A 114,783-nucleotide genomic window follows, 5' to 3' on the forward strand; every position below is an offset into this window, starting at 1 on the left:
TAAAAATGAGAAGAAATTTAGGGAAAACTATACTTTCACCTCAAACGAGTTAAAGACAATCATATTTTAAACCAATCTTCTAACTAGAGGAGTAATATTCCATTCTAAAAGAATGGTCTGAGAGAAAGTAGGTAACTATTTTAAGCTCCATATAAATTGAATTTTATACTCATTTATCTCTTAAGTATAGAAACATTTTAAGTTATCATTTCCTCTTTAAACCTCTAAAATCCCATGCAAAAAGATGCAGTCTCACCCATACCACAAATGTGGAAACAAAATCAGAAAAAAAGATTAAATATTGATAAGATAGGTTATAACATTACAAAATGGGAACAAAGTCTGACCTGCTCCTTTATTAATGAGTTGTAGACACATTCATAAATATCAATGAAGTGATTAAATACTAAAGTGGTCTTATCTTCCACATAAATTAAGATGGAAGGGGAGACACTTGATCAAAAGTATTTAAAATAAAACTTCATAATCCTTTTTTAGGGATTCCTTAAATCCCACTTTTCAGCTTGGGATAGGTACACTAATTTACACAGGACACATTACCATTTACTATGTAATATTAAAGTTCTCAAGAAACTGGTCACCAGTGAAATAAGCAGCACGGGGCGGGTGGGGGGGTGGGGGGGGGGCAGGGGGGCAGGGAAGAAGCCAACCTGCTGAGGAGAATAATAGAGGGGAAAGACAGAAGGAGGCTGGGTCCTTTATAATGTGATTTAGCCAGTACTTACTCTGGAACCATCTACCTCCAGAATTTTTGTTGTGAGAGATAATTAGATGTCATTATTTTTCTAAAGCAAAAAAGAAAAGAGACTGCTCATAAACTTTTATATAGAATTCGTCAAAACAATTTTTTTTCTTGGAACAAAAACGGTAAAAAAAAAACCTGGGTTTTCTAGAGAATTGTATGAATATTGAGCTACGAAGATACACAAAGCTGAAGTATCTGGAATCATTTGGCTGCCAGTAGTCTTCAGCAAAATCACAAAGTGCTCAAAAATTCTTTGACCTGAGGGGAGGAAATAAGTATTAATGTAATTCCTTGACTAATTTGAAATGTCTAATATTCATCTCTATTTAATAGTATATAACAGCTGAAGACCCCAACTATTTAAGTAACTCCATCACAAAGCCACAGCATTTATTTTCAAAAGATATATTAATACTTCAGTAGTAAAAGATAAATGACCTAAAATGTCATTGCAGGAGTTATTAAGTTTACATCTAAGATTGACACAGTTCTGTAACAGCCATAACACATATTTCATTATTGCTTTATAACATAGACCACTGACATGCAGCTTTAGCACCCAAAATATTAGTAATTGCGATGGTTTAAACAACTCTGAAAGATCCAGACATGTAAAATTTATAATTTTCCTAAAGCACAAATTTGAATCATGTCTACAAATCTGTAATGTTAAAATACAAGGAAAGGTCATGTAAGTCATGAATGAATCTAACCACTGACCAACACCACAATGCAAAAAGATTCCGTTCTCTATAAATTCTAAATGACACAGTAATTCTTCTGAAGAAATGAAGATTATTGCCTTGTAAAAATACCTAAAAAATACCTAAAAAAGAAATACCTAAAAAATACCTATTGTAATAATGTTATATGGTGACAGATGGTGACTACACTTACGGTGGTAAGCACTGCATAATATATAGAATTGTTGAATCAGTATGTTGTATGCCTGAAACTATATATAACATTGTATGTCAGTTATGTATTTCAATAAGAAAAAGAAAGCCAACTACTAGCATTATTAATGAAAATAAAAATAAACAATAACATTTAACAACACTTCTTAGTCAAAATACAGAAGTGTTAGATAAAATTAAAAAGTAGTTTTACAAATTCACTCAGTTAAAATGTTGGTTGGCTCTTAGTATAAGAATGGCTGATTTAATTTTATTTCATTTATTTTCATAGTATCATGAATGAATTATGTCCTATACTTTTAACACCATTATGATATGAAGAGGTCGTCTGAATTTTCCGGATATGCTTTACTTTATTTATATCATGAGAAAAACAACTATATGCTACAGAGTAGTTAATAATAAACATTGAGATTTTCAAAATTCTTGAGATACATCCTTTATGAATGTCAGGTTCCTATTATAGTAAATAGCAGGCATTTTACGAAGGAGGAAAAAAAAATTAAATTTCTCTTAAAACTAAACAAACCAAAAAAATGTGGCTTAGTCTTTAGATCTTGGATCATCACTAAGTTAATTAACATGGAAAGTGGGATATTTATCATACAATTCCCATAACTATTCTCTCTCAAGTGTACATCAATAGGTTTTCTCCCAGTCCCTTTATCAATACAGGCACCACTCATTAATAGAATATAATCAGCTCCCAAATATGTAGAGGATAGATGAACTGTGATTAAGACAATGACTCAATGATCAGGCAATGCGGGTTCATCACTGACAAGGTCCCACATAAAAGTCAAAACTAAAAATCCTTTAATCTCAACACTTTAGCTAGTATAAAAACGGATGAAATCTTTATCCTACAACTTCAAATATCTTCCATACTGAATTTAGTTGAAAAAGATAAATTTCACAAAAAGTTTATTATTCAAGTACCTAAAGATTAGTGATAGAGGGAAGAGGGGAAGAAGAGGGAACAAAGCAGAGAAGAAAGGGGTGGCCAAGAACTTCTGTTAATGCGGTTATCCCTATACTACAGATAAAGGGATTGAAGGATAAAAGAACCTCCTCATTCTAGGTAAGGCCACAAAGCTAGAATTTAAAGTTAGGATTAGAATCCAAGGTCTAAATCCCTCTAAAGCTCTTAACTATTTCTTACTGTAATTTTATGTATTCTTTTCTGTTAGAAAATTGTTTTCTCACAAGTTACACTTTTCTAGATAAGACAAAACAAATGTTAGTGTATAGCCTTTGTATAAATCTACCTTTTCAATCAGACCGTCGTGTTTATCTTTAAAATCTTCATTAATATCCAGTGTTAAGATAGGGATTTCTTGTAGAAAATCAAAGTTGGTTCTGTTTTAAAAAAAAAGAGAGAGAGATGAACAAAATAACTAGAAAAAGCAATAAATAAAAGACAAGCACTAAAAACTCACTCTTATACTATCTCTGGAAAATCAAAATGCTGTCAATCATTTTATATTAAATTTATCCAGCACGTACTTTATCTGGAAGCCCTTTCTTTCTCCCCTAGACTTACTACTATATAATACTAATAATATCTAAAAATCTCAAGTATAAAATACATAAAGCTAGGCATTGTGACATGTAATTCTTCTCAAAAACCAAAAACTTCCCATAAAGTAAGGAATGCTTGCATTTTGAAGATGAGAAAACTAAAGCTCAGGGAAGTCACTCTGAGGCCGAGGGTACCTAAGTTTACACACTAAGAAATCTGGATTTGACCCAAGATCTGACTAATGACAACAAAGTCCATGCTCTTAACAACTATGCTATACTACCTCCAAGCCTTGATCTAAAAAATAAATTTGAAGTATCTCATCTTAAATTCTCTCTGAAAGGGAGTACATAAGTAATGCACACAGAAATATTTCCTACCTCGTCACTTAAATTCCATATATTATGCTATCCGTACCACTGGAGGAGATTAGCTATAAAAATCTTTAGAAAATAGGATCTCATTACATTAAAAAGAACGAAAATTCACAACTAATTCTGGGAGATCCTATGTTAGTTTAAAATAAAAATGGCTGAAAATGAAAATCTGTACATGTTTTAGATTAAAATTTGATAAAGGTCTTTAAAGTAAATAGTAAATAAGAATAAGGAAGTCTTACTTCAGTGTTCTATGCAGTAGCCAGCTCTCATGCTTATAGTGAAGCTTCTCTAAATATTCAAGAGGAATGCCTTGTTCTTCATTTCTTCCCCGTAAATATATCCTATTCAAGCATTTCTAAAAGCAAACAATAAGAAAGGGGTTGGGGGCAAGGAACAATTATTCTTGTCTGCGGTCATTAAATTTTTCTTCTCTAGTGTCTTTTTAGTTATGCTAGCCAAAATCTCCATTTATTCCTTCTAGAAAGTTGAAATAGTTCATTTTTCCCTCCTTGTACTTTCCAACCATTTGGTGGCTCTACACCAAGTAGTACTTTCAGAATAAGACTATAAACTTACGAGATCCATACTTAAAAAATACTGTAAAAATAAGTTTGGTAAAAAGTTCAATATAAAAACTGTGCTTCAAAATTTATTATAATCCTCTTTTCAAATACTTAAATGATCCTACAATCAAAAGATATTATAAATAATATTGATGAAATGAAAGTTTTGTGTTTAGACTTTAAGATACTGACTGTATTTTCTAGCAAAATGAAATTATTAGTATTACATTCCGCATTTGCATTTACTATTTTCATAATTAAAAACAAAAAATTCTTTTCAAAAATAAAAGTGAATTTCAAAATTGTTGTTAAATTCTGGCTTCCTTGATATTAAAAAGAAGAACAAAATCATCACTTGGAATCAGAAACCTAGTTTCTTTGAAAATTCAGCTTCAATAGCAATACAACATTCGTTCAGGCTAGAAGTCATGACATTTATATTCAACAGAGCTTATCTACTTTGTAGCTTAGGGAAGACACAAGAATAACAGAAAAACTGTATTGTAAGCACGAAAAACAGAAATTTGTTAATACAGTAAGCTCTTATTTAGGTTAGCTTTATGAAAAGAATCCACTTCCTGGATTCATTACATAATTTCATATATAAACAAGAATGGGGGCATCTGGGTGGCTCAGTCAGTTAAGATCTGCCTTCTGCTCAGGTCATGATCCCAGGGTCCTGACATGGAGCCCGGCATCAGGCTCCCTGCTTAGCAGGGCAACCGCTTCTCACTCTCCCCACCACTCGTGCTCCCTCTCGCTATTTCTCTCTCTAATATCTTTAAAAAAAAAAAGAATGGCTTTGTTATCACCTATCATGAAAGGCTCATTTTCAAGTAAGCTCCTTTAATTGAAAATGGAAAGGGTCCTCTATGTCTCCTCTCACCTGAAGCTGCTATCCAGTCCAAGCCATGAACAAACATAAAAGATTTCTTGAAATGGACTCCCATCAACTTTGCAATTCATTCACAAATATTTGCTGAGCTCCTGCTATGTACCTAGGCCCTGTTCTAGGCAATGGAAATTCAACAGTAATTAAAATACCCAGTCTCACACCAAGAAGCCTATATTCTAGGAGTTGCTTGAGCAAATTTTTAAATCTAGCTGTGATAGATAAGAGTCCTTGCAAAAGTTAGGAAGAAATAATGAAGAACAAAACTGAGGAAGCACAGAGGAGGGCCTAAGAGAGCAACTAGCCAAATTTGGGTTTCTTCTTTGCTGAGAAAAAGAGAATGCTTCTATCTACACAGTTACGAGTTTCTAATTTGGATGTGGGGAGTAGAGAGTAGGGAGTGGAGTTAAACTAAATTGCCTTCACTGCATACCACTAAAAAGACTTCTAAATATTACTTTAAATTGTCAATGGAGCAAGCAAATTTTTTTAAAACACTTTTTTTTGAACAGTTTATTTATTTGAGAGAGAGAGAGAGCATGAGCAGGGGGAGGGGCAGAGAGAGAGAGAAGCAGACTCCCCACTAAGCAGGGAGCCCAACTCATGGCTCTGACTCAGGATTGATCCTGGGATTCTGGAATCATGACCTGAGCTGGAGACAGATGTTTAACCAACTGAGCCACCCAGGGATTCTGGAATTACGACCTGAGCTGAAGACAGATGTTTAACCAACTGAGCCACCCAGGTGCCCCAGGAAGCAAATTTCTATTGAGTCTCACCTCTGGAGTGGCTCGAAGATAAATGATTCCATCCAGTTCAAGGCTTTGGCCAAACTGTTGATTCATCCAATCATGCCAGTCTTGATAAATTGTCCACTCTGTTTCATTCATGCATTCAGATTCATACAAATTAGATGCAAAGACATACCTGAAAGAGAGTCTACATCAAAATATAATTCCTTTCCCAAAAACACAAAGAAATAGAAAAGAGAAAATAAATCTACTAAATGGACATGGAACATTCTCCCAAAATCCAAGGTTGATAATGCCTTAGCAGAAAAAAAATCAATAGAATATCTCCAACTACAAGAAATATATTCTCGGCCAGCAGTTCTCAAAAATGTAGTGTAAGGACCACTGAATGTCCCCAAGATCTTTCCAAGGGTTCCATGAGAGGCCAGATTACTGTATATACAATACTTGAACCAAAAGAACATGGTACACACATTGAATATAGAAGCATAAATGAGAATCCAGCTGTCTCCCATTAAGTTAGACATTAAAGAGATTTGCAAAAATATAAAACAATCCTCTTCTCGCTAATTTTTTTGTTTTGAAAAATATAATTTTTGTAAGTATGTTATTTATGCTAATATGTAATAGGTTTATTATAACTAATTTTAAATAAATTAGTAGATGTTCTTTATATTTCTCAATCTTAATTTTTCTTAAAGATTTTATTTATTTATTTGAAAGAGAGTGAGTGAGAAAGAGAGCATAAGCAAGTAGAGGGGGGAGAAGCAGACTCCCCTGCTGAGCAGGGAGCCCGATGTGGGACGGGGCTCCATCCCAGGACCCTGAGATCATGACCTGAGCCGAAGGCAGTCACTTAACCAACTGAGCCACTCAGTCACCCCTCTCAATCTTAATTTTTAATAACATAAATATCAGTAAGACACAAAGCTCTTTGGGCTCTTCAATTTATTAAGAATGGAAAGGGATCCTGAGACCAAAGTTTGAGAACACTTGTTCTGAACCAACTCTCTAGCTTAAAAGAATCCTTGCATAAGCAGGGTAACTCTAAGGCCCCTTGGAGATTTTTGATCTTGCTCAAGATGCAAGTCTTGAATACAGATCCAGATTTAACCACAGTAGACGAAAATTTTAAGAAGGTTGGAAGAAAAAAAACTTCTCTGCAAATCTGAATGAGATGGCTATCATATTCCCCAAAGTCTCCATGGAAGCTAGCGATTATTAATGCTGGAACTTCTCTAATGCCATTATTACCAAACTGCTAATAATGTTGCATCTCAAATCCTCAACACAGCCTCTCTTATTCCTTTGATTACCAGGAAACAGAAAAAAAATTCCAGTCACAAGCCACGATTCCAGAATGACAAGGGCAAGTCATTTATATATACCTGTCGCTATATATAGATCGTTCAAAAAATAATACAGGTTTCTCTGCATCTTTGATCTTGCCATCAAGACAGGCAAGCTGGGCTCGTATTCGACTGAGGCAGGCATATGACTGGAACGTAAAAGACCATCGTTCAGGTTTTTCATACATCATTTGAAGAACATTTCCACCACTTTCCTGAGACGTCGTCAGTTCCTATTTTGAATTTGAAAAAAGGAACAAAAAGCAAAATTAATAATCAATAGAGCTATTTAAATTTTTAAAAAACTCAAAAAGAGAAGTTAGATAAATAAATGCATCACAGGTCCTCTTCCTCCTGCTCTTTCCCACTGCAGTTTTCAGGTTACCTGAGGTCTAGAAGAACCTGAAAGGCTAGCTTAACCATCAGTTCCTTAGAGCTTTTATACAAATTTATACACAAACTAAAAGCTTATGGCAGAAAATACTCGTTTAGCCCTTTTAAAAATCTGAATTAGTTGTCAATATTTATATAACTCTTTTTATTTTTAAGATTTTATTTATTTATTTGCCAGAGAGAGAGAGACCACAGCAGGGAGAGTGGCAGGCAGAGGGAGAGGGAAAGGGAGAAGCAGGCTCCCAGAGGAGCAGGGAGGCCGATGCGGGGCTGGATCCCAGGACCCCAGGATCACGCCCTGGGCCGAAGGCAGACACTTAATGACTGAGCCGCCCAGGCACCCCTCTAGGTAAGTCTCCTAAGGCAAGGGAACAAAAGCAAAAATAAATTATTGGGACTACACCAAAATAAAAAGCTTTTGCAAAGCAAAGGAAACCATTAACAAAACAAAAAGGCAATCTATTGAATGGAAGAAGATATTGGCAAATGATATATCCATCTGATAAGGGGTTAATACCCAAAATATATTTAAAAACTCATACAACTCGACACCAAAAAACCTAATCTGATTAAAAAATGGACAGAGGACCTAAATGGACATTTTTCCAAAGAAGACATACGGATGGCCAAAAGACACATGAAAAGATCCTCAACATCACTCATCATCAGGGAAATGCAAATCAAAATCACGAGATATTACTTTATACCTGTCAGAATGGCTAAAATCAAAAAAGATAATAAGTGTTGGCAAGGATGTAGAGCAAAAGGAATCCTCATACACTACTGGTGGGAATGTAAATTGGTACAGCCACTGTGGAAAACAGTAGGGAGGTTCCTCAAAAAATTAAAAATAGAATGACCGTATGATTCCGTAATTCCACTACTGGGTATTTACCCAAAGAAAACAAAAACACTAATTCAAAAAAATATATGCACCTCTTCGTTTATTGCAGCATTATTTACAATAGCCAAGATATAGAAACAACCTAAGTGTCCACCAACAGATGAATGGATAAGGAAAATGTGATATATATAAAATATAATAAGATATAAAAATATAAATAAAAATACATATAGCAGAAATCACACAGCCAGAAAAAGGACGAGGTTATGCCGTTTGTGACAATATGGATGGACCTAGAGGATATCGCGTTAAGTGAAATAAGTCAGAGAAAGGCAAATATATGATTTCACTCATATATGTGGAATCTGAAAAAAAAACAAATGAATAAAAAAATAAACAAAATGCAGAATCAAATCTATAAATACAGAGAACAAACATGGCTGCCAGAGGGGAGGAGGATGGGAGATGGGCAAAATGGGTGTAGGGGAGTGGGAGATACAAGCTTCTGGTTCTGGAATAAGTAAGTCACAGGAATAAAGGGCACAGCATAGGGAATATAGTCAATGATAGTGTAATAGTGTTGTATGGTGCCAGGTGGTAAATACACTTGTGGTAAGCACAGTATAAGACATAGATTTGCTGAATCACTATGCTATACAACTGAAATTAATGTAACATTGTGTGTCAACTATACTCAAATGAAAAAAAAATTTTTTTTTATATGTGAAAAGCAAGCAATACTGTGCCTGTAGTTCCTCTCAGTAAAAAGTACCTAAACCAAGTCACCCATGCTTCCATTAGGTGGGACATATGCTCTCCAGTTTATCAGCCCCTGTCATTCCCTGTTGATTCTCACAACAGACCTGATTTATTTGTTCAGCTACCTGGCCCCTCTAGGCATTTTAGGTCCCAATCTTCTAATAACGCAGAACAAGTCCTCCCTAAAATTTTGTGATTTCATAATCATATTGTTAGAACCAATATTTTTAGTTTAAGAACAAAATGTAGAATAAAAAAATAAAGTAAAATCTCTGTAACCTATTTCTTTTTTGAGAGAGAGATGGAGACCATGAGCAGGAGGGACAGAGGGAGGGAGAGAGAGAGAGAGAGAGAGAGACTCCTCAAGCAGACTCCATGCTGAGTGTGGAGTCTAACATGGGGCTCAGTCGCATGACCCTGAGATCATGACCTGAGCTGATACCAAGAGTAGGATACCCAACCAACTGTGTCACCCAGGTGCCCCAATCTCTGTAATCTTATAAATGAATTTGAAATAGCATCTAGAACTCATGAATTATTTTCCTTTCTATAAAATACAGTTTACCTAGCTCTGTCCACCAAAAGGCCTATAAACAATGACAACCTTTTAGGAATAAACATAAATGTCACCCAGATTATGATCTCTAAATACCATTTCTCACTGAAAGGATTTAGGGTCACATACCTGATTCCACATCTGAAGAAAGAAATGTACAAATGATTTTAACATATCTTGTTCCAGGAAACAAGTAATTGATCAAATTCTGCTGAGGTTCTACCAAGGGCAAGGGAGCCAACATGTCAAAAAGATAGGACCCTTTGAACATCCCTGAATGGTGAATGGAAGGCAAAAATTTATAAATTCATAATACTAAAGAAAACCAGAAAACAAAAAATCCAAACTCTTCAATCATCTTTGGAGGTTGCTAGGTCACCAATTAATTACTCTGGAAATTTCTAGGTAGAAAGAAAAAATTACCCAAAATTTTATTCTGGCCCTCTCTACACAAGTTATTTCAGGTTAATGGAATAGATGAGGAAAAGGTCTTTTTTGACTGAAGAATCTCAGCTAACAGGCTTGATTATTAGAATATCACCTTTTCCAACACCAACTAATATATTAGAGTAGAGCAACAATCAGCAATAGATCCTAAAATCATTAGAGAAAAGCTAATAGGGAATTTTATAACTCGTGAATTAGGCTGACAAAACCTGAACAAACCAGGGAAATGCAAATCAGAACGGACTGATTGATTTTAACCTCACAAAACACATCCTCCTGATGGAATGTGAAAGAAGATACATATCAGCACCTAAGACTAGACGTCTAGCCAAAAAAGAACTAAAACCAAATCTAATCAAAGCTTTAGAGATCTAACTACAAATTTACAGGAAATACAGAGATTGAGAAACATGTTAAACTATACCACAGAGATGCACTCAGCCAAGACCAGAATGATGGAAACTGTACAAGAACAAATGACCCAGGTTCTTCAACTAATAAACTACAAAGAAAAGAGGAAGAGGAACCAATAGATTAAAATTTGAAAGGCAGGGGCGCCTGGGTGGCACAGCGGTTAAGCGTCTGCCTTCGGCTCAGGGCGTGATCCCTGCGATGTGGGATCGAGCCCCACATCAGGCTCTTCTGCTATGAGCCTGCTTCTTCCTCTCCCACTCCCCCTGCTTGTGTTCACTCTCTCGCTGGCTGTCTCTATCTCTGTCGAATAAATAACTAAAATCTTTAAAAAATAAATAAATAAATAAATAAAATAAAAAAATAAAAAAAATAAAAAAATAAAAATTTGAAAGGCATATCAACTAAATATAACATGTGAACCTTGTTTGACTCTTGATATCAACAAACTATAAGAAAATTATGAGACAATAGAGAAATAGGAACATAAACTAGATGTGATGACACAGTGGGAATTACTAATCTTTTAGATGCAGGAGTTTGGTTTTTTTTAAAGAATCTTATTTTCTAGAGTTTCTATTGAGTCTTTAATTTCTACAGATAAATATATTATCCAGAACAGAGGTCGTCAAAGTGTGGCAGGGGAAAGCCTGAGGAGTTTCTGAGATTCTTGCAGGGGTCTACAAGGAAAAAAACAAAACAAAACAAAACTACTTTAATAATAAATGTACCTTTTTCCATTCTCATTCTCTCATGAATATATAATTTTCTTTTTTTTTTTTAAGATTTTATCTATTTATTTGACAAAGAGAGACAGAGTAGAAGCAGGGGGAGTGGGAGAGGGAGAAGCAGGCTCCCGGATGAGCAGGGAGGCAGCCTCATGTGGGGCTTGATCCCAGGACCCTGGGATCATGAACTGAGCAGAAGGCAGACGCTTAACTGACTGAGCCATGCACGTGCCCTTAAGTATAATTTTCTAGAAGCTATAACAGTTTGAATGTAGAAGCAGATATGAGAACTCAGGTTTGCTAATAAGTCAGACATTAAGAGATGTGCAGAATGTAAAACAATGTCACTTTTCTCACTAAATTTTTTTTGAAAATATTTATGTTAACGTAATGAGCTTACTACTGTGATTTTTAAATGAATTAGCTGATAAATTTTTAAAGTGTTTCAAGTTAAATTTCTAATATACTAAATATTGATAGACCTACTTAAAAGTCTGTGGTTCCTCAATACTCATAGAAGAGATATGTGCAGAGCATATGTCCCACCTAATGGAAGCATGGGTGACTTGGTTTAGGTACTTTTTACTGAGAGGAACTACAGGCACAGTATTGCTTGCTTTTCACATATAAAAAAATTTTTTTTTCATTTGAGTATAGTTGACACACAATGTTACATTAATTTCAGTTGTATAGCATAGTGATTCAGCAAATCTATGTCTTATACTGTGCTTACCACAAGTGTATTTACCACCTGGCACCATACAACACTATTACACTATCATTGACTATATTCCCTATGCTGTGCCCTTTATTCCTGTGACTTACTTATTCCAGAACCAGAGCTTGTATCTCCCACTCCCCTACACCCATTTTGCCCATCTCCCATCCTCCTCCCCTCTGGCAGCCATGTTTGTTCTCTGTATTTATAGATTCAACTCGGCTTTTTATTTTTTATTCATTTGCTTTTTTCAGATCCCACATGAGTGAAATCATATATCTGCCTTTCTCTGACTTATTTCACTTAACAATACCCTCTACCCAGAAATTTTTATTATTAGATTTTTATATAGTCTGATTAAAGTAGTTTATATTAGGGGATATCTAATTAATATGTGGTTTTTTTTTAAAGAGACTTGTTATTCTAAATGAATCTTTAATTTGTAAAATATATAGGAGATAATTTTGAGCATTTGAGGACTGTCTATTGCCACTTCACTACTATACGTCAAAGTCAATAAATCCTACCATTCCACACTTACCATATCAAAATAAGAGGATGAACAAAAAAGAAGCCACTGAAATTTCTTCCTTTTTGTGGCAATATTCATTCTTTCTTTCACAGTAATAATACTTTAATATTGAAGTTGTCAGATTATGAAAGAAAAAACAAAACCCAGGACCTCCAGTTAAATTTGAATTTCAGATAAACAACAAAAAAATTTTTAGTATAAGAATCTCCCAAATATCCATGTACTTTAACTTAATTTACAGCACCTTACCTTTCCAACCCAGTGGAGTTCCATTTTTGTTCTTATTTAATTCTTGCACAAGCTTTGATTTTTTCCCATTATCATTTCCATTTTACTGATAAAGAAAAGTTTAGAAAAACTAAAGTGCTAAGGTTATATGGCTAAACAGTAGCTGAATTAGAACTTATAAATATTCAGATTATATGTAAAATTTTATTGCAACAGCATATAATGTAACTGAATTTCACCTACAATCTTATCATTAAGCATATGCTTCCCTTTTTAAACTTTTAAGCCCCATTTTAGGAAGGAAAATCAAACCAATTCCAATTTTATCTATAAGAAAAAGGACAACCTCACATACCTTAGCATATGTCAGCCACTCTCACTTCCTAATATTCCCTCTCTCTACATTCCAGTGACCCAACAGTAATCCCTAAAAGGATCAACACATGCCAAATCAAACATATGAATCTAATGCTTCCATTTACAGGAACCATATCCCACTATTATTAGTTCAACTGCAATTGCTTTAGCAAAGAAGAGCTTTTATTCATAGTCTAGACAACCAGAAGGCAAAACATCTTAGGAGAGACGTCCTCTCTTTGTGAACTAAGGAATGATCATTTCCCTGCCAGTCAGAAAACCAGGAATGGGCTCTGCCCTAACAGCTGATTATCTTGAATACTATTGTTTTTAGAAGAAAAACAGTTTATCCACCACGAGCATTGTAGGGTGAAATATTTATCTATAGTCCCAGACAAAAGGAAGGAATAAGGAGCTATCTTCATAGGTCCCTATGGAGGGCAAAGGATGCTTCCTCAGCTTTTCCTTAATGTCAAGCTATATAAAGGTTCCCCAAAAAAGGCGTATAAAGTCTTTAATCTTGTATAGTAACTTTCAAGGAATAAAATATGATGGATTAATTCCTATTCTCAATCCTAGTCCAAATAAACACCCCTGAACACTGCCTAGAAGTTCATACTCAAAGTAGGTGGTTTTCCTCTGGGGGAAGAAATCCAGAAGTGTAAATATTGACCTCAAAGTTTCAGTTAAGAACTAAAAACCACACAAACACATGGCACTCTGAGGCAGAATTTAAATTACATACCACAAACCACATAATTAACTGAATCTTCTTCCCAAAATTGAAAAAAAAAAGCATAAAAGAGCAAGAAGCTAACCGTCAACAATAGGTCTGTTTAGAAAAAACTCTCAGCAGACGATGAACTGAAATAAGCACCCAAACTGCTTAAAGAATAAATTTATTAAATTTCATTAAAAAGGCTTTGTTAATTTAATTATAAACTGACTTTCCACTTATTCAGCAACCTCCAGGGGGAAAATGTTTCATACAAGTGAATATTTTCAGCTAAATGAAATTTATCAACTTAACCACTCTTTTATGTAGTTATTTTTATAGGGAGAAGACACTAGTATTTTATTTTCCTACCCTCGTAAGGATAGCATTTTGACAATTACTCAGTAATAGACACTCTTAGACAACTTTATAAATATCGACTGCCGGATTTATAAAAGAAGTTAGCAACAGAACACAAGACTCCAATGTACACATAAAATATCAGGCACAAACTGTTCAAATTGCTATTCAATCTTATACTAAATCTATACCCAAATTGGTATTCGTTTTTAGTTCTTGTCTATTTTTCAGTCTATTTCTTCCTTAGATGTCAGGTCATCGACATGGCCATCTCTTTACAGTCCTTCCCTTGATAACCCCTTCTCATCAGAAAATAAGTTTATTAGATTGTGTCAAAGTAGATACCCTATGAAGCAACCACATTAAATTTAATGCATAATTTTGTGACCTCCATTTGGGCCATTCAAATGATTTGTTTCCTTCCTTCTTCTCAGCTTATTTGTACGTGACATATCCAGTACTTTCAACTATTACAAACATTCCCTCTTAAAAGAAAAGGTAATTAAATATATGTTTTTAAAGCACATTTCTATCATGTATTGTCATTCAAGCAGAGTTTGGCAAACATAAAATAATGTGGTAAACTTTTTATCAATCCAAAAACATTTTCTCTTAACAAAACTTCTTCCTTTCTTGTATGTCAGCTACTCCCCCTCAAAGAGGGTCTATGAGTAGACCAAAAAAAAAAAAGCATAAACCTATAATGTGAAAAAAAAAACAAGACAAAAAACAAAAAAACTCCAATAAAACAGAACTACCAGGTCACATTAAATTTCTTTCAGTATTGACACCAGCTTTTAGGCACTTCCCTAGTTCTTCAGAAAGGTAGTAGATGATTGTGGTTATTTATTTTAAAGTAAATCAAATTCAAAAATACCTTCAGGGGAAAAAAACAGTGATATAAAGTAATGAAAAAATTGAAAAATAATAAAGTAAAATAGATCCTCTAGGCTTTCTCCCTTTGTACATTAAATTAATCAGAATATTAATGAGTCACAGTTGATTTCATGAGTTACAGCTGATTTCATGATAGGTGTTAGCATTTATCTGATAGCAAAGTAGACTCTAAGCTTAAGCCTAACATCATTTAAAGAAGTTTTTTCACTTCACTAAAGGAATTACATAACTTTGATGCTAAAGTAGAGGGGCAGGGTGGTAGTGGTATCCATGTATATACAGAATTCTCTGCAGCAAAATGTTAATTCAAAACACAAAAATTTAAGTCTTGGATTAGTTTGCTGTATTCCTGGTCACATTATCCCTGGCATGTTTTTATAAAATGAATGTGCTTAGGACTGTGAGCCAAAGGGCATATTTAAGTTTTTCTAATAGCTTATTTTTTTATCTCTTAGAAGTAGAAAATAGAGAATATTTGTTGAAGATCTCTTCCACATAAATTAATTAAACTTGGTACTTCTGAGTTTAAGTTACATTAAAAAATAAACTTAACGTGCTCCTGTTTAGAAATATGTGTGTGGCAGACACTGCTATGTGCTGCCTAAAGCCACGTTGTTTTTCTTCCTGGACACAAACTAAGTTTTATTTCCCAGCCTCCCTTGTAGTTGAGTGTAGCCATGTGACTCAGTTTCTAGTCAATGGAAGTAGGGCAGAAACAATGAATACCATTTCCAGGCTTCACTCTAAAGACCTCTTTCTCCATCAGCTAGAAGCAAAGGACACCAAGACCCTAGAGGGGAGGCTCTCAACTTCAGCTCCAGGGCAGGGGTAATGAAGTATGGTCTCCCTAACAGAAACATCAACATCACTTGAGAACTTGTGAGAAATGCACATTTTTAGCACCCACTCCACACCAGACCTATTAAATAAAAAACTGGGGGTAGGGCCCAAATATGTGATTTAACATGTCTTCCAGGTCATTCTAATAAACATTTAAGTTTGAATGGTTAGATGAGCCACAATTTAGAAAGAGTCTGGGTCCCTGAGTCACACAGCATACCATGCCATCCACCAAATACCATACTGCACTGTTCTCTGAGAAATAAAATTTTATTATTTTGAACTACAGAGATTTTAGAGCTCATTATAGCAGCAAGTATTACCTTAAATCTACCTGATACATAAACTTAATAATATCTATTAGAGGTGAACTTCGTTCATCTGAAAAACACAGGATAAATTTGCTAGGCACAGGGATAACAAAGTAGGTTACATATATAAAATGGGCTTGTTACATAGTGAGAAGTTTTAAACTTTTTTGAAGAATTTGGAGGACAATATGCTAGGTGAAAGAAACCAGTCACAAAAGGACAAATACTGTGTGATTTCAATTATATCAGGGTATCTACAATAGTCAAATTCAGGGGCACCTGGCTGGCTCAGTGGAGCATGCAACTCTTGATCTCGAGGTTTTGGGTTCAAGGATATAGAGATTGCTTAAAAATAAAATCTTTAAAATTAAAAAATAAATAAATAAAACCTTAAAAATTAATTAATTAAAGTAGTCACATTCACAGATATAAGAGAGAAGAATGGCAGTTCCCAAGTGTTAAGGGAAAAGGGCAAAGGAGACTTGTTTAATGAACATAGTTTTAGTTCTGCAAGATGAAAAGATTCTAAGATCTATTTTACAACATTGTAAATACACCTAATACTACTGCACTGTATATTTAAAAATGGTTAAGATGGTAAAATTTATGATACGTGTTTTTACCACAATGAAAATATTAATCACACACAAAAAGAGTACACATCTCCTTTTATTTGGCTTTTCCAATACTCTTTTACTCTTGCCCAAAGTAATTTCAAAGTCTACTACATGAAAATAATTTAGAGAACCAATACTGACTTATCACCCAATTATAAAAATAATAATCAGCTAGTTGCTCTAAAAATATAAATGCTTAAATTAAAACTAAATCAAAAATCTGCAGTACAATTTCACAGCTCTCAACATGTTAGCTGTTGTCTGAGTTTAACTACACCAAATTAGAAAATTAACAGTAAGCCAGGATATCATTTTCCAGTTTTTCAGGGTAATCTAAAAGCCCATACAAAATGTTTTCTTTTGATTCTATGCATGAAGTTTTGGAGACTACAAATTGCAGGGTTGTTTGTATGCAACTATGAATGTTAAGAATAAAATACATATTAAAAATTTATCCAAAAAAACACTGTGTATCATTTTTACCAACTTGAGTATAATTTTATCAGTTTTTTCCCCTCTGAAAAGGATCCAGATAAAAATGTGAATGCCTCAGGGTCAAATTATATTATGTAAGCGTTGATAGAATATCTCCAGAAAGCAGCTTAGTTATATTTATTTTTAAAAATCTATATTCTTCGGCCTACTTAACTTCACTTTTGGAAATTTGTCTTAAATAACCCAGAATACAGATTTAACCACAAACATGTTTATCACATTACTAAGCAAATAGGCTATCGTTCCACTATTAGTGGGCATTTATATTATATAAATACTAGTACATGCACACAATAAGTTCGGTTGCCTTTAGAAATCATTTACAGAATGTCATTTTAATTACCTTTGATATAAACACTGGGGGGGAAGCAAAGCACAAAACTGTATACTGCTGTGCCAAGTAAGATCTGTAGTCTTCTCTAGGTAATAAAATTGCAGGGACGTTTTATTTCCTTCCTTTGGTAATCTATGATATTTTCTTAACTTCAAACTTAACTTCAAACAATGAACACATATTATTGTATAATATTTTTAAAAATTATGTCTCCCCCCCCACTGCCAAAATTAGATATAGTAAATTACTATCTCCACTATACATAAGATACATACAGTGTGGTGGGATAACAGATAAGTTTTACTCTGTCATTCATATCTGTAATTCTGTAACTCACTTCATGATAGAATACTTCATTATTTTGCAGAAAGCACAAGTTATTGTCAAGAGAAGTGAAAACCAGTAATATTGAGTAAAGATACAAAATCATTTATCTTTTAATTCTAAGCTAACCTTTGTAAACAATGCAAAAGAGCTGAGTTAAGTTCAATCAAAAAAGATCAGAATCTACCAAACAAGATAATCATAAAATAGTCAACAAAAGTTATCAAGTGATTTCAGAAGGTATGAGTAGAAGTACTTTATCAAGCTTTCCTAATTAATTTTCAAGAATGACATCAAAAAATGCTGTTATTTGAAAAACAAGTGTATTTTATCCCTTCTTTATCATAGTTCTAATTTCCAGTAGCTTCTTAGTGGTAAAAAGTGTTGGATAAAAGTAAAACAATACTTCACAATTAGTAACAAAGATCCCCTAAGACTTCAGCTCCATAAGAAAAACAGGACAAAGCAGAGATATGTTCCTAAGAACTTGTCCATCTCAAAAATAAGCTAAAAGGAAGCAATTAAATCAAAGCTTTGGGCCTAAATAATATAAACCACCAAATAAGCGACTATTTGAAATAAACCTTCAATTCAAAGATTGAAGATCATCTGGGTGGCACCTCTAAAGATAATCTCGCCATGGGAGGGGAAAGGTGGGAAGGCTCCATAATCTTTTTAGGTACTCTGCCTCATTATTTTGCTAAAATTGGTTCAGCTTATCAATAGTATAGCAGCATTTCAGCCACTAGGTGGCAGGTAAAAAAAAAAAAAAAAGCTAAAAAACAAAATGCAAGCAAAGCATGCAGGTGCAAATTAAGTTACTGCCTAGGGTAAGAAATCAAAGGTACGGACAATCCAACTCTTCCAATTCTACAGCAACTGCCAAGAAGTGTGATTAAATGAAGAACATCCAAAGTAGGACTGACCCTGCCAGGGTTGGGTCTGAAGACCGTCACTATCGACAGCCTTCTAAGAAAATTGAGATTTGGACCGTGGGTGATTCACACTATAACGCCAAGAATCAATCAGAAATGAGTCTGGGGAAGAAGGGCTCGAGGATGAAGGAAGAAAATCCCATTCCTCAGTTTAGTGGAGATGTGGAATAAAGGAAGAAAATATCCAAAGATACAGAGAACCCACCCATCACCATCCTCACACTCCACAAACTTATCCCAAAATACTATCCATACTGTCTGAAATGCCACCTAGAAGTACAGAGGAGTCACAACATAAACAGACCCCAATATATACACAAAAATAAAACTATTTGCTAAGAACGTGCACCAATTAAGGTTATCAAATTTTAATATCATGGAGACATGACTAGATCACAGTAAACTGCATGATGAACATATAGGTTCATCCACATGGTAGTTATAAAGGTCAATTTGGAATTCTAACTCCAGTACATGGGAAGAAAATGCCCTACCTATAAACATGAGTATCAGACCCATGAAACCAAGAGTCTTAAAACAGAGACAGATGCATCCATGTATCGTGATAGAGTCTGATGATACCAGTCATTAAGATAATGTAACTAATTCCCCCAGACTCTGATTCTAAGCTTAAGAGACAACCTGTTTATTATAAATCTGTCTTCCCTTATATATTAATGCAATGTTTTCAACCTCTCCTCTCCAACATAACTAAAGGGGTCAATATAATCCCAACACTAACAGGGATTCACTAGGCAGTCATTTTTAACCAGGAGGTATTCCACATATTAAAATTCCCAAGGGATTGTTTGTCATTTTATAGAACACCCTAAAACTCTGAGATTCTTACGAGTTGAGAATTATGGGCCTCCACAGAGAATACACTGACCTAATTTGGTGAATCTGATAATTACATTTCTCTCTACAAATTAAAATTTTTGGCATTTTGGTTTTTATATGTCAGTTTCTGTACCCCAGATTAATTACAGGTATACTGAAAGGCAGAGACGTGCCTCTAAGGTGCCAAAGAACCAGTTATACATATTTAATGAGTTAGAAGCTTACAACACTAAAACTAGAATGGGCCTTAAATGGAGGTCAACTAATCCAATCTAGTCTCTCAAAGAAAGAATCCCTTTGGTATTTCTGACATTGGTTTAATTTGTCTACTTCCAACCTAACATCTGAGAATAACTGCACTGATAGTTTACCCCAAAAATGAGGGGGAAAGAGGTGTTTTTAGAACATAGGTCTCTCATTTCTAATGGTAAGCAAACCTGAGCAGGGCACTTCAGTGAAAGAGGCCACAAGACATACTTCGGAAGATAAAAATGCAGAATGGAAGGAAGACAGAAGACTCAAAGAAAAATGACAAAAGGACCTGAACAGGGACATCACAAAAGAAATCCAAATGGCAAATAAATTAATTAAATAAAGGAGCACAATCGCATTAGCAATCAAAGAATACAAATCAAAAACATAAAAGATATTAAACACCCAACAGAACGAAAAAAATTAGGAAGCTGGATAATAACCACTTTGGAAAGCAGGCATCATACAAACAGCCCACCGACCAGGGATTTTACTTATTCCTAGAGAAACTCTTGCATGCGTGTACCAGGATTCATGTTTGTGATAGGGCTGTTTTTACAGAAACTAAACTAGAAATCACTCAAAAATTGGTCAAAAGATAGAATAGACAAATAGTGATGTATGAATACAACTGAATACTATATGGCAATGAAAATGCACAAACTGCAACTGAATGCAACAAGACAGACAAATTTCATAGACTTAATAAGCAAAAAAGGCAAGAGGAAAAAGATTGCGAACGGTTGTTTTCATTTATATAACATTCAAAAACAGAAAAACGAAATTATATTTCTTAGAGATATACTCACGTATGGTCAAATTATTTTTAGAAAGCAAAAGAAGTATTACTGCAAGAGTTATTTTATGTGATTGATTACCCATAGGAGAGTTGTTACCCCAGGAAAGGAGATACTGTAACCTAAGGACAACAGGGCCTTCTAGAATATCAGTAATATTCTTTTTTATTTTTTAAAGATTTTATTTATTTATTTGACAGAGATAGAGACAGCCAGCGAGAGAGGGAACACAAGCAGGAGGAGTGGGAGAGGAAGAAGCAGGCTCCCACCAGAAGAGCCTGATGTGGGGCTCGATCCCGTAACGCCAGGATCACACCCTGAGCCGAAGGCAGACGCTTAAGCGCTGTGCTACCCAGGCGCCCCTAGAATATCAGTAATATTCTATTTCTTGACCTGGTTGATGATTAGCTTTCCAATTGTTCTTCAAACTATACATAAGTTTCCTATACTTTCCAATAGTTATATCATGTGTCAATGAAAAATGTTGAAAGAAAGAATTTACCCACTTTAAAATTCTACTTAAGGCTAATCTTGCCTTTCCCCACAGATCAGACTGAAATATCAATTTCTTAAGAAAATGGAGTCCATATGGAAAGGAAGTCCCTTCAAGATTTAATCCTGGATTATTCTAAGGATCAGAGTATACTAAGCTGCACCCCTAAATTTAACAATGCTTGACAAATTGTTGTGTGAGAAAATAGTTTTGGTTATTCAAAACCATATATCCTAGGGACACCGGGGTGGTTCAGCTGGTTAAGTGTCTCCCTTCAGCTCAAGTCATGATCCCAGGGTCCTGGGATCGAGTTCCGCATTGGGCTCCCTGCTCGGTGGGGAGCCTGCTTCTCCTTCTGCCTGCTGCTCTCCCTGCTTGTGCTCTCTCTCTCTCTAATGAATAAATAAAATCTTTAAAAATATATACATCCTCAAAGTCTACAGAATATCTTGCTAATGATTTACATTTTAAATACTCAATTATTATTCCCAGATTTCCTTATACCAACAGCTAAACTTGAAAAAATAGACATTTTTGTTCAATCCTCTATCTTCTGCAATTCTAACAAAGTAAGTTTCTAGAACACATTGCCATTTTGAAGATTTCTGCTATGCTGCTTTCAATTTCAAGTCTCATTTCTCCAAAAATGAAAGTTTAGCAATCAGATCTCTTTCCTTCATACACATCCAATAAAAAATGTTGCCATAAAAAATGAAATTTAACGGTTATTCCTTCTTTCTTATTTGCAATGTAGAATGGAAAGTGCTGGGAAATTGACAGTTGTGTCCAGGGTGAAAGTCTGGCAAGAATGAAAAGTACAAAGAAATAAGAAGATAAATGCTTCTCTCTAATACAAAAGGCTCAAAAGGTAAACTAATAGAGGCACCTGGCTGGCTCAGTCGGTTAAGCATCTGCCTTCGGCTCAGGTCATGATCTCAGGATCCTGCGATGGAGCCCCGCATTGGGATTGGGGTGGGGGTGGGGTCCCTGCTCAGCCGGAGCCCACTTCTCCCTCTTCTCCCTGCTCTTGCTCTCAGTCTCTCTCTTTCAAATAAATAAATAAAATCTTTAAAAAAAAAAAAAAAAAGGTAAACTAATAAAATTCAGTTACTGGGTAGTTATTTTGGTCTTTGTTTTCCTTGTTCGCTTGGTTTTTTTTTTTTTTTAAAGATTTTATTTTTTTATTTATTTATTCGACAGAGATAGAGACAGCCAGCGAGAGAGGGAACACAAGCAGGGGGAGTGGGAGAGGAAGAAGCAGGCTCATAGCGGAGGAGCCTGATGTGGGGCTCGATCCCACAACGCCGGGATCACGCCCTGAGCCGAAGGCAGACGCTTAACCGCTGTACCACCCAGGCGCCCCTACCACCCAGGCGCCCCATTGTTCGCTTGGTTTTAAACAGAACGTAAAAAGCTACTCAAGAAATTTAATTTGCAATTAGATTTTTTTAACTTTTTAATTAATTTTTAAAAACCCTTAAAATTCTTAGATGCAATGAGTACATAAATCTTAGGTGCATAGGTCAATGAATGTTTACACACACACACACATATATACACACATCCCTGTATGAAGATGAAGATAGACTTAAAGCTAGATTTGAAAATTTTATTAGAAAAAAAAAACAAGCCCAGAAGGTTAAATATCACTGGTCCTCTAAAGCAAAAGATATTTATTTTATTTAGTTAATTTTGTTTTCATACCTCACAGTCACCTTGAGCATTCTGAACATTGCACCACCTGGCAACAGGTTCAGGAACCACTTCCCAATCTTCGCAGACCTGTTTAAGGATATTCACAAATGTTGTCTTCCCTGAAGCTGTTGTGAGAGGAAAAGGAAAATTGAAGAAGGAGACTTAGGGAAAAAAAAAGTCAAAATAGTCATCAGCTTTTTCAAAATTTATACTAGCAAACAATACAAAAAACAAAAATATTCAATTTCTTAAATTTTCTCTTTAGATTTGTTTTAATGAAAACTAAAAGAGTCCCTACCCTCTGGTATTAAGCATGTTTGTTATTGTTTTTAGCTTACCAAAGCCACAGAACAGAAGAATTTAAAACCTGGTGAAGTTGTAGGCAAGGTGTTACGGGAGGAAAAAAAAAAAAAAATCCTAGTCCTAGCCTTTCCTTAACCAAGTAATTAGAGATAACTTTTAAAGCTATTCTTCCACTTAATTAGATATGTGATTTTGGGTAAGTCACTGAACCTCTCTGAGCCTGTTTCTTCATAATACAATGGAAATAATAATAATAATAATAATATCCTCTTTATGGAAACTGTTGTGATAAACAAGCTATGACTATAGTGAACAATCATTATAAGCTCTGGCATTTTCAAAATTTTTCTGTCTACTGGCTCTATTCTCTCAGTTTACAAACTTAAATCCTTCCTATCTAAAACCAACTTAGAAACAGCCAAATGAACTATAAAATCAATATAAAGATGTACCCAATACCTAGAGTTTTACAATGAAAATTAGTATGATTATATGACACTAATTATATAACTATACAACATTTAGCCATAGTACCTAACAGAAATTATAAAAACATTTTTGCAAAGACCCTTATAAGGAATAGCCATGTTTTCTCTGCTTCACTTATCCAACCCTTAAAAAAAAAGTTGTATGCACTTTGCTTCTCCCTGATCATTCACTAGTTTCTGAGACACCTACAGGGAAAATAAAGGAAATAGTTCAGGTATAATCAGGACATTTTATATTCACTATTTTAATATTACTTGGGAATACATTCCATTTAACAGTAGGGAAAGTCTTGACCTTGAATTTAACAGGGTGTAGCCACACTCCTAATGACCACCACACCCTTCATATCTGAAGTCACCAAATGTGGTTATATTAGACCTCTTTGGTCAACATAATGTGTTCTCTCTCTTTCTTTTTTCTCCATATGTATATAAAAATACACACACAGAGATTAAAATTTAAAAAGGCAGCTTCTGCAAGCTTACAAGGAAAGCTTCCTCATCCTTATAAACGGGATCCAGAGAGGGCAAAAAAACTTACTTTTCACTTGAAGAACTATATTCAAAACTAGGACATTACATAGGCAATAGAAAAGAAGAAAAAACCAAAAGAACGTTAAAAGATCACACATAGAGGGACGCCTGGGTAGGTCAGTGGGTTGAGTGTCTGACTCTTGGATTTGGCTCAGGTTATGATCTCATCGGTCATGGGATCAAGCCCCATATCAGGATTCAAGCTCAGTGGGGAGTCTGCCACCATCTCTCTCAAATAAATAAATAAACAAATATATTTTTTCAAAAAGATCACACATAGAGCAAAAAACAGGGATGGGGAGGAAGGGGGTCAATAAGAAGGTAACATAGAACAGAGAATTGCTGAGAAGCAAAACACAAAGTCATATTATCACCACAGGATAGGAGAAAAAGTTTGAAGAATAAACTAGATGATCATTAGACTTAATCACAGGAAAAAGGCCGATGACCACAGATTTTGTATGGAGCATTTAGAATGGTAAGTGGAAGCATACAAAATGATCACTGGACATTCACTGAGGTAGATGGAGGAAGGAAAGGAAAACATGTTCAGAAAAAGGATCCAATTGGGATGCCTGGGTGGCTCTGTCGGTTAAGCGCCTGTCTTTGGCTCAGGTTACCAACCCAAGATCCTGGAATGGAGTCCCACATTGGGCTCCTTGCTCAACAGGGAGCCTGCTTCTCCCTCTGCCTGCTGCTTCCCCTACTTGTGCTCTCCCTCTCTGACAAATAAATAAATAAAATCTTAAAAAAATAAAGAAAGAAGAAAGAAAAGAAAAGAAAAGAGAAAAGAAAAGAAGAGAAAAGAAAAGACAGCAAGAAAGCAAGCAAGCAAGAAAGAGGATCCAAGGAACATATTAAAAAATCAGGCATCAGCCAGAGTCTGAAAGCATTTAAAGTTAGAAAATCCAGCTTTCTTCTGACATGCCTGACATATTAGGAAATTATTTCAGGTGCTGGGAAGATTAAAGATGCTTGGGAAGTAGTAACTTTCTAATATGATATGTTGCTTAATTGGATTTAAGAAAGGGAAGGGGATTGATTCATTGTGGTATTGATCTGAAGGGTTGTTCATTTAAATTTATTTTTGAAATGGCTTTGTTCAACTACTTCCTCCTTTATATATGTTCTTCTTTATCCAATATGTAGCTATGAGGAATCCTACTAGTAAACATTCAACTTCAAAGAACTTATCCTAGGAGGAAATGAGAGTCTATTATAGGGATCTTTTCTACTGGTGCCTGAATACTGGAGCAATGCAACAAGATCTCCTCTTTAAGAGTGTGTTCAGCTATTTTCTACTCCTTGGAGTGCTGCTGAAGCATCTGCTTTGTCCCATCTTTTTAAAGAAGTACAAGAGCTCTGAATGTGGTAAGAATTAAAAAAAATTTGCTGTATGCATGAATGGCCTGTACCCAACTTGGAGCCAAAAAAATTCTATCAGAACAGGAAGTGTCAGGCATAGGTTTCCTGTGGTAGGAAATACAGAAGAATGTAAGTTCAGATGTACCTTGCAAAATGACATGCATGGTATAGTCTGCCCTCATCTGGGTTAGGAACAGAAACAGTACTGGTCTTTGAATCATAAGCCAATGTTTACTTGGATGTGGGGGATGGGGTGAGGAGCTCCATGATATTGAGATCACTAAAAAAAACTCTTTCTTTGTACTCAAATGTTTAGAGCCATTTTATCCATAATCGTCAAAACTGGAAACCATCCAAATGTTCACAACTGGGAAGAGAGAAACTGTGGTATATCCATGCAATGGAATACTACTCAGCAATAAAAGAGAACTACAGATACAAGCAATATGAAAAATCTAAAAGCATTATGCTAAATAAAAGAGGCGAGACACAAAAGGCTACATACTCTGTGATTCCATTTATAGGACGTTCTGGAAAAAGGCAAAACTAACAGAGACAAACCAGATCAGTGGTTGCCAAGGGGTAGGAATGCAGAGGGAGCTGACTAAAAAAGAGCACCACGGAATTTTTTGAGGTGCTAAAAATGTACTGAATCTTGATCATGACCGCAGTAAAACAGCATTATATGTTTGTCACACCTCATTGAAGAGGACACCTAAAAAAAGGATAATTTAACGTATGTAAATTACACCTCAAGAACTAACACACACACACGCCCTCAACAGAAAAACAAAACCAAAAACAACCCTTTCCTTTGCGCAATCACTACAAGAGGAGGAAACTAGCCCAAAGCGCGCCTTAACAAGGCCTGAATGCCCAGGTATGTACGACCCGCCGCCCCGGGGGCCATCGCCACCCTCGGGGAACATGACAGAAGCTGGGCAGGACAGGGCAAAATGATTTCAGAGCGAAGGGAATTCGAGGCCGTGCCCGCATCCACACAGCCAGGCTGGAAGAAAGCCCTCACTGAGGAGCAGTAGAGAGACAGCGAAGGGGCCCTACAGCTGCCGCCGCCGCCACGGCTCCCCCTGCTTTGGGAACATTTCCCAAGGCTCCTTACCAATGTTCCCTTCGATGGCAATTTTCTTAATGCGGGTCCCCTCAGAGCCGGTCGCGGGAGATGGGCAGCTCCTCTTCGGTGGGGTGGCCATTCTGGTCTTGTGGCGGCCCCGAGCACATCCAGCAGGGAGGGCTGGGAAGTGGCTACAGGTGCGCGCTGGGGCTCGCGCCACTGCCGAACGTGACCTGACACGCAAGCTGAGCTCCCGCCTGCAGCAGGTTTTCCAGCCGGCGGGTCCTGGGGTTTGATTTTGGCGCGCGGAGGCAGCGGCCGATGGGGGCGGGACTGCGGCACGGCCGCCCGCCCAGCAGGGAAGCCACGCCCCCTCCCTCCCTGAGCGGGCAAAGCCTCCAGCGACCCCTCGGCCTTGGACGCCGCGGGAGGGGCCCCTGCGTGCGCGCCCGGCACGTCGGGTCACGCGGGAGCGCTGGGCGGGACGGCGCGCGCAAGGGCGCGCCTCTTCCCGGGACTCGGGGCGGGGCTTCCGGAGGCCCGTGGAACCAAGGGCGACGGCCGAAGCTGGAGGGCGAGGGAGGGGTGGGGGTGCCACCCGCCTTCGTCACCAGCCGTGGGCCGGCCTCGACTTTGGAGAAGGCCTTTCCAGTAGGGCCTGTGGAGATAAACAGAGCGTCTGGAACAGAACTGGCTGGGAACTAGTGTGTGGTAGAAAAATCAAACGGATAACCCTGTGTAATCAGCCTGGAGGATAACCATCAGGCCTAAGTGCCGCTGGGCACACCAGCCCTCGGGAGATGTATGGCACTCTTGCTGTGGCACTGTTTCGGGATCTGTTCTTGAATTAACTCGCGGTCCAGGGCGGGAAATCCCACCATTAGCCCGACTTAGCAGTGAGGAACCGCACTGAGGGGCTGCTTGTTCAAAGTCTCCAAGGGCAGTGGGTGAATCTGACACAGGAATTTACGCAGTCAGACGCCACTCCACAGCAAACTTTTCCTGATCTCTCTCAAACCCCTCTCCATTTGATTTGAGTCCCATTTATGTTGAAAGAATATGTCACCCCAGAATATGCCACTATGGCACACACATTACTGCGAAACAAAGGTACTTTAGAAATAGTGCAAGGACACTCTGCCCCTCTTTTGTCCCCACTAAAAGCAGGAGATGAATCTATGTGAAAGCTATCCTCCCTGTACCAGGAGGGTAGAGTGCCTCCTTATCACCAGGTGGAGAATTTAGAACCGAGAAGGCCTAATAACAAAACTTGCTACCTCACGAATTACCCCAAACCCATTTGTCTTGTCAATTTTAATTTATTGTTTGTCTAAAAGATACAATGACCTACTTTGGTCATTCCTTTGAATTTCATATGTTTATGGAGCTCCCGTATATATAATTAAATTTGGTTTCCTCCTGTTGATCTATGTTGTGTCAATGTAATTATTAGACCAGGCAGAACTTAAAATAAGGGAAAAATTTTTCTGTCCCTACAATGCTATGCAAAAGTTACCACACTGTGTAGGTTTCTGTTCATCATGACTATAGATAGCTTAATTTTACATGCCCTACACCTGGCACATAGTTAACAAACGCTGAATTTTTGCACACCTCTGTGCCATGAAATTTGCTAGAAGACTCATCTAGCTAGGGATAGGTGCAGTGTAGAAACACCCAAAATTCATTTTTAATCTTGGTAAAGATATGGTAAACACACTACCCACTCTAGAAGTTCCTGAGTTCAAATGGTCTATCTATAGAAACCAAAGACCCTGTTACTCTTTTTTTAACCTTGCAATTACCATCAGACCTGAAATGCATCTTAATGGTTAAGAGTCAGAAGAGGAGTAAACGGTGAATCCATTCTAAGAAATAGAAGGCAGAAATGAAAATGTGAATTCATGGGGAACTTTAGAATAAAAACAGCAAAGCATTTAAAACATTCTTTAATAAAAACATTCTTTGTTAACATCCCTGTAAGTATTTTGTTATTATGTTTATTACTTTTATCCCCCTAGTGATTAGCAGTAGGGTCCTTGAAATGAAAAAGCCTAACGCTTGTCATCAGGGATGGCAAAGAAGCCAGGGAATCCACAGGGTGTTACATTCCAACCCAAGCTTAGAAAACCCATGAAATGGTAAAGATATTAGCAGTACTGAGAGAGGAGTAAGGCAGGGTGAATGAGACCTTCAACAGGAGCAATGTAGAAGAAAAGGAAGAAATTCCATATGGATCAGATAAAGATGTTTAGAGTTGAGGAGTAGGATTCCCCAAGTGTGGTTTCCACAAAAGAAAAGTAGCGTAACTCCAAGACTGAGAGGTTTAAGCAGTGGAAAATTAAAAAACTGGTTTCAAATCCCAGCTCTGCCAGATTCTGGCTGTGAGAACTTGAGTTCCTCAAAGCTTAAAAGTGTTCCTTAAAAACACGAAGTAAATGGGGGAAAGAGGGAAACCTAGCTTTCCTGGCATCAGGTTCAGCATAATTTACCATTTTCCTAAATAACCTTTGGATAATACAAGGAAGAAATAAGAGAAAAGCACTTTTAAAATCTCCTTGATTTTGGGGGCACCCGGGTGGCTCAGTTAAGTGTCTGACTCTTGGTTTCAGCTCAGGTCATGACTGATCTCAGGGTCATGAGGTCGAGCTGTGCATTGGACTCCAGGCTCGGTGCAGAGTCTGCTTGAGATGCTTCCCTCCTCTGCTCCTTCTGCTCCCACTCAATCTCTAAAATAAATTAATAAATTCTTAAAAAAAAATTCCTTGATTTTTATCCATAACCCCTTATCTGAAACCCTTGCAGCCAGATATTTCAGAATGCAAAAATTTTTGGATTTTAGAAAAGAAATACAGTCGTGTAGTACATATATATGTAACCTCCCTGCAGAGGTATTAAATCAAATACACAGATAATTTGTAGTGAAACATAGGTTTCACATTAAGTGGGATAAAAACTATTAACTTCAGATCAGGTTAAGTTTGCGTGAAATTCAAGAAAATACTTTGTTTTCCAAGCTTTTCAGATTTTTTTAAAATTAATTATTTATTTGCCAGAGAGAGCGAGAGCACACAAGCAGGGGGCGAGGCAGGCAGAGGGAGAAGCAGGCTCGAAATTGTGTTCATTGGATACTCATGGGATCATGACCTGAGCTGAAGGCAGCCCCTTAACCAACTGAGCCACCGAGGTGCCCCATACTATAAGTACAATAGCAAAATAACATGCTAGAAGGGCATAGCAGGGAGCCATCAGTCCTATACAGTTCCTTATCAAAGAAAGCTATATTATGCTGTATGCTTGTAAAGGTAAACTCAGGTCATCAAGAAAATGTGACACTGTACTAATTAGGCTGTTTAAAACAGGAGTATAACATTTATTAAACATAAACATGGTTGCTTTAAAGAATATTTAGAACTTGATACCAAAATGCATCATTCCAAATAATATTATATAATGAAGAATTAACTATTTAAATATAGTACAGTAGAGGCAAGTGAACCTAATTATCGAAGTACAGTTAATTTTTACAGGGGTGTTTATTTCTTTATACACAGTGGATGCTTTATAAATACTGTATGTGCAAAATAACAAGGTGTTTTTATTAAAGTATGAAGGCACAAATCTTATCAGCATGGACTAGTATTTCTACTCCTAATCTTTTCTACAAATACCAGTTAGTGGTATTTGTAGTGGGTGACTGCCTCTAACACAAATGCCTCTAAACTTAAGTATCTCTAAATAATGACACTCTGAGAATACTCTAAAATACACAATTCCTTTTGGATTTTAGGTATCAGGGCAAAATAAAGATCTTCCAATACTATGTATTAATATTCTTTAATGGCCTATTGTGAAAACAAAATATTAGGTAAAAGCTTGATAGAAAGACCAACAAATAATTATTTTGCTAACTGTTCTCATGGCAGTAGGATATTTAAAGAAAACAAACAAAAGCATTGGCTTCAAGGTCAAGCCTATTTGGGTTTTTAAATCCTAGTCCTGGGGCGCCTGGGTGGCACAGCGGTTAAGCGGCACAGCGGTTAAGCGTCTGCCTTCGGCTCAGGGCGTGATCCCAGCATTCTGGGATCGAGCCCCACATCAGGCTCCTCCGCTATGAGCCTGCTTCTTCCTCTCCCACTCCCCCTGCTTGTGTTCCCTCTCTCGCTGGCTGTCTCTATCTCTGTCAAATAAATAAATAAAAAATCTTTAAAAAATAAAAATAAATAAAAATAAATAAATAAATCCTAGTCCTAATCCGTGACTATACAATTCCTGAGCTTACAATTTTCCAGTATGTAAGAGAGTGAGATACTAACCTCTGGTTGTTGTGAACTTATTAAAAATATTGCCTAACAGGGGCACCTGGGTGGCTTAGTTGTTAAGTGTCCAGCTCTTGGTTTCGGCTCAGGTCATGATCTCATGGGTTGTGGGACGGAGCCTCACGTCAGGCTCCATGTTCAGCAAGGAGTCTGCTTCAAGATTCTCTCTCTCTGCCTGTCTTCCAACTCGCGTGCATGCATCCGTGTGCTCTCTCTCTCTAAAATAATGCTTAACAAATTTTAAATGTCCAACTTTTCCATACTTTTAATATTTCCCTAGGAATGTGTTTAATGTGGGAACATCTATAACAAAAATAATCAGTAATGCAAAGTCAGGATTCATGGCCAAACATAACTATTTAATTTTTTAAATAAACATTGTTTCTTCCTTTAAAAAAAAAAAACCTAGAATTTAAATATTTCCCATCCCATCACATACAAGTCTCTATACATTATTTACATCTCTCAATTAAACATATTACAGATTTTCTGACATTCAGTATCCTCTTTTAAAATAAAATGATGAAGCAGTTAAACTTTGATCAGTAATAACTAGAATTTGAATAATCTTGGCACAGTTTTCAATATAGTGTTCATGTTGCATTTCATATTTTAGACCATTTCCCCATCCAGCTACTTAAAACAGAGAAAAATTGTGTATCTCCATGAGAACAGGATCCCTGTCTTTTGCATTCTCTGCAATATTTACACAGTGCGAATGCTGCCACTATGCTTCCATCATATGGCAGTGGCAGTATTCAGCTTTTGTCTTCAGAAATGATCTCTATTCAACTTTTAAGTCTTGTCATGTTTATTGTATTCTCTCTCAACTAGATTTCATGACAGTTTCTTGATAATTTAAGTAATAATGTATAGGAAAATTTCAAATAGAACAAAAGCTAAGTGTTCCCCACAGGATTAGGGCCCTTACCACCTTAGTTATGCATGTACAAAAATAACAAATACAATCTAGTGGTTGTAAAAAACTATTTCCCCTAAAAATAGTTATCTCTGCAGAACAACTTAAGGAGAAACATGTTCTTAACATGAAAATGCACTAATCTATTTTACAACCTGCACAAGTATTTCAGAACAAAATAAAAATGAAAACATGTGCAAAATACCAACATATAAGAATTTAATAATACACAGAAGAAAAATTAAATATTAACAAAAAATTTAAATCACTAATAATCTCAGGTTCCGTGACATAATTTAAATGAAGCTGTCAACCATAACAAACCAAAAATGCTTATATAAGTTGCACCTTCCAACCCTTCTGCCAATGTATTGACAGAAAGTACTTCAGAATAACTAACAAGAAGGACCCACACAATCAACCTACCTATTTTGTTTTCTTAGTGCTATGGGGATCGGGAGGTGGGAAGTCAATAGTGTAAGAAGTAATTTAAGGAAAAGGAGATGACAGAATGAAAAAAGGCGAGTGATTTCAGTATCTTTGAGAACTGTAATCTAAAATATTCTATTGCATAGCATTACATGCAGAAAAAAACTTGTTTCATACTTGCAAAACTTAGATTATTCAATATTTTAATCTGTATTTTCTCTCTTGTCAAAATGTAAGTACCAGTTCAGATATAAATGGAAGACATGGAACACAATATTATACCTTTAAAATAAATTATTCTCTATGATTAACTCATTAGGAACATCTTAAAAACTCAAATTGTTTACAGTCAGAATTGCTATATCTTAAACTTTTCCATTAAATCTTGACATATCTTTATCTCTAAATATTAATCTCATACACCATTAAACTGATCCTGAAAAACAGTAATTCCTATGGGTAAATCTTAACATTATGACAAAACTCTAATATTTAGGTTATTTCAGGAGTGGTTCTTAAAGTACAGATCCAGAATAGCGTTTCTAAAAATTGGGTCTATTCTTTAGTATTTCAGATTAAGTTTCAAAATAAGTTTTCCCCTTGGTATGCAGTCACATTTTCAAATTACAAATATACTTCTGGTCCCACATCTTTTAAAAAGACATTCAAAATTTTAAAAGTTATAAATGATATATGAAATGATTATACAATTTAAAATATTTTATCTGTGATACGCAGGCTTAACTCAGCATAATTATTATATAAAATTTATTCCAATTTCTTTGTACAATGATCTGTAGTCTTTAAAGTCACATTGTTCATTTGAGTGAAAATATGTTTAAAAAGTAAAGGCTGTTGTTACTTTAAGCTACTTCTATCTTAAATATTGGCTCCATTTTTTCTTACTATCCCTTCAAACAAGACTATCTTGTTTTTTGAGATAAAATTCAAAAGTTATCAGGGAAAGAAACAAAAGTAGAAAACAAGAAATAGACTTTGATTTTTTAAATTATTATATTTAACTGTAAGGTAATTAAACTAAATTTTTAAAAATTAAATAAAACCTATACATCCAAATGATACTGTCTGCTTCAAAGTAGTGACATCAGGAAACTATTCCTTTATTAAATGATGCTACCAATGCTCAAAACATTCTCTTCTGCAAATTCAGAACCTACCTACGGCAGTCTTTTGAACTTCTCTAACGGTTCAGTTCTAAGAGAACAGTAGAGTAGAGTTCGTTTGGTGACGGAGATAGGTCATACTAAGCTGTCAAAAGTTTTCAGTGCAACTAAAATGATGAAATAGATTTTTTGCATAGTCATAAGCCAATTCTCAAGGCATCTCTAAAAATGTTCCAAAAACAATATACCTTCAAAACATAGCTGGAAAGAGGAGTGCTCCTCCAGGAACCACTAAGAAGATCAACTCTCATTTGGATGTTTAAGGTATGACATACTTATTTTAAAAGAAAGTCCTACAACTTAGTAATTGTATCTCACATATTTTACCATTTCAGTGGTTATCAAAACCTCTCTCAGAGAGGGTGTCCATAAAGGTATAAAAGAAATGTCATTTTGCTATTTTCCCATAAGCAAGGGAAATGCTAATACATAAAATGGAGTTTGGTGATTACATGTAAAATATAAATATCCACATCATCTGTATTTCCTGAAGATAAGAGATTGTAGTGTTTTATCTTTCCTGATAAGCCAGGCAGCAACTCAGTCTGAGATATATTACACACTACACCTGTCTTCTCCCACCTAATATATTTTATGCTGACCCTTTAGAATTTACAAATGACAAAAGTAGAAAGAGCAATCTAAAATCTTTCAATGTAAAGTAAACTGACCACCAACACCTCTACCAGCTAAACTAACACGTGCTACTGTTTTAATGCAGTCTAATGCCATGGTTTTTATGGGAAACAAAATAATCAAGTCAGCAAATGAAATCCAGTAGCACCATCTACTGCTTAGTAAAAGATTTTCACTCTTTGTTACTAATTTCTCTCCACCACCATTATTTCATCATTTAAAATCATTCCTAAAACTTGCTTCAACATTTAACCAAAGCATTGTGACAATACTATGTTAACTTACTATTTTATATTTTATGCTTTTATTAGTGGATGAAAAAACCAACTTTTGCTCTTTATCTCTGTATACAGAGCAAGGGGGAAAATCATTATCTTCCTTATTTATAAATTAAGAGATCTGGAAAGAATCTAATTCACATTTATAAGCAAAATCTGCTGTAAAACCAAGATTTGATCCTTATTCTATAAAGGACACCTTACTAATGTTCATGGGAACTAATCAAAGCAATATTTTGTTAAATCCGTTATTTCTCACATGCTCTCGTGAGTGTTTCCTTACCTATAGCCATGTAACACCATGTACAATTCCAGGCCTCTCCCTGGGAGAACTTCTCTACTTTGTTACCATATATACACTTACACATCTCCTTACTTCCTAATAAAACCTGTTGAAAGGAATACTCAGAAGAAGGCACCTGAGATTCTGAAACAGTGACAACAAACTCCTATCTACATACAGTAGGAAAGTAGGACCTACTACTAAACATTAATTTATAGAAACATTTTTCCATTTTTACAGTGTTACTACTGTATAAGGCTTAAAAAGAGCAAGAACAATTTTTCACTATTCTCTACACTTGGCTACTGCAACCCCTTTGTTAGTGGGTTGATACAAAATCAAATGCAGTATGGAAGACTACTTGAAAAATCACGTGCTTCATTTTCATAAAGAAATAGGACCCAAAATTATTTGACACCAAATTTTATTTTTTAATCAACCACAGTGGCTGATGTCACATCTTTGGATAATAAAAGATTTATTTTAAGAAAATCAGCTTGTTCTCACTGCAATTTGTCAATAAACATTACCAGTAAGTGTCCAATATTTGCCTCCGCCAGGCTCTCCTGTTACACTTCTATTGGTACTTGAAGAATGATTGTTAGAAATGAAATGGAGAAAAAGGCAGTTCCTAGTGATAATCACAATGATATTAAATTGTATCACTGCTCTCCTTGTTAATGGCAAAAACAAACTGATTTCATTTTAGATTCTTTCCTGCTGACCATTTTTGTCTATGTAATTTCAGAACAAGATTTCTATTCTACTAGGAAAAAGGTGTGTATTTCAAACTGAAGGAAGAGTATATATAGGTAACTGAAGGAAAGAGATTTACTAGAAATGACTAAAATTGGAAGTCTGAAAAAGATATTTCTTGAGAATAAAACTGAAGTAAAAAATGCTAATATTATTTTAAAAACTAAGTTTCTGAACTTTTTACTCATGGGAATAATTCACTAGAAAGTCATGACAAATAAAATGTAAAAGTTAATACTACTGAATTAACACCTTCATTGTTTGATATCACTGCAAAGAAAAAGATTTCCTTTCACAGTGTAAAAATTAGAAGTCAGAATGCTTCAAATTGGGCCTATCATAAGCAAAGAAGGTACTGTATCATTTTAAAATGACAGGCAAACACCAGCTCCATTCACTGAATGGAAATGCTGGAGCGTTATCAATTTCCCCAAACAGTCCTTAAATTCCATGTTTAATGTCTACACCTAAAATTAATAATTTATTTTTAACTTCTCATGGAAGTTGATTCCTAAAAGGAAGTCTCTAAGACTTTGTTTACAAGAAATTGATTAAAATCTTCATGCCACTCTATTCAAGGATTTTAAGACAAGACTTTTTGAACTTGACTCACCATATTTATCCCATCTATAGCTCCCATACAAATTAACCCTCCCAACCAAATACACACTCCTATCCATCCCCTCCTCTTCAAAGTAGAAGGGAATTCTGTAGACTTATGGCTCATTTGGCAATTGCTAAGAAACCTCACAGTTCAGCATCACCTCTGAAGATGGCAAACCTATATACAACCTGAATTTTTACACCTACAGTGCAGTTAACATGTAGAAAGAAGCTAAAATGCAATAGGTATTACACTTCAACATCCTTAAGTATCAATATCACAGATATCAAGAGATGGAAAAAGACCTGCTTGTAGAACTTTAAGCATCTGTTGAACAGAATTACCACCAATATCAAAAATAATACTAATTTTCTATGTTCTACATGCACACCTTTACAAATTGTGTTTCTTCAATGTAGTAAAAGCTGGAGATAACCAATTTAGGTAACTATGGCTTTTATCATAGATATTTTAAAACATGCATTAGTAAGTGCCCTGGGTAGTAGTCCTAATATTTCAAGCCCTGTTCAGTTCTATGTCTGTGCTTCGCACCTCAGAAGTGAGCCTGCCAAGGCACTTAAAAACATAAGTCTTTTGGGGACTTCAAAAATTGGCCACAATTTACACAACACAGAACCCCCATCCGTCAGCAGTCCAATCAAGTATGCATTTTCTTTCAACACACAGAATTATCAAAAAGTTTGCAAGTAATCAAACCAAGTAATAAAACAAAAACTGTATGCCACTAGGACAAAATTTACCCCTATCAAATATAGAGAGAATGGTTCTTGGCTTCCTCTAGCAACAGAATATGGTTTCATTTATTCAGAACAAAGAAAAACTAACCCAAATAAGCCCCCCAAATCTAGGACAAAAATGACTGAGATAAAAATAAAACACAACAAAATCCATATACACTCCACACACTTCATTTGAGGGACAACTTGCACAGCTCTTCATCCTTTTATCTGTCCTTTGAGGTGAGTTTTTCAATCAGTTCTTGAAGTGGTGCAAGTTCTCTTCTATCAATAAGGTTGAATTCCTATGCATGATAAAGACAGGAAAAAACAGTCATTCCAAAGCAGATTTCTTTTAACATTTGTTGGAAATTAGCTTTCAAAGTAAATAAAAGTCTAATCTTTTTTTCAAAAAAATGTTTTTCTCTTCCCTAGCTGTGTCTTCCTTAGACAAATCACTTAAGCACTTTGGATATTGTGTTGTACATGTCTATAACATTAGGGTAAATCCCCCTACCTCATAAAATTACTGTGGGGATGAAATGTGATACTGTGTATTAACCACTTCATGTAACCCCTGGCATAAAGTGATTACTCAGTAAGTGGGAGCGCTGCTTCTTGTTAAAAGGGAATAATCTGAGTATCATTTAGATACAGTCAACCAAGTGGGGACCAAAAAATCTAGCATCTCAGGCAAATTGCAGCATTATAAGAAGAGTGAAAGAGTTAACACCTGCAAGCTATCATGAAATGGGGTATGAGAATAACGTGAGTAATATGGAATCCACAATGATAAATAAAATCCTATAAGAAACAAATTAGAAAGCCTGGATTCAATTTTTGCTTCTTTAGAAATTCCACCCATCATGCTAAAGTTCAATTCTGAATAGATTCCCTTGTCCTATAAAATTATAAGGCTAATAAATATTGACTATCTATATACTTTGATCTTCTGCCATGGTGGGGCATTCTGAGCTCCCATTTTCATTCATTTATTAACATGATCATATGCCAACCACTACAGTAAATAGTGGGGGGAAGCATTAAGGGCATTAAGAGCAAGCCTACCCCTAAGCTTTGTGGGATCTGGACTAAGAACACAAATGGATATATATCATATGACTATTTAATTTTACATTAAGCTAATACATTGTTAAGTAAAACATGTTCTATTTTCCCGCCTTGACAAATGTGCCTTCATAGTGACCAGGAAAACAGATTCAAATTTAGAATTCTCAAAATTCCTCAGGATTCTCACTGGAAAGAAGTAACATGAGGAGAGCCTGTCCCTGACCCTCAGCAAACCTCCCTGATCTTCCAACCCCCAGCTCCACCCTGCACTCCAAGGGACCTAACTTGTAGGAGTGTGACACCTGGCTGGTTTATATAGGCCATTGCCACACACCCTCACAAATTGCTGCCATCTGACTACCCCCTAAATCTAGAGGTACACATGTCAGAGATATGACCTTCCCTTGAAAGAATGGACCCAAGGATAAGATCCATGTTGATGCTGGAAATACAAATGGGACCATGTGGAAAGGAAATTCTGACGTGTCAGGTACCTAAGCACAAACCAGTGGAATCTGGGAGGTATGTTCTTTGCCCTATGGGTCCCTTACACTGCAGGGAGTACAGCTAAAGAAGGGTCAGAATAGGGTTCTCTAAATAGTGAGGCCCAGGGCAGAGGCCCCTCTTGCTCAGTCAAGGGGTGACTGTATAACTAATGGACCTACCTACCTTTAAGAAGGTCACAGTGTCTTGAGATATAAAAAGGCTCAGATGTGGTAAATGCTGTATTTATCAATCCCCTACTATTTGCTAGGAGTTGAGAGATAACACTGTACTTTAAGATAAGGTCATACAGGGGTGCATGGGTGGCTCAGTTGGTTGGGCATCTGATTTCATCTCAGGTCATGATCTCAGTCGGGGTCCTGAGATCAAACGCCATCATGTGATGGGATCTGCACTCAGTAGGGAGTCCGCCTCCCCTCTCCCTCTGCCTCTCCCCCTGCTCATGTTCTTTCTGTCTCTCTCTCAAATAAATAAATAAAATCTTAAAAAAAAAAAAAAAGATGAGATCATACAGTAAGATAAAACTAACCCTTCTGGTGGAAGAATATCCTCTCCTAAATCACTAAAACCTGAACATTGGCAATCATATTCTGCCTAAACCAAAGCACAGAATCAAACTTTGAAATAACACTCTTTGTTTCTGTGGGTAGGACACCCATTCTGTAGATGGGATACCATGGTGAAGTAACTGCTCCGAGCAGTACTTTTGGCAAGTTAAGATCTCCTAAAATGTGTTTGTATAGGTGAAATGAAGACACAAAATGTGTGTGTTCAGTATGAGAGGCAGGTAACGAGGGAAAATAGATACATTTTTCTTTAGTGGAGACGGGGTAAGGGGATGGCATTTATATGTCCACAGATATAAAAAAATTACACAGATTCAAGACTTGGACTTCTGCCTATCATCTACCCTCTCAACCTCCACCAAAAAAAAGATGGTCAGCTTAAACATTTCCACCTCTTTTTTCACGCCTGCCTATTAGTGGCCTAATTATTATAGCAGGATGAAAATATCCAACTTCTCCTAGTCTACACCTCTGAGCACTAAAGAGAGAAGGAAGAAGAGTCAGAAAAAAGACTAATGGACCTCTGGAATAGCAATACTCTTTGGGACTTTTTTTCATCTTTGTATATAATGAGTAGTACCTAACTTAAAAATTATTCAGAACATGGTTTTAAAAAGGAGGAAAAAAAGGTATTATATACAAAGTCCATTTCCAGGCCAGAATATGCTAAAAAAAAAAAAAAAATCTAGGGCAAACAGGAAGTGAGGGTTAAGACGATTAGGAGGAATGCTAATATGCTAAAGGTACCAAGTTCATCTATAGGCCTGCCAAACTAGCCAGATTCCTAATTCAGTCCCTCCATATAGCCTGTTAAATGAAGCAAATTCAAGGCAAGACCTCTCAGATCCATTTTAGACTTGCATGCCACCAACTTGGAGATGAATGGAATTCAGAAACAAAAGGCCTTGTCATCATGGCAAGTATAAAAGAGGATAAAGACTAGACAGAGAAGGCAGATTTTATCCTAACAGTACGGATGCAGGATTTACCTTGGAACTCTGCTGATAACTGGTTTTATCAAGCAAAAAAGGCCTCCTAATTCAACTTACCTGGACAAAAAAAATAAAGTGCTTGAATGATGTATTGAGATGCGCTTCCTCCTGAAGCTGGATCACAGGGTCAAAATGCTGATGATAAATGTGAGCATAAACCCTAAAGAGGCGTTTGAGTATTGTTTTTGCTACAGACATGAAATTCTTCGGGAACGGGACACCTAATAAAGAGATAAACAACGCCCTCTATTAACAAGAGACAAGAACAAGGCAGTATGAGTTTGTCAACAAATGGCAACATAAATTTACAAGACAAAGCTGAAAAGAAGTATTTGTGAATTACTAATAATACCCACTGTACTTTTCAGAAGTTCTCAACATATCATGGATGAAAATAAACTTCAAAATTTCCATGGAATAAGAACTAGACATTAGCAAGACCCTTAAGCCTCTTATTTACCTACTACTTTACTAAAATGAAATAAATTTATGCCTAAGATGGTAATGAAGCTAAAACTCACACTCATATCCTCAGATTTCTTAACATCAAGTCTCAATACAAATTTTTGCTGAATCCAAACAATGTATTAACCATGTTCAGTTTTGCTTACAATGTTTGCAATATATGTTTATATTTTCTCTATGGAAATTATTTCATTACCCTTCCAGGTCTACATTTATTCTGAAATTAGATGCAGTCCCTCTCAATGAGGTTCATTGTTTTTATGAATAAGAGCACTTTTACAGCATTAAACAAATATAAGACTAGAAAAAAATACAAAATTCCAAGTCCTTTGTTAAAATGGCTAAATGACTCAGACTGGTAAACACAAGCCAAATACTAATACTTCTGGATTCAGTGTTATCGCATTGCTTGCCACTCATTTAAAAATATTATAGGTCACCGGGCGCCTGGCTGGCTCAGTCGGTAGAGCATGCAACTCCTAATCTTGATCGGGGTTGTAGGTTCAAGCCCCATGTTGGGTGTAGAGATAACTTTTTAAAAAAAGTTTTAGATATACCGATAGAAGGTATATAAGATAAACAGATTTTATATATATATATATATATATATATATATATATAGATATAGATATAGATCTAGATCTAGATATATATATCACAAAGAAACATAAGACAAACCAAAAGGAAGGGACACTATATAAATTAGTATGCTTATACTCTTCAAAAAGATCAATGTCATGAAGAACCAAAAAAGACTGAAGCACACATATTCCATACTAAAGAAAGCTACAGAAACATGACAAGTGAATGAAAACAAATGTCAACATTTGTTGGGAACATTTGAAAAATCTGAAGAAGATCTGTAAATTAGACGATAGTATTGTATCATTGTTAAATTCCTGATTTTGATAGTTATACTGTGATTTTCTAAGAAAATGAATAATGAAGCACATTTGGATAAAGGGGCATCATACATACAACTTATTCTCAAACAGTGCAGGAAAAAGAAAACATGAAATTGCGGGGAGGAGAGAGAAGACAAATGTGGTACAACGTTAGCCACTAAAAAATTTGGAAGAAGAAAAAAAATCTGGAAGAAGGATATGCAGGGATTCTTTGCACAATTCTTGCAAATTTTCTAAGCCTAAAATTCAGTCAAAATAAAAAGTAATAAAATATATTATAGGAGATAAAAGATAAGGGGATAGCACTTAACCAAAATGATTCTGATGTATGTAAGTAATGCAGTCCTGAAAAACAGATCTTTTATTACAAAGGCTCCAAAGTATTGTTAAAACATTCAATAAATGTGTCTAAAGCAATCCATAATTACAGCAACTATTTACATTGCTGTCTCCTCCACCATACCCTTCTTTCAAACTCTAAAAGCATAAAATATACTCAAAAAGTTGTTGAAAGAAGAAAAAATTGTTTTTTTCAGAAAACACAAGTTGTAAGAAGTTTGAGAGGGTAAAATCACATGAATTATCTAGATGCAAACAATTTCCACTTGAAAGAAAATATAATTTCCTTAAAAGCAAATATAAAAAAGCAAAAGTCACTCAGTAGATAACAGGCCAACCAGTCAAATCTTGTTTTCTTCTCACCTAGCTTGATTTCACACTGTTAAGATTCACACTGTCGTCATAAATTCAAACTCCCTCTCTGCCACAAATATACTGTAAAACTGGATATAAGTCATATAAACTCCTTCCCTAAACAAGAAATGGATATAACTCAGGCAGATGATACTCCCTGCCTACCCAGTATTCAGTCTCTTTTTTCTGTAACAAAGGCCAAATTCTGTTACTATCCAAGATACTCTAATCTTCTCGTTGTTTAAAATTAGAGGGGGTTTGCACTTAATGTTCATGATAAACTCGGTGTGAAAAAGATAAGACACTTTTAAAATTATAAGGTTAGAAATATTTTGATAGGTATGGTAGTCTAGTATGGTTCCTGGAACAGAGAGCCAATAAGCTCCAGAAACATAAAATTAGATAAATCATAATGGATTCTAATTATACAAAACAATTATACCAATTTTTGATGGAAATAATGTCTCATCATCCAACTGGTCCTGAACCCAAGTCATCAGGTAATCAATATACTTTGGCGCAGAGCACTTAATAGGCTTCTTTATGTTTGTTCCATCTGCCCAATGATACTCGTATCTGTATTGGAAAGATAATAGACACACAGAATATCAGTATATACCTATACAAAATGGGCATATTTTTATATTATATATGTATGTATATTATGAACGTACACAGGACATGTTTTAAACAATCTGCTCCTCTAAAGATATTTTGCACCTGGCATTTAAATTTAGAGCCTTTAAACTGTTACTGGACTATTTTGCATTTATCATGATCCAAACTAAGCAGGTCCCATCAAACTCACTTGTTGTAAGCTTTTCTTTATATACAGCATTTATATTTTAGAATCATACACTGCCATAGTAGAAAACCTAGCTAACTTGCCACTTCTCCACTTCTCTGATAACCATCTTTAATTTTTATGGTTGTTTTTCTTCTTTGAAAAACATTTCTCCTTATGCAATACAATTCTTTAACTTGGGGCTTTAAATTTGGGGTTAAGGATAGAGAATGACATGGAAACTCCAAAGTAACATGCACGAAGAGAATAAGTCAATATCTGAGTACTTCTGGTTGAGGAGCTAAATATGCCTTTAAAGAAAAATGGCAACCCAAATAAAGATGCCTATAGGACCTGGGTATTAACAGAACACTATCCTTTGGTATAATCAACATTTAATGTGTACCCACTACCTGAGAAATACTGTTCTTGACCAAGGGACACGAAAATGAAAGACACTTCCCATACTGTCAAGGAAAATAGACTAGTAGGGGAGATGGGCTTGTAAATGAGTAGGTAAAAATAGTTTGACAAGAATGATAATAGAGTTATACATACACCCACACCCACACAAAACCATAACCTGATTTTTAAGATAAGGAATAAGCACACAGCTGAAACTCCAAATCATAAAAATCTCTAAACTGAACAATCATTTTGTATTTTAGTTTCGAGAAGATTACTTCTACTACCTAGCTTCTCTCTTTGAATCAATTTTGTTATTCTAACCTTGTTCCAGTTTGAACTGACAAAATGATAGGTCAGTGAGTCTAATGAAGAAGGTGAAAGAAAAATATAATGGAAAAATACTACAGAGTATTTTAAATGATGAAAATGATCTTGACAGGTTAAATAAGGAAGCTTTCCATTTAATCATAACTACTTACACCTGAACAATAAACCTTAACACGATACACCTGAAAAAACATTCTAACAGCATACCTCATTGCCAACCCTGGGCAACAGGGATGACTGTCAAGTCTACTTTGAATGTCTTCAAGAGGAGATTCCCCAACATTTGGCATTCTATTCCACTGCTTAATCACTTTCACAGTCAAGGGATCCTTTCTAATCTGAAACTAAAATTCTGAGGGTGACACAAGCTTTTTCTTATTTGATCCTCTCAGGAGACAGAGACAATGAATGGTAGAACTTCCAGCATCATTACTCTTCACTTAAAGACAGGGACTCATCCATGTTTTCTCCCACATGTTAAGAACCCTTAACATTTTTGCCTTTCCTCCCAATCATATTTTTCATTTTGTTAGTGATCAGGTGTTACATACTCATTTTTAAATGCAAAAATCAAAAGCAGACCCAGTTGACCTAAAAATCATTTTCAATATTCTGAATTTTTTTAAGCATACTAACTTTCAATATCCAAAAACTTTTTGAAAAATAAAATTATACACTGCTTATACTTCTACAGTATATAGCTATGATTTCCTGATCCATTCTTCTTCTTTTGTCAAGTTTATACTTAAGATGACTTCATCTTGTAACTCTATTTTGCCCACATTTTTTTTTTGTTCCACTTTTGACAGACCATTCTCTTTGAAATGTATTTCTGTCATCATGGTATGAATTTATCAAATACAAACTGCAAAATATTCATCATTTCTTGGTTAATAATAATAATAAATAATAACTGACAAAATTCTCTGAGCCATTACTCAATAACACCTCGCAAGGGGCCAGTACTAAGCTACTAACAAATGCCTCTCCTCGGTACAATCCCAAGCATCTTCTGCTAAAGATGGCAAAGCATGAGGACAACTGTGTCTTCTCAGCATTAACAATGGACAAAACTTAAGACTCTCAAAATAAAAAGGAAGGGAGGAAGGGTAAGTGGAAAGGAAGGTGGAAGAAGGGAAGGAAGGAGAAGGAAGGGAAGAATAAAAGGAAGAAAGGTAGTTAGAAGGAAGGATGGATGAACAGAAGGAAGAAGAAAAGGAAGATCATTTTTTGTTTTTATAGTATCTTTAAAGCGATCCTATGCCTGTTACTTTTGAAGAATTACATACATTCTTCCTAACCAGCTATTTAGATAAGGTTTCTGTGGAGAAAGTGATCACAGCAGTATTCTAAGTGACAGTAATTCTCCCTAGTTCACAGGATATTGGTATAACATGAGAAAACCTCACAGTAAAATACTAGTCAATTTCAAGGGGGGGAAATGACAAATTTGAGGTAAAGAAACCTTGCAGACACTAAGATGATAAAGTAATCAGGGTTAACATCACCAGCAATGGGATGGTTGACATTGTGTGCCCCCTGATATGATCCTCTGAGAAAAAAATGATCATTTCTATGGTGTCCTGCCAAGAATGCATAGCCTGAATATGGTCATAAGGAAACATCAGACAGACTGTGTCAGGGGTCCCCAAGACCACCCCCAGGTTTATTGATCCAAGCAAACATTTACCAAGTGCTAACTAGGTGGCAGGCACTGTTCTTGCACCAAAAGGGATTTAAATGAAGAGGGAATCTAATAGGTTAAATAAGACATGTATAAATAGTATAACAAAGATATGTAATCACAAAGACAAAAAAGTTAAATAGATCAGATCTAGTCTGAAAAAATCAAATCGTTCATAAGAAAGAAGGATTTGATGTGGGGCTTGCAGATGGGTAAAATTTTTTGGAATATAACCAGATAATGATTGGAGGGAGATGGAAGAGAAGAAAAATATCCAAGAAAATAATGGAATGAGCAAGCTTTCAGAGTGTAAGCAATGGAGGGAATAGTAAGGTGTTTGCGGTAATCCAGTTTGGATAGACCAGAGGAGATTCATAAGCAAACAGAGGAAAGGAAGAAGGAGAATTACACAAGGAGGGCCATAATGCTCTGGCTAAGAAACCTGAACTTAATATATCAGTCATTAGTGAACCACTGAAGGAGATGCTAAGTAGAGAAATTATATGGTCAGAAACTTTCTTCTTATCTAAGAACTTTTAAGTAAAAGTGAGAATTGATCATAAACCATGTCTTACTTTGGGCCAGCTGACATCACTGGACAACTTTCCTCTGTACAGAAATCTGTTATTGTTCCATAAAGCATATTAATCTGATTGAAGAAATCCACAGCTGCAAAGAAGGTATCGGTTATAAGTAAAAAATTAAACTTCAATTTTACTCAAGCAGAATCCTAGATTTATCATGTTCTTTCCTCTACAAAGAAGAGGCGAAAAGCATACACAGAAATCACAATACTTGGCTACTCAGAAATTAGGGGTTTCTGTTTATTAAGTGACTCCCTTAGGAGGGTAAAAAAAACAAGCACAGAGTGGGAGAAATTCTTTGCAACACATATAGCCAACAAAAATTTGGGGGCACCTGGGTGGCTCAGTCAGTTAAGCATCCAACTCTTGATTTCAGCCCAGGTTATAACCTCAAGGTCCTGGGACTGAGCCCCACATCGGGCTCATTGAGCTCTGGCTTAAGATTCTCTCTTTCCCTCTCCCTCAGCCTCTCCCACCATCCCCACCACCTCCCCATCCCCACTCGTACTCTCTCTTAAAAAAGAAAAAGATTTTGTATTCAAAATATATAAAGAATTCCTATGGATTAAAAAGAAAAAGACAACATAGTAGAAAAATGTGAGACAGTTTTGAACCAGCACTTAACAAAAGAAGTTTCCAAACGGTCAAAAAGCACAAGAGATTGGTAATTATGGAACTGCAAATTTAAATGATAGTGGGATGCCATTCCACGGCCATCAAAAAAAGCTAAAACGTATCTGAAAATGCAAAGAGCTAAGAATATCCAACATATTCTTAAAGAACAAGATGAACATCAAAATTTATGAAGCACAATGAATAAGACAGTGTGGTCTTAGCAGACTAATGGAACAGAATGGAGACCAGACACAGGTAGTATAGAAGAAACAGCAAGCATAGAAGTGAACTGGTTTCAGGTGTACAATATAGTGATTCAGCAATTCTATACATTGTTCAGTGCTCATCACATTAAGTGTGCTCTTAATCCTCTTCACTTATTTCACTCATCCCCTGACTTACCTCCACAAATAAATTTCTTAATAAGAGCACAAAAAGTATTAATCATAAAGTATAGTTTTCTGTTTCACTGGATTTATTCCTAGGTTTTTTATATTTTTGATGCTATTTCTGATTTTTATATTGACTCCTGTAACAATCTTATTAAATTTACCTATTGGTAATAATAATCTTGGTGTAGTAATAACAATCCTAATATTTCGGTTTTTCAACATTCATTCATATTGACTATAAACGAATATGCTTTCTTCCAAGAGAAATTAAGAAAACAATCCCACTGGAGTGCCTGGGTGGCTCAGTCATTTAAGTGTCTGACTCCTGTCCTGGGCTCAGGTCATGATCTCAAGAGTTGTGGGATCAAGCCCCACACTGGGCTCTCTTCAGGGTGTGGAACCTGTTTAAGATTCTCTCTTGTCCTCTCTCTCTGCCTCGCCCCCCCCCCATGCAACTTTTCTCTTAAAAAAAGGAAGGAAGGAAGGAAGGAAGGAAGGAAGGAAGGAAGGAAGGAAGGAAGGAAGGAAGAAAGAACGAAAACAACCCCATGTATAATTGCACCAATAATAAGAAGATACCTAGGAATAAATTTAATCAAAGGGGTGAAAGACCTGTACTCTGAAAACTATAAAACACTGATGAAAGAAATTAAAGATGACTCAAAGAAATAGGAATGTCTTGAAAGGACATGGATTGGAAGAGCAAATATTGTTAAAATGTCTATATTACCCAAATCAATTTACAGATTTAATGTAATCTCTATCAAAATACCAACAGCATTTTCCACAGAACTAGAACAAACAATCCTAAAATTTGTATGGAACCACAAAAGATCCTGAATAGCCAAAGCAATCTTGAAAAAGAAAAGCAAAGCTGGAGGTATCACAATTCCAGACTTTAAGGTGTATTACAAAGCTATAGTAGTCAAAACAGTATAGTACTGGCACCAAAATAGACACACAGATCAATGGAACAGCGTAGAAAACCCAAAACTAAATCCACAATTATATGGTCAATTAATCTTTGACAAAGCAGGAAAAGAGTAATGCAATGGGAAAAAGTCTCTTCAACAAATGTTGCTGGGAAAATTGTTCAGTTACATGAAAAAGAATGAAACTGGACCACTTTCTTACACCAAACACAAAATAAACTCAGAATGGATTAAAGACCTAAATGCGAGACATGAAACCATAAAAATCCTAGAAAAGGGCACAGGCAGTAATGTCTCTGACACAGAAGAGAGCCACATTTTTCTAAATATGTCTCCTGAGGCAAGGGAAATAAAATAAAAAATAAACTATTGGAACTACATCAAAATAAACAGCTTCTACACAGCAAAGAAAACAACCAACAAAACTAATAGGCAACCTACTGAATGGGAGAACATATTTGCAAATGGCATATCTGATAAAGGGTTAATATCCAAAATACATAAAGAACTAAAAAACTCAACACCCAAAAAAACAAATAATCCTATTAAAAATTCAGAAGACATGAACAGACATTTCTCCAAAGAAGACATACAGATGGCCAACAGACACATGAAAAGATGTTCATCATCACTTACCATCAGGGAAAGGCAAATCAAAACTATAATAAGGTACCACCTCACACCTGTCAGAATGGCTAAAAATCAATAACACAAGAAACAGGTGTTGGCGAGGATGTGGCTAAAAGGAACCCCCATGCAGTGTTCGTGGGAATGCAAACTGATGTAGCCACTGAAGACAGTACAGAGGTTCCTCAAAAAACTAAAAACAGAATTACCATATAATCCAGTAATTCCACTACTGGTTATTTACCTAAAGAAAACAAAAACACTACTTTGAAAAGATATATGCACCCCTATGTTTATTGCAGCATTATTTATAACAGCCAAAATATGGAAGCAAGCCAAGTGTCCATTCATAGATGAATAGATAAAGAAGGTAACACACACACACACACACAATGGGCTATTAGTGACAAAAAGGAATGAGATATTGCTACCTGCAACAACATGGATGGATCTAGAGAGTATTATGCTAAGTGAAATAAGCCAGTCGGAGAAAGACAAATACCATATGGTTTCACTCCTATATGGAGTGTAAGAAACAAAACAAAGAAAAGAGACAAACCAAAAAACAGACTCTTAACTATAGAGAACAAACTAGTGGTTGCCAGAGGGGAAGTGGGGGGGAATGGGTGAAACAGGTGAAGGGCATTAAGAGTACACGTATCTCGATGAGCACGGAGTAGTGTATAGAATTGGTCAAACACTATTGTACATCTGAAACTAATGTAACACTGTATATTAACTACACTGGATTTAAAATTTTTTAGAAAGTCTACGCAAAAATAAGAGTATTTCATAAACATATTTTACTAACTTCATAAGATCATTATTGAATTGCCTTTAAAAAAAAAAGCATAATGTAGACAAATAACTGAGTATGCTACTGAAAGAGTCAATTTAGCATAGTGGCTAAAGGATAGTCTCTGCTTGTCATGATGAGCACTGGGCGATGAATGGAAGTGCTGAATCACTATATTGTACACCTGAAACTAATACAACGCTGTATGTTAACTGGAATTAAAATAAAAACTTAAAAAAAAGTGTAGTCTCTAAAATTCTAAAGCTCTATATTTGAGCCCAGGTTCTAACATTTGATAGCTGTATGACCTAAGCAAATTACTGATCTGTCTCACCTTCCTTATCTATATTAACCTGAAATAACAATAGTACCTACATTGTGAGGCTATAAGATGAAATAAAAATAATCTACGTAGAAAGGATAACAGAGGGTCAGACACAGAATTAGTGTTCCATAAATATTGCTGTTATTATTTTTCTACTGAAGATGGTAAATCTATGCCTTGTATTACATTATAACAGGAGACAAAATTTCATAAAACTCCATACTCACAAATAAAATAACATAAAGGCTAAAGTGTATTGAGGTACCACTATAACTGTGGCATTAGGTTGATAACTAGATCCTTGAACAGACAACATCCCAAAACTCACCTACAATGAGGCTACTAACTTAATTTAAAGCCTAACTAGAAACAGGCTACTTACTGTTCACTGCAACCCATTCATTTAGATCTTCCCCCTCAGGAAGCACGACAGCCATCCGGAGATTGCCACTACCAAGTGTGGCTTCTGCATGCTTTAAGAGTTCATACTGGTGAGAACCCTCTGGAATGTTCTTCTTTGGTTTAAACGTTTTAGAGGAGCGGCTACCACTATGAATAGAAAAGAAAAAAAGAACCTCAGTATTTACGGCACGACTTTCAACAGAGTTTGAGTATACTACATTGCACTACTGAATAAAATAACATTGAGGTAATCCTAAAGTCCACAAATAAATAGCCCTAAATTGTACTGGCTACATTAAATCCCAGCAAAAGAACTGTTGCAGCTACTGTGTTTGATACCCAAAACTCCTACAAACCTTCTCTACATTCCCTATTGCAACTCCCAAGGAGAAAGAGAATTTTTAGCTATAATTAATCCAGTCTTTTGCAATAAATTAATGATTCAGGATTATAGGTTGTAGTCTATAAAAACAAAAAAGTGCTTCGTGATTGTTTTCAGTCATTTTATTTGTTTTCACCCTTATTAAGTCTCTCGTTCTAATACAAATAATTTATTTCCTTCATTAAAGATACAGTTTTATGTCAATAAAACACAAAAATCCTACAGTGAGAAAGAGAAGCTACTTGTTCTGCCCAATTAGAGGAAGCACCAGCAATCTTATTCCAGAATTCCATATGTGCAGGTAGGTAAGTAGCTACACATTAATATGGTTGACTTGCTCAAATTTCTGAATTCGTGTAGATACACACATGCATTTTTAAATGGGTCAAATGAACCTAGTCTTAGAAATGGTCTTAACAGTTTTTAAGAGATGGATTTTTCTGTTAATGCTATCAAATTCTTATCAAACTATATTATATCCCAGTCATCCCTTCTCAGTATCTCCCCCTTTTCTTCTCTTCATATAAAAAAGGAAGAGTTAAGGAAGAATTAGAGGAGACTAGGTAAGTGGGAACTCTGCAAAGTTTAATGTTACTAAATCCATACCACCAAAACATTCATACATGTGAGCTTATAAATATGAAAGGGGAATTCCAAAAAGAATGATGAACAATAGTTACATTTTCCAAGCTCCCTATAGCTTTTCACCACTACCCCCTTCTCCCAAGCTTAATCCCATGACCTCTCCTATCTTCCCCAAGATAAAGGGTAGTTCTCAATGCTGCTTACATATTATAGTCACCTGATGTGCTTTCAAAAAGTACTGATGAGCCTGAGATAAACTAAGAATTTACCAGTCAACCCAAATATCCAATTCAAAAGACAATTATTTTTCATTTCTAAGGCAATGGCATTCTCCTTTAAACCGGTCTCTTCTCAGGTGTTCAATTGGAGTAAATTGAGGTTCCTCAACTCTAACACTGCCCCCTCTCCCTGTCAGGTTATCTCTACTTAACAGTCAAGGTGTCTCTAAAAGCCCTGATCAGACATTACTCCTCTGCTTAAAACCACTCAGTGGTTTTCCAGTGCTCTCAGACTAAATCCAAATGTCAAAATTTAGACACCGTCAGGCCCTGGACCAACACCAGAGTGCACAAACTCTTCCTCAGTTTAATCAGATAATGCATTAAACACCAAATTCTCTCCCAGCATCTCTAAAATATAAAAACACAGAAAAGATCATTATGGCTACACTAAGCTTGAGACTTACTTCATTTTCCTGCTCTTCTCACCCTTTATCAAAACTTAGCGTGAGAAACAACAAAGACATTTCACTAATTTATGTGTGATTAATTACAAAAATAACTCTCCTATGACTAATCTGGCGCATGTCTTCAGGCAGGGTGTAAGTTAAGTACACTCCCTTTAATTAGCCACTCTTCAGACTAACACAGCAACTGAGGGTGGGACACGCTGTTCTGGAAAAGGGTTGAGAGCACACATGAGAGCTACAAGGACATCAGTTATGCCTACACTCAAAGGAGGGTCAAAGCCTCACCGGCCCTCCAAAAACATCTATTTATTGAATCACTATGCCACAAAATGTTACGCTTCCAAATGTTTTTTGAATGATGCTCCATCCAGAATTGGTCTTCCACAAAGCTAAGTAAATCTACTTCATAAGACTTTATTCTTGAGTAGAAAGAAAAAAAAAATCTGAGTTCAATTGTGAGGGCCAGCTACGTTATCTTGGCAAATACCCCAACTTTCTTGAGTCTATTCTTTCTTAAACAGTGAAAGCCTAATAAAAGTAACAAAACATCACCACTACCTGTATGACAGATCTGCTGCAAAATGAGAAAATACATGTGAAAAAGTTTTTAAAACTGTAAAATGCTGTCCAAATAAAAGTGCTAGTTTTTCTCACTGTCCTTCCTGTTTCTGAACCAGAATGACAGAGTTAACAAAGGAAATGGTAGAGCAATATCCAAAGCTGGATTCAACCACCATTCCTACCCTTTTCTCCTAAGACTGGAGGGGGGAAAATATAACCTTAGTTTGAAAACTAATGTTTTTACACATCAAGTTTACAAAAGAAGTTTTAAAAATTTTGTTTTGTTTTTTGATGCTATTCCCATAACAAGGTTCAGGTCATCTAATGCTAATTGTGGGGCTAGACTGGAAATCAAGAAAACAGGGTTCTATTCCTCATTTTGCTATTTTCTTCTTATGTTCCTTAGGAAACCACAAATTATCATCTGGGCTTAAATTTATTTTGTTTTTTGAAAGTCTGGAAAATAACTTTTTACAAAGGGGTATAATTTAAGAGATGAGATAATGTTTATAAAATGATTTTAGTTCCTTGCAAACTATCGACTCCTCTCTCTGTTCCTCTTTTCCATGTACATTCAAGTTCCAAAATGTCCTCAAGTCCTTTAATTTTCTTTCTCTCTAACCCTTCTGCTTTATTCAGGCAGAATAACCTAACCATTTCAATACTCTATATTTTTAAAATATTCTTTTTAAAAACCATATTCAGCTTGCTCAACCTGAAACTTCTACCAGTATCCACCCTACCCTGGAAGGGGTGGTCAGTACTGCTCCCCATTCGTAGGTCAAAAAACCAACAGAGTCCTCAAGTTCAAAAGCACAAATATGAAAGCATACACACAAAAGTCCTCATCAATGAGTACAAGCTCTTATAATAACAATGTATGGCCAAATGCATATATCTCACATGGGATTTTAAGACATTTGATGCAAATATTCAAAAACATTTTCAGTAACAGAAAGTATGTTACCCTCCCACCCTGCCCTCCTCAGAAGAAATCTGTGTATCAGAAGAATCTCAGAAGAAGTACCTTATATACCCTCTCAGAGAGTCTATGTCTAAACAAGGCCAAGAACATTTGGGCCTGTTTTTGTTTTTACACAATTGTTGCATGCTATACTATACTAAATAATGTTTTTTACTTAATATATCCAGGAGATGGTTGTATATTAAAATAAAAGTAGATCTAACTTATTCTTTTTAAGATTGAATAGAACTTCCTTATATAAATATATATTTTAATCAGTCATTTAATGATAAACATTTAGGTTGTTTCCAGTCTTTTGTTATTACAAACAACACTGCAGTACGCATCCTCCTGCACACGCATATATGAAGGATAAATCACTAAAAATAAAATTGCTGTATTTAAAGACATTCACATTTTTAAATTTTATACAGACCTATTTTTTGCCCAAATAAGCTGTACCCTTTTACAACCCCATTAACAATGTATGAAAATAGCTATGCACATTTTCAGTCTTAGAGGACAAGGATTCTACTGCTAATTATTCTTGTACAGCTCCTAACACAGTATCATAACTTTATGAGAATTTGGAGCTGATTAAAATGTGAATGATACATTACATATAAGGGAGTTGTATTGATAATTCATGGCATTACCCTGAGGTCTTTTCATTCCAAATAAATGACCAGGATTCAGGACTGTTTATCCTGGTCAGTCCTCTTATTCAAATCGGAAGGCCAATCAATTTCTAGAGCAAGACAGGTTGGTTTGACAAACAACTGAGTCCTAAGGGAAAACCCTGAACCAACCTCCCTTATAATTAATTAGTTATCCATTTTAATCTACCTTTTTTAAGTTTCAACAGCATTAGTTATTTCCTCTTTGAGAACCTAAAGAACATACTAACCCCCATAGTAACAACTAGGTTAATTCCCATAAACCATTTCATGCCATCTCAACACTGTCACATCCATTATTACCCTTAATTTTAAACCTTTATTGTCCAATCCAACTATTAATGAAGTTGATACTTTCAAATTTGGACAGGAGACTCTTAAGGCTAAAGGAAATGGGGCAGGGGGGAGATACACAGAGATCTCAAAACAGGGGCACTAGAAAGGATTAGAAGAATAGATATCTGTATATTTTGACACTGAAGAACATGTCAATTATCTTGAACAAGTTACTTAATATTACCAAGCCTCAGCTTCCTCATCTATAAAATGGGAATAATAATGTTTACCTTACTACTGAACCCTATGGTAAGAACTCCAGTAATATTTGTTCTCTTTGCTCCACCTCTAGATACCAACCTGATATTCACATCAGTAGCTAGTTCCTTCCAAAGGTCTAAGTCCAATACTAAAGATCAGGTACTTGATAAATACTTGTTAATTGACAGTTCCAGTGAACTTCAGACTAAGAACTCCTACATCTGGATAGTAATGATGATGATTAGTATTAGCTAATATTTACTTCAGGCTTTGTGCTCAGAAGTATTTTACAAGCAATATCTCATTTAATCCTTTTAACTCTATGATGTACAGGCTATTATTTTCCTTATTTTATGGATAACAAAACTGATGCTTAAAGAACTTAAATAATTTTCTCAAGATTATAAGAGTGTTAAATGAAGGAGCCAGGACTTAAATCTATGATTTAAATCTTTAAAGCCCATTCTTTTACCCACTACCGAAGACGACATGATGCTTACCTTTATCTTCTATCCAATTATTTCTAATAATTTTCTTCCTAAATCACCATAGTTTAATCAAGCCACTTATGAAAAAGCACAAGACTAATTCATACTGACAGAGTTTTAAAACCATCTTCAAACTACTTAATTCCATTTCCTCTCCTGATATCTCTTCTAACTTATATGAATATTTAGTACTACCATTAAGGAAAAATAAAATCCCACCAGAGAGCAAGTTCTCTCAGAAGGATGCCAAACATACTGATGTTTTCAGAAAGGCAGATATGTACCAGCAAAAAATGTTAGAAATTACCAAAATCAGGTAGAACACGTTCTAAAAATAACAAAGCTACAGGCTATAGGCTAAAAGCTGTATCAAAAAGACCACCTTCATTCAAGAAAATTAGCAATCTGAACAAACACACCTACTTACATTTCTGCCAACCTAACATTCTTTTCTCTTTTTAAAAGATTTATTTATTTATTTTAGAGAGAGAGAGAGCACACACACACACAAGCAGGGGAAGGGGCAGAGGGAAAAAGAGAATCTCAAGCAGATTCCCTGCCAAGCACGGTGCCCAACACAGGGCTTATCCCAGAACCCCCAAGATCATGACCTGAGCCAAAAACCAAGAGTGGAACGCTCAACCGTCTGAGCCACCCAGGTGCCCATGTCTAACATTCTTTTTAAGTCACTATTATTAGTGGTACTATTGCTGTTATCATTAATGTTAGGAAAGTAAAAAGTACTTAACATTGCTAGAAAGCAAGAAAGAAGGCTATCAGCAGATCAGAAATTGAGGAATTCTGGTAAGATTAAAAAGCTGATGAGAATACACCTGAAACTAGGAGGATACCATATGTCAATTATACTTCAATTTAAAAAAATAGATTAAAAAAAATGTTGGGGCACGTGGGTGGCTCAGTCAGTTAAACATCTGCCTTTGGCTCGGGTCATGCTCCCAAGGTCCTGAGATCGAGCCCCGTGTGGGGCTCCCTGCTCGGTGGGGAGTCTGCTTCTCTCTCTCCCTCTGTGTGTGCTTACGCTCTTTCTCTAGCTCTCACTCTCCCTCAAATAAATAAAAAAGAAAAACTCTTAAGAAAATGTTGATGAGATACAGTGACAGAGAAAGTCTAAAAAACCTAGCTTAGAACATGCCCACTGATATATGCTACATGAGTGAATCTTGATACTATGCTAGTGAAAAGAACATGGACACAAAATCTGTAGTATCACATATTGTATGACTCCATATATATTTCTGGAAATGTCCAGAAAAGGTAAATCCATAGAGAAAGAAAATAGGGGCTGGAGAGAAAGAAATGGAAGAGTGACTACTAATGACACAAGGTTGCTTCTGGGAAACCTTCTTGGGTGTGATAAAAATGTTCTGTAATTAGATAGCCAGGATGACTGTGCAACTTTGTTAATATACTAAAATCTACTAAACTGTACACTTTAAAGGATGAGTTTTATGGTGTGTGAATTATAGTTCCATTTTTTAGATTTTTCAAAGAATAATCTTTGTTATTAAAAAATAATGCTCCTCACCACCTCGGTAAGTCAGTTTCTTTCATCCAGTTATCCACTCTTGCCCTCTGTCTTCCAAATAACATACTCTAACCTTTGTTCTAAGTAGCACTCTTCTAAGCCCTGAGACACGACATTGAACAAGAAAGACAAGATCCCAACTCTCATGGTGGGGATGGAAAGGAGAGATTCCAATATTTGTACATAGGACCAGCAAGACTCACTACTGGATTTCATGATTTGTGGAGAGTGGTGAAGAATCAAGGATTCTTAGGTTTATGTCTCAAGTAGAAGATGGGCCATTTATTGAGATAGCTTTCGGGAGATGGGTTTTGGACATATTAACTTGAGATAGCTATCAGACATTCAAATGGGTATGTTAGATAGGCAGCTGTATTTACAAGACTCAGGTTCAGAGGAAAGATCAGATTAAAGGTAACTAATAATTTTGCTACCTTCGCTGGTTAGCACAAGGCCAAAAGATGCACTAGTGTATTAGTAAATGAGTATTTTACAAGTTATAAGAAGTCCTATAGTAGTAAAGAAAATTGTTTATGATTTAGCCCAGGGCTTCCCAAACATCTTTAGTCATGGAAAGTTTTCTTCCGTATTTTAACATCTTGCTCTTTAACACATTATTAGGGAATATTTCACCAATATATTAAACTGATAACTGGGTTGCCTCTCAGTGTAAAGCAGGTTCACAACGCTTACAACTTCATAAAGTATAACTCAGTGACTTCACATAAGAACAGACAGAGGGTTGGTCAGTTCACTATTTAATGCCCCATAACATTTCACAATCTAATCCTTAGAAAATAATAAAGCACTTCACACACAAAGGTCAATTAGTTTGTACGCCTGTGAAGTGATCTGATGCATTATCTCAACTATAGGCGAAGACACTGAAGTTTAATCACTCATCTCCAAACACCCTCTGAACTTTTGAATCGTATACAGGCTGCCGTTTTCTTTGCCTGGCACTGAGTTCATTATTCCAGTCAGTAAACAGGTACTGAAATCACAAGAGATTTTAGGAAGTGCCCAGAGTCAAACATCTGGATGATTTCCATGCAACAGCAGTGACTCCATTTTCAGAATGTGATACAATTTGATGCGCTGTTCAAAGGAAGAAACTCAAATTTGCTTGTGCAGAGCTCAGAATGAACATCAATTTAGCAATTGATTTGGCAGTAATTCCAAAAATACTGGTATTTCAACCAAGAAACATCTAGGGAGCTTAAACATCACTTCTTTCATAATTTTTTTTTTTCCTAACCTCCCAGGAAAAACTGTCCATTCTCTCTTGTGCTTCACTGTAGCTTAAAGTAGCTAAAATACCTTATGTATGTATTCTTGTGTTCGTTCTCTTTTAGATAGTATACTAGAGATCAGTAATCACCAATTATGCCGGACTATTATGACAATACATTTAAAGCAACTTAGTTTTAAGGTAGCGGCATATTTGCAGCATAGGAACTGACAGGTTTAAAATGTTCAGGTAATGAATGACTATATGTACACGCACATTTACATGTCTGTATACGCATATGTATATGAATATGTATAAATAAAACACCAACCCTCACTTTATCCCTGTCTTAGTCTATTCAGGCTACTGTACCAAAATACCCCAGACTGAGTAGCTAATAATGCAAGTTTAGTTCTCATAGTTTCAGGGACTGAGAGTTGAAGAACAGGGTGCCAGCACTGTCAGGTACTGGTGAAGGCCCTCTTCCGCGGTTGCTGCCTGCTTCTCACTGAATCTTCATATGGTGGAAGGGGCTAGGGAACTCTGTGGGTTGTTGTTTTTGGTTTTGTTTTTTTTATAAGGGCACTAACCCCAGTCATAAGCTGTGAAGCCCTCATGACCTAATCACCTCCAAAACGCCTCACCTCCTAATACCATCACATCGGGCATTAGGAGTTCAACATATAAATTTGGGACCACAGCAATTCTACTTCCACACTTATACTAATCCATAAAGGGTTAAAACATTCCTTCTCTTGCTTATTTGTTTGCATTTTACACTAGAATGTTAGTCAAGAATATAGATCATGTCTTAGTCACCCTTGAATCCCGAGTACCTAACACAGGACCTGGGATGTAAAAGATACCTAATAAATGTTTACTTATAAATGATGTTAAAAGGGGAGAAAAAATTGTTCTCATCGCAAGGAACAGCTGTTCCCAATATTAAAGAAAAAAACTGATCTATTGTCTTTATTTGGCACAACAGTTCTAAAAGATTTTAACTGCAACAAAGGAAGTAGCAGATGGATTGGGGTTACTTCCTAATCCTGATATCAAAATTTCATACTCTGGTTTCTCTTCAGATCGTATAAATCTTTCACCTTTTATTGGTATCAAAATTTCATTTTCAATCTTGGGCCCTTTGCAGTCTTGCCCGTAAACCTTGGTTTAAAAACTGGTCAATCAGGGGCGCCTGGGTGGCACAGCGGTTAAGCGTCTGCCTTTGGCTCAGGGCGTGATCCCAGCGTTCTGGGATCGAGCCCCACATCAGGCTCCTCCGCTAGGAGCCTGCTTCTTCCTCTCCCACTCCCCCTGCTTGTGTTCCCTCTCTCGCTGGCTGTCTCTATCTCTGTCGAATAAATAAATAAAATCTTTAAAAAATAAATAAATAAAATAAAATAAAAACTGGTCAATCAAAGCAAGGCATTTCAGCAATTTTAAGCAACCTTACTCCTCCCACTGAGGGGGAGGGAAGGGAGGAAGTAGTTTTTATACTTTTATTATTGAAATATAATTGACATACATTGTTATATTAGTTTCAGGTGTACAACATATGGATTCAACAATTCTATATGTTACTCAATGTTCACCACAATAAGTGTAGTCACCATCTTTCACCATATATTATTACAAAAATTGTTGACAATATTCTCTACACTGTACTTTTCATTTCTGTGACATATTCATATATATTTTTTCACCACAATAAGTGTAGTCACCATCTTTCAACGTATGTTATTACAAAATTATTGACTATATTCTCAACACTGTACATTTCATCTCTGTGACACAGTCATATATATTTTTAAATAACTGAATAGGTTGCCATAACTTCCCATAGTTTAAAGTAACTTAATCATACTTTAAAAGCTAATAAACACTTCCTTGTAATAATAAGATTCTTTTTCTTTTTTTCCAAAGCAAAACAGCAGAATTACCCTTGTATTTAATCCAATACTATGACCTATTTTATTTTTTTTTTATTTTTTTATTTTTTTTAAAGATTTTATTTATTTATTCGACAGAGATAGAGACAGCCAGCGAGAGAGGGAACACAAGCAGGGGGAGTGGGAGAGGAAGAAGCAGGCTCATAGCGGAGGAGCCTGATGTGGGGCCCGATCCCAGATCGCCGGGATCACGCCCTGAGCCGAAGGCAGACGCTTAACCGCTGTGCCACCCAGGCGCCCCACTATGACCTATTTTAAAGGATGCAATAAAGGATCAAGTCTGCAACCTTGGCAGTAATGGAACTATATATATTTTTTTTTTCTTTTTTTTTTTTTTTTGGTAGGCTCCATGCCCAACATGGGGCTCAAACTCATGACCCGAAGATCAAGAGTCATATGCTCTGCCCACGGAGCCACCATGCGTCCCTTAAAACAATTTTTATATCAGACACAGATCTCGAGTTAACAATAGAGCAAAGATTCACCTACAATTCCTGTAGTCTATCATTTGCCTACAAATACAAAGCAGTAAAGCAACAGGTATACAATGCAAAATATTGCAGTTTTGTGGTCTAAATCTAGGGAATTAAATTCTTATAATAAAGCCAGCCTGACTAGGAAAAAAAAATACGAAGTTAAAATCAGAGCCTACTCTCCTTATCTCATATACTTTTTTTTTTTTTTTTTAAGATTTTTACCTATTCATTTGACAGAGGTAGTGAGAGAGCACAAGCACAGGGAGCAGCAGAAGGAGAGGGAGTAGCAGGTTCCCCATGGAGCAGGGAGCCCAATGTGGGGCTGGATCCCAGGACCCTGGGATCACGTCCTGAGCTGAAGGCAGACACCCAACCATCTGAGCCACCCTGGCGCCCCATCTCATATAGTTTTAACTGGACTTTCTCTTTTCACTGGATGTCTAGTCATCAATAGAGAATTAATTCAGGTATCATTTTCCTCAGGAGCCTTTCCTGATAACTTAAACTGAGTTAAGGAAGCCTCCTCTGTGTTCACACAGGACACCATCACCCATCTCTATTTTACAATGTACCATGAGTTTCTCAAAGGCAAGAACTATTTCTAAGTCAACGCTGTATCTCGAGAACCTAGCAGAAGGCATAGGTTAGAACAGATCTTCGATAAATGTCTGTTGAGCTAAACCAATAAAGGACTCCAGGCCAAAAGTGGTAAGGTAAAGCGAATATTTTGGCAACTTTGCTAAATTCATATTCTGGGCTTATTAAGTAGGTTCAGTCTTAACAGATACAAGTAACATAGCACATACTACTACGTATGTATAGTGGTATACATATTTTGCTTTAAGTTAACATTTTGATATTCAATTAACAAATGGAATCATCTAAGCACAAAATTACAGCTTGAGACTGTAGGACTGGATTTACTCTGACACTAACAATTTAAATTTCAAGGATCCTCAATGGCAGGTTCCCTTCCAAAGTGCGAGAAGAAGTCCTAACAATGTTTTCACAAAAGTCGCAAAAGTAAGCTAACTGCAAATGGAAGACTGCTTTCTCTAACTCCTGCTCCATTCTTGGCTAATGTAGTATTCTGGGTATTTCGCTAAAGGGAAGTTGAGGTGGAGATGTATTTAGGTTTCATAGGATATGTGTAGTTCCCAATCATTTCCATACATGATTAAATTACTACCAGTCTAGGTATAGGAATGACTTCCAGGAATATTCCTACCACCCAAGCACTGCCTCATCTGGTGCCATTTACACTAGGGTGCAGGACCAGAGTCATCTAGCTATGAGCTCCACAGGGTATTGGCAGAAACAGAAGAACACTGTACTATACATCACTTATGGGAGAGACTTATTAAAGATACACTCAAATTTGACAACAATCTTAAAATAGTACATGACATTCCCAATAAAATGAATTATAAATCTGAAACTCTTGAAAATAGCTATCAATAATAATAAATAATGTGTTTATTATTTATTATTATTGATAGCTTTCAAGAGTTTCATACTCTTTCATCAGAGAGAGTATGAAATAATCCTTCTATTCTCTCAGTAGAAAACAGTAACCCTATTTTACAAATTGTTGATAAGAGGTCAGAAAGTATGCAAACAAAAAATGTTAAGTATATTTTTATAAAATATATTAAGATATTTTTTATTCATTTTCTCAAGAAGGGCCCCCAAATCTCTACTAAGTAATCTCTAGTCTCTATCCATTTTAAGGATCACTAAAGGTACTGATGGATGGAAAATTAGAAGTTGCCTGATACAACTGATTCTCGCAATTATCCGCACATAAGCCTACTTCGGTACCTTCTCAGTGAAACTGCCCTTGACCATCCCCTAAAGAATTAACCATGCCTTCCTCCAGGTACTACTGTACTCTGTGCAGTTGGCTATTACTGAACTTACCAAACTGAAAATTATATGCTACAGTCTGTCTCCCTTATTACCATGTGCTTAAGAGCTGGTCCTACACCTCTTATTCATGTGGGTATTTTTTCAGAAGCTACTTTTAATGTAATAAATGATCAATAATTGTTAGTCTTTCTAAAAGTTGCTCTCCTTGGACTACTATCTTTAGGAAAATTTATTAAAGCTCTTTCACTTGTTATATCAGATGTTGATTAACCACTGTGGGTTAAGTTAGTAACAGGACTAACTATAACAATTCACATGAGCTTATTTCTTTAAGGACCTAGGAAGTACTTGTCATCTCAGTGCTTTGCTCACCTGAAAGATCATCATAGTTTAAAAGGCTGTGTTGTCCAGGGGTGACTTAGTTGAGCATCTGACTCTTGACTTCAACTGGGGTCATGATCTCGGGGTCTGGGATTGAGCCCAACATCAGGCCCCCCATTCAGCAGAAAATCTGCTTGAGATTCAATCCCTCTGCCCCTCCCCTCACTCGCACTTGCTGTCTTTCTCTCTCTCTCTTTCAAATAAATAAATAAACCTTAAAAAGAAAAAGGCTGTGTTGCTCAAAGGGTAAAATCAGCAGCAAGTGTGAACAGCAGGCAGTGGAAGACTATTTGTTTTTCCCCTATAAAAGCTGAGCAACTCAAGGGATGCCAGCCTGGCTTGGTTGGTAGAGGGTATGACTCTTGATCTCAGGGTCATGAGTTTGAGACCTGTTGGGCATAGAGCCTACTTAAAAAGAAATAAAAATAATAAAATAAAATGAAATGTATTTCATTATTTCAGACAGGCTCAGTCAGTAGAATGTGAGACTTGATCTTGGAGTTGTGAGTTTAAGCCCCTCATGGGGCAATGAGCTTACTTGGGAAAACAAAAAAAGTGCTGAGCAACTCATTTATTCAACAGATTCTCCAGAACTACATGAAGTGAAGGGGAAGTGTGTCCTTATATCAAAGAGCTACAAAGAATAGCCTTCGGTTTTACTTTAAAAAACTAAGGTACTTTCTGGGGTGATGAAAATGTTCTGGGTCTTGAAAAGGTTATGGGTTACACAAGAATATACATTTGTCGAAATTAATCAAACTATATACCTCAGATCTGAGGATTTCACTGTTTATAAATTATACTTCAATAAACAAAAACGAAAATAAACTTAAAGCAGTGAATGTGAGCCTAAGACATATCTTTGAACTGTATCATATAGAAATATACCTCCCACGACGATCTTAAACACTATTTTTTTTTTACTGACTTTTTTGCCTCTAGTTAGTTCTTAAATCTGCTTTGCGCCTCTGATAATCTGAAAGACATTTACGGACTTCCTCTAGAGACATAAGAGACCACATGTTTTACATACAGGAATTCAGGGAGGCACTAGAACCTGTTCATAAACCCAGATAAAGAACTCCTGCCCTAATCAGTCTCCTTTCTCTTGGGCTATTACAAGAACATTCATTTTCGTGAAATCTTTGAGCTCCACATTTATTTTCTAATCCTATAGATGTATTCTTTTGGATAAAACCACATAGACATTCATGATGAATAAGTACAGGCCTCTTATTCAATGAAAAAATCTATAGTTTATATTCTATGGCTTATTCTTTCATAAACATTGACTCTGACAGAAAGCTTTGATCATATCTGTAGAATATTTTAAAGTTCAAAACCATGGCATTTATAAGAAATTCAATGCATTAAATTGTCTTAAATTAGGAAGCTCATGATCGCTTATAAAAAATGATAAAGTATCCAGGAAATGGGAAAAGCCTTTATTTTTTTTATTTACTAGAGCTGGAGAAAGATACTGGAAATATGAATACAAAAGTTATAAATCATTTTCTCCTATAAACATAATTTCACAGGCACCTGGGTGGCTCAGTCAGTTAGCATCTGACTCTCAGTTTCTTTCTTTTTTTTTTTTTAAAGATTTTATTTATTTATTCGACAGAGATAGAGACAGCCAGCGAGAGAGGGAACACAAGCAGGGGGAGTGGGAGAGGAAGAAGCAGGCTCCTAGCGGAGGAGCCTGATGTGGGGCTCAATCCCATAACACCGGGATCACGCCCTGAGCCGAAGGCAGACGCTTAACCGCTGTGCCACCCAGGCGCCCCATGACTCTCAGTTTCTATTCAGGTCATGATCTCAGGGTCGTGGGATCAAACCCCACATCAGGTTCTGTGCTCAGCTTGAAGTCTGCTTGAGATTCTCTCCCTCTCCCTTCGCCCCTCCCCCTGCTCTCACTCTCTCAAATAAAATAAATCCTTAAAAACATACATATATAATTTCAAATGCAATTGATTGGTTTTTGTTTGTTTTTAAATAAAACAGATCATTCCTGATTTAGAGATAAATTTTAACCAATGAACAATTAAAGTCAAAGACATTAAAGATTTAAATGAGATTTGCTAAAACATACTTCAGAAGCATAATGTGAATAATGTGGAATATCAGTGAAGACTGATAATAAATAATAAAAAAAAGATAGTTCTTTACAGCTCAAATTTTGGGTTAATCTGTTCCCTTGTAAAAATAAGTTATTAAACCCTATTAGTTGGAAAAAGGACCTTTAGACTCACTACCTACTAATACATCACTGAAACAAAAACAACTCAAAAAACGGAGTAGTTTAACACAGAGGTATAACTTCCTTTAACTTAGAGACACCATACAACTGTTGATACTTAACAGAATGTGGCAATAAAATGAATTAGAACTTATAATAGGACTATTTTGAAGAGTGGTAGTTGAAGATGATGGGCTACTAGTTTTCACTCCCCGCTCAAAATGATAATAAAGTGAATTTTTTATTCTTTTTCAAGATTTTATTTATTTATTTGAGAGAGGGATAACAAAACAGGCAGGGAGGGACAGTGGGAGGGAGAGAGAAGCAGACTCCCACAAGAGCAGGAAGCCCAACATGGGCTCCATCCCAGGACCCAGAGATCATGACCTGAGCAGAAAGCAGGCGCTTAACTGACTGAGCCACCCAGGCACTCCTGAAGTGAATTTTTTAAAAATCATAATCCCATAAAGACAGAGAGAATGAAAGAGAAGACAACAACCAAATTTTGAAAATTAAAGAGATGAATAAATCACTGAATTAACAAACCTAAGAAAACCTAATCCTAAACTTAGAAGCAACCCAATTTATACCATAGATCCCGTGAAAGCTTCAAAAATAAAGGAGAAAACTCTAGAAGTGGGAGTGAAGATGGAACAAGACTTTAACAGTCTTAAGAAATTACACACTCAAATTCCCTCTGCAATCAGCACAGTGGGCTTCAATACAATCCCCATCCTAAGAAAAGACTAAGAGCTGAAGTTATTCTATGAAAAGGGCAAAACAGAGAGGGTGTCCGGCTTAGGAGATCAGGCACACTTGCAGGCAAATGTACCATACTTAACACTGGGAGATTGGATGAGTGTGAAAAATCAATGTCAAGGCTCCCCTGCACCTGACGCCCCACAGGACCCCAAAAATCTAGCAGCCAGGATAATAATCTCCAAGCAAACACCACAAAAGCTCTTCCTGACAAATCTGACCACCCATGTACAAAGATCTAAAAAGATTCATACTAGAGTTCTTCAGGGAAACAGCCTAGCCGTATCACCCTTCAGCAAAGACCACAGTTGACACACCCTTCACACACATGCACACAGATTCCAATTAGCTTTTCAGTTGTCCTACTTGTAAATAAAAGCAGAAAGCAAAAGGCTTACCAGGCACTTGAAGGAAGCCTCTAACACGAAAGAAGACACTAAAATAGGAAAAAGCAACTTGAAGAATAAACAAAGAAGAATAAAAATGACCCTATTCCAAAAAAACTATTAAAACACAGGAAAAAAAAACATTGCTTTGTGAAATAAGAATAGGACACTAGAGAAAAAAGAGAAACTAAATGGGACACTTGAAACTTAAAAAATGGTAGCAGAAATGAAAAACGTAATAGAAAGAATAGACAATAAACTTGAAGTAATCTCTTGGGACACAAAGCATACAAAACAAAGAGACAGAAAGCAGAAAATCAAGAACGAGTCTAAGAGGTCCAATATCAAAGAAAAAGAAATTCAAAAAAGATATAACAGAAAAACAAGGAAATATTTCATCATACAAATACTTTATCAAGGAAATAAATTAGAAAATTTCCCAGAATTGAAAAAGCCTTTTTAGACTGAGAGACTACCATCTCAGTGGATGAAAACAGACGCACACCAAAAGATGCCATCATGAAACTCCAGAACTGTATGTACAAAGAGAAGACCCTGCAGTGGTCCAGAGGACAAAAAAAACAAAACAAAACAGAACAAAACAAAAAACAAAAAACAAAACCAAGCTTCATACAAAGTTAGGAATCAGAAAAGCAGCTGGACTTTTTAACACCTGGACACCATATAAGTTAAAATTAAAATACTATGGAAAAATTATTTACAACCTAGAACTCTATACTCTGACATAACAAAAATAATATCAAGTAGGAAGGTACGATATATTTCTATATACATAAGGTCTCAAAATATTTACATTCCACTTACTGTTTCTAGGGAGTTTTTAGAGATCTGCCCCACCAGAAAAAGGGAGGAAACCAAGAAAAAGGACATGAGATCCAAGAAATAAGAAATCCAACCCAAAAGTCATGCAAGGGGGAATCCTCAGGATGAAGGTGAAAGGAAATTACAAAAGTAACAGCTACTTAGCAAGCCTAGGTAATATCAGCCAATACAGACAGACTACAGCAGGTCAGAAAACTCCAACAGGCAATTACTCAAGAAGAGAGAGTGAAAGAATCTGAATGTTTTTAAAGGTTAACTGGGGGAGTATTGGGGGATTAAAAGAACAATGAGTACATAGAAAATAAAACATTTCCAGAGACAGCATAAAGTTGTTCAGGAAATGAAAAATAAAATTATAGTATGGGGTGCCTCAGTGGCTCAGTTGGTTAAGCAGCTGCCTTTGGCTCAGGTCATGATCCCAGCGTCCTAGGATCAAGCCCCTCATTGGGCTCCCTGCTCAGCAGTAAGCCTGCTTCTCCCTCTCCCTCTGCTGCTCCCCTTGCTTGTGCTCTCTCTCTCTCTCTGTGTCAAATAAATAAATAAAATATTTTTTAAAAATTACAGGGGTCCTAGGTGGCTCAGAAGGTTAAGTGTCTGCCTTCAGCTCAGGTCATAATTTCTAGGTCCTGGGATTGAGCCCCAAGTCGGGCTCCCAGTTCAGCAGGGAGTCTGCTTCTCCCTCTCCCTCTCCCCTTACTTGTGTTCTCTCTCTCAAATGAATAAATAAAATCTTTAAAATAAACAAACATTACAGGACATACGTGGCTCAATTGTCAACAGTGTTTATATAGTAATCACATCGAGAAGCTGGCAGAATGGGAAGTATGCATATATGTGGTATAGGAGGGGGTGTGATATTTTCTTCTTCCATTTTAAGAATTCAACCCTGAATAGCCAAAACAATCTTAAAAAAGAACAAAGCCAGATGTATCACACTCCCTAATTTCAAACTATACTACAAAGCTACAGTAATCAAAACAGTATGGTATTGGCATAAATAGACACATAGATCAATACAACAGAATAGAGAACCTAGAAATAAACTCACGCATATATAGTCAATTATTACAACAAAGGAGGCAAGAATATACAATGGGGAAAGGACAATCTTTTTTTTTTTAAAAAAAAGACTTATTTATTGAGAGGAGTCCAAGATGGTGGAGGAGTAGGAGACCTCAGTTTCGTCTGGTCCCAGGAATTCAGTTACACAGCTACCAAATCATTCTCAACACCTGCGAACTCAACCAGAGATAGAAGAAATGAACAGCTGCAACTCTACCAACAGAAAACCAAACACTTTCAGCAAGGTAGGAGATGTGGAGAAGTGACTCCTAAGTGATATACGGGAAGACAGAAAGCAGGGGGAGGAAGCCTCTGTAAGCCAGCTACCATAGAGCAGCGGAGCACAAAATCGGAACTTTTAGAAGTCTGCTCCAGTGAGGGATATCACCCAGGTGGCTAGCTGGACAGAACCCTACCTGGGACAGTGTGGTCTCAGGAAGACTGGGGGTGCCTGGGAGCTCTGCTGGAGTGGGGAAGCTGGCTGCAAAGAGTGAGCCCAGGAGCGGCCTCTCAGCAGGGGGTTGCCATAAACTGCAAACCGGGCACAGTCAGGCATGCTCTCCGAGCAAGGGCCCAACAAGCGGCAGAGCTGGGGAGACCCTCCCTTTCCCCCCCCCCCCCCCCCCCCCCCCCGGGTAGGAGCAGAGTCGAAGTGCACCGCAGCAATCTGCAGGGTTTGGAGACTTCAAACAGGGTTGGGAACCTGAGATAGAAACACTCAGTCACAGGCTGGGTGAGCACAGAGTGCTGCCAGAAACCAGGGAGACAGGAGTGATTGACTGCTTTTCTCTGAGGGCTCACTGAGGAGTGGGCACTGAACTTTCAGCTCTGTGGCAGGAAACTGGGAGGCCACCATTTTCATTCTCATCCTCTAAAGCTGCCCAGAAAGCCTTCAGGGAACAAAAGCCACAGAGAGCATTGCAGAGCCTCTTACTTAGCTGGGTCCCTTGGCAAGGGCTGTGCAATTCTGCCTGGGGCAAAGACAATTGAGAACCTACGCAACAGGCCCCTCCCCCAGAAGATCAGCAAGAACATCTGGCCAAGACCAAGTTTACTATCAATGAGAACTGCAAAACTCCAGTGCTAGGGGAATATAGCCCAGAGACGTCATGGCTTTTTTCCATGATTCTTTAGTCCTTCAACGTTAATATTTTTTAATTTTTCTTCATCTTTTCAACCAATTTCTTATTTTATCGACTCCTTTTTAAAATTTAATTTTCATTTTTATAGTTACATTCTATCCATTCATTGTATTTAAACTTATTTGTGTGTGTGTGTGTATATATATATATATATGCGTGTGTGTGTTTCTTTCTTTACAATTTTGAAATGCAGTTTCTTCTAACAGACCAAAATACACCCGAAATCTAGTGTATGGCTCTGTTCTATTCACCTGCCTGATCATATTCTCTTTCTTTTCTTTTTTCTTACTCACCCTTTTTTTTGTTGTTGTTGTTAAAGGCTTTTTAAATTTTCATCTTACAGTTACATTCTACCCTTTCAACGTATTTAATTTTATTTCTGTATGTATACATTTTTCTTTCTTCACAATTTTGATATGTAGTTTCTTCGAACAAATGGACCAAAATATACTCAGGAGACAGTGTATTGCTCTGTTCTGTTCACTTGTCTGTTTATATCCCTTCCTTTGTTGTTGTTATTTTTCTCTTTTGTTTTTTCTTGTCTTTTAATTTCATTTTTACAGTTACATTCTATCCTTTCATTGTATTTAATTTTATTTTTGTACATATATAAGTATTTCCTTCTTTACAATTATAGGATCCAGTTTTCTAAAAAACAGGCCAAAATATACACAGAATCCAGTGTATTGCTCTATTCTGCTCACCTGTCTGATTATATCCTCTCTTTTATTTTTTATCCCAGTTTTGAGTCTCTTCTGATTTGATTAATGTATATTTCTCTGGGGTCATTGTTGCCATTTTAGTATTTTCTTCTTTCGTTCATCTATTTTTCTCTGGACAGAATGATGAGAAGGAAAAACTCAGCTCAAAAAAGAAAATAAGAGGAAGTACTGACTGCCTGGGACCTAATCAGTATGTCTAAGTAAGATGTTGGACCTAGAGTTCAGAATAACGATTATAAAGATACCAGCTGAGCTTGAAAAAAGCATAAAAGACACCAGAGAATCCCTTTGTGTAGAAATAAAAGAACTAAAATCTAACCAAGTCAAAATCAAAAAGGCTATTAATGAGATGCAATAAAAAATGGGAGGCTCTAACTGCTAGGATAAATGAGGCAGAAGAGAGAAATAGTGATACAGAGGACCAAATGATGGAGAATAAAGAAGCTGAGGAAAAGAGAGATAAACACCTATTGGATCACCAGGGGAGAACTCGAGAGATAAGCGATACCATAAACAAAACAATATTAGAATAATTGGGATCCCTGAAGAAAAGGAGAGAGAGGGGCAGAAGGTATACTGGAGCAAATTATAGTGGAGAACTTCCCTAATCTAGGGAAGGAAACAGGCATCAAAATCCAGGAGGCAGAGAGAACCCCCCTCAAAATCAATAAAAAATTGGCCAACACCCTAACATAAAATACTGAAACTTAACAAATCTCAGAGACAAAGAGAAAATCCTGAAAGCAGCTCAGGACAAGTGGTCTGTAACCTAAAAGGGTAGAAACATTAGATTGGCAGCAGACCTACCGACAGAGACCTGGCAGGCCAGAAAGGATTGGCATAATATATGCAGGGTGCTACATGAGAAAAATATGCAACCAAGAGTACTTTATCCAACTAGACTGTCACTCAAAATAGAAGGAGTGATAAAAACCTTCCGGGACAAACAAAACTGAAAGAATCTGTGATCACCAAACCAGCCCTACAAGAAATATTAAAAGGGATTCTTTAACATATTAGGCAAAGAAAGTGCCCAATAGGAACACAGACCAGAAAGGAACAGAGACAATATACAGTAATAGTCACTTTACAGGTAATACAATTGCACTAAATCCTTATCTTTCAATAGTTACTCTGAATGTAAATGGGCTAAATGCCCCAACCAAAAAAAAACCCCCAAGACCCATTGATATGCTGTCTGCAAAAGACTCATTTTAGATCCAAAGACACCTCCAGACTTAAAAGTGAAGGGGGGGAACCACTTATCATCCTAATGGACATCAAAAGAAAGCTGGGGTGGCAATCCTTCTATCAGACAATTTAGATTTTAAAACCAAATACTGTAATGGGGAAGGACACTATATCATACTTAAAGGGCCTACCCAACAAGAAGATCCAACAACTGTGAATATTTATGCCCTGAACATGGGAGCAGCCAATTATATAGACTAACTAATAACAAAATTAAAGAAACACATTGATAATAATACAATAATAGTAAGGGACTTCAACACTCCCCTCACTGCAATGGACAGATCATCTAAGCAGAAGATCAACAAGGAAACAAGGGCTCTGAATGACACACTGGACCAGATGGACTTCACAGATATATTCAGAACATTCCATTCTAAAGCAAGAGAATACACATTATTCTTGAGTGCACATGGAACATTCTCCAGAACAGATCACACACTGGGTCACAAATCAGGTCTCAACCAGTAACAAAAGATTGAGAGCATTCCCTGAATATTTTTGGACGACAATGCTTTATGAAACTGGAACTCAATCACAAAATGAAAGTTGGGAAAGAACTCAAATACATGGAGGCTAAAGAGCATCCTATTAAAAAATGAATGGGTCAACCAGGAAATTAAAGAAGACTTTGGTGAGAATTCAAAATTCATGGAAACAAATGAAAATGAAAACACAACTGTTCAAAATCTTCAGGAGGCAGCAAAGGCGGTCCTAAGAGGAAAGTATATAGCGATACAAGCCTTTCTCAAGAAACAAGAGAGGTCTCAAATACACAACCTAACCTTACACCTAAAGAAGCTGGAGAAAGAATAGCAAATAAAGCCTAAACTCAGCAGGAGACAAGAATTAATAAAGATTAGAGCAGAAATCAATGAAATAGAAACCCTCAAAAGAACAGGAGAACAGATCAACGAAACTAGGAGCTGGTTCTTTGAAAGAATCAACAGGATCAATAAATCCCTAGCCAGACTTAACAAAAAGAAAAGAGAATGGGTCCAAATAAATAAAATCATGAATGAAAGAGGAGAGATCACAACCAACACCAAAGAAATACAAACAATTATAAGAACATATTATGAGCAACTATATGCCAACAAATTAAGCAATCTGGAAGAAATGGATTCTTAGAGCCGTATAAACTACCAAAACTGAAACAGGAAGAAATAGAAAACCAGAACAGACCCATAACCTGCAAGGAAATTGAAGCAGTAATCAAAAATCTCCCAACAAACAAGAGTATAGGGCCAAAGGCTTCCCAGGGGAAATCTACCAAACATTTAAAGAAGAATTGATACCTATTCTTCTGAAGCTGTTTCAAAAAATAGAAATGGAAGGAAAACTTCCAAACTCTTTCTATGAGGCCAGCATTACCTTGACTCCAAAACCAAACAAAGACACCACTAAAAAGGATGATTACAGACCAATATGCCTGATGAACATGATGCAAAAATTCTCACCAAGGGGCACCTGGGTGCCTCAGTTGTTAAGCGTCTGCCTTCAGCTCAGGGCATGATCCCAGGGTCCTGGGATCGAGCCCCACATCAGGCTCCCTCCTCTGCTGGGAGCCTGCTTCTTCCTCTCCCACTCCCCCTGCTTGTGTACCCTCTCGCTGGCTGTCTCTCTCTAAGTAAATAAAAATAAAATAAAATAAAATAAAATAAAATAAAATAAAATAAAATAAAATAAAATAAAATAAAACTAACTAAATAAATAAATAAATAAATATTCTCACCAAAATACTAGCCAATAGGATCCAACAGTACATTAAAAAGATTATTCAAGTAGGACTTATTCCTGGGCTGCAAGGGTGGTTCAACACCCGCAAATCAATCAGTGTGATACACTACATAAATAAAAGAAAGGACAAGAACTGTATGATTCTCTTAATAGCTACAGAAAAAGCATTTGACAAAGTACAGCATCTTTTCTTGATTAAAACTCTTCACAGTGTAGGGACAGAGGGAACATACCTCAATACCATAAAAGCCATGTATGAAAAGCCCACAGCGAATATCATTCTCAATGGGGAAAAACTGAGAGCTTCTCCCCTAAGGTCAGGAACACAACAGGGATGTCCACTCTCACCACTGTTGTTCAACATAGTACTAGAAGTCCTAGCCTCAGCGATCAGACAACAAAAAGAAATAAAAGGCATCTGAATCGGCGAAGAAGAAGTAGTCAAACTCTCACTCTCTGCAGATGACATGATACTCTATGTGGAAAACCCAAAAGACTCCACCCCAAAATTACTAGACCTCATACAGGAATTCAGCAAAGTGGCAGGATATAAAATCAATGTGCAGAAATCAGTTGCATTTCTACACACTAACAATGCGATGGAAGAAAGAGAAATTAAGGAGTTGATCCCATTTACAATTGCACCAAAAACCATAAGATATCTAGGAATAAACTTAACCAAAGAGGCAAAGGATGTGTACTCAAAAACTATAGAACACTCAGAAAAGAAACTGAGGAAGACACAAAGAAATGGAAAAATGTTCCATGCTCATGGACTGGAAGAACAAATATTGTTAAAATGTCTATGCTACCTAGAGCAATCTACACATTCAATGCAATCCCTACCAAAACACCATTAACTTTTTTCACATAACTGGAACAAATAATCCTAAAAATTTGTATGGAACTCAAACAGCCAAATAAATGTTGAAAAAGAAAACCAGAGCTGGTGGCATCACAATTCCGGACTTCAAGTGCTATTACAAAGCTGTAATCATCAAAGCAGTATGGTACTGGCACAAAAACAAACACATAGATCAATGGAACAGAACAGAAAACCCAGAAATGGACCCTCAACTCTATGGTCAACTAATCTTCGACAAAGCAGGAAAGAATATCCAATAGAAAAGAAGACCGTCTCTTCAAATGCTGTTGGGAAAATTGGACAGCCACATGCAGAAGAATGAAACTGGACCATTTCCTTACATCATACACAAAAATAAACTCAAAATGGATGAAAGCCCTAAATGTGAGACAGGAATCCATCTAAATCCTAGAGGGGAACACAGGCAGCAACCTCTTCGACCTCGGCTGCAGCAACTTCTTGCTAGACAAGTCTCCAAAGGCGAGGGAAACAAAGGCAAAAATGAACCATTAGGACTTCATCAAGATAAAAGAGCTTTTGCACAGCAAAGGAAACAGTCGACAAAACCAAAAAATAACCGACAGAATGGGAGAAGATATTTGTAAATGACATATCAGATAAAGGGATAGTATCCAAAATCTATAAAGAACTTAGCAAACTTAACACCCAAAGAACAAATAATCCAGGGGTGCCTGGGTGGCTCAGTCATTAAGCGTCTGCCTTCAGCTCAGGTCATGATCCCAGCATTCTGGGACTGAGCCCTGCATCAGGTTCCCTGCTCAGCGGGAAGCCTGCTTCTCCCTCTCCCACTCCCCCTGCTTGTGTTCCCTCTCTCGCTGCCTCTCTCTCTCTGTCAAATAAATAAATAAAATCTTAAAAAAAAAAAATCCAAACAAGAAATGGGAAGAAGAAATGAACAGACATTTCTCCAAAGACATACAAATGGCCAGAAAACACATGAAAAAGCGCTCAATATCACTTGGCATCAGGGAACTACAAATCAAAACCACAATGACATACCACCTCACACCAGTCAGAATGTCTAAAATTAACAATTCAGGAAATGACAGATGTTGGTGAGGATGTGGAGAAAGGGAAAACCTCTTACACTGTTGGTGGGAATGCAAGCTGGTGCAGCCACTCTGGAAAACAATACGGAGGTTCCTCAAAAAGGTGACAATAGAGCTACCCTATGACCCAGCAATTGCACTACTGGGTATTTACCCTGAAGATACAAATGTAGTGATCCGAAGGGGCACCTGCACGCCAATGTTAATAGCAGCAATGTCCTCAACAGCCAAACTATGGAAAGAGCCCAGATGTCCATCAACAGATGAATGGATAAAGAAGATGTGGTGTATGTATATATAGAGAGTATATGGTCCATACATATATTATGTATGTATATGTGTATACATATATATACATACAATGGAATATTATGCAGCCATCAAAAAAAGAAAGCTTGCCATTTGCAATGATGTGAATGGTACTAGAGGGTATTATGCTAAGCGAAATAAGTCAATCAGAGAAAGACAATTATCATATGATTTCACTCATAGGGAATTTAAGAAACAAAACCAAGGATCATAGGGGACGAGAAGAAAAAATAAAAGACAAAACCGGAGAGGGAGACAAACCATAAGAGACTCTTAATCATTGAAAGTGAACTGAGGGTTGCTGGAGGGGAGGGGGGTGGAGGGATGGGGTAACTGGGTGATGGACACTAAGGAAGGCATGTGATGTAATGTGTACTCGGTATTATATAAGACTGATGAATCACAGACATATACCTCTGAAACCAATAATACATTAATGTTAACTAACTGAGTTAAAAAAAATAAAAAAAGGCACAGAAAAACATTTACTTATTTGAGAGAGAGAGAGAGAGGGAGAGAGTGTGTGCCCCCATGCATGCATATAAGCAGGGAAAGGACACAGGGGAAGGGAGAGGGAGAGAGAGAATACCAATATCAGATTCCACACCAAGTTCAGAGCCCACACAGAGCTTGATTCCACAACCCTGAGATCATGACCTGAGCCGAAACCAAAAGTCAGACGCTTACCTGACTGAGCCACCCAGGTGCCCAAGGACAACCTAATAAATGGTGCTGGTAGAACTGCACAGCTACATGCAAAATAATGAAATGGACCACTACCTTACATCATACACAAAAATTAACTCGACATGGATTAAAGAGTTAAATGTGGGGCCAGTTGATTAAAGCGCCTGCCCTCAGCTCAGGTCATGATTCTGGACTCCCAGGATCGACTCCTGAGTTGGGCTCCCCGCTCAGCAGGGAGTCTGCTCCTCCCTCTGACCCTCCCCCTTCTCGTGCTCTCTTTCTCATTCTCTCTCAAATAAATAAAAATCTTTCAAAAAAATAAAAAATAAAATAAAATAAAGACTTGAATGTAAGACCGAAACTGTAAAATTTCTAGAAGAAAACAGCTGGTTAGCTCCTTGACATGGGTCTTAAAGATACCTTTTTCGGATCTGACTTCAAAGGAAAGGGAAACAAAAGCAAAAATAAAGGGATTACATCAAACTAAAAAGCTTCTGCACTACAAAGGAAACCATCAATAACACTTAAAGGCAACCTACTGAATGGAAGGAGATATTGGCAAGTGATACATCCAATAAGGTGTTAATATTCAAAATATATAAAGAACTCATACAACTCAATAAAAAAAAAAACAGCCAATCAGATTAAAAAATGGGTAGAGCACCTGGATAGACATTTTTCCAAAAAAAACATATAGATGGCCAACAAGCACATGAACAGGTGAATTGCAAATCAAAAGCACAGTGAGAGATCACCTTACATCTGTCTGAATGGCTATTATCAAAAAGATAAGAAATCACAAGTATTGTTGAAGATGTGGAAGAAGGGGAACCCTCACCCACTGTTGGTAAGAATGTAAACTGCTACAGCCACTAGGGAAAAGTATGAAGGTTCCTCAAAAAATTTAAAAAAGAAGTATTACATGAGCCGGCAATTCCACTACTTACTGGGTATCTATCCAAGGTGGGGAAAGCACTACTAAATCAACAAGATATATGCACCCTTATTTTTACTGCAGCATTATATACAATATCCAAGATATGGAAACAGCATAAGCATCCATCAATAGATGAATGGATAAAGAATATGTCTCACACACACACGCATGCACACACAAATACTACTCAGCCATAAAAAAGAACGAAATCTTACCATCTGCCACAATATGGATGGACCTACAGGGTTTTATGCTAAGTGAAATAAGTCTGAGAAAGACAAATACCACATGATTTCACTTAAGTGTGGAATCTAAAAAACAAAACAAAACAAAACCCAGACACATAGTTACATAGAACAGATTGACTGGTGGTTGCCAGAGAGGAGGGGCGTCGGGAGGGAATACAAATGGATCAAGAAATATAAAGTTCCAGTTATAAAATAAACAAGTCATAGGGATGTAATATACAGCATAAGAAATATAGTCAATAATACTGCATCACACTTTGATGACACGTTAACTAGACTTACAGTGGTGATCATCTTGCAATGTATACAAATGTTCAGTCTGTTGTATACCTGAAACTAATACTATACATGTCAACTATACTTCAATGAAAAAAGAAAAAGAATCTAATATTTAATGCCTAGAAATGGAAAAAAAAAGTAATAATATAAATTAGAGATATGAAATTAAAACAATCATATAAAAAAGTTCAAATGGGGGGCGCCTGGGTGGCACAGCGGTTAAGCGTCTGCCTTCGGCTCAGGGCGTGATCCCGGAGTTCTGGGATCGAGCCCCACATCAGGCTCCTCCGCTATGAGCCTGCTTCTTCCTCTCCCACTCCCCTTGCTTGTGTTCCCTCTCTCGCTGGCTGTCTCTATCTCTGTCAAATAAATAAATAAAATCTTTAAAAAAAAAAAAAAAGTTCAAATGGGTGCATCATGAAGCAGAGAAAAAAGGGGTTGTTTTTATGACAAGTCTTATAGAACTATTTAACTCTAAATAAATCATGGACATGTATAATAAAAATAAATTTTTTAAAGTATGAAAGCTTAATTTGAAAAACAGTGTGAAAGCTTATGAAAACATGGCAATAAAATGATTATTTACAGAACTGTTAATGAACTGCTTCATCTTTAAAATCAAAGCATACTATGCAATATATTTATGACTCTTCATATTTACAGTACACCATAGATGAGTAAGCCAAAATCACCTATATACATAGAGAGAGAGAGAGACTTCTCATCCTAATGGTTTATTAGCTGGTGGCTACTATTGCTTAGCTCTACTACCAAACTGTTTCAAAAACATTCATTCACCTTAGAAACTGCCAGATTCAATCAATCTGATAAACCAATGGCCTTTGAGAAAACCAGAAGCAATTAATTAAATACATATCAAGTTGAGATTTGTAAAAGCAGCACGGTAGCACAGAGTAGTGGGAGAACACTGACTGTTAACTGGAATCCTATGGCCCTGGAATAACACTGTGCCTCCACTACTTAGTGAGACACTTAGACTTACTCAGCCTCTCCAGAGCCTTATTTACCTCATCTACCTCATCTACAAAATGGAGAAAGCATTATGCTTAAGTTGTTTCAAGGATTAGAAACCAGATAGCAAAACACTAATGAAATACCTGGCACAAAGATTTCTTACTGTTATTATTGAACTCAGGGCATTATCTATTTCATGTGGAATAGTAGAAAACTTGATTTTTGGAGTTGGGTATCCTGGAACCCCTTATTTGGCTTCTACTAGGTATGTGACTTTAGGTAAGCTACTTAATCATTCTAATTACAAAAAAGAAAAGTCATATTGCCTACCATGTAGGATGGTTCTGAAAACTAAATGATATGTACAGAAACGTAAAGAACCACCCTGTGCATAGTCAGCACTCAATAACTGATACCAGTTAAATATATTAATACCATCTCTTTATCCTTTACAGCAAAGACCCATTCATAGACATAAGCTTGAGTTATGTCTACATATTGTACATTTTTTTAAAATATTTTATTTATTTATTTGACAGAGAGAGAGATAGTGAGCACAAGCAGGGGGAGCGGCAGGCAGAGGGAGAGGGAGAAGCAGGCTCCCTGCGAAGCAAGGAGCTGGATGCAGGGCTCGATCTAAGGACCCCGGGATCATGACCTGAACCGAAGGCAGACACTTAACTGACTGAGCTACCCAGGCGCCCAACATACTGTACATTTTTAATAAGCAACTGTAAGAAGAGGAAAAAATCATATAATGCCAAAAAATACAACTAAAACAACAAGACACTTGGAATTCTTACTGTAATCAAGATTTGTCTCATTAGAATTTGTTTATAAAATAGACGAAATGTGGCCATGGAAAATCACAAGATCCCAGTCTCAACTGGCTCATCTAAAAATAAAAGGTTGAATTAGAATCTTTTCCAACTCTAAAACTGTAAATTATCTACAGATTTGATCTCATTCTTACCAATTCCACAAGTCACCATAAATCTCAAATACCACGAAGACTACATATTATTAAATATAAAACTATTCTTTTCATAAATAAGAAAAAGAGGCACAAAAGTACAACTGATTTTACCCAACTTAAATTCTATATTACCACCACCAAAATTTTAAGTCCTACTTCTGTGAGCCTGACTTACAGGGGCCTACACAGGCTTTATTTAGCATACTGTTTTGTTTTGAAGATGTTATGTATTTATTTGACAGAGGGAGAGCGCACAGGTAGGCAGAGCAGCAGCAAGAGGGAGAAGGAGAAGCAGACTCCCTGCTGAGCAGAGAGCCAGATGCAGGGGCTAGATCCCGGGACTCTGGGAGCATGACCTGAGCAGAAGGCAGATGCTTGACCAACTGAACCACAAAGGCGCCCCTCTAGCATACTGTTTTAGAGGACAAATGCAGGTCATAAGCATAACTGAATTCTTCTATAGAGGAATTCAGATAAAATATTTCTTTTTTTCAAGATTGTTTCATTCTCCCTTTCCACTGGGAAACAAGGGTTTGCATCTTTCCGTCACTAATGATTTAAGCATGAGCTTACGGCACCCAAGCACAGGACAATCACTCCTCTAAATGAAAGCTAACAAGAACAGCTTTTGTTACCAATGTGATGTTAGGAAAGCCCCTATGAAAATAATCAGATGCAGTCAAACTTGAGAACACAAGGCAGAGAAAGGGCTATATAAACCTCCAGGAATGGTACAATTTAAAAACAAACAAAAAAGCCCCTTTAATCCTAATACTGTAAAAATGACATTTTTGATTATGTGGGATTCAGCAATGCTCCCAGGACCTGCAATGGGCTTCAACTACAGCCATTTAAAACCGTGAAAGGATAACACAAATCAGTGAAAACCACCAAAGAGGAGAAAAAGAAAAAAAATACATAAAACTAATTGCAAAAATCTTCTCTCATCATCCCCAGTTTCTTCTTTGAACTAAGTGAAATGTAAGTATCAGAACTGCCATAAGAGAAAGGAACAAATTCATTAAGGTTAGCAGGGTTTCTCATATATACAAATATGCAAAGTATTTATTGATAAAATGATAGTGTTCTGAGTTGTGATACCAAATAACTTCCTCATGCTTAAAACAGTCAACCTATAAATGCTCAAAACTATAAGCACTTCATAAAAGCATATGCTTCAGATTCAACAGCAATTGGACACTACTATTTACTCATATTTGGGGGGAAAAAACTCTACCTTGAAATAATATGGACAGAAAAACCCTGTAAGAGCTCTCTATCAGACTCCATGAGAAAAGCAATAAACATGTTAAAAGTAATAGGTGAAAAGCAGCTTTAAATCTAATCTTCAGAATCTATAAGGCATTTTTACAGCTCCAAGTATGCCATCTGCCTCCCAAACATACTCATTATTTGCATTATCAGTTTATTATCTGCATTAAAATATCAGAAAGATAACAAAGAAATCCAATTAAAGTTAAATATTTCATTTTGTAAAATTCCCCTTTACAGACTATTATTTGCACAGATCTTGGAGAAAATTAATATTTTCCTAATAAGTTATTAATATTTTAAAATTAATGTTGTGACCGTTAAACACATTTATCAACAAAAAATGTTTAATTATATTCTATTATTTTTATATGACTGTTAATTTTTACATTTCAATTATTTCAAAGAGCTCCATTATAAATTATTACATAAAATATATTATTTTACCCTTTCAAAATAAAAAAGTAAAAAGATTGATGGTAATGGAAGCAAGTACCCTAACTATTTTGTTACAAATAAAGGGGATGGGGCACCTGGGTGGCTCAGTCAGTTAAGTGTCTGACTTCAGCTTGGGTCATGATCCCAGGGTACTGGGATCGAGCCCCACGTTGGGCTCTCTGCTCAGTGGGAAGCCTGCTTCTCCCTCTACCACTCCCCCTGCTTGTGTTCCCTCTCTTGCTGTGTCTCTCTTTGTCAAATAAATAAAATAAGAAAGAAAGAAAGAAAGAAAGAAAGAAAGAAAGAAAGAAAGAAAGAAAGAAAGAAAGAAAGAAAGAAAGTGGAAGACAAATTCTTTGGTAGAATCTTTACCATTAACTTGTATACTTTGGGGGCGCCTGGGTGGCTCAGACGGTTAAGCATCTGACTCTTGATCTCAGCCCAGGTCTTGATCTCAGGGTCATGAGTTCAAGACCCACACTGAGCTCCACACTGGGTATGGAGCCTACTTAAAAAAAATTTTTTTTAATTAAAAATTAAAAAAAAACTTATTTACTCAGTATTAATATGAAAAGCCCAAGAAGCCAAGAAGTTTTCTTGATTATTATTCTTAAGTGCAATGGTGGTAGGGATGCAACGAAATGGGTACTCTCACTCATTGCTACTAGAACACAATTTACAGTGGCTGGTAGGAAATGTGCCTGGCATATATCAATCCTGAAACACAGATAAAACAAGAAGGTCTCTACAAAATTGTGAGATGATTTTCTTTTCTGAGTAGACACTGATGAAGGAGGGTACATGAGGCACCATCGGCCAAATGGGCCGGGTGGTAGCATCTGTCTCTGGGTTCTCTGAGGTGCAACAAAGCCTATGAGATGAAGATGACTGAAGGTCGTCCTGATGTTTTCCAGAAACCCCCAAAGGATGACTGTGATAAAACCACTAGGAGCACAACTACATGTAATGAGCATACAGGTAGCTGCAAATGAATATTCAAATCCATAACTACCATGGTTAAAATTCTTCATTGCCTCAAAGGCATGCAATTGGATGGAAAAATGAAGAATTGGTCAAGAAGACATGAATTGAAACAGATGATGAAAATTAGTATTTTATTTAACACTGATCACCTCACAATAAGTTATGTAGAAAAATACATGTTTGAATACTTGTAACTGCTGGGCAATAAAGTCTATTATCTTTAAAATATTTTTAAAAATTGTGAGATAAAGATCCAATAAACAGATGTTCCAAACCTTTCTGTGCATGGTAGCCACCTGTTTATATTTCCCAAGAAGTCTCCTGAAGGTCAAAATTAGAGCGGAATAAAAGCAATCACTCAAAGCTCCACCTACCACCATGAAAATACTTGAAAATGTCACTGATTTAAAAAAATTTTGTGTTACTGAGTATGCAATATATACTAGGCACTGTGCTAGGTGGTAGAGATTTAAAAACGGCTTTTGAAATTGCAAGATCACACATTCTGATGAAGCAGAAAGGCCTGAAAACTGACTGTACAGTATCTTTTTGATGAGGGCTATAATAAGGAATATGAAGGAATCTGAAATGGTATCCAACAAATTGAAAAGGGGGCACAGGGCAGGGGAAAAAGACTTGGCTCTTTAACTGAAGAAATGAGGGTGGGAAGAAGAAGGGCAGTCCAGCCAGAAAAACAGGAACAGCATTTACAAAGGCAGGGGGACTGGGGAGAAATACACGTTGAGAGAAATGCAAATCGAGCCACCTGGGTGGCCCAGTCCATTAAGCATGTGACTCTTGATTTCCGCTCAGGTCATGATCTCAGGGTTATGAAGTCCTGTGCTGTGCAGGGCTCCAGGAGCTGGGCAGGAAGCCTGCTTAGGATTCTCTCATCCCTTCTCCCTCTGCCCCTCCCCCTCCAAAAATAAAAAAGAAAATGAACAAAGAAATGCAAATAAAGTGGATGGGCTTTGTGGGGGAGGACATGGAAGGACCGCACAAATGAGGCTGCAGTGGTAAGCAAACACCTTATCACGGAGGCTCTCTATGCCTTGGGATTTTTGCCAACCACTGCCAGCATACTCTAGTCTCTTCCTGAAAAACCCAAGCGAACTGCAGGAAGAAAATGGTCCAAACATCCTGGGATATAAAACAGTGAAGAAACCCTACGAAACTTACAGTCCAGGAGGTGAGAAAAACCTTAATTAATAATTTAAATAATCACAGATGTGCAAAGACAACCAAGAGACCCAACCTCCTTGAGAGCAGTGAAAGAAAAAAAAAAAAACTCACTGACAAGTGTCCAAGATAGTAAGGCAGACTTTATTCAGGAACAATGAGACAGATATAGGAAACAGTGCAATGGGATTTTACACTGGGGGGTGGGGCATAGGTGGAGATTGGGTTCAAATCTAAATACAGCACGTGCAAGCAGGAATTACAGCAAGTGGGATCGGGGTATGGGGATGAGTAGACAGAAAATTACTAGGAGAAAACATCAGGGTTAGGAGGGTTCTGGCTAAACTGATCTAACGGGATTCTTGCTGAAGACAGGCAAGGGTGATGGGAGCAGGGTATGGGGATGAGTGGGCAGAAAATTACTAGGAGAAAACATCAGGGTTAGGAAGGTTCTGGCTAAACTGACCTAACGGGATTCTTGCTGAAGATAGGCGAGGGTGATGGGAGCAGGGTATGGGGATGAGTGCACAGAAAATTACTAGGAGAAAACATCAGGGTTAGGACAGTTCTGGCTAAACTGATCTAACCGGATTCTTGCTGAAGATAGGCCAGGGTGATCAAACATCACCTAAGGGACAGTGGAGGATGACCAAACTAAATCAGATACTGAAATTGGGGGAGGGGGCTTCTGGTTAAAGTGAACAAGCAGGGTTCCTGCTAAAAGTAAATTTTATAAGGAAGTGCACAGTTGAGCCTAGGAGAAGGTTCAAGAGCCTGACTAAAGTTTGGTCAAGCACTGAATCTGTCAGGGCCTCACAGAATGTTTCAAGAACAGAAGTAGTGTTATACTGAATCTCAAGGATTTTTCTTCTTTACCTTATTTTGAATCATTTAACTCAATATACAGGCATCATCCATTTGCTATTATCTAAAGCTTCTCAAACTTGAATGTGCTTTTCACCTAGGAATCTTATAATTCATTCTAATTTAAGGTTTCAGGACTGAAATCTTGCATTTCTAACATGCTCCTAGGTGATGCCAAAGCTTCACACTTGAAGGATCTAAAGTAGACTTATCAAGAGCTATAATTATGTAGGGATATTGATCTCCTCAGTCCTGGGGGTGACCTTCTGTCTCCAGAGAGCCAACAGCAGCCTTTCTTCCCAATGGTGTTATAAAATGACAGTAATACTTTTTTCTAAATGTTGAATGGCATTAAAAAATAATAATAATAAAGTTATCTCTAGAACCTATAGTTATCACTAAACAATACAGTCCCAAGACCCAAATTATGTTCCCACTTAAGCAAAAGCTAAGATCAATACATAATTGAGGGACATTTTGTTTCCCAAATATCTATGAACTTAGAATTATACTTTTTGTAATAGTTTGGCTATACCTGTAGTTTGGAAAACAACAACAACAACAACAACACAAAACTTTAATTTTGGTTCTTGATAACTTGTCATTTCCCAAATTGAAAACTGCTAGGTTGGGATACCTGGCTGGCTCAGTCAGTAGAGCTAGAACCCCATGTTGGAGGTAGAATTTAATTTAAAACAAACAAAAAACCTGACAAGTTTAACAAAGGATTGATTAAAGAGTTAAACAGGCTGACTGATAAGATCCCTATGGGAGTCCTTAACAATAGACTAGTGACAAAAGCATCAGTCCTCAAAACAATGATGTGCTCCAGTTGAGTAAATTCAGCTTTGTCAAACTGGTTTGTTGTTCACAATTCAAAAGTGAAATTTGTAAGAGCTGAAAATAAGAGGGTCAGCTGAATATTTGGCAGGATGTGGGGAAGAGTCAGGGAGAATGGAACCAGGCATATGTGAGTAAAAACTATAACCATGGGGAATTTTTAAACAAAGAATTATTTCAGTAGTTAAATCTAATGCTACAGAGCACTAACAAGCAAACAGATGCTCTACAGAGCAAAAAGGCCATGCTGCTGCTCCTCCATCTGGAACATGATCTAGGCACCAAGATACCAGAAAAGTTGCCCTAAAAGACTTTCACCACTACTGCTTCTACTTACTTATTCTATATTTACACTGAATATTAAGGAAGTATTTGGGTTTTTTTTTAAGATTTTATTTATTTGTTTGAGAGAGAGAGAATGCGCGCACAAGAAGGGGGAAGGGCAGGCAAAGGGAGAAGTAGGCTCCCTGCTGAGCAAGAACCAGGATGCGGGACTCCATTCTTCCTGGGGATTCTTCCTGGGATCATGACCTGAGCCAAAGGCAGCCACTTAACCGACTGAGCCACCTGGGCATCCCAAGAAAGTATTTGTTATACCATTATTTACTTCTACAAAGAAACACACAAAAAATATTTCTCTAATACCCAATACTACAACTACTGAACTATTCCCATCAAATTTCAATTTGAGAATAAAAGGATTTAGGCTGAAAGATAAAAAAAAAAAATAGTAGCAATGAAAGAGGATTCAAACTTTCCTTTATAAATAGTAAGGCCACTTGGCTAAGAAGTAAACTACTACCCAAATATTTGCTTACCTTCAAATTCCTGCTTTTAAGTTCTAATTGCAGAAAATCAAAGCAGCACTGATACATATGATTATAAACCTACAGAAATTGGCTATGATTTAAGTAATCAGAAACGATGAATATGTCAATAAAAAATAATAACAGCTACTAGCAATCATGACACTGCTGAGTTATCGATAATGAACTATGCTGTGCTTAACTAGAATTTATTGAGCTAGACCCTTTACATTCAGTATCTCTAATTCTCCCAACATTTCTGAGGTATTGATCCTAAACACAGGATTCACAGGGAAAAAATTAGACCAATGGCACACTCATACCATACACACTGGAGTGTCAGACTGCTTTCAACCGTAATAAGGCTGAAGCAGGGGCCCATACATGCTCAAGAGATATGGATGACACGCGGAGGCCCAAGCCACAACAAGAAGGGTGGCCAGGAAGGGTTAGGACAATGGCTATATACAGTGGTCTGAGTAAATACATATGTTGAGGACTATGGGAGCCTGGTTTCTCACTAACAAAGTGAAAAATATATAAAGGGAGAAGGCTAGGATGAACCCTGTCCTACTTGGCTCAGAACTGCAGGTATTAGCGTGAACTCATTCAATATATACATATAGAAAAAAAAGTCTATGTATGTAAATGTGTGTGGATATGTTGTTTTCCAGCACTGGGAGCAGAAATCTATCCGTAGTAATGAGCATACCTATCACCTACATTCTGTTTTCTAAATACTATTTTTCAATGAACAGAACCAACACCCTTAGAGAAATGACCATTTCCAGGGATAGGGCAGAGAAAGTGTAGGATAAACCTGGAACATCTGGTTGTGCCTTTCACAAAGCTAGGAGGTGCCCAGAAAAAGACAGAGTCCAGCAAAGAGACATAGAAGCCAGCTTGAATAGGACTCCCACTAGCCAAAACTGAGACATTATGAGCACCAAAATAATTAAGTATAGTTAATAGATTATAACTCATTAAATAAAATAGGTATCTAAGTACCCACACTGATAAATAAATAAATAAATAAATAAATAAATAAATAAATAGGAAGAGTAAGTTCTCAGTAAAAATGTCAAATAATAAATGTAGGGGCGCCTGGGTAGCACAGTAGTTGGGCGTCTGCCTTCGGCTCAGGGCGTGATCCCAGCGTTATGGGATCGAGCCCCACATCAGGCTCCTCCGCTATGAGCCTGCTTCTTCCTCTCCCACTCCCCCTGCTTGTGTTCCCTCTCTCGCTGGCTGTCTCTGTCAAATAAATAAATAAAAATCTTTTAAAAAAATAATAATAAATGTAAAAGCAATGACAAAATCAGAACATGGACAACCATCAAAATAATAATTTGGATGAGAAACATCAATGAACACTAAAACTAGTGGGTGAAAACAAAATGAGGAATGAGACAGTCTCACAGTCTCAAAAACTACTAATTACTAAGAGGAATAAAAATACAGTTACTTCACACTGGAAAATCTTTGTAGACACTTTAATCAAAGGATCACTTCCAATAATGGACAAACATACATTATATGCACCTGGTAAGAAGCTGTAAGATAAACACATAACACTTCTGTGATATTTTTGCCCAAAATGCATAACCAGGTCTAACCACAAGAAAACATGACAAACTCAAACTGAGGGATATTCTACAAAATGACTGGGCTATAATCCTCAAAAATATCAAGGTCCTGAAAGGCAAGGAAAAACTAAGGAAACATTTCAATTTGAAGAAGGTTGCAGAACAAAACTGAGTGTGATTCATGACTAGATCCTTCTGCTGAGGATAACATTATGGGAGCAACAGATGACACTAAATGGGGTCTCTGGATAAAAACTACGTAGGAATTCTTCATGCCATTCTTTGCAACTTTCCTAAAAATTTGAAAATCTTTCAAAATAAAATTTAAAAACTACTTTCCGCAAATGAACAGGTTTCACAGCTACATTTTTAACTAAACACTCTATAAAAGATGGCTTTAAGTTAGATAATTGATACAAAACAAAATGCAGTTTTGTACAGTTGAAACTAATACAATGCTATACATCAACTGTATTTCAATTTTTAAAAATGGCAATGTGGAAAGAAAAGGAGAGTTTAAAAAAAAGTTCTCTGTAGGACTTAATTCAACATTCCTAAAAGGTACCATTTTTTCATATTTTTCAAGTAACCCTATTCTAGCTATTCTACCCTAATATCTCCTAATCGAATATACAGCTGAAAAGATGTACTACACGTGCTTTTGTATATTAGAAAATCCAAAGGTACAAAAACTCTGCCACTATATAGAGGGGAAAAAAGTCAATAACGGTAAAAGTAATCACATAGTAATTATTTTGCATCTAGTAGTGTAAAGCAAAAGCAATCCTATATTAGAGACGAAAAGTAAATTAAAGCCATCCAAGTATCTACAATTCCCAAACTGTAGTTCTAAAAAGAAGACCATACTTACTCTACTCCCTCTACCCCCCGCCAAAAAGCATAACATATTAAATCAGGTTGTCAGACAACAAAACTGTTAACACTTGGTCAAAAGCCATTCAAAACGATGCTGCAGAATGATGTCTACTAACGTAAAAAATTCCCAAATGGAAAACCTGGTCTATATATGGTAGAAACATGGCAGAAAAGAATAGGAAACTGTATCACAAAATACAAATAACAGTTATTTCAGAAGGTGTAATGATTATGAGTGACTATTATTTTCTTCCTTTTCTTAGCACTATATTGTGATTTCTCCAACATGTGTATTATTTTTACATTAAAAATGGAAGTCAAAGATAATTCTAAACTATTATTTAAATTTAAAAGTTTATATTTTTTTCTTCCACCATTATATTCTTGGTGACTGTTAGCAAACAGTCCAGGAGTATGAAATATTAATACCTGGGAACAGGAGACTTCTCTTAAAACCAAGGCCTATTTGAATACTATCTTTTATTACAATTTTATCAATTATAGATACAACAGTATGACGCAGGATCCCTGGATCTAGACTGCTAGGATTCAGACCCCAGCTATATCACTGGCTACATAATTTTGAGCAAATTACTTAAACTCTCTTTGCCAGTTTCTTCACCTGTAAAATAGGGCTCCTGATAGTCACTGAACTGAGTTAATCATTTAAAACACTTAGTGCCTAGCACATGGTAAGTACTTAGCAAGATTTATTATTAATAACAATATTATTAACTTCCTTTGTAGGTGAAGATGCTGAAGCACTCAAGTCAGTCAACTCATTTGCCTTAAAACAAAGATGCCGGGATTATTTGGGGGGGGGGGTGGAAAGAGAGGTAGGAGAGGGAAACAGAGACAGACACGTATAAACACAGCTACATCTCCTTTCCTAAATTGCTATTTTTTAGAAAAGATAAATTTAAGTTACCTAGCATAATGCTCAATAAATATTTCCTTTTTTTCCCAACCTCTTTGTTTCCTCCTATACAGAAACAGATGTGGTTTATAGTCATTCACATCCCTAAACCACCTCTGCTCCAGACTTCCATTTTAAAGTTAACTACAAGTATTTGTTTTAACTCTGTTCCAACCAAGTAGCCCTACCTTAGGAAATAATACCTTGGTCTTTTCCAAGTCAAATATTTCTGAGAAATTCTATTGGTCAGAAGAGACTAGCAATTTCAAAATACTAGAAACATAGAGAACACTCAATATACTTTGAGTGAATGTTGAGGACTCACTCTGATCCTAAATTTCCCCGAATGTTATATGAACAGAATGCCAAGAGAGGAAAAACCCTAAGAGGTCTGTGTTCCGATTCAACCCAAACCAATAATTAGACCAGTAACCTGATGTCAGTGATTCTGCCATTTTACTAAGAGGCTGAGCAAGCTATGTTATGGATAGATTCCATCTAGCTCCACAATTCCACAGCCTCTTGGACAAACCTGAAAATGGACAATTCACAAGCAAGTTCGTATCTCTAGGATGTTTCCTCTGATTGAAATCTTCCAGTTCCCCACACCCTTTTGGAGAATCCCTGTCGTACATTCCATTAACTATCCATCACTTCTTTCATGAAGTCCTCCTCCAGCCTAAATAAAACAAATTGCTCCATGTTCTTTAGAGCCCCCATGATTGCACTGCATCTATTACAGACGACTATTTATAAACTGTCTACCACTCTGGAGTCCCACATCTTGCACAATGCTTAGCCCACAGCAGGTGCTGAGGATGTTTAAAGATTCGAGTCTACGAAGCTAAATTAGGTTCCTGTGAAGTTTCCCTATGTACATTTGGGAGTTTAGCTTATTAATTTGAAGATACACAAAGGCCAATTTGCAGCACAACCAAAGCTTTGTCCCAGTCATATCTACGTATGTCCTAGAAATTTATTCTGAGCATTTGTACAAAAGCTACAAAAGGTATCACTGCTGCTGATTATCTGGGCACCCTCTGGAGATTACCTAATCTACCTCATCTCCCTACCCAAAAAAACCTCTTTACCCTGCTCTACTTTGTTCCATGACGCCTACATCCTCCTACCATGCCATATAATTTACTGGTATTCAGTGTTTGTGGTCACTTACCAAAACATAAACTGAACTAATACAGGAATTTTTGTTGGTTTTGTTCATAAATGATACCCAATGCCTACATCAATGCCTGGCACATTAAATGATTTTTTTTTTTTAAGATTTTATTTATTTATTCGACAGAGATAGAGACAGCCAGCGAGAGAGGGAACACAAGCAGGGGGAGTGGGAGAGGAAGAAGCAGGCTCATAGCGGAAGAGCCTGATGTGGGGCTCGATCCCAGATCGCCGGGATCACGCCCTGAGCCGAAGGCAGACGCTTAACCGCTGTGCCACCCAGGCGCCCCTAAATGATTTTTTTTAATCAATAATTCTTTCCTTCTGTCTTAACGCCCTCAGGAGTTATGAGTCAGCACCTTCATAAACCTATCTCACACTGCCCTTGTTTCCTCAGCTCCATCCACTCACAGAAGCCTTACAAGTAGGCTTCCAAGAACTACAGGAAAATATTTATATTTATTCCCTAACCTGCAACTCTTAATCTCTCTGCTTACCTACCGGTAGAGAAATAATATTCAGGAAGCTATACCAAATAACATATAGATAAAATAACCAAAACTTTTTTCTTTCACGTCTGATAATAATTATTTCTATCTATGAGGTCTTCACTTTAGATATGAAAACTACTGGTGGACAAAAACCAAAACCAATAAGGTTGGATTTACTTTTTTGGATTGTCAAGCACAAGGTCTAAATATGTTGGGAATATATTAACTGCAACACAAGACCTGACTGAAAAATTGTGCTCTAAATAGTACAAACCCTCTAATGTGCTATATATATATACATTCGTTATGGCAAGATTTTTCTTATATAACTAGTATGCTTCAGGAGAAATGAACTTATCCACTGCATTTCTGTAACTCCTAAATACTGAGCCATGTAAAAATAGGATACTATTCTATTTGTATTCAGAAAATACCACCAAAACCTTCTCCATCCCCTAGTTTCAGCCAAATATGGTTCTTCCCTGCTTCATCCAATTTAGCTACGAGTTCCAAGAGACACAAGCCCATCAGCAGCAGTCATGGACATCATCTACATTGTTACTTTGAAGACAGTTTTTAAATTCTTGAAGAAATCAAACATCAGCAATGTAAAATACAGTCAAGATGAGAAACTTCAAGCTGAGATACCTGGATATCTTGATTCAATCTAAAATAGGAAACAAAGACTTTCACGAAGTCACCCAGTCCTCTCATCTAGCACTACCTATGTGACAAACCCAGAATCAACTTCTAGGATGAGCCTAAAAGATTTCACAAACTCACATGTGTTAGGAAGGGTAACACAAGCCAGGCCTCCAGTGCATATGAGAAACGTTAGCAATTCAGCCTGCCAGTTAGCCTGTGATCACTGTTTTGCCTGAATGCTCGAGAAAGGATTAATATTCTACATCTGAGCACGTGAAATTAAGGGTTAATTACATTCTCAGGATCCAAGTGCCAATGTGATGACTAAAAATTACAGGTGGGGAAAGAAAAGAATAGGAACAGAACTGCTATTGTTATTGTTGTTAAGAAAAATGCTATTCTGTCCACAACAGTAAAGGAATTGTATATGGTGTCCACAACAGTAAAGGAGTATATGGTGTGAGTTTCAATCTCTGAGTTTTTATGAGCTTTCTAACCACAGATTAAACACAGGTGAATCACAACGAAGCTTTCAAAAGAGGAATTCCATGGGTGTAATGTCCTGTTTACTGACGACCTGAGGCTGTCTGCTGCCTCCATACCCCCATTTGGCCATCCCATCTTTCTGCCCATCCCCCCAAACTCGTCTACAATAAAGGTAAGTAAATGAAATAATGACCAGTCCTAAATGTGAAGTTAAGTTGGCATTTACAAATGATTTGCAAAACAACTCCCCAGCGGACCTAATCCACCCCGGGGCACACTACTCAGACTACCCGGTGGTTGTCTAAAAAGATAAAGCCCGTACTTCTCAGGGGAGCCCACTGGGAGAAAGGGCACCTCTGGGAAGCAAGGAGCTGCTCCAGACCCCAAGACCCTGGGCTGTCACCATGGGATCCCGACTCGAAAGCAGCCTCATTACATCCTGTGGATATAACACCCCAACTTTCCACTCCTAAAACCTAAGAGGGAAGTTAAAAGGGTGCTGGGGTGACTGGGGAAAATACAACGCCCGATCTTCTATGCTTGGGACCCAGAAAAATGCAATAGACAAGCGAAACTGAGACAGGGCTACCGAGCACGCGACGCGTATGGGCCATAAGGGGGAGTGGGTGGTATCTATGCTGGGCGTCCAAACCCACAAACCCAAGAGAAAAGGAAGAGAAAGATCGGGGTGATGGAGAAATGCCGATCCAGGCACCGGGGTGTGTCGGGACTTGGGGTCCGGAAAGAAAGAGCCTCCCTGGGGGCTGGAGGGCTCCAACCGAGCTCGAAGCGAGTTGGGGAGGCGACAGCCGTTAGGCAGCGCCAGCGCACTGGGCAGGTTCCCAGAGACCTGCTCGATGGAAATGCCCGGCCGGGGCAGCGAGGGGCAAAGCGAGCTGGGGCCCGCGGCCCTGGTCTCCCGAACAAAGCCGGCACGCGCGGGGCCTGGCTACTCACAACAAGAAGCTCATGTCGGCCACAGCGTGGGCTGGGGGGTTCGGCGGTCTCTAGGCCTTGGGGCGGCGGCGGCGACTCCGGCGGCGGCCAAGGAAAAAGAGGGAAAGAGAAAAGGAGAGGAGGAGAGGAGGAGGAAGGGGAGCGCCGGCTGCTCGACGGCCACAACTTGTTTGGCTCTGCTAGTTCCAATGGCAGGCAGAGGGGGCGGAAGTGTGAAGCGCACGCCTTGAATCACTCACTGGGAGGGGAAGGAAAAGAAGGCGGGGAAAGGGCCACACGCCTGCTCCCCCGAGAACAGCCGCCAAGGCTGCGGAGCTGCTCGCCGCGCCTCCCTCTTCTCCTCCTCTTCTCATTCCTCCTCCTCCGTCCTCCTAGCCCCCCGTGGCCTGCTCCCCGCGAACTCTCGCGAGAGCGGCGCGCGCCCACCCTCCTCCTCCCGCTGTGGCCGCGGGTCCGCCAAGCTCTGGACATCTTTGCAGCCCCGGACAACGCCCCGCGAGTGCACTGGGGCCACCAGGCCAGTGAAAGCCAGTCCACCCAGTTGGGGGTCGTGGCAGAGCGCTCCGTACTGCTTAGCCGGGTTTCAGCAGTCAGGAAGGAAGTGGGCTTCAACCTCTGAAATGTCAGGGTTCTGCAGTGAGGGATGGAATTGCCACCAGAGTTCTGCCTGCTGTAAGTGTTCAGCAAAGGATGATGAAAGGTTATGGAGTCTCTTTGCTAGTATATAAAAACAGGAGGAAGTTTAACGTGTTTGGAATGGTTTGGTGTGGTTCGGCCAGAAGAGAGAAAGGAATCTAAATGGGTTTTCAAGCTCCCTGTCATTTATGGTTGTATCTTAAAACCCTGAACTAGGAGAGGTCAGGGTGCGTCATTCTTTCAGCAGGCAAGTTGGGCTGTCATCAGTAGCTGGCAAAACTGCTGTAGTGACATATTCAAGGTATGTGGAGCATTCTTAAATAGATTATAAAGCCTGGCCCTGAACCCCTTAACTCTGAAATGCAAGGCTCTCTATAAGGGGGATTGAATCAGTTTTGTGCCTCTAGAATGTTTTGTGCAGCAAAAAGCCCAATGGTTATAATGGTCTTGGGCCCCATAGATGCTTAATCAGCATTGCCACTGATGAGCAGCCTACCACATATCAATTTGAGTACCCATTTATTTTACACAAGAGATGTCCATCTTCTTTATTCACAACACAAATCAAATCCACAAGTAAGTTTTCAAAGTATCTGAACAAAACTTAAATAATATACAGCTATAAACTCACCTTGGGTTGAGTTACTTGGAAGAAGTACCAATATGAAATATATTCTGTTGAGTTTGTGCACTATTAGTTTGGTATGTCAGTAAATCAAACCTTTTTTTTTTTTTTAAACAGAAGGAAATACTGGAATCTTGACACCGTCTCAGAAATAGAGGTCACCTGGAATAATTTGAGAAGATTGAAAGACTCAAAAGATGGAGGAAAGATAGAGGGGAAAGGATTTATCTTAATATAGTGAAAATAATGGATTTATGACAAAAGCCCAGATCTTGATTTGGTACTACTAATTAACTATATAATTCCTTAAGTGTCTTCTGAAAGTAAAACGTGAACTACCAGATCAGGAAATTACGTTTGGGAAAAGTAAATCAGTTAACCTGTTAGAACAACAGTCTCACCCCTGTTAAAATGAGGGCCTTGGATTATTACATGATCTATAAGATATCCTCCAGTTCTAAAATTCTGTCATGTCAGGGGTATCCTTCAAATCACTGGCAGACAGTTCCCATCTGCTCCCTGATTTGGTAGCTGGCTTATGTAGCTTTGCTTTTGTTCAAACACAATTTAGATGAATTCTATGACATCGAATCAGAATAACGATGGGCAGAGGAGAGAATCTACTAAATTACCTGCCGACTTCTTTTCATATCTCAAGGAGAGTTGCCTAAAATTAACAGCTGATAAAACTTAAATATATTGGCCTTAGAAATGATAGAGGTGTCATGTTAATAATACAGAATATAATTCCAGAGGTTATTTAAATCAAACCATAGCTATCACTTAAAATTATCAGCTTCAAAGCATTGGGAAATTTAGAATCAAATAGAGGGTATATTCAAATAGACGTTTCTAATTCCAATTTCACCTTCACCAATCCATATTTCATATCACTCTCCTCTTAAAATTTCAAGAAGTTAGTCCCCTGATCAAAATCTTATTTCGTTTATAAATCTTTGCTTATGAAAGATGATTAAAATTTGTATTTACCAATTTTTCAAAAAATTGACACTATAACATGAATGGAATAGAACATGTGTGAGTATGCCTTCAAATATCTTTTAAAAAGATTCATTCACGGGGTGCGTGGGTGGCTCAGTCATTAACCATCTGCCTTCGGCTCAGGGAGTGATCCTGGTGTTCTGGGACTGAGCCCCGCATCAGGCTCCTCTACTGGGAGCCTGCTTCTTCCTCTCCCGCTCCCCCTGCTTGTGGTCCCTCTCTCGCTGGCTGTCTCTCTCTCTCTGTCAAATAAATTTTAAAAAACTTTAAAAATAAATAAATAAATAAATAAATAAAAAGATTCATTCAGATTTATAAGTGAGTATATTTATATATATAAATGTAAACAAACAAGATAGCTATAAATTGTGGTAATATAGGAAGTAGAATAATGTGATAGTAATGATGAATGGAGAGGATCTAACTTAGATGGAGTGGTTAAGAAAAGCCTCTCGAAGGAGGTGACGTTTTTGCTGAGACCTGAAACGAGAAGGAGCCAGCCTTGCAAAGAGCAAGGGGATGAGCATTTTCTAGTAGAGGGAATAACAAGCACAAATGCTCTAAGATGAGAAAGAGCTTAAAGAGTTCTTAGAGCTGAAAGGTTATGGCCTGGGCAGAGTGAGCAAGAAAAATGGCATCAGATAAAGCTGGACATGTAGACAGAGGGCAGGCTGGGGTTCACAGGCCTAGGGAGGACATTTGGCTTTTATTCTAAGAACACTGTGAAGGCATCAGAGAAGTAAAATAAGATAATCCGAATAACATTTCATTTTTTTAAATTTGGAAAATTTCAAACATATACAAGGGGGAAGAAATTAATATAATGAATCCATCACATAGCGTTAGCAATTATCAGGTCATGATTCGTGATTTACATTTTGGAAAGATCACTCTCCCTTCTTGTGGAGAATGGACCAGAGGGGGCCAACATGTCAGAAGGGAAACCAGAAGGCTATTTGAATAGTCCAATTGTTTCTCAGTTGTGATATGGTTTAGGGTAGTGTCAACAATAATAGAAGAAATTAATGATCTCAAGGTAAAAGCAACAGCACTTGGTGATTGATTGATTGATTGTGGAGGTTGGGGAAAGGAAGGAGTCAAAGATTACTCCAATTATTTTTGGCTTTAGCAACTAATGGAAATAACCGTTTATTGAAATGGGGAAGATATGAGTCACAATTTGGGGGTAAAACTTAAAGTTCTATTTTAGATATGTTAGCTTTGAGATGTCTATTAGACATCAAAGTAGTGATGTCAGGTAGAGTTTTGACTACTGTGCGAAGTGCGGGGGGGGGGTGGAGATCTGAACTAGAGGCATGAATGCAGACCTCAAATAGTATTTGAAGCCCTGCACATTGTTAGAGCTTGGAGTTGAGGCTGGCTGGCCGATGAACTGGCAAGTGTAGGTAGTGTGCCACATGAGGGGCAAGTCTTTCGCTAATACCACAAGCATCTCTGGCCCAATGAGTGGAATTTGATAGTAATTCTTGCTACAAGTTAAAAAAAAAAAAGTATTTGAAGCCATAAGATGGGCTTCCAAAAAGGAATTTACATGCCCAATAAGGATAGACATAGCAAAGTGTTACCTGTAAGCATCTGAGTTTGTTCTTTCTTTACTTCTCTTCCCAGATATCTCTGGTTTCTGATCACCATTTACCCAGTTGTGATGATGATGTTGTAGTTATGTTTTTATAAAGAGCCCGTATGTTTTATAAATATATGCTGAAATATTTACAGGTGAAATGATATGCCTGGGATTTGCTTCAGAATGATGTAGGAGAGGGAAGTAGGAATATAGATGAAATGAGACTGGCCGTGAATTGATAGTTGTCAAAGCCAGGTAGATAAGTACATGAGGATCCTTATACTCTCCTGTCTACTTTTGTTTAGTTTTGAAATCTTCCATAATAATAAAAGAAAAATAAATAGCAGGTCTACTTTTGAAGAGGCCTAGAAAAGTATTATTAATAATGGGAACTTAAATTTTGCTGATACAGACAATGATTCTTTGGACTAGAGCATTCTTTCCTTGTCCTCATATTAGCGAGTTTTTTCTGCCTATATATTAAGATATTCTTTTACATGTAAAAGTAAAAGCAAATGCTGTTAATGCCAGAGAGAAGAAACACTGAATTCAAACCCTGTGGCTAACTCTGGGCCTCAGTATATGGGTAGCTGATCCCTTCTAATTCAGAAATGTGATCTGACTGTGAAAGAATGGATACCTGAACAGCAAATACTAGAAAAAGTATACCTGGGCAACAAATCTTTAGTAACCTGATAAAATGTATTCTGTTGTGCAGCAGTATTTTGGTTACATAACATCTAGATTGATGTGGTAATTATTCCCTCTAATTAGTTTATTATATAAGAGTGTTTGTATAGCTACCATATATTTAATATTTCTGATGGTCTAGTCACTCTGCTAAGCTTTTCATATATTTTATCATGTCATTTATTCCTTACACTGCCCCATACAGTTGGTGTTAGGTATTATTTCCTGCATTTATAGATAGGTAAGGAGACTAATACTGAGAGGTTATGTATGTAACTTGCTCAAAATCACATAGCTAATTAGTACAGTCTGAATTCAGTAATGCCCATTTCCCTCCCCCATTCCCAGGATGACCTAAATTAGAACGAATATACTAAATGAATTTTGGCATGCTACACAATCCCACTTAACACACCTAGCAATTCAACCTAACCCTTATTAATTAGATTTTACTTCTATACCTTGCTTCATTAAAAACAACCATGTATTGGGGTGCCTGGGTGGCTCAGTCGTTAAGCATCTGCCTTTGGCTCAGGGTGTGATCTCAGCGTTCTGGGATTGAGCCCCGCATCAGGCTCCTCCGCTGGGAGCCTGCTTCTTCCTCTCCCACTCCCTCTGCTTGTGTTCCCTCTCTCGCTATCTGTCTCTCTGTCTCTCAAATAAATAAATAAAATCTTAAAAAAAAACCCATGTATGGTTATTCATAAACCAGTGTATAGTTATAAATGCTTCTCAAGGATGTATTATTCTGATATAATAGAAAAGAATGGAAGTATAAAAGATTGGTTCATGAAGCTTGGTGTCTCTCAGTGCATTCATTTACCATTAAAAGTCATAAAGTATCAAAACACAAAGCTTATGTAATGTGTTACAATGGAAGAAGAAATCTTCCATTGATCCCAAACCTAACCCAATACCCTCCCTTCAAGCTGTTCATTCTTTTGAAGGTGAGACTTGTGCAATAGAATGCTAAATTTAAGACAATGATGAGATGCAAATTATTTATCCACTGAAAAAGCATTCATCACCTACTATGGCCTCTAGGAGCAAAAAAATTATGAATCCTATAGGTCATTGGGAAATACAGGCAATCAAATAAATAAAAGCAAAATTAAAAATTGTTTAAGTTTCAGGAAAGGAAAACTCCATGTTATATGTGAGTGTCTATTACAGGGACCTCACCTATTTTTGGTTGTCAGAGAATTAGATCCCATGCATTCAAAAATGAATAGTACATATTTACTTCTTGTATTTAAATTCCTGTTAAGTTTATAAACAGCATAATTTAATAAAACTACTAACCCTCTTATCATTGCCAATCCACTTTTGGTGTTTTGAAGCACCATGACATCAAAATTGATTTTTGTTTTTGAGAAGCCAGTCTTAGAACTTTTTAGAAGGTGTCACTTTCAGTACAATTGTTAGAATTTTAGTTCATAGGACAAAAATCATAAAAGATTTCTTGCATGGATTCTGCACTTGCTCAATAAATATTGAATTTCTTGATCTATCAAGTTTATTATTGGCCATGATTAGTTGTTTTTCCCACTAAACTTAGACCATATAGCCACTTTCCAGGCAGCTGCGTTGGGAGGAGGAGGAGGAAGGGTCCTTTTTGAACCTATTTGAGCTGCTTTTTCCCAACTTGATAGGACATTGCCAAGGTCAGAAAGCCTAAAATTAACTCTACCAGCTGTGTTTTGGTTTGCTTCATATAGCACATGGGCTCAGGGAGCTCAATCTGGTAGGCTTGCTTGCTGCTTCAGTCCGCTGTGCCCTTTAAATTTGTTTGCCTGAAGTGCATGTTGTGCACAAGACATGGTAGCTAAGCAGCTTGAAAGTGTATGGGAACTAAACAAATAAGTTGCTTTTAATCTCAGAGAGGCCTACCAACAATGTGGGGGGTGGGGGATGGAAGAATCACTACTATGTCAGATGTGCAGCTTAACTTTTAACCTTGTTAAAGTTTCCCTGAGAGCAAGCTGCTGATGTGCTGTCAGAGACCAAGAGATGATGACACCGTTTCAAGGAGTCTATGCTTTCAGCCCACCCAACTCCATGAGGTCCTCTAGCATGGAGGACCATATATAGGCATGGAGAATATCCCAACTGGCTGCAACTTAAAAATATCCTAAGAATCAGCAGCTGTTACTTTCACCCACACAAATTCACAGTTGGCTTAATTAAATAGTGCCTATTCTCAAGAGCTGAAGCCCTTTGGGTTATGCCCTATGTTCTTAGGCTGATTCCCCCAGCTCCATTCCCCTCCTCAGAGTTACTTAAAGCAAAATGGATGAATAACAGAGATTAGTTATGAGCCGTTCAGGGTTTGCATTACTGTAAATAATGAAATGTGGAAGTCAGATCTTCCAATACAGTCTTGAATCCCTGCCTATACAACCACTGGACTCCAGGGACCCTAGGCAGTCCCTAGTCCTGGCCATTTGTTCTCTCTTGCTTATGGTCATTACCGCACCCTCTTCTTGGCATTCTCACATGTTTTTCACAGTTGTCATGGTCACAACCATAGCAACCTGAACAGGCCACAATCCTCTTATAGCTGGAGATGTGAGATACTGCTTTACACAATATAAATCCCCTGAACTGCACCAACAGGAATCTGGTCCCAGATAGTCAAACCATTTATTTTTCCTTGGGAGAAATATTTCAACCGTCCCAATATATCACTACTTTTAAGGTTTGTATGCAATCAGGGTAACCAGGACGCATCTACAGAGAAGCAACCCAGGATAATCAGTCCCACCTTGAAATCTGACCAACTATTTCCAAATCCCTTATTTATAGGCTCTACTCTGTTTCCACACCAATCATTCCATTTGAGTACAGGGGAAGGGCTTTAGTAGAATGAAACTATAGTGAGCAAGAAGATTTGCTATCTAAAATAAAGCATTTAAAGGAAGTGATCTTGTAATGCACTCCTTATAAGGGATCTGAGACTTTTCTGGAGCCCTGCAGGATAAAGGACCACTTGCAAGATTCATTCATTCAGTCAGTAATGTTTCTTAAAGATCTACCATAAACCAGTCACCATGCCAAGGATGAGGATACAAGAGAAATATACATTACAGCCCTCAAGGAGTTCATTTCTAGTGCCAGAGACTGACCTATAAACAAATAATTACAGCAAAAAACCTAACAGGATTATGTGCAAAGGGTTATAGAAGCTCAGCTGGGGGAAAAGTTTATTTGAGAAGGAAGATAAAGGTCACAGAGACTTTTACCAAAGAAGCAAGTCTTAAGGAGTTAGTAGACTTTCTCCATATCAGGAAGCGGTGCTAGAGGAGTAAGAGGCAGAGAGAAGGCATTACAGAAAGATGATGCTACATGGGTAAAGTCCAGAAGCATGAAAAAAATACACATGTAAAGAAAGGAAATGTTGACTGCTACAACCAACTACCGTAGTATGAACTCTCATTTATTCATTCAACAGTATTTATTAGTACTAACCATATGCTAGTTACTTATGTTAGCACTTGGGGCTATACAGTAGGGTACAAAACAAACTCCCTGACCTCAAGAAGTTTATATTTTAGTGGGGAGGAGATATTCAGAATTTGTCAGTGCATTAACTCTAGTTGTATTTGCATTTTCATCATCCCTAATTATGGCATGAAATCTCAAGCCTTATTAAAGCAATATTTTAGAAGATTAAAGTTATCAGGAATCAAGTAGTGAAGAAATTCTAGAGTCACAGCATAAAGATAAAAAAGGTCTACTGACCACCAAGTAAATAGTAATTCCAATGCTTTATTTGATATCGCAGAATTGCAAATTAAATTCTATTAAGAAGTGCTGTGAATATTTAAAGTATAGCCTTTAGCAATAACTCAGTGACTGCATGGTCAAATGGCACATCTAAAATTGGAGCAGGTGTGTGTGTGTGTGTGTGTGTGTGTGTGTGTGTGTGTATGTGTGTGTGTGTGTGTAAAGAAATTAAGATGGAACCACAACTCTGTTCCTAGGAACAAAGGCTCCTCCTTCTCCGTGGCCTCTTTCCTCCCTCAGGCAACCTCCAGGGACTTGTGTCATCTATTAGAATCACTGTCACGGAGCCTTGGTGCTTCCAATTTCCATAAATCTTCCCTGGGTCATCAACAACCCTCACAGGAGGGAGGGGGGTGGGAAGGGGTGGTTGGTGGCTGCACAGCATGTTTCAAAATGCCAGTGCCTCCCAAGAGGTCTTAGTAGCTACTCTGGATAGGACTGAAAGCAGCTCTTTGTTTGCTGTAATACTGTGGAGCCAACTGTGGCTGCCTGTCCTGCCATGGCTCTTAGAGAGCTTGTATAATCATAGAAGCATATGAGAATCTAAGCCAGTACTGGAAAGAGACCACAGAATCTTCAGGAAATGAGGGGAACTAATATTTATTTTATGCTGTGTAATTTTCTTTCTTTTTTTTTAAAAGATTTTATTTATTTGATAGAGACAGCGAGAGAGGGAACACAAGCAGGGGGAGTGGGAGAGGAAGAAGCAGGCTCCTAGCGGAGAAACCTAATGTGGGGCTTGATCCCAGAATGCTGGGAGCACGCCCTGAGCCAAAGGCAGACACTTAACGACTGCGCCACCCAGGCGCCCCTATGCTGTGTAATTTTCTGCCAGGAATCTTGCAAGACTCTGTATCTCATTTAATTCTCACCACACCCCTCTGACGCAGATGCTACTGTCCCAGTTCTATGAATGAGGATAGTAAACCACATCTAATGTAACACCAGTAGTAAGTTGCAGATTCAGAATTTGAACTCAGGTACTGTCAAATTCATGGGAAATCAAAACATCCCAGGGTTTTGTATTATTGAAGAGTTGGGATTTTAAGTTGTACACAAACACAGCATTATATAATATTGAGTCACATATTAGGAAAGTTAGTCCCCTTTAAATTCATTTTCATTTCTTCTGATTATATTGAGGAGAAAGTTTTGGTTTGATACTAATATGTCTTTAATGCCTCTTTATTTTTATTTATTTATTTATTTTTAAGATTTTATTAATTTATTTGACAGAGAGAGAGACAGCCAGCAAGAGAGGAAACACAAGCAGGGGGAGTGGGAAAGGAAGAAGCAGGCTCCCAGCGGAGCAGAGAGCCTGATGTGGGGCTTGATCCCAGCACCTGGGATCACACCCTGAGCTGAAGGCAGATGCTTAACGACTGCGCCACCCAGGCACCCCTTTAACGCCTCTTTAAAACTTAGTCTCTGGTTTGAAGAAGAGAGAGCTACAGGTTTTAGATCCAGAGACTCCAGCAGGCGACAATATTCAGCTAGAGCTTAATAACATTGTGCTCTTATTGAATTTATTTATATTTTCTTCTATATGAGGCATGTGATACTGGTTTTCATTTATAGTAGTGATAGAAAGTAGATCCCACTGGTTAAGCTCAGGATCTGTCATCATACTATTCAGGTTCATGTAGTTACGAGCTGTTAGACCTTGGACATTAAGAACCCTCAGTTTCTTCGCTTGTAAAATAGGTTTAATGGTAATATTGACATAGAAGGTTAATGTGTGGATTCAATGGGATATTGCATAGTAAGCACTTAGAACAATATTCAATATACACTGTTGCTCAAAAAATGTTAGTTATTATGAAGTTTAGGAAAAAATGAACTCCCAATCAGGGGTGCTCTTCTCTTCCCCCAAGGCCCTGTTTTCAGCTTTTTGAATACATGTAAAAATGTAACTGATGCCGTACCAGATAGTATGCTTTCGGTTACACACAGCAGAAAACCATTGTTTCTGGTTGAAACAATGAGGAAATTTATTGGTTCCCAGAAATGAAGTTTTGAAATTGGGAAGGTTTCAGGGTGGCCTTAATTCAGTGGATCCAGCTCCGTTTTTCTACAATTCCCTTGAGTCTGCCTTTCTCTGTGTGCCAGCATCATCCTTGCGTGATGATAAACCGACTATGGCGTTTTGGGACCTCACATTCACACCCAACCATGTTTAGAAGACATTGGAAAAAAATTTGTCTCTGGAAATTATCTAGAGACAGCCTCAGATTATTGGAAGTCAGCCATAGATTTTTCAGCCTTGGAAGTTATTTGCTTTTAACAATTAAATGGCTGAAAAATTTTCTATCTCCATAGCTCATTAGTGTACTGGGTTATTGATAGAGTAAATGAGATAAGTGAAAGCACTTTGTAAACTTATATGTAATTATGAGGTATCTCTTCTTGGATCTTTTTTTTTTTTTTTTTTTAAGAAAAATAAATCTGGGGCGCCTGGGTGGCTCAGTTGTTAAGTGTTTGCCTTCAGCTCAGGTCATGATCCCAGGGTCCTGGGATCGAGCCCCGCATTGGGCTCCCTGCTCAGCGAGAAGCCTGCTTCTTCCTCTCCCACTCCCCCTGCTGGTGTTTCCTCTCTTGCTGTGTCTCTCTCTGTCCAATAAATAAATAAAATCTTTAAAAAAAAAAAAAGAATAATAAATCTACTCAAGTAGATCATTTATAGTAGAATTTATGGTACAATCTCATAGAACAACAATGGAGAATGAATGTCAAAGAAACCTCAAAGCTGGTGCCTTACCGGGGCCAGATAGGTCTCAAGGAGACCTGATGAGTGATTCTAGACTCAAGACAGCTTTCGAGTACTCAGCAGCAAAATTCGTGGACCTTATTATGCTCTGCATTGATATGGACTAGTTATAATAAATGTTTCTACTTTCTTCTGTTCTGCCACCAACTGACAAATTCTTTCTGCATTTATAATTCAAATTGCCAGGATGGAGGCAACGATTGACTTAGCCAGTAACTCATCAATTTTTGGATTATACCCTTTACCCAGGCCACATCAGAGGCCACTGGCTACCTTGTGGGGAGAATGCTCTTGATTTCCATGATTAATAATGTCTTTCAAAGCGTAAATGAATGTCATTTCACACCACACAATGTGACTTGCACAAATCAATTTAAATCAATTTAAAATTTGATTGAAATAAATGAAAAGATAGCACCATTATATGAAGACTTCAATGCTCTGCTTAAACTATAAATTTAATGCAATTCTCCATCCAACAAATATACCAACAGGATGGAGATTTTTTAAAAAAAAGATTGAATTTTCCAGAAAAACTGAAATGTGCAAGTTTAGCCAGGGGAATTCTGAAAAATAAGGATAGTGGGGTAGGGGAGCAGTTTATCCGATGTTAAAACATTATAAAGATACAATGTTTAAAAGCTTGAAAATTAAGCTAGATCAATGGAAGAGAATAGAAAGAAAAGAGACAAAAAATATACAAAATCAATGCAAGAAAAATAGATTATTTAGTAAATGATAATGGGACATCCAGATAGCCATCAAAAAAATCTTGTATCTCCACCTTAATTTTTTATACCACATTAAATTTCAAGTGGCTCAAAGATTTAAACATAAAATTGAATCCATAAAAATGCTAGAAAAAACACTGAAGAATTTTTTTATAATCTCATCAGGGCAAAAGCCTTCCCAAGCAACATGAGAGACTATGGACTATGAGAAACAAACTGAGGGCTACAGAGGGGAGGGGGGTGGGGGAATGGGATAGACCGGTGATGGGTAGTAAGGAGGGCACATATTGCATGGTGCACTGGGTGTTATACACAACTAATGAATCATCGAGCCTTGCATCAAAAACCGGGGATGTACTGTATGGTGACTAACATAATATAATAAAAAATCATTATTAAAATAAAAAAAAAAAAGCCTTCCCAAGCTTGACAGAATCCAAATCTACACAGATATTCACAGCAGATAAATTTGATAAATTTGAAACATGAAAAAAATTTCCAATAATGAAAGATGTTAATAATGAAATGTTTAAATTGACAAATCGGAGTGACTATTTACAATGTATTTCAGCTGTAGTGCTTGTTTCTTTGCTTTATAAACAGTTCTTGTAATTCAATAAGAAAAAGATCACAACATAATTTTTTTAAATAGGGAAAAATAAACATAAAGAGAATACTCTGCAACTGTTAGATGAATGTGGCATATCTATCTGAACTGATTTTAAATGATCTTTCAGGGTTTCAGGGGCACCTGCCTGGTTCAGTCAGTAGAGCATGGGACCCTTGATCTCAGGGTCATGAGTTCATACCCTATGTTGGGCATAGAGATCACTTAAAAGAAAAAAAGTTTAAAAAAAAAGTAATACATAAGTGAGCTTCCAGATATATTAGTAAGGGGAGAAAAAAAAGCAAAGGTACAGAAAAATATTCATTTCTTAAAAAAAAAAAAGAGGAGGGGAGGTATTTAAAAGACCATGTTATCAATTTCTTTATTGTTGCTAAAACGAATTACCACAAATTTAGTGGATTAAAACAACACAGATTTATTATCTTACATTTCTGGAGGTCAGAAGTCCAAAAGGGGTTTCCCTGGGCTAAAATCAAAGTATCACCAGGGCTACATTCCTTTTGGAGGACCTAGGTGGGAATCCATTTCCTAGCCTTTTCCAGCTTCTAGAGTGTGCTCACAATCCTTGACTCATGGGCTTTTATCACTCCAGTAGTTGTTTCTGTCATCACATCTCATTCTCTGACTCTTCTGTCTCTCTCTTCCATCTTTTAAGGATCCTTGTGATTATATTGGACCCACCCAGATAATCCAGGATGATCTCCCCATCTCAGGACCCCTAATTTAGTATGATCTGAATATCCTTTTTGCCATATAAGGTAACAACATAGTGTCAAAGAAACACCAGAACCATGTTTAGATGGTAAAATCAGATTTTACTCAGGACTATTGCAATAGTGGAAAATAATAGGGTATAGAAGTGAATACTACATGGACAAGTGGGGATTTATAGCCAGGGAGTGAGGAGTCAGTGGATGGAAAATTACTACGAGGAGACATCAAGGGTAAAGAGGGATTTCTGGCTAAAACAACTTTACAGGATTCTTATTCAAGGCAGGCCATGGTGATCAGGTATCACCTGGGGAATGGTGGAGGATGAGGAGTTTGCTCAGGTATCTAGAATGATTAGATATCAAGGGTGGGTTCCTAGCTAAGTTGACTTAGCAGGGTTCTTGCTAAAACTGGGCAATGCAAAGATAAACACAGAAGCCCAAAGGTCAAGACCTGGTTGAGAAGATGGCTCAGGGGAGCCTGATTAAAGTTTGGTCAAGGAGAAAAGCTTTATCAGGAGACTTAGGAAGTCTCCAGTCAGGCTGGTTACAGACTGATCTAGGGCAACTACTACTACCTGGCTCACAGAGTTGGAAGGTCATTAAATCACTACATCAGGTTTTTCATCTGGGTAGAGACAAAAGTTACCAATTGGTCAAAAAATATTTACTGGAAAAATTTGTCAAAAATGGTTCAGCAAGTAACTTCTGCTTGTGAGGTTTGTCTCAGAAACAATGCTCTTGGCAGAAGACTTGCTCCTCCAGGCAATCAAAGGACTGGAGGCTATCCTGGAGAAGACTGACAATTAGACTTTATCCATACGCCAAAATCAAGAGGTTTCCAATATCTGTAGTATGGGTTGGTAACTTTACCACCTGGGTCAAGACCTTTCCATGCAGGACTGAAAAAGCACATGAAGTAGTAAGGGTTTTGCTTCATGAAATAATACCTAGAGTTTGCAAAGTGATAATGGTCCCTCCTTCAAGGCTGCTATCATCTAGGGAATATCAAAGGCCCTGGGAGTAGACTATCACCTCGTGCTTGAAGACCTCAATCCTCAGGAAAGGTAGAAAAAAAATAAATGATATCCTAAAGAAACACCTAAGGAAGTTATCTCAGGAGACCCAGATCTCTTGGACTTCAACCCTCCCCATAGCGTTAATCAGAATAAGAAATACTCCAAAAATTCAAGGACTTAGTCCATATGAACTGTTATATAGACGTGCCTAACCAATGGTTTCCTATTTGACCCAGAGGCAGATGCCCAAATTAAACATATAACATCTTTAGCTCAGTTTCAGCAACAACTACAGCAACTATCCAATAAAGAGTCATGGGAAAAAGAAACTCCTATATATCAGCCAGGGGGATCTAGTGTTGGTTAAAACATTACCCACTAATTCCCCTTTGATGGAAGAAATATGGGAAGGACCATATCCTGTCATTCTCTTGACTCCCACTGCTGTTAAAGTTTTGGGTCTCGAGTCCTGTAGTCATCATTCCCGTATTAAGAAATGAACGTCAGACCTCAACAGTCCTGCAAGTGATCCTCCCACCTATTCCTGTGAGCCTACAGAAGACCTTCATTTACTATTCAAAAAACAAGGCAAATGAGCCTAAGAGCCATGATTTTGGGGTTACTTTTACTATGGAAAAATAGACATATAGGGGCCATGACAGAATGTTCTATTTTAACCTCTCAGGCCATTCATGTAACTGTAGGGGAACCCTTACATCTCCAATGCTGGTCTAACTGTTCCTTGCCTGTTGATCCCATAGTACAGAAAAAGGAAAATACTGTTATTTACTGACAGAAAACGACCAACAGTTCCTGTTTCACCAACTTAACAGATTAATCCCGCAAACAAAATAAGAATTATACCATATAGTTGGCCACTAGTATGTTAATGGATGCAGGAAAATACACCTGTGTAAAAATGCAAAAAGGATCTCCTGATACTGACTATAAAATTCCTTCCCCAATAAGGTCACTGTAAACCCAAACCCCATGAAACTGTTGGCTACATTCAATTTTTGGATACATATGGCTCTAAATAACCTCAATTTTGTGTTGCCAGCAGTAACTCCCCACAAAGCTTGCTTTTCAATAGCCTGGTATGTATGGGGACCATCCTGGCTGAAATTTTGCAACTCAACAAGAGCCTTGCTACTCAGTTTCAGGATACTTCCCTGCTGTACAGGCCCCCAGTACGTCTAAAGCATATAACCCAAGCCAATTGTATATGTACAGCCTGCAATGAGCGTACTACTCGATGCAACTTTACTCTACACCTCCCATCCCCAATTAGTAACTTACACCTACCTAAAGGATGGATCTTAGTTTGTGCTGGTATGGCCTATTACATCATTCCTAAACCATTCACTGGGCTATGTACTGTAGGCAAACTAGGATTATTAACCATACCACCCCCAGCAACCTGTTATCAAAGAGAGTTGCCTCATCTATCCCCCCATTGTGATGATAATGTGGTTCTCACATCAGACAGGGAAACAGCTCCCTTGACCCTGTCCCTGATAGGACTCTCAGTACTTGGAAAATCCTACATTGTGAGATAAAACAGTCTGCCTGCTCAGCAGACCCTTAAATGACATGTCCCAAGCATTAGATGCTCTAAATCAAGGACTAAACGAAGTTAGGGCTGGATTTCTAGAAAATCAGGCAACCATTGACTACTACTTTAGCATCACTTAGGTGGTGAAGAGTTTCCACACATGTGCTGTTTTAATATAACTGACAATTCTTAAAACGTCTCACAATTAATAAATGACATTTGAGCCCAACTGGACAAAATCACGGTCTCTCCTGGATTGTTTGATTGGCTCGGAGACTAGAATCCAGAGATGCCATTTTGCTGGTGGGAATAATCATTGGTCTTTATTTTTCTCTGTCTTTGTCAATGCCTGTGTCACCTCATGCCTTCCAACATCTCTCCGGAGCCATACCATGGACTTCTTGACCCACCGCTGGGTGTACTTTGACTGCCACACCCTCACGTGGTCCTTTCTCAGCTGGAAGCAGCCAGAGTGGTCATAGTCCCATTCCCTAACGGCAGTTAGGGTTACTGTGTTGGGGGGGAATGAGTAAGGTACAGGTGGGGCTAGGTAGGGAGAGACAGATAGGGGCTATGTGATCAGGCTCACAGAAATCTGAAAAATGTGGAGGTGTGGGGAAACCAGAGATAAGGGAACAAACGGACCACCCAGCCCTAGGCACGTGGAGTGGGTGTCTTTTTATGATAATCACCTGTGACCAACAAAGAATAACCAGACCCTAAAAAGGAAGTAAGCCATAGAAGGTGTTATCATTAGTCCTTGCTCAGTGGTGATATCAATAGAGTTGTTAAAACGATTTAAGTTCCCTGGTTAGCTTTCTATAAAAGACCAACCCTAAAGGCCCTCAGTGGCAACCCTGTTGGGACCCCTCTCACTCTCAAGAACTTTTTCTGTATCCTTGCTTAATAAACTTCTATTACTTTACTCAAAAAAAAAAAAAAAAAGCTTAGGAGACAAACCATAAGAGACTCTTAATCATAGGAAACAAACAGGGTTGCTGGAAGTAGGGGATGAGGTAACTGGGTGATGGACATTAAGGAGAGTACATGATATAATGAGCACTGGGTATTATATAAGACTGATGAATCACAGACATACACCTCCGAAACCAATAATACAGTATATGCTAATTAATTGAATCTAAATAAAAAAATAAATTGAAAGAAAGAGTCTTAGGTTCCAGGGATTAGGATATGGGCACCTTTTGGGGGGTCATTATTTTGCCTGCCACACCAGGAAAATTGATCAGCCAAAGAGAATCAGCTGAAAAACTATTATAAGCAATAAAATAATTCATTAGAGTGGCTGGCTATAAAATTAATATATAAAAAAGCAACACCCATCCACCTAGCAACCAAAATGATAAAAAGCATAGAAATATATATATATATATATATTCTCGATTATGCAAGAAAATGGTAAAATGTCATTGGGGAGAGCAAATATCAACCTGGGCATCAGAAGAAGGAAAGATAATTATTTTTCAATCTGCTTTTACATTATTTAAGTCATTTTATAGCCATCTTCTGCTGAAGAAATGAATCTGATCTTGTCACTGCCTGTTTAAAATCTTGTATTAGTTTTTTGGTTATTGGTGGTATTGCTGACTATTGGAATCATTTTTGTGGGTTCCTTTTTGTTTTCGTTGTCAATTATCTAGCTCCCTTTTCCTATTTTGGGAGAATCTGCTATTGTGTATGGTGTTGATAGGACTCAGTGCCCCATCTTTTACCACGGAACCTGAATGAGAAAGAAATTGCATCCCCCTAACCAAGCCGTTGACTCTGCAGGTGGTTACACTGAAACTGTAGGACACTTAGATCTATTCAGGGAACCTGCAGAACCATCCGCCCGCCCGCACTGGTGGAGGTGGGCTCCTGCCAGTCTGTACCAACTAAAAACCAGCTATCGTACTGTGTGGTTTTGACCTGTGGGAGCTCCTTGGTTTTCTTCTGTTTACCAAATTTACCTTCAGCCTCCTGCTGATTTTGTGAGTTCCCCAGCTTGTGTAATAATGTTCTTTTTTCCCATTTCTTGTAACAAAAAACTCCGACTCCACATCTCAGTTAAACCTCAACACACACACACACACACACACACACACTCTCACACACACACACACGTGTACACACGCCTCTTAGCAAATCATACAAAGCCCCACTTTTTTTTTTTTTTTTTGGTAGGCTTCTCTCTCATCTACCTCATCCCCAGGACATACCTGGATTTTCCATAATTTCCCAAACATCCTATGCCTTTTTGCCCCTCCATAACTACTGAGTGCTTTCTTGCCCAGAGAGGCAAGTACGTTCTGAGCTTTTAATACCCACTTAATTCAACTATAATTTCTCTATAGTATCCCTTCACAGTACTTTGTCTCCTACTTCTACGGTCTATTACAATATATATCATATTACATTTGAAGTATTTGAACTATTTTGTATCAGGCTAGGAAGTCCTAGGGAGGATCTGCCCAACAGAGCCTGTTTCAGCACAAAGCATTTTGGGGTTCCTTAATAAATATTAGTTGGCTGGGTGGGGGGATGGGGTAACTGGGTGATGGGCATTAAGGAGGGTGCCTGATATGATGAGCACTGGGTGTTATATGCAACTGATGAATTACTGAACACTACATCAGATGTACTAATGATGTACTAATGATATACTATACGTTGGCTAACTGAATTTAAATTAAACTAACAATGTACTATACGTTGGCTACTTGAATTTAAATTAAAAAATAACAATTAAAAAATTTTAAAATCAAATAAATATTAGTTGGCTAAATGAATGAAATTACTTAAATACATTTTTGATGATTCAAGGTCATTATGACCACAACCACCCATTTCTGGTCATTTTACTGTAGCTCTTTGGTGTCACGAAACGTTATAGGACGATTTGTTCCTTTAAGAATATATTTAATATTTGGGGCACCTGGGTGGCTCAGTCAGTTGAATGGGCTGATTCTTGATTTTGGCTCTAGTGGTGGTGGCGGTCTCAGAGTTGTAGTCTCTGGGTCCTGGGATCTAGCCCCCTGTCAGGATCCAAGCTCAGTGCAGAGTCTGCTTGTCCCTCTCGCCCCACCCCCGCCATGTGCTCTCTGTCTCTCTCTCTCTCAAGTAAATAAATAAATAAAATCTTAAAAATATGAATATTTATTATTCGACAGCTGAAAAATGGCTTCCATGTACGTTTCCTTTTTTTTAAGTTTTTTAATTTAAATTTTTTTTTTTTTTTTTTTTTTTAGTAATCTCTATGCCCAGTGTGGGACTTGAATTTCCAAGAGGGAGGGTCACAGGCTCTACTGACTGAGCTAGCCAGGCGCCTCTATACATATACTTTGTTGATTTTTGTTATAACCATGTGCAGTAAGGCAGGGTAGTAAGTTCCAGAGAGACTGAGTAACTTTCCTAAGATTACATGATTTGTAAGTGGCAATAATGATAATAAAATTAATAAAAGAAAAATGTAAAATTTACTTAACACTTACCATATCCAAACACTTTTTTTACTTGCTGTGTGCAGTTGGATCCTTTTCACTATGTGTTTTATGGATGGGGAAACTGAGGTCACCAGTTAGTAAGTATTAAAGCTGATATTTGAACCAGATCTACTGAAATGGAATCAGCTTCCCAAATCATTATGCCACACTGGTAATTTTTTTAAAAGATTTATTTATTTACTTGAGATAAATAAGGGGGGAGCGGGGGGGGCGGGAAGAGGGAGAAGCAGGTGCCTCCCTGAGCTCATAGCTGACATGGGACTCGATCCCACGACCCAAGACCCCAAGATTCCAAGACCACTTCCTGAGCTGAAACCAGGAGTCTGCGGCTTAACAGGTTGCGCCACCCAGGGGCCCCTACACTGACAATTTTACAATAATCTCCTGCTGGCTCCGAAGGGTGATATTTTATGGCTTCATATAGCTTCTTTTTGTGCTATTTTCTTGTTAGCATGCAGTGCCATTTTGTTGCTGCTACTTCACTACTTATCTGTGCTGGAAACCAGTTAAGTAAATTTGGTGTTAGGTCTAAAATTAGGAGGAAATGGATGACTACCTGTGGATTTTGTAACATCTTTTATGGGAAAACCTTTTTTGTTTGTTTACTTTTTGATCCTCCATTATATTCTATTTAATAAAAGTCCCAGAAAAGTGCCCCGTCTCAGACAACTTTGAGTTCACTCATGCTACTGACCTGAAAACAAGGTTCTGTAAGTAGTCAATGGGGTGTTGGAGTGGCAATTATCTGGAAGACATCAACTGTTTTTTTAGCACTTGAGCTCATCCGCCTGAAAAAAAGAGACACTGGCCCACTCAGTGAACCTACCACAGGTTGTTTCCGCTGTAAACTGCTTCAACAGTGGTAAATGGCTGGAAAGATAAATGGATATACCTTGCCAAAGAAGCAGAGCTCACGGCTTCAGAAAAACTGCTGAGCTCTAGAACTCATTAGTAAATGCCCTTTTTGAAGGGTTTATTCTTTTACCAATGAATATTTCTTTACTACAACTTTTCTTTTTATTATGTACTTTTATATGTGTATGTATCACAAAAAAAAAAAAAAGTCCAAATAACTCTTGATTTCGGCTTAGGTCATGATCTCAGGGTGGTGGGATGGAGCCCCACATCAGGCTCTGCCCTCAGTGGGGAGTCTGCTTCTCTCCTTCTCCCTCTCCCATTGCCCCTCCCCCTACTTGCTTGCATGCATGTGTGCGCGCACTCGCGCTCTCTCTCTCGTATAAATAAATAAATAAATCTTTAAAAAAAAGACTGCTTTCACAAAATAACATATTGTATGGATTACAACAACATCACTACAACTCAAACTCTACCTTTTATTCACATCTAGGTGAATGAAACCAAATTTCAAATAGGAAATTTCACATTTCTAAAAACATCGATTGATAGCAGTCAAATGACAAAAAAGGACCAGGCAACAAGGTCAGGCATTGAAATTGAGTAGAGATGCATCTTTTCTATTCCTTTGTCAGATGACAGTCATTTTTGTTTTATTTCCAAAGACTGCTTATAGAACAGTAGTAAAGGAATAACAGCAGAGCTGGAACAGTCTTTTCCTTTTGCCATATAATTTTAGGGAAGTCAGTGCTGCCATCTCTGCCTTCTGTAGTTTCTCTTTTTCTTTTTTATCAAAAGATTTTATTTATTTACTTATTTGAGAGAGAGAGAGAGAGAGAACACACGCACAAGCTGGGGCAGAGGGAGAGGGAAAAACAGACTCCACACTGAGCGAGGAGCTGGATGTGGGACTTGATCCCAGGACCCTGAGATCATGACCTGAGCCGAAGGCAGACACTTAACCAACTGAGCCACCCAGGCACCCCATCTATAGTTTCTCTTTTGAAAGGAATGATAAGCATAGGATTAATCCAAGTTACAAGACTTATGGAAATGTTGGTAGAGAAATTTGAGGAAGGTCCAAAGCTCATTGGATATACATATATCCAAGGATATATTTATTATATATAAACATAAATATATAACATAAATAATATATAATACTATGTAATATATACAAATATATAATATAAATATCTATAAATAAATCCTGGGATATATTTATTAAGCTATTTCTATATATCTCTAGGGATACAAAAATGATAGGGTCCTGGTGATACAAAAATGATAAGCATAATCTCTGTCCTTGAAGATCTTAGAAATATGGGTCTTCTTCAGATTTTTTTTTTTTTTTTTTTTAAGTAGGCTCCACACCCAGCTTGGTGCTTGAACTCACAACCCTGAGATCAAGAGTTGCAGGCTCTATTGACTGAGCCAGCCAGGCGCCCCTTTGGGCCTTAAATAAACAAAAGGTGCTTATAAAAAAAAAAGCAAACAAAAAAATCTAATCATTTGGTTTCAGTTTCAACATTTTATAGATACATTAATTAATTATGGTATAGTCTAAGCTTTTTGAAACAAAGAGATCTAAAAATACAGTGACCTAAAGAAAAGTATCATTTTCTCTCTTTCACCTAATAGTCCAAAAGTAGGTGGTTCTGGGCTGGTAAAGAGGCTCTGCCATCTTCAATATGTGGCTTTTGTCTCTGGGTCCAAGCTGGCTGTTCTTGCCTCCACCATCACTTTTGCATCCAGACCAGAAGGTTAGAGGAAAAAACAAGTTGGAAGCATGCCAATTTCTTTGAGGAAAAGACCTGGTAGTGGCAGAAATCACTTCTCATTTCCATTGATCAGATTTAGAAAAATGGTTGCAATTAAATGTAATACTCCAGCTGAATGGCCTAGCAAAAACTTCCGTGTTGTTACTAAAGGATCATCATCCGTCTCTGCTCTATGTAGGTATGGCCAAGAGAGTTGATCAAAATTATCTTGTTTTAGTAGCTCTAAGAGACTTTCCTCAGGAGCTAAGCCTCCAGACTTTGAGAAAATACACTTCAAAAACATCTTGAAGATAAAACCTTGGGTGACCCCACCTCATACAATGTGTTGTTTGATGATCAATGATATGCATCAGGACCTGCTTGCTGATTCTTTAATTTGGGGAAGATATACACTCATGCAACTAATAAAATTATCTAGGAATTTGCTTTAAGTTGATTTGGGAATGGGGGGGTGAGGGAAGAAGTAAGCATATGTAAAAAATGAAGCAAGACTGATCATGAGTTAACTGTTGAACCTTTTGCATATGTTTTAACTTTTCTATATTACAAAGTTTGAAGGGTCAATAAATCAT

General features: G+C 37.3%; 2 protein-coding genes and 1 non-coding gene across 5 annotated transcripts; 1 reads left to right on the forward strand and 2 right to left on the reverse strand.

Annotated features, from left to right (window-relative positions):
* Positions 1-818: 818 nt before the first annotated feature.
* On the reverse strand, positions 819-27,182 carry DCK (deoxycytidine kinase). 2 transcript variants are annotated; one of them, XM_045789265.2, is made up of 7 exons: positions 26,830-27,182; positions 23,029-23,144; positions 7,181-7,374; positions 5,820-5,967; positions 3,825-3,940; positions 2,952-3,042; positions 819-1,024 (listed from the first exon to the last, which is right to left on the reverse strand). In XM_045789265.2, the coding sequence occupies exons 1-7, from the start codon at positions 26,918-26,920 to the stop codon at positions 998-1,000; spliced, it is 783 nt and encodes a 260-aa protein (XP_045645221.1). In that variant the 5' UTR covers positions 26,921-27,182; the 3' UTR covers positions 819-997. The 2 variants fall into 2 exon arrangements, with proteins under 2 accessions (XP_045645221.1, XP_045645230.1); XM_045789274.2 differs by lacking the exon at positions 26,830-27,182 and adding an exon at positions 12,539-12,629.
* A 3,306-nt stretch (positions 27,183-30,488) lies between these two features.
* Positions 30,489-92,711, reverse strand: MOB1B (MOB kinase activator 1B). Of its 2 annotated transcripts, none has more exons than XM_087864097.1 (6): positions 92,578-92,711; positions 49,979-50,145; positions 45,901-45,994; positions 42,565-42,698; positions 40,117-40,280; positions 30,489-37,231 (listed from the first exon to the last, which is right to left on the reverse strand). In XM_087864097.1, the coding sequence occupies exons 2-6, from the start codon at positions 50,031-50,033 to the stop codon at positions 37,154-37,156; spliced, it is 525 nt and encodes a 174-aa protein (XP_087720223.1). In that variant the 5' UTR covers positions 50,034-50,145; positions 92,578-92,711; the 3' UTR covers positions 30,489-37,153. The 2 variants fall into 2 exon arrangements, with proteins under 2 accessions (XP_087720223.1, XP_045645209.1); XM_045789253.2 differs by having other exon boundaries at positions 92,339-92,697.
* Positions 92,712-95,948: 3,237 nt separating this feature from the next.
* LOC123789852 (small nucleolar RNA SNORA62/SNORA6 family) lies at positions 95,949-96,099 on the forward strand. The gene has a single exon (XR_006778933.1). It is a non-coding gene; the product is annotated as a small nucleolar RNA SNORA62/SNORA6 family (small nucleolar RNA).
* The last annotated feature ends 18,684 nt before the right edge of the window (positions 96,100-114,783 follow it).

Source organism: Ursus americanus, chromosome 8 (genome assembly GCF_024610735.1).
Source record: "Ursus americanus isolate L20-20 chromosome 8, mUrsAme1.1.p, whole genome shotgun sequence".
Classification (NCBI taxonomy): domain Eukaryota; kingdom Metazoa; phylum Chordata; class Mammalia; order Carnivora; family Ursidae; genus Ursus; species Ursus americanus.

Bases quoted from the DNA above. Each gene is read 5' to 3' on its own strand.
- DCK (XM_045789265.2), bottom strand. From the start codon at position 26,920: ATGGCCACCCCACCGAAGAGGAGCTGCCCATCTCCCGCGACCGGCTCT. The intron at 23,145-26,829 runs GTAAGGAGCCTT...CTCTCACAACAG, and splicing joins TGCCATCGAAGGGAACATTG to CTTCAGGGAAGACAACATTT. The intron at 5,968-7,180 runs GTATATATAAAT...ACTCTCTTTCAG, and splicing joins CGATCTATATATAGCGACAG to GTATGTCTTTGCATCTAATT.
- MOB1B (XM_045789253.2), bottom strand. The intron at 42,699-45,900 runs GTAAGACATGGT...TTTCCAATACAG, and splicing joins GTGATGTCAGCTGGCCCAAA to ATACGAGTATCATTGGGCAG. The intron at 40,281-42,564 runs GTATAATTGTTT...TCTCTTTATTAG, and splicing joins ATTATTTCCATCAAAAATTG to GTGTCCCGTTCCCGAAGAAT.